Genomic DNA, 144,179 nt, shown 5'->3' with positions numbered 1-144,179 from the left:
CGGTCTCTCTTTTCTGGATACGATGGGATCCAGATGTCTTTTGAATCATCGATATGTCATCCAGTTGATAAACCTTTGGGAATACTATACCCAAATAACATCTCCCCCACCATCCCTTTGGAAGACGATAATAAGCATTATGCCCACAAATGTAATATACACCTGGAATGACAGGGTCAAGTCCGTTCATCATGAATGTCCATTTGGCCTTAAAAATAAACGTATGTTTGCATTCACTCGCTCCTACAAAAATATTGTCATAATAAGATTCACCTCGATATATACAAAATTTCCCTACATGCCAAGCATCTAAAGCTATTTTCCCTTGTGTCTTTATAGCAGCAAAATCATAATTATCTACTGAAGTCCTCTTACTTAGCTCCTTTTCTAATTTCGCATTCATTTGTGCCCTTCTATCATCTGTGCGATCTAAAAAGCTTATTTCTACAGCAGAGACTGAGCAAGTAAGGTTCTCCCTATGAGCATGAGCCGTTTCAAAAGGTTGCATTGGCTCGAAAAATTCCCTCATTATTTTAGCATCCCAATCTTTAGCTGTCTGGCTAAGCTGCGCTATTATAGGAACATAAGCAAAGGTAACATCATAATTCGAGTAAAAATACTGTATGTTAGTTTGACCATAAAACCTAGACATTACTATACTACATGTAATCCCATATGTAAGAGGCATGTGGTGATAAGTTACCCCTTCCTTTACTGATGTCAGTATCTGTGTACACACATAACAATCTTTCGCATCCATAGTCTCAACATACTCTGTTAGCAAGCGATAGAAAACGTTATACGAAAGCTCTTTCTTATCGTGCAAGAGTCTCTCATCTAATGCTAGTCTTTTCAATGGTGTTAGTTCAGTGACAGTAACAGGAGCAATAGTAGAAGCTTCAATATTCTCATTCTCACCCTTCCCATGCATTCCAAACACAATTGCCATTATTATTAGTACACATGTAATTACCAAGCCTATACACACATATTTACAATATCTCTTTCTATTATTTTGCGTAGCGTACCTAGTCATGATCTGTATAGAATCAGAGAGCTAGAAACACTTATAAATGAAACTATTTAGCAATTCAGTTACAAAGCTGAACAAGCGCAATATTCACACCGTCTTCTTCAAAAGGCCAGTCACTTATCGGTTAGCAGCATTTGTCTCAATTCGGCAATAACTCAGTCTTTATCAGTTTAGCAAATGTCTCATCCGGTTTAACAATGTCTCAGCTGGTTGTTTCCTTCACGTTATATTGTAGCAAGCAATATCATTTACTCTTTCAATCGACAGAGTCTATGAAACTTTTCTTTTCTATTGGTATCTCTTCTTCTTCTTCGTTCTCGATGCTTAGAGATACAAACTCGTCAGTCCAATCATCATTGACTGCATATGCCCATTCAGGACCGGAATACCTCCTGTTCGGTATCCTTTTTCTTTTCAATTTTGCTTCCCTTTTCGACTCTGCCTCGCTGGTACTTTCCTCTTTTGTCAAGTCTTTCTCTTCACTTGACGATTGTTCCACAACAGTCACTTCCTTTCTTTTCTCTTTCACTTTTGGCCTTCCTCCTTCGTTCAAACTTTCTTTACCCTTCTCTTTTATTGGTGAGATACTCAGTCTTCTCTTTGCACCATGTCCATTTGATGGACCTGCACCTTTTTCTGTGGAAGCTTGAACCTTTTCGTTCTGTTCTGCCTTGTCCCCTTCTTCCGGGGAATCGATCACGTTCTCTTTTCCTTTTTCTGTATCGTCTGCTTCTGAGAAAGCCCTCCTCTGATCAGGCTCTCCTGCCTTTTCACCTTTTTCGAGCCCTTCGTCACCGTTACTTTCTTCAGGCTCTTTATCACTTTCAGCTGCTTCAGGCTCCTTGTCACCTTCAGCTGCTTCAGGCTTTTTGCTACCCTCAGCTGCTTCAGGTTCTTTGTCGCCTTCAGCTTCTGCGTCGCTGTCTGAACTTTCTCGTTGGTTTCCCCCAAGTGAGTTGGTGTCTTCGTCGTCAGAGAATATTTCTTTCTCTCCTGCTTCTGCTTGTTCGCTTTCAGTTCGGTCTTGTTCTGTCTCAGCACTCAGCACTGTTTTATCAGGCACTGGTAGTTTCAGCGCTTCAACTTCCTCATCTGTGGGACACAACACCTTCTTTGTGTGACTGGCGTGAATCCAGTTGGGAACCCCCGCACACTTCACAGCGGTAGTTGTCGTCAGGATCACTTGGAAAGGGCCTTTCCAACGGGGTTCCAGACACGATTTTCTCACTTGCTTCTTTACCACGACCCAATCACCTGCTTTCAGTGCGTGTCCTGGACCCTGGATCGGTGGCAAGGTGGTCGCTTCCACCTGGTGAGAGAAAGAGCGAACCACGTCAGCCAGTCCTTTGCAGTAGTCTAACACCATATCATCTGTAATATTCAAAAGCATGTTTGCGGGAACTGCAGGAAGTCTCATAGCTCTGCCTATGAGAATTTCATGCGGAGACAATCCAGTCTTTCTATCAGGAGTGTTTCTCATTGACATTAGCACTAAGGGCAATGCGTCAGGCCATTTCAAATTTGTCGATGCACATATTTTTGCCATTCTCGATTTCAGCGTACCATTCATCTGCTCCACCAGTCCTGAGGCTTCAGGGCGATAGCTACAGTGCAGCTTTTGCTCAATGTTCAGCGCTTCGCAAAGTAACTTTATCACCTCGTTATTGAAGTGACTTCCCCTATCTGATTCTAAAGAGATTGGGAATCCGAAACGTGGTATCAACTCCCTCAACAATAGCTTGGCAACTGTAAGGCTGTCGTTTCTACGTGTGGGGTATGCCTCTATCCAGTGACTAAAAATGCACACAATCACCAACACATATTTCAGACCCCCATGCACAGGCATCTCAATGAAGTCCATCTGCATTCGACTAAAAGGACCGCTTGCCCTACCAATGTGACTCGCGTTCACAACTGTTCCTTTTCCTGGGTTCATCTGCTGGCAAGTGACACATCGATGGCAAACTGCTTCTGCAGCTTGGCGAAATCTGGGGTTAAACCAATCAGTTTTGAACAATCTTATCATGGCGTCTCTCCCTAGGTGAGCCTGCCCATGATAGAACCGCGCAAGCTGTGATAAGAGACTATTTGGCAAAACATATTTTCCCTCATGTGAAACCCATAACTCGTCTTGTCTCTTTATACATTGTGATTTAATCCAGGAATCTCTTTCATCCTCCTTGACATTATTTTGCAGTGCTTTTAGTTCATCTATTGTATCTACGACCTTCAAGGCAAATGCTTCAGCTTGTTCGAGTTCTGGCTCATTTATCGTATTCCAATCATCCCTTAGTAATATACAGTTCAAGGCACAAAATCTTGCGACTTGATCCGCATATGCATTTCCTAGAGACACATAGTCCTGTCCTTTCGTATGAGCACTACACTTTACCACTGCAACTTCAGCTGGTACTTGAATGGCGTGTAACAATTCCCTTATTCTCTCCCCGTTCTTCACTGGGGATCCTGAAGAAGTCAGGAACCCTCTCTGTGACCATAATTGTCCAAAGTCATGCACAATCCCAAACCCGTATTGACTATCAGTGTAAATGGTGACTTTCATCAATGCAGACAGTTGACATGCTCTTGTAAGGGCTACAAGTTCTGCTACTTGTGCCGAATAGACTCCTTGAAGCCATCCCGCTTCCAAGACCCCCGTTACAGTACATACAGCATATCCTGCTTTCAAAATCCCCATCCCATCTCTTAGACATGAACCATCAACAAAAAGAATCTGGTCATTTACATCAAGCTTGGTATCCTTGATGTCCGGTCGAGGTTTTGTGCAAAATTCAGTCACCTGAAGGCAGTCATGCTCGACGTCTTCAGCGTTCTCAATTTCGGCATTTTCTCCAGGAAGCAAGGTTGCTGGATTCAACGTAGTGCACCTTTTCAGCTGCACATTCGGTGAGCCCAGAATTATCGTTTCATACCTTGTGAGTCTTGCTCCAGTCATGTGTTGCGTTCGGGAGCGGGTCAAAAGTATCTCAACTGAGTGAGGGACCATGACTGTTACTGGGTGTCCCATCACTATTCCTTCACTCTGAGTGAGGCTGATACCAACTGCTGCTACGGCGCGCAAACACCCTGGGAGTGCTGCTGCAACCGGATCCAAAGTAGCTGAAAAATACGCTACTGGTCTGTTCACGCCACCATGGGCTTGGGTCAAGACAGACAAAGAACATGCATCACGTTCATGACAAAACAATGTGAAAGGCTTCGTGTAATCAGGCATACCTAAAGCTGGAGCCCTGCACATGCATTCTTTTAGTTCAACAAAAGCATCCATCTCATCTCCTTTCAGCTCAATTTCATCCAAGGCATCCTTCTGGGTCAATTTCAGTAGGGGCTTTGCTAGAGACGAGAAGTTGGGGATCCACTGGCGACAATATCCCACCATTCCCAAAAACTTCCTCACCTCCTTCCTTGTCTTTGGTGGACTCATTTGGAGTATGCTTGTAATTCTTTCCTTCATTATTCTCCGTGACCCTTTCTCTATTTGGTGACCCAAGTATTTCACTTTCTTCTGACAGAACTGTAATTTGGAAGGAGACACCTTATGTCCATTCCTTCCCAAATGGTTCAACAGAACAATGGTATCGGTTGTGCAGCCACTTTCTGTCTTTGATGCAACCAATAAGTCATCAATGTATTGTACTAGGGTTGACTCGAATGGCAATTCTAATTCTTCCAAATCTTTCTTTAGAATCTGATTGAAGATTGACGGTGACTCAGAAAACCCTTGGGGAATTCGACACCAACTGTATACTCTGTCTAGGAATTTGAAACAAAAGAGGAATTGGCTGTCCTCATGAAGAGGCACAGAAAAGAATGCCTGTGACAAATCGATGACTGAGAACCATTCGGCATCGCAAGGAATTTGAAACATTATCACAGCTGGATTCGGTACGACAGGGCAGCACTTGACTATGATGTCATTTATTTTCCTCAAATCCTGCACGAGTCGGACCTTTCCACTCGGCTTTATTAGTCCCATTATTGGTGAGTTACATGGACTGCTTAACACTTCTTTCAGCACCCCCTGCTTTACAAATTCGTCAATGAGTTGAGCAACTTTCATGACGGTATCTTGTGGCATGTGGTATTGTGGGGTCTGGGGAAAGATTGCATTGGGCTTTACAGTCACTTTCACTGGTTCTACTCCTTTCATCAATCCCACCTCTTTCCCTGTCATGTCCCACACTTCCTTTCCGACTGTCTCTCGTAATTCGGCTGGGATGTCCTCTTCAGTTATCATCGGGAAAAGACAAATCAGAGGATACTCTTCATCTACAGTTTCCATCTCATCCCCCTCTACACTGTCCTCTTCTTCCCCATCACTGCTCGTCTGGATTGTTATTCCTTCGTTCGAACACATGATCGAACAACCCAATTTGCACAACAGGTCTCTCCCTAACAGTGCTATCGGGCTTGAGTCACATACCACAAACTGATGCACACCTTGATAGTTACAGATGCTGACTGGAACCGGATCTGTTATTGGGTTCGTCAGATGTCTGTTTGCTACTCCCACCACTTGAACTGTCCTCCCTGAGAGTGGCAAATTCGGTACTTCACTGCTCTTGACTGTTGAACGTGTGGCTCCCGTGTCAACCAAGAATGAGACACGATGACCCATTACTCTTCCCTCTACGTACGGACCCCTTTGATCAACCTCCAAGGATGCCGCAAGCACACAATCTCCTTCTTCTCCTGAACTTTCACTCTCCCATACGTTGTTTATTCCACTCTCACTGTGTAATGGGAACTGTTGTACGGTGCCATTTGTACTCATTACCTGACCCGTTGCCTGCGGAGGAACCATCACTTGCTGCTGACTCATTGGTGCCAAGGGTATTTGCATTTGCTGATTAGGTACCATAGGTAACTGCTGTTGCATTGGCTGCATTTGCGTCATCTGCATACGAGGCATCTGCATCTGCTGCGGCTGCATAGGTTGTAATCCCTGCAATTGATTTACAGTCTGAAAATTTGGGCTTGGACCTCTCATTTTTGGTCCCCTCATTGTCTGAAATGCATTGACATCATTGTTTTGCTGACCAACACCTACACCTGCACCTGCACCTACACCTGCACCTACACCTGCACCTTCCTGCACCACCATCGGGCACTCGCGTTTCCAATGACCGACGATTCCGCACACGTGACACGGCATCACCTTCTTCATTGCCTGCACACCCGTCACAACAGTGTTAAAATCCGGACCATTATTCACAAAACCTCCTCTGCCTCTGCCTCTGGCCTGTGGCTGAAACGCCATGTTTCCCTGCAACTGCAACTGCTGTTGCGGTACTTGCTGTTGGAACCCTTGCATCCCTTGTAGACCTTGCAAACCTTGCAAACCTGTTTGAGCTGCCTTAAGCTGCATCATCATCACCTTCTCTTTCAGCTTTTTCTGTTTTATCTCAATTTCGTCGCTACAGTATTTCGCATAAGTCAAGACCTCATCAATCGGTTTCGATTGCCAACAAATCAAATGCGACTTTATCATCTGACTTATCTCTGGCCTCAGCCCTTCCACAAATCTGAAAACAAAATGGAGCATGTCCTTCGCCTCTATTGTTTCCGTGCCACTGTAATTCTTGAACGCCTTCAACAACCTCTCATAGTAACTATGAATCGATTCTTTAGTCTCTTGGGCAGTTCGATCAATCTTCTGCCAATCCACATTCTTTGCGGGTACCTTCGTTTTCAAATGCTCAATCACCTTATAGTACAAGCTCATCACCAAAGGTGATGGTGCACCTGTCTCCCTGTCCCTCTCTGGTTCACTTGTCGGCCAACCTACAGCTCTTTTGCAATCCTCCCACAAATCTGCCGGCACCACAATCTCAAAGAGAGTGTTCAGGTCTTCCCAGAGACATTTTGCAAGCTTCACAAACCTATCAGTCTGCTGATACCATTCAATCGGTTTCTCTCTTAGTTTGGGAAAATCGTCCGTAAAGGACTGAATGTCGCTTCTGTGCCATGGTACATGTACTAATTTTCCCCCTGCTGTCTCCCTCATTGGTAACATTGTTACTGTATCACTACTCTGCGGTCTTTTTTCATTGTGTTCTGTAGCACTGTCCCTCCTCTTGTCCCTCCTCTTTACCCACCTGCTTTCCCATTTGTCTAAGCACCTCCACACTTGTGCACTCTGCAGCAATTCTCTAAGGTGTGTCTTCATGCCTGCTGACCTCATGTGTTCAAAATCTGTGGTCCCAAAATCTAACCTGTAGCTCCTGCTCAAGTGTTTCGTCTTGTCTATGTCAACCCCGTTTCTGTCAGCTGCTTCCTGCAAGCTCTTATGTATCTTGTTCACTTCCTTTGTAATCCTGGGACATAGATACCTCAGCTCTTCTTCCGTGTAGGACTCTAACCTGTTCACACCCATTGTCCCTTCCACCAATTCTTGTGCTTCCATGTTCAACCTAACCCTATTCATATAGTCTTCTCCTCTCCCACCAGCTGAATTTTGTGTGGAATTCAGACTGTTGAACCACTGTGTCAGCTGTTGCGCATTCACCCCCATCAGGGTAGCGTTCACATCGACTGCCATCGATGGCTGCGGCAGCTTTTCAGTGTTCGATGTGAGAGGTATTATCAGTGGGGGGCTCGACCTTACCAGTGTTGACTGAGCACATATGGGACTAAACTCCATCAAGGACCCAGACCCGGTTGGCTGAGCCGCTATCGGAGTTACCCCTGGAGTGTTTTCTATGCACCTTCTTTCTGTCCCATTCTGCAGCATTGATCCCTGACTGTTCAGACCCGAATTAGGCTGACTATACAGAGGTACCGCTGGACCTACGGTAATGGGTAAGGATATCGCGTCTGGGTTCTGTCCATTCCCCATGTTCTGTGGCATGTTCATTCCCACACCATGGGTCATCATTGCCGGCATGCCCATCTGGCTCCCCGTCATTTGAGCATGTGCGTTTCCTCCCTGCATCTGCTTTTGAGGCATCAAAAACTGAGTTGATTCAGCTTGTGCCATTGTTTGGTTGTAACCATTCTGTACTCCCCTTACGGTTGGATCTAGAATCATTCCTGCACCGTTATCACTACTGTAGTACCCGGGCATCTGAGGCTGATAATTTTCTGCTGGTTTCAACACGGGCACATCTGGATATATTCTCCTAACCTGCGGTATCTGCGGGGTGAACAGCAGACTCGGGTCCTTAGATCCCGATGACGCTCCTGAACTCTGTGTTTCACTGTTCTGTACTGGTGCCGGAGGGGCAGAACTGGTACTTGGACCTTGTCCATTCTCTGCATAAGGCGGTGGACGGTCGTTCAGCAATTGCATTATCAACTCCTCATCCTCTAACTCCTCTTCTCTTCTCAACTTTTCCTCGTCCTCTCTATCCTTGGAACACTTCCTGTCTGTCTTTCAGGTGGCTTTCTTACCTGTCTCTTCTCCTTCCTTAGTAATTGCGGGGAACAATTTTATCCCCTGCAATACATCTGACCTCCACACCTTCTGTGCATTATCCCACCTAGCATCCGCTAGTGTCTTTTCTACCTTCCTCATTCTGGTCTCGAACTTCTTTTGCTGTTGCTGTCTGGCCATTAGTTCCCAAATTGCTAGAGCCTCAAACTGTGCTGGCCTTGGAGGCACCTTCATGTCGTACATCGTGAATCTCAAATTCTCTAAAATCTTTATATTGAATGTCCCATATATCGGGAACGCTACGCTCCCATGTTTCTCTGTCAACTTGTGCCATTGCTTTAGCCAAAGACACGGAGCTACCCCCTTTTCTTCCATTACAATGTAAGCTGGTGTACCCTCGGGCGGCGTCTCTTCTCCTACGCTCGTTTTAATGTAAGACTCCCCCTTCATCGCGCTCCTGAATGCTTTAAAGAATTTCATTTTTCTCGTCTTTTATTTAACCAAGTTTATAACCAATATTTGACTTCAATTCCACAAAACTTTAATCAATAGGTAACTTTAATTCCACAAAATTTGTAATCAATAGGTGACTTTAATTCCCGGAATACTCTTCACCTGCCTTTCCCCTTCCAATCGAGTCCCACGGACTGCGTCCAATCCGTGCGCGACCCTTCTCTTCAACCAACCTATCCCAGCGCGGCTCTTAGTGACGTCACACTCACACACACTGCGGCTGACAAAGCCTCGCGGCTAGTCTTCCTTCACTCACCTCCTCTCGTAACAACTTCTTGCATATATTGCGAGCTACCAAAAAATAAAACAGATCTGTCGGTTTACTACAGGAAGGGTAACACAATCGCTTCAGGACCTTAGGGACCTTTCACTAGCCTCGGGACTCTTCACTAGCCTCTGGCCGCTATTCCGTCTTTCTCAGTCCCCACATTCGCAAGCAAATCTGACCCGCAGACCTACTCTCAACTTGTCAATGATCTGTTCTAGTGCACTTAGAATCTTTGTCAAAGCCCGAAGTCGAAGTTTCTTTCACTCCCTAACACACGTACCAACTCGTTGACCACGCCCGATCAACCTACTAAACCGCCCAGACCACAACATGGATCAACATACTCCGGAGTCTCTTGACCTCGCAAGGCCCGTCTCAACAACAACAACCACGTGGACCTTTTTATGCAAAGTTTTAAAACTTTAAAAAATCATATTCTGGTTCCCCTTACTCAATTGTTCTCATTTTGATGTAATTTTGTTTATTACGTTTTACTATATTTTTGTAATTTATTTATTTTCTTTCTCGTATTTCTAATGCATGTTAAACCAGGGGGCATCAAAGCAGCAGAAAACAGGAGAAACAGATCAAACAGTGATAACTCAAGGAAACAAACCTACTACAAAAACAGGCCCAAAAAGAATCAAAGTGCAAAAACTCAAGTTGCTTGTGAAACAATAGGTATGAATTCAAGCTCCTGATCTGATTGGGAAGGGAATTCCACAACCTGGCTGCTGCAACTGTAAAAGCATAATCACCCCACCTGGCTTTCTTGCAGCGTGGCACCACTACCTTGAAGCATTCCACGGATCTCAAGGGTCTACTTGGAACATACCAGTTTAGGGTGCACTGCAGATAGCTAGATCCCTGAGAGTGAAGAGCTTTATACGTCTGGCAGAGCAGTTTAAATGACACGTGTTTCCTTATCAGCAACTAGTGGAGATGCTTCAGACCCTTCCTAACTGAGGGAAGTTTGGGTAATCCCAAAACCAAGTGTGTGGCTGCATTCTAAATGAGTTTGAGCTTGTTTAACAAGATTTGGTTGATGTTTAAATACAGGGCATTACCGGAGTCCAATCACAATGTAATGAGAGCTAAGACCCACCGATACCTGAGCTCTTTCTGCAAGAAAGGCAGAGCTTTCTTCAAGATTCTAATTGTCCAAAAGCAAGAACTAACCATCCTACTAACCTGGGTGTCAAAAGTCAGAGTGTTATCAAACATTACACCCAGGTTTTTGGCCGTGGCTATTTGGATAGGTAGAGTGTCACAAATATCTGGCCACCAGCATTCAGTCCAGATTGAGCTATCCAATCCAAACACCATGATCTCGGTTTTCTCCCCATTCATTTTCAGCCAGTCCTCGCTCATCCATCTGCTAACTTCCCTCATACAGGCCCGAAACCTATCCACCACCTCTTCCCAGTCATTAGAGATAGAGACAATGATCTGGGTACTGTCCACATAGGACAAAACTTGGAACCAAAAAGAGCTCACCAGTTTTGCCAGGGGGGCAACGTGCAAGTTAAATAGGTCGGGCTAAGGGATGTCCCTTGGGGAACTCCACAAGGAAGCAGAAATTGGACCGCTCAGAATTTACCACAACTCACTGAGATCGATCGATTGCACAGGAACGACTCCAGCAACTTAAGGGCCACATCCTTCAGCCCAGCCTGCTGCAGCCTTTGCACCATAAGTGATGGAGATATAGGCCTTCATTACGAGTTTGGCGGGTGGAGAATGCTGCCCGCTGAACACCCGCGTCCCCATCCTGAATTACGAGTTTCCCATTTGGCCAGCGGGCTGAAACAGAGTTTCACTGGAGTTTCAACTGGACGGACCCCCCCACCCTGTCTCCATCAGCTTTGACATGGCGGTGCAACCGCCATGTAAAAGCCGGCAGAGAAGGGACTCGTAATCCACAGGGCGGATTAAAACCACCAGCATCACCAGGCCATCGACAGGTGAAAACTGGGGGTGCCGGCGGTCCGACTGTAGCGCGTTCACTACGGTCATAATGTGGAGGCCGGACTGCTGCATTGGCAGCGGTAAGATCGCCACCATGATTCTGGCGATCTTAGTACCGCCAGACTCATAACGAAGGCTCCTCCCTGATGATCATGACTGAAGATTAAATCTGAAGTGGCAATGAGAGCCAATTTGGTGCTGTGATTATTCCTAAACCTGTTGTGTGAAGGGTCCAGGAGTTCTCGATCCAGGAGAAAAATGGCTAGTTCCTGGTTTATATGCTACTTCAAGATCTTTGCAGGCAGCAAAGAAATCGGACGCACATTTTTCAAGTTGCTGGCGTCCCCATCAGGTTTCTTTTTCAGAGTGATGACAACTGCCTCCTTCCAGCCCTGTGTGTACAGTCTTGATCTAATTTGCAGGCAGTGGGGAGAATCTGGCTAGGCCACTGGGGTAAGTGGTTCTGAGGCTATCCTGTCTTCCCCTTCGCCTAACTGAGTTCCAGAATAGGTAGACCCATCAATAAGAGCAGGAAAACCTCAGTTGAACCTTCCAAAATTTTTCTTTATAGGACTCAACTACCTTACCACAAAAAAATTAGTTCTCAATCATGAGGGGCGACACAAGGGAGCGTATTGTGCTGAAAGGTATTTTTGGACATTAATGGCTGACCTAATCCTCTGGGAGCAGAATCCTACTTTTCCTTCTTTAATTGCTTATTTGTATTTCAGAATCAATTCCCTAAGTTTGGTTTTCTCTCCCAGCTCAGGGGCCAGTTTCCATTTACACTCCTACCACCTGCACTGCCTTTGAAGCTCCTTGACCTCCTATGTAAACCATGGCGCTGATGTTTTTTTCTTGTTCTTTGACCTTAAAATCCTCAGTGGGGACCACCTCTTCTACAGCTGACCGGACCCAGCTATTAAAACTCTCAGCTGGTGAGCCTCAGCCCATCAAGCCCTTCTCCATCAATTTATCGAGGGCAAGTGCAAACTCCCCAGCTTCAATTTTACCCTAGTTTCTAACGCACTTGGTGGTGCTGTGCCTGTGTTCCGTCCTTCCCACCTCCTGGACCTAAAATGAAATCAGACTATGATCGGTCCAATCATGCTGCAAGCTACCGGTGATGATCAAATTGACTTGACTAGAGAATATCCCATCTAATATGTTCCCAGCTTTATGAGTTGCAGATTTAACACTTTGGATCAAGCCGAAGCTAGTCATAAAATACAAGAAACCTCTGGTATCCCAGTCCAGCTAATCTTCTAAATGTAAATGAAGGACAATGAAGTTATGACAAGAAATGAAGGATTCTAACATTTGGTGCCAGTAAGAGATAAACTGGTTTGAGATTATTATTGTATTGCATTTCTCTTTTCTTAGTGGTTTGGTACTGTTTAAACACAAGTTAAGCTTGTCAGCTCTACGCGATAGCTAATAGGGGGTTGAGCTCAGGGTAATTTAGTGACTGTGAGTGTTTACCTTGACAAGGGCTGAGATTGTTCCTTTGGGTGGGTAGATGCCCACCCCATATTAAAAATCATATTTCTTACACTTTTCATTTACAATACTACCTCAACTCCTACCTGTATCTTACCTTTGCCCTAACTCTACCCATGCACCTCTGCCCATGCCTAAGCCCTAGTACATATATTGACTAGACTCTTTAACCTGTCTGTGTCCTCTTACTTCTTGCCCTTTCTATACCCCAGTATTCTTTCACTGGTGATATCACCTTATCACTACCCCTAGACCTCTACATTTTTCCTGGTGCCCGTACCCCTGCCTATTCCCAAGTATTTGCTCTCCTACTTTAACCTAGAACCTCATCACTTCCCCTCCATTACTATGGCCCCATTTTTCATGCGCATTTTCTTGTGCCATTTTCTTGTCCATCATGCCCCCTTTCGTTAAATTTCTTTAGATGTTTCAAGGAAAATGTTTTTTCCACATCTTGGACATTCGCCAAAATGAAGATTCAATTGCTTGGGGTTGTTGGGCTGGTGTTCTCCCTTTTCCATTTTCTTTGAAAGTCTGTAGGGATATGTCCACCTTCAGCACCAAACACAGGCAAAGCACTCGTTGTTTTATTCCCATGTGCATTCAGAAAAATTAGAGTGGAAACATCACTTTCTGCAGGCATATACAGTGTTCTTGGTTGAATTTCACCCTGCATACATTTTAGAGCCGTGCACACACGTAAATCATGTCACAGACAGCATAATGAACACTACACACAATGGAGCAAAAGGAAGGACCCCAAGTGTAGAAAACTGCATGTGTTTTACAGAAAGAGCCTGTAGAGCTGTCCTCCTTCAGAGGCATCAGATCACTGGCGTAACAAAGGCCCCTGCAGCCCCTGCCGTGCAGAGGGAGGCTCCAGGCTCCAGGGCCCCCCTCAGCACAGCACCCTAGCCTGAGAGCTCCTGAGTGAGTCCAGAGGGGGCCCCCTCCGTGACCTTTGCAGGAGACCCCACCCTAGTTTAGTTACATCACTGCATCAGATAAAAAACCTTGTGTCCCTAAACTGAAAACTAGCAGCCACTAACCAACCATCAGTCTTCCATTGAATGGCATTAGAGAGTAGTAGCCACCCTCAAATGTAGATGATGGCACCTTTTGAGTGCATCCTCTACCCTGCCACATCTAGGCTGCACTGTGGACTTTCTCAACAAAAACATGACATAAACCTATTGGACTCACAGAGTATTGTGCCCTTGTCATAAATTATTGGGTAGGGTAATGTATGAAGGACAAGAACATGAAGAAAAGAACATGAGAAAAAGCTCCATGTCTCTATAAAGATCAGCAGAAAATTAGGAATGTTGTGACTAATTCTCTCTGCTAATAGATATTGAAGCAGGAATAATGAGGCACTCAGGCAGAAGCTCCATCTTTAGCAATATATTGGGAGTATGTAACAGGATATGGGGGGGGGGGGATAGCCGCATTTGATCCCAAAAGGTGTTACTCGCAGAAACCTGAGTGTTCATGGAATCATGGGGTTCCTTGGCAAAGGTTTGAGGGTTAGTTGAACCTTGAGGATCTTCAGTGAAGTAAAGACCCCACGTCTCAAGAAATCACAGGGACTTTTGATGAAGCGTGCAGTGTTTATTAAACCACAGGCCCTTAGAGTGTGAGTCTGGTATAATTGTCACAGTACCCTTGGCGTATATGTGGTATACTAGATGTAGGGACACTACAAATGAACTGAGTCATCATATACCTGCAATGAACTAACAGTACTACTGATAACGGGTTGATTGTGTATTTACTATGAGCAAAATCTAATGCCAATAACATTGCAGCAAGATGTAGAGTTCATTAAAAAAAATCCCCTGGGAATTAGTGGGCTGATGTAGACAGCTTGTTTGATGAGTTCATGTTTGCCCCATTAAACAGTACAGATTTTAGGGAAGTGAGTTAGCATGAAGTAACAGTTGTGCTGTGAAAGAATAATGCATGCCTGTTACATAACCCACAGTGGCATCAGTAATATATTGTGTCACTACTAGTGTTTTAAATCTTATAAACTATCTAACAGGTTGAGCACTACCTATTCCAGCTGGCACCAGTCACTGAATAGTTATGAAACAGAAAATCAGATTAAAGTGCAGCATCTTGTTTCCATTTTTCTTGGACAAACAATGGTGGCTGGAATGTGCACCTTGATTATGCGGAATGAGGATGCTGCTGGTTTCTTCCAGGTAGGAAAGAAGTCGCACAAGGAACAAAATGTGCTAAAGGATTAGGGCATTAAGTGAAGAACCCACAGACTTGCCACTAGAAACACATGATTAGGGTATAATCTTGTGGCAAACACTGTATTGATGTGTACAACGTACAAAAAACAAGCTGGGTAGAACTAGAGAATTATAGGAGCACATTTACATCAAAGGTTAATGTGCTATGAGAGCTGGATGAATAGTACCATCTGGACACAATGTTCGGTGTATCAGTGTAATTTGGGAGTGCATTAGACTCCGCCGCGCTGGGTGCTCTTACCCTAAGCTAAGCTAAAACCTAGGATGCAGTCTGCACCTAATGATATTTCACAAATCGTGGTATTTTTGTGAGTGTTTTTGGGCCTGATGTAGGTAAGTCACAAATTGCGACTTGCAATTCGCGATGCAGAAAGGTGTCTCAGGCACCTTCTGCGACTCGCTATGGGGTCGCAAAGACCCACCTCAGAAATATTTATGAGGTGGGTCGCAGTTTGCGACCCCATAGCGAGTCTAGGCACTCACGGAGATGGGGCCTGCTGGAGACAGCAGACCACCATGTCCGTGACTGCTTTTCAATAAAGCAGTTTTTTTTTTCTCTTTGCAGACCATTTTCCTTAAAGGAAAACGAGCTGCCAATAGAAAAAATACCAAAACCATTTTGTTTCGGTTTTTTTCAGAGTAGGCAGTGGTCCAGAGGACCACTGCCTGCTCTGAAAAAATGATTTTGTGAGCTTTCACAAAGGGGAAGGGGTCCCATGGGGACCCCTTCCCGTTTGCGAATGCGTTATCATCCACTTCAAGTGAATGGTAACTGCGAGTTGATTTGCGACCGCGAATCGCTAATAGGAAGGGAACACCCCTTCCTATTTGTGAGTCAGAAACACATTTTGCGAGTTGGTACCGACTCGCAAAATGTGTTTCTGCATCGCGTGAGGCCTTTTGCGCCTCGCAAACGGCGTTTTTCGCCGTTTGTGAGGCGCAAAAGGCTACCTACATCTGGCCCTATGTCTCCAATGCTTTCATCTCCTTTAAAGGGGTGATAGGTTTTATTTTTGGCATTACATGAACTGTTTAAATGCACATACTATATATTTCCTGCCATGGCACCCTCCATAAGAGATCCACTCCCGTTCTCAAGGGAAAAACCTCCAATAGAACACCTTATACTCTCTTCATATTCCTACATCATTATTCAGAGAAAGAAATAGGGGCCAGATGTAGAAAAATCCTGCATTGTGAGTCGCAAATTGCGAGTTGCAATGCAGGATGCAGGATGGTGTCCCTGACACCATCTGCGAGTTGCAAGGGGGTCGCAAACGCCCACCTCATTAATATTAATGAGGTGGGTCGCAATTTGCGACCCCCTTGCGACTCGCAGCACTCACAGGGATCGTGGCCTGCTGGAGACAGCAGACCACCATGTCTGTGACTGCTTTTAAATAAAGCAGTTTTTTTTTTTGTTATGCAGCTGGTTTTCCTTAAAGGAAAACGAGATGCATTACAAAATTTAAAAATGAAACGTGTCAGTTTCATTTTTTCAGAGCAGGCAGTGGTCCATGGGACCACTGCCTGCTCTGAAAAAATGTTTTCAAGGAGATTCACAAAGGGGAAGGGGTCCCATGGGGAACACCCCTTCCCTTTTGTGAATGGGTTACCACCAGTGTGACACTGGTGGTAACTGCGATTGCTTTGCGACCGCGTTCGTGGTCACAAAGCAAATAGGAACACCCCTTCCCTTCCTATTTGCAACTCGCAGTCCCGTTTTGCGAGTCGGTAGCCATGTTACCGACTCGCAAAATGGGAATGGGCATCGCGATGTGGGTTTTGCGCATCGCAAACAGCGACTGTTTGCGACGCGTAAAACCCTTTCTACATCTTGCCCTAGAATGTGTAGAAATCCTTGAACATATCTGAACCGTTAGTAGCTATTTAAGCATGTTTTGTTTTATCGTTTTTTAGCTCATTAGTGCCAATATTAGCAAATCAGTTGTGAGCCCAATTCTATATTCTATATTACTAGCCCAAAATGCTCTTCTCTTCTCTGAATGAGGACAGACTGTATCACAGACATGTTTGGACTTAGGCACCAACAGTAAGGTGCAGATTGAGTCCTTATACCTCAGTAAGCAGAAAAATTCATGTCTAGGCATACTTTCACACTTTACGAGATTCATTTACACAACAAAAAAAGAGATGGTTTGGAAAATCTCTAATGGCTGTGAAGCTCTATTAATTACTTAGAAACTTTCCATTACATAGGTTTGTAACCTCTCTGTGTAATTACAGAAAGGAAAAACAATATTCCAATCAGTTTCGGCCTCACCCTAAAGTGGACAGTCCATCCCAAATGGCATGGCAACATCTTCTTCAAATGCAAATGGCAGACCATATAAAACAAACCCTTGTCAGGTTTCATCAGTGAGTCTCATTGTTAACTTGTGTCACAGTATGCTCTGCTATGTGTGAAAATGCTGCAGTCAGTCTGAACTATACGTTTGTACTCGTGTTTTACATTGCATCTTTGTATATCTTGTCTCTTTCTTTAAAGGTAAGGATAATCATTTGTAAGTCAATCTCCATCACCCACATAAGGAACAAAGGAACACTCAAGCCTGAACTTATAAATCGCGTCGCCTCTAAGTAGAAATGCACGCAATTCAAGGCATGTTTTAGCTTTTTCGGCCACATCAGTGAAATGCAGCTTATATCGCTATGGAATAATCAGGTACAGACCAAATCTGGCACTCAACTTTAAAATTACCTTGTCATTTAGCAGCATCACAAGTCCTTAAAAATGGTTTGAATTCCTTTTCAGTCATCCTCTGAAGCCGCGCTGCATGAACAGTCCCCACTTCTGCCAGCTTTCTAACTAAAACCATGGGACAGCATATTAATTCTTGCAAGGAGGAAGAGAAGAGTGAGAACGTTATAACTCAAGGGTGGATGAAATATGCAGCACAGAAAATTTTACGTAAGCTATTCCAATGCTGTGTACTATAAATTTTTAGCAGTTGGCTGTAATTCGTATCAATTCATTTGGTCCAAGATGAATGTATTTTCTCATTCTAAATTTTAGCTAGAATGTATTTCTGTATCTGAAATGTATTATGTTATGCAGATTTGTAGAGTGCACTATCACCCAGGAGGGTATCCTGGAAATGAGCAGGCGTGAGCCTAGCCAAACTTCAGACCTAGTGTAATTACTCAAAAGCCAGGTCTTCAGCTTTGTGGCTAATTCACGAAGTAAGGAGGAGGATCTTATTTGTAGCAGCAGGTCATTCAACAGTATGGGAGAGATATAGAAAAAGACACTTACTAGATCTGGTTTTCCATATGAGTGGGATGTGTGCAAGTGCAAGTCCAGACAAGTGGAGGTGTCCGAGGGTTTGTGAAAGCAAATGTTATTGTTAAGGTATGCTGGGCCCATATTATGTAGTGCCTTGAATGAACGGGTGAGTAGTTTGAATTGTCTTGTTTGTGTATAGGGAGACAGTGCAACTCTTTCAGGTGTGGTGTGATGTGAGTGTGGAGGCAAGGGAGATTGAGAGTGATTCTGGCTGGCAAGTTCTCAATAGTCTGTAACCTTCTAGTGAGTGTCTTCTTCATCCTAGCACAGAGGATGTTCCCCTACTTCAGCTTGCTTGTGACAATGGCATGCATGGTGGTCTTCCAGATGCTGAATGTGAGCCATTTGAAAATCTTCCTTGTTATCTTCAGGGTATGAAAGCATGAGTGTGTTGACTTGGGCGGTCATGTCAAGTTTGCTGTGAATGAGTATCCTGAGGTTCTTGGGACGGTTGTGAGTCCTAGCTCTGTTGGAGTCACACAATTAAGTTCTCTTCCTGAAAATCACAATTTCAGCCTTGTCGGTCTTGTTTCAGACAAATGGCCTTCACCTAGTAAGCGATTTAAGTCATGCATGCACTGAACTTGATTAGGCATTGGGTGTCTTCTCTGTGAGGAAGAGACTGAGTTACGTGTCATCGGTATAGGAGAAGACATTTTTGTTTTGAGAGCAGATGATGCTGTTTAGAGGGATCATTTATTCATTGTAGAGGGTCAGGCTCAGAGAGTATCCCTGCAGAACTCCTCAGATCTGGTCATTGGTGTCTGAGGTGTATGGTGCCAAGCTGACTGACTGGGTCCTTCCAGTCAGGAAGAAGCAGATCAATTGGAGTGTGTGTCCTTGGATTTCATTGTTGTTTATGCATTTGATGAGGATGAGGTGGCAGACCATGTCAAAAGCTGTGGAGCGGTCCTGGAGAATGAGGGCCGCCGTGTCTCCTCTGTCCAGAGGCATGTGGATGTCATCTGAGCATGTTATAAAGACAGTTTCTGTCCTGTAGTTGGGTCTAAAACTAGACTGAGTAATGTCAAGGAGTTGGTGGTTGTTAAGGTACACATTAAGGTGACTGTTGATGATTTGTTTCCAAGACCTTGGCTAGTAATGCTAGCAGGGAATTCGGTCTGTAGTTGGCAAATGTTGAAGAGTCTGCGTAGGGTTTTTTCCACAATGGGAGGACAGCTACATATTTTCAAGCACCTGAGAGGATCACATAAGAGGTGGAGGCCTTCAAAATGGGTATGATCATGGTCCTGATGGGTTGCAATCCTCTGGAGTAGGTATGGTGCGGAAAGGGGTCTGATGAGGTTCCTAAGTGGTGGCAGTGGTTTCTTCAGGGGTGATGTGCTTAGCATTATTTCTTTGGAAAGGACCAGCAGGCATTTGGCAAGGACTGTGGGGTTCAGGTGTTGGTTGAATTTGCTGTCAATGGTGGTGGTTTTATTGTTGACGGACTGGGAAAGATAGTTGCATAGGTCCTGCGAATGGATGATCAAGTTCGAGACGGCCCTGGTGAGATAACAATCCTTCACAATCATGAAGATTTCTTTGCTTATGTTAATGCTGCCTTCAAAATCATCTTCCACAGGGCAGAAGCTGGTCCAATTGTTGAAATTCTTAATGGCTTTGGAGAGGCTATTGCTGGGTTCAGGTCAGTGGGTGTTGAGAGTGGTCCTTGCTAGTGATACTGTTCAGGTTTCAGCAGGCTGGTCTTGTGGTGGTGTGTATGCTTTTAACTGGTATGGGTAAATGCTGAAGTTGACAAGGGCATGGTCTGTCTAGGATACTGCTGTGGGCCTGTCAGTTCAGATTTTGTCAAAGGTGATGAAAATAGGGTGTAGAATGTGTCCTGATACATGGGTAGATCCTTTCCTCATTGGGGAAGGCCCAGGCTTCCAAAGTGTTGGAAGAGTGCTTTTGACTTGAGGTATCTGTGGTCTTCTAGGTAAAAGTTCATGTCTCTGAGGTTGGTGCACAGTTCCAGGGTCTGTAGATGAGCATTCCTCTCAGGGTGAAAGTTGGCTGTGGCTTGGAGCTTGAACAACAGGTGTTCCATGTTGGAGACTGACATGTCTGTGGAGCTCATCTCATTTTTGTGGATGAAGGCGATTCCGCCTCCCAGTTTCAGAAGTTTATCTTGTCTGCAGATCTTGTGGCTGAGTGGTGGTTGTATTAATATTATTCAAGATTATTTCAAATATAAATTGTTATTTCGTCATCTTTTTTCTAAAAATAATGTTGATCAAATATAGTGATCATTTTTTACTCATTTTAAATACACATATTCATTTTTTTTTTTTTTATGGAATGGATAATACCAATGAGAGTTTGCTGTAGTTATGGGTGATGTTTGTTATGGTCCTGTGAGCTAGCTTCTTATTTTGTGTGCTCTGATTTTCACTGGAGCTGGTACCATGGGATTTGAGTGTAATGCATAGTGGGTTACACAACAGACTCTGAGAGTATATTGTTGCAATTGCCTGTTTCCTTTGGGTACAAGGGTGTAAGGGAGGAGCTTACAAGTACCCTGAGCCTTCTCTTATGCAAATAGAGTACCATAAACATGTCCAAAATGTGTTTCAAAAGACAAATTCCTTTAGGTTTTTTCTCCCACAGAGCATGTCACCACACTGTGCAAACCAAGCACTACATAGCTCATGAAACCAATGAGACAGGCAAACTCAGGCTTCAAAACCTACCATCTGCTAGATTGTTGTGATCCTTCTAGTTCACTTTACTATTTTTCTGCTTTGCTCTGTTCTGCTCTTTTGACTTTGGGTTGGCTTGTAATATTTTAACTCACCTAGGCCCATATTTAAGAGAAAGTGGCGCATCAGCTATGATGCGCCACTTTTCTTGCTCCCCTACCATCACCTGACACCATAGTTGTGCAGTATTTATAATACGGTGCATCATGGTGGTTGTTAGTACAATAGTGTCACCATTTTGTATGCCATTGTGGCGCTTTGCTTCACTAGCGTCAAAAAGTTTTAGCGGAGCGGCAGAAAAGCCACTTTAGTGCCCCCCTACCGTAAAAAGCATTTATGCTATGGCGGTGCTAAGGTGGCCCCCTAGTTTTTGATCCTGGCTACTTTGTGACTATTGTTCGGGATCTGCTTTGTGCCTTTAAGGGGCATTTCTGCCTCTGCTCTAATCAGTTTTTATTGGAGTATGATTTTAAGACAATGCTTCTGATATGTATTTGTGGGATCTTTGCTTTTGGATACTGAACTGGTGTGGAAGTATTTTTGTACTGCCTGCACATGTACTTTGGGACTGTGTTTGGTGAACTTTCATTGGTATTTTCTTTTAATTGTCTTTTGATGAATGGTTTTAATTGATGTTCTTTAGGTAAATATAAGTGCAGTAATGCTACAGATGTATAAGCAATTTATTTACTTTTTGATTGGTGCTTTGAATCTTAGGGCCTCGTTATGAGTGAGGCAGTCCAAGGACAGCCACACTTGCGTTAACTGTCGGACAGCTGCACTCCAGGTGGTCCAACCCCCCCAATTACGACTTAGACGTGTCGACCCGCTTAAAAACCACCGTCCCTAACAGGATCACAGATCCTGACGGGGTGATGTCTGTTGGGCCTGTAATCAGCCATGAAGGCGCTGAACTAAGCGCTACCTGGCTGATTACAACCCCACTTTCAGCCGGCCTTTTCATGGCAGGGGCCCACCATGAAAATGCTAGTGGAAAGCCAGTGTTGAGGACCGCAGGGGACCCCTGCACTGACCATTGCATGGGCAGTGCAGCAGCCCCCCTGCCCAGCACCCTCAGAATGTGCACTATCTACTTTGCAGACAGTGCACATTCCGAAGATGCTGGACGCCTCCCTCTGTTCTACGATACAGGACACAGCTCCCTTAAGGGATCCAAGTCCAATATCGTAGCACGGTTCCCTCCGGACTGACCGGCGGGAAAACATATTACAATGTTTTCACCGGTCAGCCCGGTGGGAAAATTGTTATACGCACAGTGGGGAGGTCACCGCCATGGCAGTAGCAACCTACCCATGAGTTTAGCAGTCCCCTGGTGAGCCCACAAAACTCATAATGAGGCCATATATAATTTGTGGGTATTTTTGTGTTGCAAGACTCTGAATTTATTAATGTGGAACATGGAATAACCATTGTTTTATGGATGCACTACAATCTGAAACACATCTTATTTTCACTTTCCCTTTGGCTTTTAATACCTGTGGTATACTTTCCTTTTCTTTCCTTTCATGCACACTTACTCTATGTAAAGCTATTTTTACTGCCTGCCTTCTACCGTTACCTTAGCCACACTTGCATTAATTACATTTGGTTATATATTTTGATTATAATTTCCATGAAGTAAATATTTTCCTCTCTTTTACAGGTTTTGGGTGGAGAATGGTGTAGGAAAGTACCATCTTGCCTGGCATGTTACCCCCATATTTCACTGTATATATGTTGTTTTAGTTGTATGTGTCACTGGGACCCTGCCAGCCAGGGCCCCAGTGCTCATAAGTGTGCCCTGTATGTGTTACCTGTGTTATGACTAACTGTCTCACTGAGGCTCTGCTAACCAGAACCTCAGTGGTTATGCTCTCTCATTTCTTTCCAAATTGTCACTAACAGGCTAGTGACCAATTTCACCAATTTACATTGGCATACTGGAACACCCTTATAATTCCCTAGTATATGGTACTGAGGTACCCAGGGTATAGGGGCTCCAGGAGATCCCTATGGGCTGCAGAATTTCTTGTGCCACCCATAGGGAGCCCTGCCAATTCTTACACAGGCCTGCCAGTGCAGCCTGAGTGAAATAACGTCCACGTTATTTCACAGCCATTTTACACTGCACTTAAGTAACTTATAAGTCACCTATATGTCTAACCTTTACCTGGTAAAGGTTGGGTGCTAAGTTACTTAGTGTGTGGGCACCCTGGCACTAGCCAAGGTGCCCCCACATTGTTCAGGGCAAATTCCCCGGACTTTGTGAGTGCGGGGACACCATTACACGCGTGCACTATACATATGTCACGACATATGTATAGTGTCACAATGGTAACTCCAAACATGGCCATGTAACATGTCTAAGATCATGGAATTGTCACCCCAATGCCATTCTGGCATTGGGGAGACGATTCCATGATCCCCCGAGTCTTTCCCGGGGTTTCACTTCAGCTGCTGCTGCTGCCAACCCCTCAGACAGGTTTCTGCCCTCCTGGGGTCCAGCAAGGCTTGGCCCAAGAAGGCAGAACAGAGGACTTCCTTAGAGAGAGGGTGTTACACCCTCTCCCTTTGGAAAAAGGTGTTGGGGCTGGGGAGGAGTAGCCTCCCCCAGCCTCTGGAAATGCTTTCATGGGCACAGATGGTGCCCATTTCTGCATAAGCCAGTCTACACCGGTTCAGGGATCCCCCAGCCCTGCTCTGGCGCGAAACTGGACAAAGGAAAGGGGAGTGACCACTCCCCTGACCTGCACCTCCCAGGGGAGGTGCCCAGAGCTCCTCCAGTGTGCTCCAGACCTCTGCCATCTTGGAAACAGAGGTGCTTCTGGCACAGTGGACTGCTCTGAGTGGCCAGTGCCAGCAGGTGACGTCAGAGACTCCTTCTGATAGGCTCCTCCAGGTGTTGCTATCCTATCCTCTCTCCTAGGTAGCCAAACCTCCTTTTCTGGCTATTTAGGGTCTCTGCTTTGGGGAATTCTTTAGATAACGAATGCAAGAGCTCATCAGAGTTCCTCTGCATTTCCCTCTTCACCTTCTGCCAAGGAATCGACCACTGACTGCTCTGGAAGCCTGCAAAACTGCAACAAAGTAGCAAAGACGACTACTGCGACCTTGTAACGCTGATCTGGCCGCCTTGTCGACTGTTTTCCTGGTGGTGCATGCTGTGGGGGTAGTCTGCCTCCTCTCTGCACTAGAAGCTCCGAAGAAATCTCCTGTGGGTCAAAGGAATCTTCCCCCTGCAACCGCAGGCACCAAAAGACTGTATCACCGGTCCTCTGGGTCTCCTCTCAGCACGACGAGTGAAGTCCCTTGAACTCAGCAACTCTGTACAAGTGACTCCCACAGTCCAGTGACTCTTCCGTCCAAGTTTGGTGGAGGTAAGTCCTTGCCTCCCCACGCTAGACTGCATTGCTGGGTACCGCATGATTTGCAGCTGTTCCGGCTCCCGTGCACTCTTCCAGGATTTCCTTTGTGCACAGCCCAGCCTGGGTCCCCAGCACTCTAACCTGCAGTGCACGACTGCATGAGTTGTCCTCCGGCGTCGTGGGACCTTCCTTTGTGACTTCGAGTGAGCTCTGGTTCACTCCACTTTGTAGTGCCTGTTACGGCATTTCTGCGGGTGCTGCTTGTTTCTGAGGGGGCTCTTTGACTTGCTGGACGCTCCCTCTGTCTCCTCATGCAATTGGCGACATCCTGGTCCCTCCTGGGCCACAGCAGCATCCAAAACCCATACCACGACCCTTGCAGCTAGCAAGGCTTGTTTGCGGTCTTTCTGCATGGAAATACCTCTGCAAGTCTCTTCACGACGTGAGACATCCATCCTCCAAAGGGGACGTTTCTAGCCCTTGTCGTTCTTGCAGAACCCACAGCTTCTACCATCTGGTGGCAGCTTCTTTGCACCCACAGCTGGCATTTTCTGGGCATCTGCCCACTCCCGACTTGATCGTGACTCTTGGACTTGGTCCCCTTGTTCCACAGGTACTTTCGTCAGGAAATCCATCGTTGTTGCATTGCTGGTGTTGGTCTTCCTTGCAGAATTCCCCTATCACTACTTCTGTGCTCTTTGGGGAACTTAGGTGCACTTTGCACCCACTTTTCAGGGTCTTGGGGTGGGCTATTTTGAAAACCCTCACTGTTTCCTTACAGTCCCAGCGACCCTCTACAAGATCACAAAGGTTTGGGGTCCATTCGTGGTTCACATTCCACTTCTAGAGTATATGGTTTGTGTTGCCCCTGTACCTATGTGCTCTCATTGCAATCTATTGTGACTGTACATTACTTGCATTGCTTTCTATTGCTATTACTGCATATTTTTGGTATTGTGTACATATATCTTGTGTATATTCGCTATCCTCATACTGAGGGTACTCACTGAGATACTTTTCGCATATTGTCATAAAAATAAAGTACCTTTATTTTTAGTATATCTGTGTATGGTGTTTTCTTATGATATTGTGCATATGACACCAGCGGTATAGTAGGTGCTTTACACGTCTCCTAGTTCAGTCTAAGCTGCTCTGCTAAGCTACCTTTTCTATCAGCCTAAGCTGCCAGACACCTCTTCTACACTAATAAGGGATACCTGGACCTGGTGCAAGGTGTAAGTACCCCTTGGTACTCACTACAAACCAGGCCAGCCTCCTACAAATGGTTGTTGGCGTTTACCTCCTTCCTGCTGACCACCATGTTGGCTTTTTTGCTTTTGCACTATGGTGTTGGTCTCTGTGAACTCTGGGATCTGACAGTTATGCGTCTGCGCATTAATTAGTGTTCATCAGCCGAAAAGGATCTACCTATGTCTTGTCACTGGCTGTGCCCTGGGAACCTCTGGCTCGGAGATCAGGAAGAAAGCACCAACAACACATTTCTGAGACGGTGTATGATCTCTTCAAATGGTTGTCAGAATGTTGATAACAAAAGTATTGTCTGACATAAATATCATTACCTTAATATATTTTTCAACAATATCGCTCTACTGTGTGTAGATTTGGTCTTATTTTCATTATTTTTAAAGTTTCCCTTTACAGCATCTAAAAAGATCTTTCCAGCAACAGCAAAGGAATTCCAAGTACAGCACAAACTTGTTGTCTTATTTTTCTGTACCCCATATTACATTACACCCTTCAGGGCACAATAGGCTCCTGGAAGATTATTATCCATATTTATTTCACAGTATGGACCAGTATGGACCAATTTTAGTATACTGCAAGAATTGTCTTGTACCCATTTCAAACAACTCCTGTGTTTAGTCAAAGGAAACAGACCTTCCCCCAAGAAAGTTTATACTCTAAACGATACTCACAAAAGCCTTCAGGGACCATAATAGGAGCTGTTCCGCAAACGAAGGTCTTTTCGAACAGTGCAGATCACTCTGGCCATACTATCCTAATATAGGCATTGGAAGTAGGGGTGCTGCAGCACCCCCATAGTAACCATGCAGTACTTCTAAACAAATAATAAATAGAGATGTCTTTACATTTATTTACATTTTGCCACATTTGCTGTGCCTTCAAAGGTGTGGATCAAATGCCAGGCTATGTCTTCTGACAAACTGATGCTTATAAACACAGTAGGGAATTAATTTGAGTTTACTTTGGTTTCTGTAACTGCTCAGTGATAGGATTTTGTAAACCTCACTATTTGACATAGCATTTGAGGTACATGGATTGAGAAAGGAAAGGCTAGGATGTCAGGTCAGTTTTTTTTTCTAAAACACAGCAACATTTAAATACCTTCAAATGAACTGTACAAATATCTAAAAGTATATCACCACTTGAGGAAGGACATATCTTTGTAGTTGTGAAGTGTGATGGAAATGACGATTTTGATAGGATCAAAGCAAATTAAGCCCTTTCTTGGGGATGTGCAAATAATAAATATTTCCTAAAACCAAATGTGTACACATCATCTGTTGCGCAGTATTCATTTTTTTTCAGTAAAACTGCAATGTCTGTGCAAATTTAGGGGCTCATTATGAACTTGGCCGTCTGGCCCATCATGCCGGTGGTGGGGATAAATACCGCCATCCGGCATGTGGCGCAGACCGCCATATTATGAACCGCCCAAAACCCCATGGCAGTACAGTGTCCTTTTGCGCAGGATCGGGCAGTGACCTGCGGGACGGGTGCTGCTGCACCCGCCGCGCAGCGGCATTGATGGTGGTTCGATGTGGAGCCGCCGGCAATGTCCCGGCCATGCATTCTGCTGGGCCGGCTGGTGGCCGGCAGGGTCCCGGGGGGCTGGCGGTCAGTTAAATGACCGCCAGCATGAACACGGCGGTTAACACCGCCGTGTTTATAATGAGGGCCTTAGTGTCCATTTCAATGAAAAATGTGATGTTTGTAAATTACAGTGTGCACTACCACACCTTTCTTTAGTAACATATTTGCAACAGTATGCTCAAAAATGCAATACTGACTACATATAACATTCTTACCACTCCCCCGCTAAAAAGGCACAGCTACAATTGTTCTTTGTGTGTCAAGTGGATTTTCCACCATCCCTACGACTTCAGTGATGTAACAGTGATGGCAGCAGCCCCACTCTGATAATTTTTCCAGCACCACTGCATCATAAAGGTCTCTGGCAAGGTGTACATTTCTCAATTGCGACTCAGTGTAATATAGGCACATAACTGGAAGTCTCAATCCACCCCTCTTCCAGGGCAGTTTAAGGGTGGACAATTTGACCTGGCTGTGACTCTCAGGCCATACTAACACTGTCCAATCAATCCATCTGTCGGAATGTACTTGCAGGCATAGGGCACATAGAATTCTAAAAGACATACAAACATCTTGGGAGAAACATCATATTTGTCAGAGACATATGTCCCATGACTGAAAAAGGCAAAGAATTCCAGAATGGCACGGACCGTTCTAATCACTCCATTGCTCCTCCAACCTAAGAGCGCTCTGTGCCCTACAGACTCTCATGACCATAATCTTCAAATATTTAACACTGTTCATTTCCCACTCAACTTCCATGTTGAGAAGGGGTACTTCCTTCCTCCTCCTGATTGATCCCATTTAATACAATAGATATTTATCTTGTTGCAGTTTACTCATTAAGGGACCCTCATTGAGGGACTACCAAACATCTTTAGCTTTTTAAGTATGAGTGGCATGGATCGTCGTCTGTGTACATTGACACAATATGTTTTAATGAACCATCATTGATGCCTCAAGGCTGCAAGCCCTGTCTCAACCTGCACACAAAGGGCTCCAAAGCCAGCACAAACAGCATGCAGTAGCATGTGGTAGCAGGCAGCCTTTCTTGTTAGTCAAGGAATATGATACTACCATTCCAGCACTTACCCAAGCCGTGTGCTGACAGCATAATAACTGGAGTTATCTAATAAAGTTTGAACCAAAGCCAAAGGCCGGTAGAACCTCCTACAAATAGTCCAAGAACTGCTCTTTGTACAGACAGGGCCAGCGTTAGAACTGGTGATGCCCGTGGAAACAATCATTGACCTCCTTCTCCACAAGTCCCCTCACTAACACTACCACTGTCCAACAGTGCCCTTCATTTCTCCAAAGCCCCTCTTTCACATACATTAAATATGTTTTATTATGCTACCCATACCAGTATAGGGGGTCAGAGAACTTTACATCACACACATTATACAGAGACAGTGAATCATATGTGTGTAAATCCCTGTATAGGAAATGTAAGACAATGAGGACTATGAGGTGTAGGAGTCACATGTCATCCTTACTGGCATGCAGTATGTTTTAAGAGTACTTGATCTGGAGAAGCACATACTCTGGCTTTAAAACACAGCACAGTAATTGGAGTTGGCTTTACTAATAAGAATATATGTCTAACCCAGCAAAACATTTTAGCACAAATAGGATAAGGATAGTCTGGGGAAAAACATGACCCTCTAACCTACACCTTGCAATGAACATGCAGCTCTTTGACAACAGTTTATTTCTCATTGTGTTATATTAGGATTGTAACTTATCAAATACAAGTAACAGATAAATCTCTATGCAAAAGCATTAACCCACTGACCTATCTACACCAAATAAAATTCTATGATCTGTGTGGTACTTGTTCTTGGCAGCAGGCATATTAAGTCCTCATGCTGCTTTTATATGAGTCAAACCTTCCACTTGACAAAACTCCACCTCTTTCCAGCAGGTACATCAATAGCCAGCTTTAGCTTGACATTTTTACTGTCTAAGAACTGCTGAACACACAAGGAAATTTGCTGCAGATGCTTCTAAACCCATACAAGATTTCAAAACACAGTGCCCCCTCAGTTCGTCGCCCACTAAGGTGGACCTAAAGCCGACCTGTGTCTACAGACACGGGATCGCTATATAACTCAGAGGACTCCAGAGAGGACATAATGTGTGTTTAGATTTGTTTTCCTATTAACTGCAAATGGTGAAAATTTGTGTAAACAATATTAAGGACACAATGGGGGTTATTCTAACTTTGGAGGAGTGTTAATCCGTCCCAAAAGTGACGGTAAAGTGACGGATATACCACCAGCCGTATTACGAGTTCCATAGGATATAATGGACTCGTAATACGGCTGGTGGTAAATCCGTCACTTTTCCGTCACTTTTGGGACGGATTAACACCTCCTCCAAAGTTAGAATAACCCCCAATGTGCCTGATTTAGATCTCAGCGGGGGAATACTATGTCACAAACATGACAGACATCCCGTCCTCTGTATTACAGTCCCCATAGGAAATAATTGGATTGTAATACGGGGGATGGGATATTGGTCAAGTTTGTGACAGAGTATTTCCCTCTGCCAAGATCTAAATCAGGTCCAATGTTTTTTGTCAGGCAATATTAGGTCCACAATACTCTGGGACCATCATCATCAAAGTTATTAACCTCTTATTGTGGAACAGACCTAAAGACCCTTGTCACCTAAGAAAATGGAGAAGCAGCAGAGGACGCTCCCACTGACCCCAGTTAGGTAAATTAAAGAAATCAAGCATGAAATTCTCTCACATAGTTCAGTCATGACAATAACGTATAAGCGTGAAACAACTTTTAAAACCACATCTAAAAAAAAGAAAGGAAGACATTCTGGTCTTGCCGCCACTGACACAATATGCAGTACTGGGGAGGTGTGTACTCTAAGCGCCGAGAGTGGTGTAGGTGGGTGGTCAGAAGGAGAATTAACTTTAAAGAGGTCGTGAAGTATTGTTTGTATCATGTTGCAGTGACAGAGGTCAGGTGTCAAGCAATGTCTTCTGCCAAACTGCTGCTTACTCAGTAGATTGCTGTTTACTTTTCCGTTCCCTAACTGCAGTGAGTGAAATTTGTACTGTGAACAAAGTGGCAATCCTGGTGTGGTACAGGGAGCGTTAAAGGAAGGGACGTAGAATGTCAAATGTTTTCTAACACACAATACAATGTAAATAGTTGTAAATTAACATACAAATATTTTAAAATACATTCAGCAGCACGCAAAGTACAAATGAGGCATTGTGGGTTTTTGTGTAGTAAGTTTGATGTAGTTAAAGGGCCTGACTTAGAGTTTGAGGGATCTATATTTAGTCCATCAAGGCGACTCCCTGAGGTAAATCCCACCTGCCAACGTTTGAGATATCCGCCGGCCTAGCAGATATTTCTTGCATTAACAGGATTCACCATTACACTAGTTCCTGTCAAAGCATTGAAAGTTGGAAGGATGACTCAGTCAACATGATGGAGTTATGCAGCAAATTATCAATGTTTTTTTTATTTTAAAAATGAAAATGCCAAAGTGGGATTTTCTTTACGAAAATAGAAAATAGCAATGTCCCCCTAGTCATTTGAGTATTCTTTCAGGGCAAGAGGGTCATTTTACAATTTTCACAGTCCCTTATCGCCAAGATTTAACTGGCGGTGATGGACAGTGGAAACTGGCTATTTGACGGCCCACTCTAAATATGGTGTGTGAACAAAAGGCCAAATTTCTGATGGCCTTTACTCTGTCGGGCTGTCAAAGGTGTCGGTGGCAGAGACGAAGTAGTTTTTACCGTCAAGATATTGAATTTCCTTCTGTCTCTAGATAAAGAAGGAGAACCTTCAGTTTAGTGGACAAGGTACTCTGTCGCCATTTGTGGCAAAGTATGCTCTCCACCAAACTATATATTGGGCTCACAGAATTTAATAGGATCAAAACAAATCTGACACTTGTGAGGTGGAAATGATAAATAGGCACTGAAACTCAATTTCTGCTATTTATTGTTTGTGTGTTAAGTACTTCTAGCAGTAAAACTGCATGGCTGATAAAATGTGCTGGACATTTCAATCGAATGTGCTTTATTTAAATGACAGGACCCTACCACACCATGCTTTAGTCGTTTATGGGGGCAGTGTGTTCTAAAATGCGCCACTGGACACATACTGGTTCGCTATAGCTGCCCTGCTGAACGTGCATGGCTCTATTGCAGCACCTGTTCTCTGTAATGCTTGGATTTGTCTCTATCCACATGCCTTCAGTGACATAATATTGATGACAACACCCCCACTCTAAAAATGGATCCACCACCAGTGTGTATAACCACTGCATGTACAACCAGAGAATGGGATGATAAATCACCGCAGGTACAAATGTATCAGAGCAATTAAGACACGCACAGCGCCAAACCTGGGCCAACGTTTGCTCGACTTCACCCGAGGAAGCATTAGAGGACTGTCACTAAAAAGAGCTTCATACTGAAAGGATGGCAAATCAACATGCACCACTGGAAATAGGAAAACAAGCTCCTTTGGGACTTGCCACTGCCTATTTTGTTTCTTCTACTTCCTCCCAAACAGAAGTGATTATCAACACCAAATGTGCATTTTCTCTGGGCACAATTTTAGTGATAAACATTGAAAAATGTTCATATTTATTTACGTGTTCTTAGTTTTTATACTGCATGGTATACATTTATTCAAAAGTTGCAAGGACATGAGTCTTAAAAAATACAAAGTATTTAGTCACAATTTCTACTTCTACACAAAAGTTTCACGAAGCTGCAAATGTGCACTGTTACACATGGGTCTTTGGTTGGCAATCAGGATATCCCCTGTCCAAGCAAGAACCCTTACTCTAATTAGGGAAAAGGAGAAACACACCTAGTTAACCACCACTCACCCCTTTGGTAGCTTGGCACGAGCAGGCAGGCTTAACTCAGAAGCAATGTATAAAGTATTTGTACCAACACACACAGTAATACAGGGAAAACACTACAAAATGGACATCACACCAGTTTAGAAAAATAGGCAATATCTATCTAAATCAAACAAGACCACAACAACAAAAATCCAACATACACAAGTCGAGATACGAATTTTCAAAAGAATTAGGGCCATAGGTACAAACACATTTTCCCATAGACACAGAATGGGCAAAACTGCTTGCTACATCTGGCCCTAAGAGTCTTACTCCATAGAAAACAATAGAAACTGTGATTTTACACAAAGTATCTGGTTTGCATCAGAAATAAAGCAGCCTGGGAGAGTGTGCTTCGGAAAAGTCAGCGATGCGTTGATTCCTTACTCATAAGTGAGGCCGTGCGTCGTAGTCTCCTCCGGTCAGGTTGGCAATGCATCGTTTTTCTCCCTCACAAGAGAGCAATGCATCGATTTCTGGACAGGGCACCTCGGATCCACACACATTCACGATGACTTTGACGTCCAGGGATGATGCATGAGAAATCCGGTTGCATGGTGTTAGAAAACCACACTGTGTGGGGTTTGCGTCGTTATCAGCAGCTGCAAGTAGGTGTTGCTTTGTTACTCTAGCTGCGATGTGTCAATCTCCCAGCTGCAATGAGGGTGAAGCGTAAATTTTTGCCATGAAGTGGATGGCGCATCATTTTTCAGCCTCGTTGCAGGTGGTGCATCGAAAATTTCCCTGCATGGTGTTCTCTGCATGGATTTCAGTCCTTGTTCTGCCAACTTCACCACTCAAGGGCCCAGGGACTGGATGGGCCTCCACTTGGCAGGGCAAGAGTCTCAGCAGAGAGTCCAGTTGCTGGCAGAGGAAGTCTTTGATGTCCCTGAGACTTCAAAACAAGAGGCAAGCTCAGTTCAAGCCCTTGGAGATTCTTCTCAAGCAGGAATGCACAACAAAGTCAAGTCTTTGTCCCCTTTCACAGACAGAAGCAGCAACTGCAGGATAGCCCACCAAAGCACATTCACAGGCAATGGCAGCACTTTTCCTCAGCTCTTCAGGTCTTCTCTTTTGCAGAGGTTACTCTTGAATCCAAAAGTGATCTTGAAGAAATCTAAAGTCTGGGGTTTTGGGTCCACTACTTATACCCCTTTCTGCCTTTGAAGTAGGAAAACTTCAAAGGAAAGTCTCTGGGAAAGATCCTGCCTTGCCCAGGTCATGTCCCAGTCTCACACCAGGGAGTTGGAGACTGCATTGTGTGAGGGCAGGCACGGTCCATTCAGGTGTAAATGACCACGTCTCCCTCCACTCTAGCTCAGATGGCCCATCAGGATATGCAGGCTATTCTCCAGCTCACTTTGTGTCACTGTTTAGAGGGGATTCACAAACAGCCCAACTGTCAGCCTGACCCAAACAGGGACTACACAAGCAGGCAGAGTCACAGAATGGTTTAAGCAAGAAAAGGCCCACTTTCTAAAAGTGGCATTTCCAAACTAACAATTTAAAAAACAACTTTACCAAAAGGTGTATTTTCGAATTGTGAGTTCAGAGACACAAAATTCCATAGTTCTATGTGCACCCAAAGGCAATCTGCACTTACATATGATTTAAAGGCAACCCCCATGTTAACCTATGGGAGAGATAGGCCTTGCAAAAGTGAAAACCAAACTTGGCAGTATTTCACTGTCACGACATGGAACACACACCAGTTCATGTCCCTCCTTTACGCTGCACCCTGCCCAGGGGGCTACCTAGGCCTACCTTAGGGGTGCCTTACATGTAGAAAAAGGGAAGGTTTAGGCCTGGCAAGTGGGTACACTTGCCAGGTCGAATTGGCAGTTTAAAACTGCACACACAGACACTGCAGTGGCAGGTCTGAGCCATGTTTACAGGGCTATGAATGTGGGTGCCACAACCAGTGCTGCAGGCCCACTAGTAGCATTTGAATCATAGGCCCTAGGCACCTCTAGTGCACTTTACTAGGGATTTACTAGTAAATCAAATATGCCAACCATGGAAAAGCCGATTACACATACATTTTACAGAGGGAGTACTTGCACTTTAGCAATGATCAGCAGTGGTAAAGTGCCCAGAGTACCAAAAACAGCAAAAACAGAGTCCAGCACACAGTCAAAACTTGGAAAGCAGAGGCAAAAAAGACAGGGGAGACCATGCCAAGGATGCCAGATCTAACATGCACTTTGAGTTACCCTGTCACCATGAAATTGCATTCGACCGCATAGTGCTGCTATATTTACAGAGCTCCGCTTCAGGAATTATTTTCTATGCCTATGTTCCACGCATCATAGACTCAGCTTTGATGATGTATTTAATGCAGGAACTGAAGTTGCAGGTAAACAATTTCAGGTAGTATACTGGAGTTTAGAGATCCCCAAATTGTCATAAACAATAAGTAATATCACAAGAAGTAACGTCAAATGTCATGTAGGGCATATAACTGGTGAAAAAACAGAGAATTCCGCATGTTAATAAATAGTGATTCATAACGTGCATTTAATCAGCTGCTAAAACTAGGAAATATTAAAATATGAAAACATGAGAAATTTCTCTGTGGTTGTAACACAGCCCAAAACGGCTGCAAACAGCAAAATGTTGGTGGCAACTGGTACCCCTAGAGACCATAAAAGAAAACCTCTAGCTCCTGGGACCCACTTTTGAATCCCGGCTCAGCGCTTAACCCAAGACTGTGTGATTTTTTATTTATATGATCTAGATGGCGTCCAAGTAATTAACTAGCAGCATTACTTTCTTGCTACTTAAATACTAACACTTACATGAACAAATCAATGCTAACTCCTGAGGCAAACATCCTCTTGATACTAAATACTAAGGGGCTTATTTACAAACCTCTTGTGCCGCCGAGCGTCACTTTTTTTACGCTGTGGCAGCACAAGCAGTCCCCTACACTGCATCACATTTAGAAACTGGTGCAATGGAACCATTGCGCCAGGTTGTAAAGCCCTGCGCCACATTATACCTGCAGCAGGTATAATGTATCCAGGGTGGGCGTTCCCAGTTAAAAGCCACTCAGAACTGGGGCAGTGAAATTTACTACATTTCACTGCATTGTTCTGTGACTTCACCGCATCAAAAATGTAACGGCTGACACAGGGCTTTTGACATGGGAGCCGTTTGACATTGCTGGAGTAGCGTCATTTTTTATACGCTAGTCCAGCAATGCGTCAGTTTAGGCCACAGATACATCAGAATTTCTTTTGCATCTGTGGAAATGTGCTCCATGGTGTCGTTAAGGGCTCCAGGGTGGGAAACGGCCTAAACTATGTGGGCACAGCCACACATACCGGAAGGCCACAAACTGAACAACGTTTGTCTGAACCACGCATATGCCTTAGCTAAGCATTTGCGTGGTTAAGGCAGGCCACATATGTGTGGTTCAGGCTGCGGTCAAGCTGTGCAGATGGGCGGGCAAGCAGGAAGGAGAAGGAAAACGGATCAGTTGAGGTAAGTAGGGCTGTTTTGTTTTTTAGGGGGGAGTTTTTTTACATTATGGGAGTGTGGAGGGAGTTTAGGGCTCAGGGCTGGAGGAGGCCAGGGTAAATTAGAGGGCAGGGTAGCTGGGGGGGTCGGGGTAGATTCAAGGGCAGGAGGCCAGGAGGAGGTTTTTAAGGGAGCTGGAAGAAGGATCGGTCAAGGTAAGTGGGGCTGAGGTTGTATTTAAGGATGTTTTTTAATTTTTTATTTTAGGGGTGTGTAGGGGGTAAAAGGCTTAGGGCAGGGAGGGGTCACGTAGACTTAAGGGTAGGCGGGCTGGGGGGAGGGCGGTTGGGGAAGTTTGGTGGATTTAGGCCTCAGGGCCAGGGAGGGTGGTTGTGGTAGTTTGGGGAGGGGAGGTTTTTAAGGGTGAATGAGAGGTTTTTGGGCCCACGGGGGGCGGGTAGTTTTTGGAATTTAGGCCTCAGGGAGGGGTGGGGAGTTTAGGTTAGTTTGGGAAGGTATTGAGGGGTACGAGGGGGCTCTATGGCTCAGGGTGGGGGGTCTTGGATTTTAGGGCTCAAGGCCCATGGGGTCGGGGTAGATTTGGGGGCAGTGGTAGGAGCAGTTTTGTGCTTTAGGGGCTCAGGGCAGGGTAGTTTTACTGGCAGTGGTGGGGTGGATGGCTGGTGCATTTTAGGGCTCAGGGCGTGGGGTCGGGTTAGATTTAAGAATAGGGGGACCGGGGTAGTTTTGTGGGTTTAGGCCTTGGGGTAGTTTTAAGAGCAGTGGGGTCAGGGTAGTTTTTTTAGGTTTAGGGCTCAGGCGGGGGCGGGTAGTGGGTAGATTTAGTTAAAGGGGCTTGTTAGGGTGGAGGGCAGGGGGGGAATTCACCACACATATTACTTTACCACATATGCTTTTACAACAAAAATTGTTGTAAGGGCATGCTTGGTAAAGCAATGCATGGTAAAGATGCGGTTGTGGTTCTGGCCACGTTTTTAAGGCATGAGTTGTTTTTGCATGCGTGGTTGTGTCATACAACCCTCCAGGGGCGGCACATGATTCTGATGCACCCGTTTCTTGTAAATGAGGCCATAAATGCTGCAACATCTGAATGCACACAATATGAATTAATTACCCATTATCTAAGCATGCTATCTTCCACCCAAGTGGCTGTAAATCATCTCAGGTTTTTTTGTTAGGTCTTGTCATTGAACTGAGCAGGAATATGCATGACTTTTCCCTGTTAGCTCCTAGTCGTGATAGCCTCCCAAATCACTTCATGTCATTAATGTTTAGGTTCAACACTAAATTTACATCTTTCACATTTAGCAGCAAGTCATCTGCACAGTGGCATGACTTGTGTCGTACGTGCGCTGTCATTGCTTTTCAATCTAATGATATTATCAGCACTATGAAGGCAAAAATTAAAGAAGACATTAGCCTCACTTGATACATTCCCATTTCTACTTTGTATCATTAGGAAATTACACTGCCCATGTGGACCTTTACTGTCCATCCAACCTGTCGATGTACCATTTCATCCGTACTGTCCTCCTTTGGTGTTGACATGGGGCAGGATGACTGTAGGAGCAGCTGGGAGCCTGCAGGAAGCAACCAGAGGTGGGTCCAGTATGAGAGGCCTGCAGCGATCTTTGCCAAGTGAGCGCCGAGGCGGCGTTATTTCTGTCCTTGGAGGGCAGCGTGAAAATAGCAGCCGAGACGTGGCCCTGTGGTTGGAGCGAGCCATCAGCTGGAGCCCTACCACCAGCAGTGAGGCCCGCTGTGTTGATGCCTGCAGACAGCAGCCCCTCACGGGAGTGCAGGTATTTGTGGGGAGAGTGAGGTGGAGTGAGATCGCTTCCACCCTGAGCGCATATTGATGTCTTTGGCCACCAAGCAGCCCTGAGTTGAGGAACTGAGTGGTGGAGACCTCCCCAGCGAGGGGGCCCCTTGTCAGCACCATTGGTGCACTTTGGAGGCAGCACATGATCTGATAGTGTGACTGGACTGCGTGGCAGCAGCGAACCACTTGTGTGAGCCCGGGGCCATGAAGCCTTGTGTGAGGCCTGCTTCTTCCCTGATGTGAGGAACTGGGAGCGAAGGATTAGCTTGGGGACTTTAGTGGGGAAAAAACATTGATGAGAGAGAGAGCACTCCCCCTCCTGAGTGCACAGGAGAACCTGCAACATTTGGATTAATTTTGACCTGGAGATACCCCACGCCTGAGGGCCAACACCAGCCACTGCAGAGTGCTCTTTCTGCCAGGCTCCAGAGGCAAGAAATGAGGTGGAGCCAGTGGATCTTTGGTGCCCAACACCTGAACATTTGCACAACGTGGAGTGTGCAGTGGCGCCTGGGCCCACTGGTAGTCTTCTCCCACAGAACAAACCCTTCTTGTGCTCTACTGGTTCCTTGAGGGATCCTGGCCTGTCGTGGGGTGTCCTGATGTGAGACACAAGCTGGCAGGGCCCTTGTGGTAGCATCCTGCTGACTGTGATCTAGACTTAGCCCTCGGCTCTGCATCGGCCTGTCCTTGCTTAGTGGGGCCTCATCGCTGATGGAAAACTGAGGCTGGACCGCTGAATGGAGTTGGCACCCCCACCACTACAAGAACTGCACACTCCTGAGGAGTGGTGTCACTGCTGCTTACTGCAAGCAGTCTCTCCCCCTCTCTCTGCCAGCTACTTGTGGGGGTCCCCGAAAGAATCGCATCAGGATATGCTAACCTGGGGTTGTGTCCAGTTATCCTGAGAATATACCTGCACTGATGGACTAACTGTTGAGTGCTCTGTTCTCCCTCTGGGGCCCTCAGCCAGGACCGTGATTGTTGCACTCTCTTCACAACACACACTGGATATCGTTGGGAGGCTAGGGCACCAACGAGATCCCATCGTGAGCCCTTCCCACAGCACTTAATTGTTGTCCCATTGCCTCACACTATCATGACTGGGAAACCTAGAACTACCAGAACCCTGGCCTCTGACTCAGGTTCCTCAGCACTACCCTTGACCACATTTGACCACACCATGGGTGTCTTGCAGAACCTGGAATCCAGCTTTGACAAGCATTCAGAGCAATTTGAGAAGGTTCTTCATGCCATACTGGACACTAAAAAATTACTAGAAGAGAAAACAGATGCTGTCTCCCTGGACATGAATTCATTGAGGGCAGATCATCGCAAACTGGTGGACGTGTTGATGATGCAGAATCCACACTAACCTCTATGAGCCCCACAGTGTGTGAACTATAGGCAAGGCTGGATTCAATGAAGGAAGAGGTGGTGTTCTTGCACCACCTGGAAGGCGACAACCAGTCTGGATTCATACCAGGATGTGGTACTTTCATTAACATCTCCCATTTCTGAGACCTCATACACAGCACACCCGTCAAGGCCCTTACCTTGGTGCCAGTGTTTTTAAACATTGAAAAGGCATTTGATACTCTGAGTTGGGATTTTCTCCCCCTGACCCTTGAATGCATGGGTTTGGCCCTGACTGTTGTGGATGGATCCACACACTGTATAATAGACTGATGGCATGGGTCAGGACCGGTCATTAGATTTCAGACAGCTTTACGATCCAGAGAGGCACCAGACAGGGTGTCTGCTTTTCCTACAAATTTTTGCCCTTGCTAAGGACTTGCTTCCCTGTCAACTTCGACAATGAGCAGATCAATGGGGGATTCGGGACCTGGGTGCTTACCACGTCATCTTGCTGTGTGCGGATGATGCCCTGGTTTATCTTTGTGATGTGGATGCTTCTCTACTGGGCCTAATGCTTTTATTGGATGAATTTGGGGATGTTTTAGGGCTTAAGGTGAATTGGTATACATCATGTCTCTTCCCCATTGCACCACGTCCTGGATTGCACAGGGCTGCCCCATTAGGAGCCCATCTTCAGAGGTGACACAACACCTTTGAATATACCACTTGAAAGGGGACATCAAGGAAGGCAATGTGGGCAAAGCAATGGGTTCTATCTGTTGGTCCCTTCCCTGGTTGTCTGACCCAACCATTTGTTCCCGGCGCGAGGCTCGCTGGATGACCTTGGACTATCTCTGTTGGCACAGATTTGTACATGGTAAAGGGCCTCACATTCAGTATTCCCCATCCATAGAGAAATGGGACCTGGTGCAACTCACTGGTGCGGCATGACGACACAACATGTGTCCCTGGCAGGAAGTGGGAGATGACTAACGGGGGGAGCTCTATCATAATGGCACACTTATGTCTTTTTAAGACGTCATGAATACTTATAGCACAGGGGCTGGCCACTTTTTGACTTTCAACATCGTACAACAAGCATTGTACAACAAGTGGAACACAGGGGAAGGGGAACCTTCTACATCGTTCACATTACATGTACTCTTGAATCACAGTAGTAGACTTCACACTATCACTGCCCTATACTTGTCCCTCAGTTCCACACTGTCCGAATGCACAGTGTGGGCGTGCGCTTGATTGGTCAGAGTGTTGTCACAACCATTCAGCTAAGGCTTGGTCAAGGGCGTTTCAACAGGTGAAAGAGGTATCCCGTAATCTTAGATTCCAATTTACGCAATTTACCTATGCAGTGTACCTCTCCCCTAAGGCTCATTAAGCGCATGTTCCCAACCCTGACCCCTAAGTGCCCCCAGTGTAAATTAGTAAATGCTGTGTTTTATCACATGGTGTAAGCCTCACCTGGTCTGGAAAGCTACCACTATCATAGTTGCTGAACTCACGAAGCACACACTCACGCCAACACTGGAATCCTGCTTGTTGGGGTTTCGCCCCAGAGCAATGGGCGACAAACACCTCCATAGGATCATCAACCTCCCTTTCTTCCTGTTTAAAGGGCAGGTAGCGATGTTGTGGAAGACGCCTGCCTGTTGGACCCCCAGCGCTGGCTCTCCGCCAGCCAAGTTCTCATAATAAAGGGACTCCACGGTTACAGTTGTTAATATTAACAGATGTGTTTGTTTATATTGCTTTATTTTTTACCAAAGAACACCAGCTGATGTATTAGTGAACCAAGCTGTCCTCCCGTTTATGACATGCTTGACTGCTTTGTAATTCTTGGATCGGCACAAAGTTACATTGTGATATCATGTATTGAAAATCAATAAAACACATTTAAACAGCAATAAGAGCATTAGGTTAAGGATTACGCCAGCTATCACCTTGTTTAATATCTTAAAGCAATTTTTAACATTTATATAGGGTCTTATTTAACTTCACCAACTTGTTCAAATGCTCCATTCTGGATTTCAGAATGGACATAATCAGTGGCTGGCTAGTTCAGAAAGGCATGTGACCTTTTCAGTTCATTGAGTAAACATTAACAACTTTGAGTGTGAGTAGATTGTGAAGCTGAAGCCTCTCTCAAGGGGGTCGTGGATAGTCGTATTCCTAGGCACTAGACCCTCATCACCCAGTTCACTTTTTGGATCATTTGAAACATGCTTTAGGTTTCAGACAGGATCCAAAAACTGTTGATCATAAAGAACTCCATAACAAACACACTCCGGGAGATGGGTAAGCAATGGCAATTTATAACCAAATGGAAGAAATTTCAAACAATCACCATTCATCCATTGTACAGGGTCAGAGATGGCGAGTGTAAGAGTCGCCCATGGTTATCCCAGCTCATCATTTCTGCAACAGCCTCCTATAAAGTCCGCCATTCATTTTAAGAGAACAGAAAGATTATTCAGCCATGATATTAACGTATTTAAAATCTTAATTGTATATGAGTTTCTTTCAAGTCATCTGCAGACTTTGGAGTGACCTTGTGTACCTTCCCTACACTACTGATCAGTGGCTGAGCCTCCCTCATAGTATTCAGTGATGACTCTATCAGGCACTATGAAAACTACTGCCTTAAAGCACCCCCACTACTACGCAGCAGATTCTCTCTTGACTCACATTTGACTCAGGGGGTCTTTTGGCCTGCCAGAACCTGGTTGTCTTACTCCTCCTTTTTGGTGGTTGCTGATAAACTAAACATTTGTACCCCTTCCCAGCAGCATACTTGTCCACCCAGTCTGGGGGTTCAATAAAGAATGTCGACAATCAACTTCCTTTTCCTTCATAGTGGTTATTCCAGAAGTTATTGGGTATTGTTGGTTATTGGGATTAGTCTTGTGCTCTCAAGGAAATCATTCAATGTGTTTCTTCCAGTTTCTTTGTGGCATATATTACATTTAAATCTTTAGTTGTGATTGTTAATGAAAAATAATGTAATAGTCTTACCTCCACATGCGGTGGGAGTTGAGCCTGACGGGGGCTTCATGGTCTGCAAGAACCCTATGTACTCTATCAATGGAATAAAACTTGGACAGGCTTTATCATGCTACATCATGGGACATAAATAATTCCAGGTAGCAAACCGCTGTGGTGCCTTCTGTCCCCTCTAGTAGCCCAACAGCTCTAATATTTATTTCTTCCGTAGCAGCCCCAGGAGCCCTCCTTAAATTGTAGAATAGGTGTCTCCACCAGTGCTGATCCACTGAATTGTGAGACTCATGGAGCCAGAGTCAAAATGAGTTAGTGTGTTTATGACCAGCCAAATCCTCAGCCAAATAACTGAGGAGATTACGGTATGTATACAGAGCTGAAAAAATTAAAAGCTTTGTGTTTTAAGTTAATTAAGTGCATATCTGTGTGTGTGGCATTGTGTCCCTCTGTATTAAGCAGTGTTGTTCCCTGGAAGTGACATCTGGTATTAAAGATCACCAAGTAATCACCATAGGTGTCTGGTACCCTCCATCATAAGGGGTTTATTTCTAGCACTATTGTGTCCATTCATAATATAATAGTGCCAATGGCATAATAATGGTAACCCTGGACTATTTGGGGCATTTGTGGTCTAAATGTGGCAGTTGTGCTACTGAATATAAACACCAACAATTTCGAGATAGAGGAAAATCAAGGACAGAATACAGAGTGACACAATAATGAAAAGTTAGTGCATACAGGGAAGTGTAGATTTACAATTCCAAACTCCACATGTACATGTCTTGGAGATATATGTACCAAAAAGGTACATATATCTTGTGTTAGGTGTAGAACATCTGGACTTACCTTTCGATATTTTTATATATTTTGTCCTTGATATTCTGTCCCACCAATATCGTGGGTTGAACATTCAGCGTGCACACCAGTTGTGGCATTCCAGCAGCCATCATAATCATATTAAAAGCATGACTGACATCCTTGTGGCCATCCCTGACATAATGGGGCTTCCCCTTGCATAATAATGACTATAACTGATAAATAGTGGGCATCATGGCTATTAAGGTAAACGGACAGTGGTTGTCTGACCTTTAGGGCAGAGGAGTGTCTCCCCCTTCCTAAAATACCCCCCAGGGATGAAAAATAAAATGGTAATAAAGTTAATGTATTTCCATTTTCTTTTCCATTCTCCCGTCCTGAACCGAGTTTCAGGACGGGCAGGGCCACTGCTGCTGAGTGGCACAGTGAGCTGTGCACTTAAGTTTAAAGTGTGCATGTTTTTTTGGTCGACTGGGAAGTGTTTTTTTTTTCTTTTTTTCACACCACTCACCTTACAAGCATGCACGCATGCACCCACACCACATTTGCCCGCCCCCACACTCTGCCTACATGCCAGCCACTGCTGTGAACAACGTTGCCGCAGTGGTAGCCCTGATATAATGGTGGGCATTGTTGGCATAATACAGGCCTCCTTGGTATTAAAATAAGCATCCATGGCCTATGTTTGTAATATCAGGGTTTTTGAAGTAGAATCTGTCACTGTTCTGCTATCTCTCATTCATATAACGCAGTTCAGCAATTTTATTTTTTGTGCTGGGTTGCGTCAATTATACATAAATCTGGGCGACAGTTTCACCTGCACAAATCTACTTCATCTGAGGTTTTGGGATAAGACTAACCTCTGCCTATAGTCGCTTACTACTGAAGCACATATTTTTTGTAAACACTCCAGAGCAATGAGGGATACGCTACTCTGATTGTTGTATACTGAACCATGTAAATAGGCTAGACAAATAGTTGACGTACATGTATCATTGTGGCATGATTATACTTCAATGCTTTAATGTGATATAAAAACCAATTTACTATATTTGCACATGAAGCTACTGCCGCCACTATGATAAGTAAGCAATCTTCTAGGTTATACAGCAAGCGTTTCTCATCGGAACTACCAAATTATTTAAGCATTAAAGTAAGCACTTTTTAATCTAATATTTTCATAATCACATGGGAAAACTGAAAGCACAAGAGCACAGTGGAGCATGTGTAGGACACCACAAGTGTGTTCTACAAAGGGTGAGTTGTTGAATCTGTTTAATATACCTTTTAGGTGCAATCATCGCATTTTAATAATTTTACTGCGACTGAGACAAAGTTTAAATAAATTCTAGTTGCAGATCCATAATTGAGAATGTTAGTACATTTTTTATAGTGTTTGGAAGAGCTATTTTACGATTCAAGGTAAATCTTTCCCGTTTTTCATGTCAACTTTGTCTGTTTATGTGGTTTTGCGAACCGTACATTAACCTGTTAATACAAATAGTATGTTGCCTTTGAGGTTTAGCTTTTCCAAAGGAAGAGCTTCCAGATTTACGAAGAAGACCTTGATCCTCAGCCATCCTCGGTGTCACTTTTCCAGCCTGTGAGCCAGTGGTTGAAAGGGCAGTGTCATGGACAAGGAATGTGCTGTGTACATATATTCTACTAGGTAAGAACACTGATTGGTACCCGGTTATAATAGTATGTACGGGTCACTACCAATAGTTTCACAGATTTCTGGCTATAAATCTCTATAATGACAGACTGACACCACCTAGACCTCACACCAATACTACAGCGTGCAGACTGAAAGCAATTGGGAGGTGGAATAGAACAGGAGTTGGATGCTAAGAACAAGACTCAAACCAAGGGGGCAAAAGGGATGCAAATTAACTGATGCAAGGAAATTCTCACAGAAAACTGTATGAAATCGAGGTTGTGTTCTGGTAGAAGAAAATAGATAACATGTAGAACAGTTATTCAGAAGTATTGCAGTCACAGAGCACAAAACATCACAGGTATCAAAAATCAAAGTTGAAATAATATTTTTTCAGATTGCAGCATTACAGCAAATAAAATAAAAAAGTCATTTCATACACCAAAGTGCAAAAAAAGAAGTTATGCAAAATTAAAATACACACCAAACATATAGGAATAAAATCACCAATCAATTACAAAAGAAAAATATTACATATCCGTAACATTACTCCATCCTTTCTTTTCTTGAACAACATGAGCTAAATATATATGGTTGACAGTTCTAGCAAACCTCCATTGAAAGTTCACCAATCACTACTCCAAATTCAGACACCAATGAACAGTTCCACACCAGTACACTACTTGAAAACAAACATTTTACCAATCAACTCCAGACGCAAAGACGCAAGACCAGAACCAACGATAGAAGTCCATGGAATGAAAGACATACATCCCAAAAAAGTGAAAAATGATATCCAGGAGGCTAGTTATAAAACCAACAGAACAATAGCCAATAGAACAAAAGGCATAAATCCCCTAAAAAAGCAAAAAACACATTCTAATGAATATTCACAAAGCATTTAGGTTAAAAAGTATGTAACCAAAAAGAAAGACACAATATTAAAATCCAGTCTTGAGTCAAATGAGTAGAAAAATAACTCAGTAAACAAGGAGTCTCAGAATTCCAAGTGTATGTCCATAAGATCAGTAATCTTAGAACCGGAAACAATGCAAGCAATCAGGAGCAGGAGAGCAAAGGAAAGACCCTCTCAGAAAAGGTCAATGGGTTGGAAACCTAGAACTGCCTGTCTCATGGGTTTAATTACCTTGTATTTTGTATGGATTCATTGTATTGGGGCATGTTTGGGGACAATGAGAGGTTGGATGTGTAACTTCTTCTGTTGAAATCGGAACAAGGCATGTTTATGGATGCTCCACTTGTAATGGAGAAGACATTGTGACTGCAATAGAACTTGGTGTCCCCTACTAACACCACTGTGTGAAAGGAAACAAGAAAGAACTTGGCGTCCCCTACTAACACCACTGTGTGAAAGGAATCAAGAAAGTGCAACGTTGGATCCCACCACTGCTACTACGTAACTGAGGGTACATGCAAAACCAGGAACTCCCTAGTACCAGCTTCAACACAACATGACATGAGGGATGAAGACAGGGTGAGAGCTTAAATTAAATTAATATTCCTAATGAATATCATTACCCCTTCCTAGGTGTAATGGTCTACATGATCATAGTCCCTCTTTCATCACTTCACCTTATCATAATTTTCTTTATGGAATTGTTATGTTTTGAGTTGCTTGTGTTGTACGATATGGAACGAATATGATTTAACTTGCTCACTCTGTGAGTTCTGAATGCTACTACGAGTCAGTTGCAGATAGAAAGCTCAGGATGGGGATGCACCTCTGTGGGATCCTGTACTTTAATAATAAACTTCAAGAAAATTATAATTCCTGCCTTTTGTACCTCTTTATTTCATCCGCCACACTGTGTTAAACATAAACTGTGCATGATCACAGCATGATAAATTACTTTGAGGCATAATTAAAATAGATTAAATATATGATTATACTAGTTTGACGATAGTTATAAAAATAATTACCAATTCACAATTGCAAATTATCTTAGATAAAGTTAATAAAGTGCAGATAGCAAAATATCCAATCTTTATAAGGGGAAATAAATTCAGCATGCATCAAATGAAATGATCAAAATTACAAAAGAGTGCTACACATACAGAGCAAACATCATTTAAAATGCTGCATATTTGATATAACCCTTTTGTAAAAATTGGCCCTAAATGTATCTTACTGCTGTTCCTACTACACTCACCTGCCCTCTCCACTAATCATTGTGCTTTGCCATGCTTCAAATTAAAGGCTGGTTGAAGTGGTGGCTGCTCATGGAGCACCTCATCAAAGTTTGACTGCAGCAGACATTCAAGCATCTTACATGTCTTTTGGTCCTTTCAACTGACATAACACTTAGGGGGGTGATGCCCACTCCTAGGCAAAATGTTGTTTATGTTGTCATAATCTTGGATACCTCTGCCATATAGTGTTACAATTCTTATGCAAAATGTCCAGTATAATGCTATGTTGTGTAGTTAAGATTTTACTCAGAGAACAGCTCCAACATGGGAGCACAGGAACAACTTGAACAAATAGAAGTAGTGAAGACTATAATGGCACGGCACCACTAGGTTAGCAATTATTTAGATAGAATATAAAGAAAGTCCAATTCTCCTATGGTGAAGATGAAACAAATCTTCTTTTTATTTCCTTCGAATTCCAAATAATTTTTTCAAAATAATCTTGTTACAGCATTATAATGACAGCCAATGCATTTCGCCCTTCAACATAGGGCTTCTTCAGGGCTATATAATATCCAGTCGGTCATAATTGGAATATTCTTTTGGAAAGCATTTCTAATGTGCCCGAAATTAGTTCAAAGTATCAGAGAGGTAAATTCCATGACCATTATTACGGTGAATAGCCAATCATGCTGAAAGAAGTCTGGCATCACCACGCCGGCCACAGGTAGCAGGTGTCGCCTTCCAAGGAGTGACTGGTGTTGTATCGTGAAATCATGTGCAGCGCTGCCCTGGGGATTATGAGTCCTCAACCATCAGCCTGTCCATGGCAGTAAACACCGCCATGGCAAGGCTGGCGGTAAGGGGGACTCGGGTGCCCCTGGGGACCCCTGCACCGCCCATGCACTTGGCATGGGCAGTGCAGGGGCCCCCAGGCACAGCCCCATCTTGCATTTCACTGCCCGAATTTTGGGCAGTGAAATGCGCGACGGGTGCTGCTGCACCCGCTGCACATAAACTATTATGAGCCGACTGCAATGTTGATGTGACCTTTCCGCTGGGCCAGCGGGCGGAAATGCTGTTTCCGTCCGCTGGCCCAGTGGAAATGTCAAAATAGGGAGCCAACAATACCACCAGCACTGGCGGTATTGTGGTGCCCGCCGCTTCGACGGTCTTCTTGCAAGACCGCCGAAGTCGTAATGAGGGCCTATGTATTAAGATAGATATGATATTCCTTGCCCTGTGCCCAAACCTCCTCACAGTTCTGGGTGGAAGAGTGGACAACTCAACAGACATTGGCCTATTTGATTGAAGTTCGAGACAAATCATCACAAGTGAAGCCCAAAAGCCGACCAACCTAAATGAAAAAAGATCTCAAACAGGTTTAAAGGCTGCTATGGTTTATGGTGGAATGGTGCCGAACTGTCTGTAAGAAACACTAGTGCTTCATGAACCGGGTGGTGGATGGCTCCCAAATATGGAAGAAGCTATGGCTCCTTCATAAACACCGGGCCAGGAGGATCTACTCTTAGCCAGTGACCAGCTCTGTGTTCAAAGTATAGGACTCAGTGGCAACGAGGGCTGAATTGACCACCTTACCTTCTCCCATGACCCTGATCCTGGCTAACCCCGACTTCTCACCCAGAATGCACCCCAAACCTTTTCAACGCTGACAGGAAGGCAGCTGCAAGCATATAGGCTGTCTTTTCGACACTCAGGGGAATATCCCATTTGATCAACTCAAAGCTTATTATGCTTAAGAGGAGGTAAACTGGATTGAATGCATGCAAATGAAACACTAGGTATTTCAACCTAATATTAGGCATCATGCAGAGGGACACCTCTTCCTTAAACAGACAGAGAAGCATCTCATCACCAAGATCTAGCGGGGTAGAAGAGGTGGGCGGCGGAGCTCGGCAGAGCACATTTTATTAAGGATTGGGATGACATCTACTACCAGGCCCGTCACAATGCCCATAATATGGCCAGCACAGAGACAGCTTACAAAATAGTTTCCTACTGCTACCTCACCCCAGCTCGAATCCACGTGTGTACCCCAAGTCAGTCTGGGGACTGTTTGAGTGCTTGTGGAGGTACAGGCACATCGATATACCTGCTCTGGCACTTCCCAAAATTAGTCCGCTATTGAGGCCTATCCTGGATGACATAGATAAAGCTTTCAACACCTCAATTCCATGATTCTCAGCTAACACCATCCTGGGTCTCCCTAACCCCTGTTAGTGCGTCGGTCCTTAATAAGTAAACTTACAAGGTGACGCGTATAGGTCGATGAAACTTTTGATTCGCATGGAGTATCCTAACTATGGTGTGACCCATGTTCTCAGTAATCGATGCACAATGTTCAATAACTATGAGTCAAAATATCAATCAATAGTCAATATAAGCAATAAACATCATAACATGACCTTTGTGCCATGAACGAACACTCCTCAATATACGTTTTAGTAATTTTATTTCCCTATTGATTGCAATACTAAATCATCAGATTAATTCAAACTCAATCCAATTTGATTAAAACCCAGCATCAATTTGTTAGAAGACACCAAAAACGAAGACTAATCAAAGCTTGTAGCAGAGTACATTTTAAAGCATTAACGTAGGTCAATAAGAGAACCACAGACAAAAAATCCTTCCTAGTCATGAAATTCAGCAAAGCAGTCCGTCAACCGTTTATATTGGTAATCTGTCAATGTCATGTAAGGAAACCCTCAACTAACCCAGATTAGCATTCAAATGTGGGACTTCATGCAAAACCATTTAGAGAACAAGAATTTTAGAAAAAGCATCTTGCTAAAAACTCTACTAGACAGCGCAGTTTGTACCTAGAAAAAAAGGCACAAACATGCATTGCAGTCACATTGTCATATCTACCTATCCACGGAATGAGTCAGCAACAGAGTCAGTCTTTGTCCTCAGGTCATCAGTCAATCAGTATTACATCAGGCTCTCAATCAGAAAGTATGAGCCCAATGATAGAATCTTGAATCTCTTCTCAATAAAGCAATTCATAACGGGGTAAGATCTGCCTAATTACCCTCTGTCACGTTGTTATTTCAAAGTCACCCAAACTATCCCCCAATTTCCAATTGGTCAATTAGTCGTACATTATTATCTTAACCAATAATGTCCATGTACCAAATCTATGAATTCTAATATTTCACAGTTCAGATGTTGTTGATTGGTCCGCTATACGATGTTCTCATCATCAGGCTCGTCAGGTATCAAAAATGTTGCATCTTCTTCTCCAGTCAGTGTCTTCATCGTTCAAGTCCTGGGAAACTACATCTAGCACGCATTACACTCTTTTCGATACTTTCAGGAGTCAACATCTCCTGTCCATCAGTTCCCATAGAAGCTCCAGTTAAGCATTTTATTAAAACAATGAGAAGTTCACGGTCAGTTCATTTTGTCAGCATTTTCCATTAAACGTTAAGAAATTCAGCTTTCTGCATGGGGCCTGGCAATACTAGGCCAAGACACTTGCTAAGTTAAGGCCTACAATTATACAGAACATAAGTTGTAACTCTCAATATGACATATAACTATTCATTATTCAGAACACATACACATTCATTAATAATTTCTAATTAAGACATTTGTATTAACAATCCCTCCTCTGATGAATAAATATGTAATCACACTACCTTTACCACATACAAATTCTATAGCTCGATTTCTTCAACAATTTGCCCTCTTCTCATATTTTCTCTGAAGATTCTTTCCTTGTTTCGTTCTTCCCTTCTCTGGTTATTTTTACACTTTTTCAACTTAATCGTTTGACACAATTTACATAATCCTCTTATCCCTAATATGCAAGTTATTATGATTCATATTCCCTGTATGATTTTTAGGAGCAGTCCATTCCATATATTACTAAGCCAATTTCCCACTGAAGCAAATCCTTTACCAACCTTTTCCCAAACACCTGGTCCTTTCAATTCCTTCAAATCACTACTTGAGTTAGTCAGGTTAGTAAGTAAGGGGGTTATTCTAACTTTGGAGGAGTGTTAATCCGTCCCAAAAGTGACGGTAAAGTGACGGATATACCACCAGCCGTATTACGAGTTCCATAGGATATAATGGACTCGTAATACGGCTGGTGGTAAATATGTCACTTTTCCGTCACTTTTGGGACGGATTAACACCTCCTCCAAAGTTAGAATAACCCCCTAAGTCTCTTATCTCCTTACTACTGTTAGGAATGTATGAATAACAATGCCTAAAGTTAATCATTTTACATACTCTGCCATCCTTCGCTAGAAGGATATCTAAAGCAAGACTATTTTGAAGAGTCATAGCTCTATCCACAGCCAATTCAGTATGTATCCAACAGGAGTATTGCCCCTGTAAAATTTGTCTACATGTTATCCACAATAGTAGACAACTTTCTGATCTTAATCGAATTCAGGATGACTCCCAATGAAGGAATCACTGCACCAAATATATCTCCCACTACCGCAGAAGAGAACTCCCTCCTCTTACTCTTATGATGTAATTCAGTCAATTTCGGAAACTTTTTCAAATCCTCTATCTGGTAAATCTTTGGGAATACTATTCCCAAATAACATGTCCCATAGCATCCTCTTGGAAGACGGTAATAAGCATTTAGTCCACAAATATAGTAGATCCCTGGAATTGCAGGGTCCTGACCATTCAACATAAATGTCCATATACTCTGAAGCAGAAACACATGCCTACATTCACTCGTACCCACAAATAAAGTGTCAGTTCACGACTTTGGCCTATATATACAAAGCTTCCCTATTTGTAATGCATCTAAAGCTAGTGTCTCTTGAATTTTATTACAGTGTAAGCATAATCATAATCATTCTTGTAAGTCCTTTTCTCTAAGCCTTTTTCTAATTTCTCTTTTAATGCTTTCCTCCTATCGTCAGTATGGCCTAATAAGCTCTTCTCTAAAGGTGTAAGAAGCATGTTAAATTATTCTTATGAGCATAAGCAGTCCCAAAGGTTAGTATAGGCTCAAAGAATCCTCTAACCAATACTTTGTCATGATCCTCAGCTACTCTACTCAGATACCTAATGATGGGAATAAACAAAAACACTACATCATAATTGGTATAAAAATATTGAATATACTCCTGGTCATAGAACCTTGTTAGTAGCTGGCTACAACTTATCCCATAGGTTAGTGGAAGACTATGGTAAGTAACTCCTTCCTCGATTGATGAAGGAATTTGCGTCGACACAAGACAATCCCTTGCATCCATTGTCTTAACATACTCACTCAATAAGAGATAGAAAACATTAGAAGAAAGTTCTCCTTGCGCATTAGTATAATCATGCGAATATTTCTCATCTAGCTTAAACTTCTTCAAAGCCGTTAATGTAGTAGTCTCAGAAGCAGAGGTATGTTTGGCTCCTTATGCATCAAGAACAGACATACCCATAATGAATACTATAAACAAAATCCAACACATAATTGCCAAACCAATACTCCTATATTTACAGCGTCTAGCATCCCTAACCTGCCTATTAAACCAGCCATGATCTATAAAGAATCAGAAAGCAGAAGTAACCTTAGAAAAGTGCACCAAAAATAGACAATTCTTCTTTCTGCAGATCAGTTTCACATCCAGAAATCCTTTGCCCTGTCAAAAATCAATTAGCAGCTTGTCACTTCTGGTTTTCAAATGTCAAATCAGGTTATCAATGTCTTTACCAGTTTACTTTCAACAGTCTCTTTTCTCAAAATATTTTTCAGATTAGTTTGAACAGTTCAACTCCTTGCTCATCTTGAGGTTACGTCAAAATACTGTCTTGGAACTTCCCTATCAAAACAAAAAGGCATAAACTTGTGTTGCCATTCGTTTGTAGTTGCATATGCCCATTCAGGACCTGCGTATCTTCGACTTGCTATTCTCTTTCTCTTCAACTTTTGATCACCACTCAACTCTCCTTCACTTAACTCTTATTTTCTTATGGTATCTACGTCTTCCTCTATTGTTTAATCAATAACCACTTCTTTCATTCTCTCTACTTGTGATTCATGCCAATTGTCTCCTTTCCTTGAATATTTTCCTCAGGATTGAACTTGTCTCCTTTTCTTTCTCTGTGGTGTTTTCTCTTGATGGACCTGCAACAGACTCAGGAGGAGTCAGATCACTTTGGCTTTGATCTATCTTAACTCCTTCCCCTTCTGGGTCTAATTCTTGCTAAGTTCATTTCTCAGAATCGTCTATTTCTGGGAGAACCCCTGCTGTGCTAGGCTCTCCTGCTACGTCAGTTGAGATGGATTCTCCAACACCCACCTGTAGCTCTTCACTTTTGTCTCTTACAGGGGTGATAGACCCATCTTCCACAAGTTCTGATTCAACTTCAGGTTCTCCTTGTTCCTTCTCTGGTTTTTCGTGTGACTTGCGTGAATCCAGTTTGGAATCTCTGCACACTTCACAGCTGTCATAGTTGTCAGGTTCACCTGATAGGGCCCTCTCCAAATGCGTCCAAACACATCTCGCAAACATGTTTTCCGACAACAACCCAATTGCTGGCTCTCAGGCTGTGCCCTTGATTGTGAATTGGTGGCAGTGTGGTCGCCTCCACCTGCTGAGAGAAAGAGCGAAACACATCAGCCAGACCCTTGCAGTAGTCCAACACCATATCATCTATAATATTAACAAGCGCGTTGGCTGGAACTCCTGGCAATCTTATTGCTCTGGCCATAAGGATCTCATGGGGCGACAGTCCTGTCTTTCTGTCAGGTGTATTTCTCATTGACATCAACTCCAAGGGCAATGCATCTGGCCATTTCAAAATCGTGGCTGCGCACATTTTGGCTAGTCTTGATTTTAAAGTACCATTCATCTGCTCCACTAGCCCTGATGCTTCAGGGCGGTAGCTACAATGCAACTTCTGCTCAATGTTCTATGCTGCCCACAAGAGTTTAATCACCTCATTGTTGAAGTGCTTTCCTCTATCTGATTCTAAAGAGATCGGAAATGCAAAACGTGGTATCAATTCTCTAAGCAACAGCTTCGCTACTGTGAGGCTATCAATTTTCTTTGTAGGGTACGCTTCAATCCAGTAACTAAAAATGCACACAATCACCAACACATATTTCAGACCTCCACATGCAGGCATCTCAATTAAATCTAAATGCATTCTGCTGAATGGACCCCCTACTCTTCCAATGTGGCTCACATTTACCACGGTCCCTTTTCCTGCATTGAATTGCTGACAAATGACACAACGATGGCATACTGCTTCTGCTGCTTGTCTAAACTTGGGGTTAAACCAATCAATTTTGAATAGACAAACCATGGCATCCCTCCCAATGTGTGCCTGACCAGGATAGTACCTCGCCATTTGAGAGAACAAACTATTTGGGAATACCATTTGACCCTCTTCAGATACCCACAGTTCATCCTGTCTCTGAACGCATTTAAATTTGAGCCATGACCTTTTCTCTTCCATGTCAACATTACTTTGCAATGTTTTCAATTCTTCTAATGTGTCGATCACACTTAATGCAAAACTTGCACATGTAGTGTCTTCTTCGGACATCAATTCCCATTTGTCTTTGAACAATATACCGTACAATGCGCAAAATCTTGCGACTTGATCCACATATCCATTTCCCAGTGACACGTAGTCCTGCGATTTTAGATGTGCATTGCATTTCACCACAGCAATTTCTTCAAGCAATTGTATTGAATTCAGCAAATCTTTTATTCTTTCACCATTTCTCACTGGTGAGCCAGTAGAAGTCAAGAAACCTCTTTGTGACCACAATTGACCAAAATAGTGAACTATTGCAAATCTATATTGGCTATCTGTATAGATAGTGACTCTTAATCTAGCAGATGCATGACACCTAGTAAGAGCTACCAATTCTGCTACTTGTGGAGAATATACTCCTTGTAGCCAGGAAGCTTCCAAGGTACCTGTAATTGTGCACACAGCATATCCTGCTCTCAAAGTCCCTGTACCATCTCTGAGACAAGAACCATCAACAAAGACAATTTGGTCATTCTCTTCCAATCCTGTATCTCTAATGTCAGGTCTTGGTTTTGTGCACAACTCAGTTACCTCAGGACAATCATGCTCGATATCTTCCTCTTTTTCAATTTCAGCAGTGTTGCTTGGAAGTAAAGTTGTTGGGTTCAGCAGTGTACATCTTTTCAGTGTCACATTAGGAGCACCAAAAATGCTCATCTCACACCTTGTCAATCTGGCACCAGTCAAATATTGTGTTTTCATCCTTGTCAGTAAAATCTCAATCAAGTGAGGGACCATTACAGTCAGAGGATATCCCATCACTACTCCTTCACACTGTGAAAGGCTCTGACCGACTGCGGCAAGTGCACGCAGACAACCTGGTAAGGCTGCTGCAACTGGGTCCAAGGTAGCTGAAAAATTTGCTACTGGGCAATGAGCACCTCCATGGACGTGAATCAAGACAGACTATGAACATGCATCATGCTCATGACAAAACAGTATGAAAGGTTTTGTGTAATCAGGCATACCCAATGGTGAAGCTCTGCACAAACTCTCGGTCAACTCAGTGAATGCTTTCATCTGTTCCTGGTCTAATGTTATGGGATTGGTAACATCCTTATTTGTCAGCTTTTGTAACGGCTTTGAAATCTCAGCAAAGTTCGGTCTCCACTGGGGATAATAAGCTACATCCTGACATCTCTCTGGACTCAGCAAAAGAGTCAGTCTTCATCCTCAGGTCATCAGTCGATCAGCATTACATCAGGCTCTCAATCAGAAAGTATGAGCCCAATGACAGAATCTCAAATCTCTTCTCTTCCCAATAACGCAGTTCATAACGGGTTAGCTTCTGCCTATTGGGGCCCATCCCCTAATATGAGGAGGGTAAGCAAGATGTATTTTGATTAATGTGTGCATGATTTGTTGTTCATATCCTTTACAAGCATGCACATCACATAAGAGACAGGTCACCAATATGTTTTCTGCCCTGTGTGACTCACGATATATGATATGAGTTGTGCAATATGCTTTTTGTTTGACTTTCTTGTATATTCACTTTTTAGGTTCCTGCGAAACACTGCAATACCCACTGTAGGTACTGTGACAATTTGGATTAGTTACTTTTTTTTCTGGTCCTGATGAATCGCATTAGATCTTATAGACTTATGTAGCGAGAAACATGTTGACCTTTATGTGGAAGCAGTATAGGGGTTCCTGTAACTGCTTACACTGCACTCCCAGAATTTAGGGTAGCGCAGTTCTGACTTTTGATTGAAGCAGGGGAGACGAGACCTTGTCCTCTTTTCCCCTCATTACATTTTTTTTTTGTTTTTAATCATGACAGAGGTTTAATACTAAATAAATTATAATTTTTACCTCTAGTCACTTTTAATAGTATCTTCCTTCTATACCAATCCAACACACATCCACCGGGATTTTCCTACAATAAAAGAACTCCGGCAAAGAGCCCCCTTTTGTGGGGCCCGTCAGGCATTGCAATGCCGGCCTGACGAGGAGCATAGCCCAATGATGAAGCATGTCACCTATTGGTGAGTGAGGGCTCTAGTTCCAATATATTTGGATTTCAGGGACATCTTATTTCTGCCCCTGGGATTCTGCAGGGATCGCACTTTCTCTTTCTGTATTGGAACTGTGTATTCTTTGTTTTTGTGATTTAAATAGTATTATACACAGGACTAGGTCTTTTTCCCTTTTTTTTCCAAATCTCCCACTTTCAGAGTCCCTCTTTGTTTATAGATATTTTTGAAATTGCTATAGGCCTCACAGCCGGCCCGTGGGTGGCTGGTAGACAGCTGTGTAACTCTAACTGATCGTCCTGATGGTGGCGGCCCCTGGTTTGTAGGTGAAAGGCTGCGTATCTGAATGATTAATGGCAACCAAATAAACAGAATTGATACGCAAATTTAGCTCAAGCTGGGACACATGGCAGGTATTAGCACTTATGGGCTCAACTCATGTCAAGTATGGGTGAATGACATTTTCAATGCTGTGTGTGGTGACATTTTAAAACCCTGACAACCTGAAGTTGGTAAAGTTATTAAAAATCAGTTTGCAAAATTTCCCCCAAAATGTGAAGTGTTCCTAACTTCTTTTATGAAAGAATTGTCTCTTAACAATATTTTCTGAAGAACAAATAATTGTAGGAATTTTCTAGAAAACACACTTTTTTGCAAAGGTGATAAACTTTGCAATTTCATGAAGCTATGAAGAATGTCACCTTTGAAAATATTTTGAGTGTTTAGCAATTTATTTTTCTTTACCCCAGTCCTCTGCTCAGTTATATACCCTAGTAACCTATCTACACCCTAACAGGAGGCAGGCCTACCTACTGTCCACACTAGTGCCTCTACACCTACGTAAACACCAGTCTTTTTAATCCTCACAGCTGTATGTAATAAAGTCGACTATTACAATGTCTACATTAAAGTTTAATTGTTGAGATAATAATATTACGTCCTTCATTGTTATCTATGAGATTCAAAAAATGACAAATTCATATTCATGCATTATTTAATTTATCTAACTGTATGATAATAACCCTTTACTACCCCTTAAGGCTTCCCATTGATGTACCCTTGAAACCCTAAACTGCTCCCAATGCTACCCTTTCATGCACCATAAAATCCCTTACCATCCCTTAACTCTGATCTTACCTGAACCCTAAAAGCCTCCTAATCAGTCCTTAATGCTACCAATCCCTGAACCTTAAACATTCTTTAGTATCCCTTTACGCGCCCTTCCCCAACCCTTAAAAACAACTTGCTACCCATTAATGCTACCCTTCCTTGAACTCTATAAAACCCAAAGTACCCATTAAGCTACACTTCCCTGAACCCTAAAAAGGTTTTACTACCCCAATGCTATTATTCTCTGAACCCTAAAAACCTTTAATACACCTTTTACACTACCCATCACTGAGAGCTAAACCCCAAAACCACTCCTTAACGATATCCTTCCTTGATCTTGAAGAAAACCTTATTATCCCTTAAGAATGCCCTTCCCTGAACCTTTAACACCTTTACCATCCCTTAAATGCGCCCTTTCTTCAAACCTTAAAACCCCTAATTACCCCTTAACATTACCAATCCCTTAACCCTGGCAATTCTTTTCCAGCCTTTAATGCTAGAATCCTGTAAGCTTATACTAGTTTCCTGTCCACGTCCCGCCCTCATTGTTAATGCTTCTCTCCACTTTGGTAGCAGGGTGCCCAGTTATTCCTGCTTCCTGGACACTTACATTTGGCTTATAAGGCAATCCTTAAGACAAATCAGGCAGAAACGCTGTAGTGCTTAAAACTAACTTTTAATTGAAAGGTAAGGGAGGGCAGTACCCACCCTCAACTGTGGGTGGTGGCACATCTTGAGTGCACCCTCCACCCTGCCACCTGTAGACTGTACTATTGACCTTTTTCAACACAAACATGAAGGAAATCCAATGGACTCACAGACTAATGATTCTACCAAAAGAAATCATTGGGCACTGTAAATTATGATGAACAAGGACATGAGAAACAGCTCAATGGAAATATGAGGACTTTTGTCCCCACTGGAAGTCACAAGAACCTTAGGAAAGCAAAGATACAGCTAAATCAGATCTTGTGACTCGCTCTCTCTGCGATTATTCATGGAACACTTAACGAGGCGTTTACAAAGAACCTCTCATTATAAAAATATTTTGGGAGTATGTACTATGATGCCAGAGGGAGAAGAAGAGGAGAGTAGCACTTGAGACTAAAGGGTTGAACTTTCATTACTGAGAGAGACCTGAGTGTTCATTGAATCAGGGGTTCCTTGCCAAAGGTTTGCGGGTTTGTTGAATCTTGAAGCTCCTCAGTAAAGTGCTGACTCTAAGTGTAAAGAATCACAGGGATATTGGATGAAGGGTGCAGTGTTTATTAAAACACAGGTCCCTAGTGTGTGCATCATGTATAATCGTCACAGCCCTCTTTATGTGTATCAGGTATACTTGGAGCACGTAGGCAAATTATTTATAATGAGTTGATTATGTATTTAATATGAACCAAATTTAACTCCAATAACTTTGCAGCAAGGTGTAGTGTTCATCTAAACTTTTCCGTTGGGAATGAGTAAGATGGTGTAGACAGCTTGTTTGACAATCTAATGCTTGCCCCATGAAACAGTACAGATTTTAGATGACCGAATTAGCACGAAGTAGCAGTAGTGTTGAGAAAGAGTAGTACAAGCCTGTTACATAGCCCACAGTGGCACCAGTCATGTATTGTGCATTGCGTCACTACTAGTGGTTTGAATCTCATTAGCTATCGGGTTGGGCACTACCTATTCCAGCTGGCACCCCTCACTTATTAGTTATGAAACAGAAGTCCGGATTAAAATCAGCATTTTTGTTTCTGTTTTACTTGGAAGACCAAAGTTGGCTGAGATGTGCACCTTGATCATGTGGAATGAGGATGTTGCTGGATGTCTGCCAGCTAAAAAATAAGTCGTACAAGGAACTAAATGTGCTAAAGGATTAAAGAATTAAGTGAATAAGCAAAGACATGATTAACGTAGGAATGCTGTGACAAAACCCTGTATGAAGTGCAGAACTTCCAAGAAATGTTCTAAGTGGAACTGGAAAGTATAAGAGCACATTTCTATCAAAGACTAACGTGCTATGAGAACTGGGTGAACACATTAACTGGGCACTCCCATGTTTTGTGAAAGGAGTAAATTAGGCTGCACCATGCTGCATGTTCTTAACCTACCCTATGCTAACACCCAAGTTGCAGTCTGTACCTACCTATAATTCATGAATCCTGTTATTTTGTAAGTTTTCATGTCTCCAAAGCCTTCAAATAATTTAAACGGGGTTTATATTGCCACTATATGAACTTCTGTAATCCAGTGAATATATCTTTACTGCCTCTTCAACTGCAAAAATTCCTGTAGTTCATCTTACATTATATTCATACTCCTGCAGCATTATTCAAACTACAAAAAGGGACTGTATAGAATTGCTTGAATCAAACTAAATCGCTAGCAATTACTTAGAAACATTTAATTTTATAATTTTTAGCTCATTAGTGTCAACAATATAATCAACAAATTAACTGTGAGCCCAATCCCAAAACTAACAGGCTACTATCCTGAAAAACTCTTGTCTCCTCTGAATGAGCACATACTATACCCTACTGTACGCACTGGACACACTGTACTGTATTTTAGTCCTCATTAGCGAGGTGCGGATTCAGCCCTTGTGCCACAATGACCTGGGGAACTCCTGTTTGGCCATTAATTTACACCTTGGGAGATTCAAATAAACAACAACAGATGGTGTGGAAATAATGTAAATGATGTGAACTATCAGTAATTACTTGGACACTCGCCATTCTATAATTTTGTAACCTTTCCATGTCATTACAGAAAGGAAAAATTATACAAAGCAGGTTTGGCCCTACCCCAAAAGAGACAATCCAGCCCAAATGGCATGGTGATATCCCCTTCAAATTAAAATGGAACCAACCCAAAACATTCATCAACACAGTCTGTAACATCGGTTAGTCTGTTCATTACCTCTTGTGGCAGAGCAAGCGGGGGTATGGGTAAAAATGTTAAAATCAGTCTGAACCATTCATATTTGCTCTGGCACTTTGCATTGCATCTTATTGTGTCTGGTCTGTTCCATTAAAAGGAAGGACAACCATATTTAAAACAATCTGCGGAAAGGGCACACAAGTCTGAACTGCTAAACCACGTCCTTTCTAAACAGGAGCACAGCCTGAAATCCCAGACAAGCTTCAAACTTTGGGGCCCCTGTCAGTGAAGTGCAGCTTGAGTCCAATATTATAATGAGTTACAAACCACAACTGGCATCAGCTAAATTATTTCTTCATTTGACAGGATCAAAAGACCCTTTAATTCGTTTGAATGCCTCTCTCGGTCATCTTCTGAAGAGCTGCTGGATGCACAGCTGTCACTTCTGCCAGCTTTCAAGCTAAAAGCATGGCATGGCATAATAATTATTGAAAGGCACAGTAGAGAAGTCGGATTATAATAATTTAAGGTTAGCTGCACTATGCAGCATGGAAAATTATAGTTCAGTTATGCCAATTGTACTGTGTACTTAAATATTTAGTAGCCATTTTGATCATTTCGTTTTGATCTTGCTGGAGTTGTTGTCTCCTTTCACATTCTAGCAAGAACAAGTGTTTCACTATCAGAACTTTAGTAATGTCAATCAAGATAACTTCTAAAAATAACTGTGATTTAGTCATCTGTTTTTATAAAAATAATTTTGATCAAATATAGTAATCATATTGTATTCATCCTAAATATGCATATTAATGCGATCTATTTTATAATATATATATTATGGAAAGGATAATGCCAAAAAAGGGACTGCAATAGTTATGGGGCATTTGTTAAGCGCTTGCGAGTCAGCTTCTTATTTTGTATCTGCCGCTTTTCCTTGGAGCTGGTACTGCAGAACCGGCTTGGCATGACAAGTGGGGTTGCATGGCAGTATTGTACAGCCCTCCTTCCTGAGCCTTAGAATGCCCTTGAGATCCCATTCCCTAGAGCCATAATAAATATTAAAAAGATAGGGGGCATTCCCCCTACACACTCCTAGAGCCTGCAAAGGCCCCAAGGACCATGTCCCCTGGGGCCAACAATTATTTTTCAAGGGAGGGGTGGTGAATGACCCCACTCAATCCTCCAGCCATGAAAAGCCCCAGGGACTCCGTCTCAGGGCCATGCTCAATCACTGTGTCCCAGGGAGCCCAATTCCACAACACTGTTTTCCTGGCTCTGAGGGCCCAGGTATGGAACACTTGTCTGCTCCCACCTGACAGGAGCTGCAAAAATGCTACATCGCTAGGTGAGAGCAGACAATGGTTTCTCTGCCTACATTCTTCCAGGCAGGGAAACTCCGATTGTTCTTGCCTGGTGGGATCAGAGAAAAATACCTGCTCCCACCAGATGGGCGCAATGCTAGCTCCTATTGCTCCCAAAATGGTGCATGCAGGGAGTCATCAGGGCCACAGGGGCCTGCAATATTGTTTCGGGGCTAAAAGGAGTGCAGCAGTCTCCAGCAATATTAAAAATAAAAACTGTAGGTCTCTTAGGACATAAAATTCATGACCCAGGAGAATTTATCATATTTTTAAAAAACACTCCCAATCGGGCCTTTATACTCTTCAGCTGGGTGTACAGCCCTCTTGTGGTTGTGTTTATGATTATTTTCTGTGGGCTGAAAAGTCTTTAAACAAAGATTCAGAGACATGTTGGTTTTATTCTCAAAACAAATTGTCCCTGAGTCTTAACATCTTTCAGCTCACAAAATGCAGTGATAAGAACCATTGTTAAAAGAAAGGCTCAAAAATATGTTTATTTTCTTTTTTTATTAACCATTTTTACAATAATCACAGTTATTAAACATTGCGTTGTGTGAATTAGTGAGATGTACTTTGAGTAAAATATTGGTGATTTTTGTACAAAGATGATAGACCTGCTTTAAATATATTGGCATGATGTACCATTGATAAAGCTAATAGGCCCACTTTTTATATTTTGATGTTGCGAGTTTTTGACAAAGTCAATAAGTCTGAGTGCAGCCAGGGCTCGCAAGACCAACCGCATGTTGCGAATGCAATACCTAGCTCCCAACCTCATGGCGAAGGTCTTGCACAGCTTTGGGTTGAGCATTTGCAGGTGCTTGGGCTAAGGCCACGCTCAGCATGGAGTTGAAGCCTGTGAAGGGTTGGATGCAGAGCCTAGCCACTTTGGGCATGCACAGTGTGGGGTTGGCTGCTGTGAATGGGTGGCCAGAGACCCTAAAAATGCACTGGAAAAAAACTAAGTCTAAAGCAAAATTATAGTTAGGAATTGTAATTATATCTCACTTTACCGAAATAAAAACTTAGAAATTCACTTAAAAAGACAAAAGTTAAAGTAACGTTATAGTTAGGTGAAACTTTCAGTGGCAATGTTAAGTTTTAAACTCAAATAAGCAGTGAAATTTAACAGTCATAGTTATTTCAGGTAACTATGACTCGTGTCCGAAACTATAACTAGTGCCATCTTCATGCACTGCTTATGACCTCACATATCATATCACTCATGACATGTTCTATGATATCATTGACAAAATCATTGCAACATCTGAAATGACATCATTGATGATAGCACTGTGACATGAGTTATAGTAACTTTAGGGCACATGTTATAGTTACCTGAGAAGCAAGGTCTGTATATGTGTAGTTAGGTATAGGCAATCTCACATTATGTACCTTCCGATATCTCTGCCTCAATATTTTGGTCATGATTTTGTGCCACTGAGATTCCCATATCGATATTGTGGGGCACAGCCATGGCAGCCAGGGGGATGCACATTGTTGCCATTGGCTGTTTTTTTGAGTGCATGGTGAGTAACGAACAGCACTTTGCAAGTGAAATATCATGAACATGTTCAAAATTGGTGTCAAAGAAAGAAAGTCCAAATCACATCATTCTCTACTCCCACAGAACATATCATCACCCTGTGCAAACCTGGCACTACCATAGGTGAGAAACTCAAACAGTCACAAAAGGTAGCAGTGGTTTAACATTTGCTGCATGTCCTGAAATATATGGTTACGGGTTTATACATATTGAAACAAACAATAGTGATGATAAAAAATGCTACAACAATAACCAATACCCTTCTACTAAAGGGTGAAATGCTGGCATCAACAATGAGGTTTCAACTATATAGTCAGTGTAATGGATGATATTGGAGCACACAAATAGATAGCATTACTTTTATCTTGGAAAGCGATAATAAGATAGTCCATGGATATCAACAAAAATCCTGCAAGCAACACATTTTTGTCCGATTCACTTTTTCAAGACTGGAATTCCAATGGATTCAAAGTTACAATATGATTGCCAAGAGGTTGCCCGAATTACAAAAGGCCTCCTACAAATATGGTCATTGTAACATGTGCCATTTAGCACAGGTTAATCCTTCTGCATTCCAATATAATGAAAGCAAGCTGTTTCGTATATAACACTTCATCAACTGTAACACAAAACATGTTGTGCTCATTATTTTGTACCAATTTAACTTGATATGTGGGCAGCACTATTTATCAATTTACGGAATGGATACAGGAACACATCAGAGCCATTAAAAAACAAAGGTGAAAATTATCCTGTGGCTGGACACTATCAAATGCATCATCTAAGTGAAACATTGAAGATTAAGCAGACGTTAAATATGTCAGTGACAGAGACTACTCTGTCTCCATCGTTGACATACTCCTCCAGCGGCTGTTGAATCTTTGGCCATTTTACCACCTGTCCAATTTAGAGTGAGCGGTCAAATGCAATTTTTCACTATCCAAAACTGCCGGGAAACACCTCTCAGGAGGGGTAGTAAAAATTGTGAAATTACCCCCATACCATGAGAGACAACTTCCATGGTGTGGGCATCATTAGTTTTTTTATTTATAAAAACAAAATTGCACTTTGACATTATGTTTTTGTAACTAAAACAACATGTTAAAACTTTGATGCATGGAATATTCAATGCAAAAATTCTACTAGTACAGTGGAGTTCAGACAGTCTAAAGAAACAAGCACTGGCAAAACCAGATTTTTTCACAGTATGTGCGGAAATTATTTCTACTTAAAAAATAAACATATTCAGTTCACGTAACATGCTTGCACAGAAGCTGATGTCCTGTATAATCGCTGAAGCTTGTCTTGTAGTGTGCGCCTGAGCCTGTATTCAAGGGGCTTTGCATTTTATATCTTGGGTGTTGTATGTCACAGAGCGAGCTCTTGGGGCTGTATAACCCATGCTGTCTTTTAGCTTTATAAATGTGCAGCCATCCCTAGTGCAGTGAATAATATTCTCGGTTGTACCTCAGATTTTTGGTCGTATGTATTATTTACTCTAAGTTACCTGCACGGAGCCCCGGGAATGAGAGTTTCAGTTCCCTTTTGGAACAGCATTACATCCAAGTCAAAACAAAAAGAAACAGCAAATTAGTATTACGTATACCCTTATGTGATGATTATTCCCTTCTCTGGTAATCCACGTCAGACGTTCAGTACCCTTTGTTTTGTATCCTACTAGGCTACTCAGCTCACTCTTGTCTCTGGGGTTTAGAATCTCTTTAAATTGGGCAATAGTAAATGTCACAAAGAAGAAGCTGCTGGGGGTCAATATATGATCCAGTGGAGTGTTTCACAGGCAGGGGTGGGGAATCCACAGGCAGTTTGAGACTGTAAAGGATCTCCAAGACAGAGAGAGTGTGGTGGCAATCCCACTCGGAAAACAAGTGAAACAAGACATCATTTTTTGACCAGGAGGAACCTGGTTGGTACATTCGATCCACACTCCATCGCAGTCAATCTCAAATTGCACCTAAGTCCCAGTCTAGCACATCAATCGACTGTCATTGGCCCTCTGTGTTTTTGATGCTATCTCTACTTAAAAAGGTACAATTGCATATCTATTTTTCTTCTTATTAAATATTTGTCTTTTTGTTTACTAAAATGTACTCTATTTTTCTAATTCAGTGTGGGATCTTTATGGTTTGTAATTTATTACTGTTTTGGTACTGCATAAACGTTTTACACATTGCATTAATTAAGCCTGTCTGCTGTGTGCCAGATCTACCAGGAGGTTGAGTTCAGGTTAATTTAGTTACTTTAAGGGTTCACCCTAGTAAAAGTTCAGATTATTCCTTGTGGTGGGTTTTCACCATAATTAATAATCCAATGTCTTACAACCGGCTAGCCACAAAACAGTCGAGGCCTGTTATATTTTTAATTAGCTGCCAGGCTAGAAGATTTTTTCTGGAAAGTGGCTTTCAGCTCCATGACATAACAGCAAATAATTGATCAAACAAGCATTTGCAATGCAATGGGTCTTGCATTTGCTCGTGTTAGAGCTACTAGCGTTGTAAATGAAAAGTAAAAAAGTTTCACACAAGCAAGCCGATTCACAGCGCCACCACCGCCATGAGCATCAGTGTGAAGAGATACACAAAAGGAAAAAGAAGTTGCTCACAGTCAAACTTATCGGCAAATGTGCAATTAGCTATGTAACAGGGGCGAAGGCCAAGGTGGTAACAAAACCTCCCCAAGGAGGGACAAATGTCAACCATTTACCAAACAATAAAAGCATTTTCGAAGGGCAAGCCCACAAACAAGTGGTAGTGATGAGCCTAATGCGGGCGTTGTTAAAAGCCCAGATACAAACCAACACGTCGGAAAAGCAGCGCTTCCGCTCTGCTATGCTCAACCTAAAAAGTGCAAGAGAGGCCCATCATTCCATGGCTGACCAGCTGGCACTTTTTACATTTTCCAGGGATAGACCACCACCCACCAGTGAGGATTTTTTTATTAAATGTAAAGCTATAGTCATGAACCTCAAACTTTCTACCAGTGCTTTGGGAACATACGTACATTTCTTCTTATCTAGTAGTGTTATGATGTACATGTTGACCTTGGACAAAAATGACAGGTGAACATTAGCTACTGTTGCTTTAATTGGAGTGGGAACAGTAAATCGGTTCCCTCCTTAACCCAAAGCTTTTCCCACTGCTTCTTAGGTAGGGGGGTAGTAGTAAATTAGACACTTCCAAACTGCAACGGTTTCTCTGCAGTTGCTTGTGTTTGAGTATACTGTTGCATACGCTTGAATTGGAACAGCGAATCTGATACCTCCAAAGTCCTGTACTTTCCCTACTGTTGCTTGGACTGAAGTGGATACAGTAAATCTGACTGCTCCAAAGTCTTGCTATTGCTTAGTTAGGAGTGGGAATATTAAATATGGACCTTCAGACGTTCAGTGCTTTTCCTACTGTAGCTTAGGTTGAAGGGGGAATAGCAAATGTTATCCTTCTAAAGTGGATCATTTTCCATATTGTTTTTTAGGGTGATGTGCGTGTGGTAACTTTTATTCTGCATAATCTCACATTTTTTTAAAAATGTTGAATTTGGAAATTATTTTTTGGTTTATTGTTTATTTTAGTCATTTAACAGTTTGATACTTATCTCACATTTTTACATATATTATTTTTGATTTTGAATTCAAAATACGCTTTCTCTTTTTTTGAAAAAATATCTCTTTTCATTAATTGTTTTATTCAAGTGTTTTTGAATTTTTGTTATTTTTTAAGTTTTGTTGTCTGTTATTCTTGTTTTTTTATATATTATTGTGATGCTATTTCACGTTAAATTTTGTTGTAATTTAGCTTTTTATTTCAATTTTTTATTATAAATGTATATTGTGTATATATATACTGTATACAGCACCCTCAAAATACAGACAGACAGTGCGCATTTCGAGGATGCTGGTGTCACCTGCCTGCAGCAGCATTTCTGCCGGCTCAATAAGGAGCCGGGAACAATGCTTCTGCACCTTTCCCCCTGGCCTGACATGTGGGTACCTAGTTTCCCACTTGTCAGCCCAGTGGGAAAGTCATAATAGGGCTGGTGGGGAGACCGCCACCTCGACAGTGGTCTCCTCATCACAGGTCTCGTAATCAGGCCCTAAGTCTTCTTAGTCATGCCAGATTTTAGAAAAAAACACTGGGAGGTAGACTCTTTCACTGCAATGGCTGCCACGCCATAGAATTATCTCCTAGAGCATATTTAGTCAAGAACTCACCATTTGGAAGTCAATAAAGTGTTTGATACATACTGTTTTTCACAGTTGGTCTTTATCAAATCTCTTCAAACGAAAATCTTAGTTGGTGAAGACGCCATGCAACAGAAATGTATCATGCAATAACACCTAGGGCCAGATGTAGGAAGAAATGGCTGTGCTAATCGCAAATAGCGATTTTTAAGAAATCGCTATTTCCGAGTCGCAATAGGCCATGTATCATAATTGCGATTCGGAATTAGCGATTTCTTAAAAATCGCAATTTGTGGTTTGCGAGGCCCATTTACCGAGTCGCAAATTGCATTTTCACAAATTGCGATTCGGTAATTGAAAATCGCAAATTGCGAGAAATTGCGAGAAAGCACACCTGGAGGAACCTGATGACATCACAAGCAGGAAGTGAGTCATCCCAGGCAGTTTCAGGTGCCACACCCAAACCAGCATCCAGAGAGAGTCAGCCCAGCCACACTGAGCAACACTCTGAAGGAGGCAGCACACCAGAACAACCATGGACACCTCTGCCCAAGGAAAGGAGAAGGGAGAAAGAAAGCGCAAGCTGAAATTCAGCAAGCAAGAGTTGGAGGTGCTGACAGAGGAGGTGGTCAGGTGCCATGACTGGCTTTTTGCCAAAGCTCACTCCAGGTGCCTGAGAGTGAGAAAAGGAGACTCTGGGCAGACATACAAACAAAGATCTGTGCTTTTGGAGTGGCACAGCGCTCGGTTGAAGAAATTAAGAAGAGGTGGTACGACCTGCAGTCCCGTGCCAAGGAAAAGGGTGGCAAGACGACTGCAGGAGGCCAGGAGCACAGGAGGCGGCCCACCCACAGAGTCACCCTCCACCCCGATAGAGGACCTAGTGGAGTCCACACTCCTCCCTGAAGCAGTCAGTGGGGTAACTGAGATTGACACCTCCGGCACACCAAGTGCCAGCAAAGGTAAGTCCAGTATTGAATTGTAACCCCATATGTGCATGCACAAAAGCCCCTTAGGAATTAGCAAGTAATGTAAAACATTGTGAGAAGTAGTCCATTCCACATCTTAGAAGCAGCACAACAATGCATTACGGGACTGGCAGTCCACAACCCAGAGCTGAAAGTAGCACATACAATGTAAGTAAGTAGAGCGACACCAAGAAGAACACAACACCCACAGCACAGTGAAGAGAAGTACCTGTACCTTTATTACCATTGTGTGACCGTAATTGTAACAAACATAACTGACATGCTGCATATTGTCGTTGCAGGTGGGGCAGGCTCAGCAGCCACAGAATGTGCCAGCTTAGGGGAGACTGACACTCATCCTGCTTCAGACTCCAACACGAGTGGTCTCTGAACATTGCGCCACTCCGAAGCAGGTCCAGGGCACTGCCACTGCCAAAGCTCAGTCAGGACCCCGATGAGCAGCAGGAAGGCCCACATACACCATCCCCAACGGGCAGATGTACCCAGATGCAGGATCCCAGTTTGCAGCAGACCAGAGCACCCCGTAGGATGGCTACAAATACAGGTGCACAGGCGTATGAGGCAGGTGAGGGAACCTCCTTCTTTGGTGGCCTGGAATCGGCTATGTTGCAGCAGCAGCGCCTGCAGAATAAAGAGAGCACTGCATTACAAAAACAGATGCAGCAACATAATGCCAACATGGGGGGCCTGCATCGCCAGCTGGAGTGCCTGAATGCAAACATTGAACAGCTGCACGAGGGACAGGTCCAGGCATCGCAGGACACTAGGGAGCTCACTTCTGCTGTGAGGGAGCTCTGTCAGGAGCTGCGCCATGCCAGGGTGAGCCACCGCAGGCAGGAGCAACGCTTCATGAGCATGTTTGGGGGACTTTGTCGCTCTGTGACTAGGCTGGCTAATTCCACCTCCCAAATTTCACGTCGTGCAGTGGCTGCACAGGTGGAGGCAGCACACAGCAGCTGGTATGTGGCTCACGGACTAGTCCAAATCACAAATGTGATTGACAATATAATGGGAAACAGGTCAGCCTCACCTAGCGAGCTTGGACTGGGGGACACGGAGGACACATCCAGCCTCAGCAGCCTAGCTGTGCCCGCAATGGACACCAGACGGCGCAGTGCAAGGCACAGCACTGCCACAGAGGCAGACAATCGAGGTGCCAGTGAGGCAACTGGGCACCCGAGTGGCGTGCGTGGGCAAAGAAGTGACTGTGGTGGCCAGAGGGGTAATGAGTACACTATGAAGGAATAGTGCTTTACTGTGGACTACTATTGTTTTTTTTTTTTATCACTTTTGTTGGTATTCGATGGACTAACATTACCTGACATTAAGGTAATAAATGTACTCACTACAGGTACATTTGTCAGTGCATTTGTGTTGTTCATACTTACATCTGAAATGGTTGTGTGTGATTTCAGCACACCTTTGACTTCCCTCTACTGCACTGGTCCTGTCTGCTGGCTGTAGGGGTGGTATGGGATCATCATCCTCATCAGATTCAGAATCACATATTTCTACAGGTATGCCCCTGGTGGTAGCTATATTGTGCAAGATTGCACAAGTAGCCACTATTCTACATGTCGTCTCTGGGCTGTACTGTAGTGCCCCTCCACGTTTGTGGAGGCACCGGAAGCGACTCTTCAGCAGTCCAAAGGTGCGCTCCACCACTTTGCAGGTCGCACTGTGTGCTGCATTGTATCTCCGTTCAGCAGGTGTAGTAGGATTTAGGTAGGGTGTCACCATGTAGGTGCGCACTGCGTAGGCACTGTGTCCTGGAAAGGACAGGGGGTGTATTGAGTAACTGAGCCATCTGACATCAGCACGCCATCAATGCGCCAGTGTACAGAGGGACAATACCTAGTAGATATCCTTCTCCAAACTTCCCAGTTAGCAATCTTGTGTGAATGCTGCTATGGCGAAAGATGTATGAATCATGGGTGCTCCCTGGGTACCTGGCCACGAGATCTGTTATGATGTAGGAGGCATTGCATATCACCAGTATATTCATTGAATGTTGGTATTTACGGTTGCGGTACACATACTCTGTGGCTGATGGTGGACAGATTGCAACATGTGTCCCATCTATGGCACCTAGGACATGGGAGAACTGTGCTATCTGGTAAAAATCTATTTCTGTCTGCTGTATTTCCAGTGGGGTGTGGGGGAATCTGATGTACAGGTGTATCCTGTTCAGCATGGCGTTGATAAATGCATTGAAAAATCTAGAGAGGGTACTCTGTGAGACCCCTCCAGCTGCTGCTATGACCCCTTGATAGCTCCCTGAGGCAAGTAGGTGGAGGGAGCATAATACCTGCACATGGGTGGGGATACTATGAGTCCTATGTGTTCTGCTGCTGCAGTATGGGTTGTAGCTCAGCTATCAGATCAAGTATCATGGCTGAGTTCAACCCATACCTCTCAAATATTTCCTCCTCAGTCTGGTCAAAAAGTGTAATGCGCACTCTGAAAATGCGCTCCTGTCTTCTCCTCCCTCTCCTCAAACCTGCCAAGATCCTCATCCTCCTCGCCATTAAGTAGAGTTGCACCTGGTTTCACTTAGTGGTATTTTGCATGTGCAAAATGCCATTCTGCGAAAAATCACAATTTTCGATTTACTGGTGCATCGAATTGTGACTTGGATTTTGCAAATCGCATTTTGCGCCTCGCAATTTCCTACTGGAAATACTGAATCACAAAATGCGACTCGCAAAAACAGGTTGCAACGCAAAAAATCCTAATTTTTGTGATTTCCTATTTTTGGTCTGCGAATGCCTTTCATGCATCGCAGACCACGTTTTTGCATTTGCAAACGGCCGAATTTTGCGATTCGCACTGTTTGCGAATGCAAAAAGTTTCATACATCTGGCCCTTAGTCACTTTTGCCATGCACAAAAACAGTTCTTGGCGTCATCAGTAATAACCAACATAAAGACATTGTCAAAATGAGTACTAGAGAATAGACAATAATAGACAATAATATAGTAAACGAGATAAACAGTCAAACAAGCGGACGATGTTCAAAATGCCTGAAACACAGCATTAAGGAACAGACTGTGTATTACATTATTTCTGATGGCTAAGGGGTGATTAAGGAATGGGGGATAAGCACTGAGAGATGGCTCTCAGGTTTCAAGGATGTAGCCTGTGTTCCCTGGTGGGTACGTACAATTTCTCGCCTGAGTGCACAGTATGCTCTAGAGGTGCGGAAAGCACGGCTTGTCATATGTTTTTATTTCAATCTTTCTCAATAATTGATCCCACTGTATTGGATTCATCTAGGTTCCTATGTCCCGCTTGATATTCACTACCACCTCAGTTTAATACGTTACCCTTTGTAGATCTCTAAGCCAACATACCAGGGTAGGGGATGACCCAGGCTTCCAAGTCAGTGCTATTCTATGCATTGCAAAGATAAGGGGTCAGGCCTAAGAACAGCTTTGTGTTTCTAATGGCTTTGGTGCACTTCGTCAGGCCAAGCAAGCAATGTGTGGGATCTGCAGGGTTTTGTATCCCTGTTATATCTGACAAATTCAGTAGTACTGCACCCCAGGCTTGTGTTTTTAAAAGGTAAAAAGGCAAACTAAGGGCCTCATTATGAGTTTGAAACCGCCAAACTAGCAGTGGTGGTTGGACTAGTGCACTCCTAACGGTCCGACCACCAGATTACAACCCTGGTGGTCAGGCTGCCAGGAGACCACCACCACTGCCAGGATCAGGGATCCCAACGGGCTGGCGGCAGGCACCGCCATGCTGATCACAGCTTCTTTTTTCATCACCATTTCATTGGTGTGCGCAGTGCAGGCCCCCAGCCCAGCATCCTCGGAATGCACACCGTCTGCTACAGCAGACTGTGCGCATTCCGAAGGTGCTGGGGGCACCATTTATGCTACGGCATTGGCCTTGGCTCCACCAGGAGCCGAGGCCATACCGTCACACTGTTTCAATTGGGCTGACAGGCGCAAACCTCCTAATACAGAGGTTTCCGTCATTCAGCCCGATGGAAACATTGTAATAGGCCAGCGGGGGGGAGACCTCCAGCTTTGTGGTGGTCCCCTCCCCATGGGTCTGGTGGGCCAACAATCGGCCTGCCAAACTAGCAATGAGGCCGTTAGTCTTTGAGTGTGTTTGAGAGACTGCTTAATCTGCTTCATGGATTAAACTGTGTTTGCGAATTGTATGTAGTACTCATTTTTGGCTAGAAAAAGGGTTTTGTTTAAGTGCTCCAAAAGCACCATATGTAGTGGCTTTAGATTCGGGCCTTACCTGAAAAGTTGACCATGACCTACAAGGTCTGAATTGAGCCTGCCTTTATCGAAGGAGATTCTTGCTTGCATAGCAGCTCCCAGCCCACTGCCCATCAGCCTGTGCTTTCCTGAGCGGTCCTTTAGCTCCCAATCAAACCTGAGCCCTCCTCTCACACGTTCCCAGGCCCTTCAAGTTTGTGGAGGGAACCCCAAGTCAGCAACCTCCATTTTATAGTCCCAGCTTCTCCGTGCCCTAAACAGTCTAGTGAACAAAAGGACAAAGAAGGTGGTATGAACAAAGACTTGTGCTGTGTATTCTTGACACTTTAAGACTGTTTTTTTCTCCACCTGTTTAAATTGAACTCTTGGTTTCTGTGCAATTTGTACTTTGAAAACGACCTTTTTTTTCTATGTGTGACTGTTTAAATCTCTCTCCTAGTTTTCCCCTCTACTGTGTCAAGGTTTGTGTTTTGAAAGGTAAAAAGGCAAACTAAATCACAGAGGCTAAACAGAATGAGTTTGAGAACCTGCCTAATCTGCTTTATGGTTTAAACTGTGACCCGGAGGTGGGTGTAGCACTCGTTTTTGGCTAGAAAAAGGGCTTTGTTTTTAATGCAGTACAACAGTATCTGTAGAGGCTTTAGATTTGGGTCCTGCCTGCAAGTTTGACCAGGGCCTGCAAAATCTAGACTGAGCCTGTCTGTATCCAAGAAGATTCTGACTTGAAGAGCAGCTCCATGCAGCCTACCCACCAGCCTGTGTTTAAAGTCACATGCACTTTATATAAGTTTCTTACTGTTTGTTGCACCTTTGCTCTGATGGGTTCCCAGGGCTAGGGTTTCTATTGGACTTAGGGTCAGAGTTCTGACACGCTGATAGGTCTGGGCCTTTGATTGGTGCCTAGGGCTAGTGTTTCTATTGGACTTAGTGCTTAAGTTCAGAGTTCTGATAGCCATAGAGATCTAGGATTCTGATTGGTTCCTAGAGCTAGGGTTAGTATTAGACATAGGGCTTAGGGTTTAGATTTGGTTTGGTCCTAGGGCTAGGGCTGTGATTGGTTGAAAGGGCCAGATCTCCCTTTTTTCTTAGGGCTTAGGGTTAGGGTTCTGATTGGTTAGGGCTAGAGTTCCCATTGTCCAATAGGGCTATTTAAGAGTGGGGTTCAGGGTGTCTCAGCCCAGGCTAAGGGTGGAGACGGCATGGACATTTGCCTGTTTGGGCCCAGTTTCGGCCAGGTCAGGCCTAGGCCAGAAATGCTGTCCTTTTTTACATTCATCAGCCATCATCAAATCATCAAGACCCTCAAACATAAAACACACTCTCAACAAATGCAAGCTACTCATTTACTACAAACAAATCCTATCCACATTTCAATCTCTCAACATCCACTAAAAAAAACAGAAACCATAAATATACACCATTCTACCCCATCTACCATATAATGGCACCCTCACTCTCACACAAAACACCACTCTGTTCAATCACCACTAACAAATCTACACATTACCAACACAACCCAAAGCCACATGATAAATACCTTCAATGTATCCAGACACATGCTTCCTGTTCATACAAAACACCAGCTCTACCCTCTACTTGCTCCTAACAGGTCCCATTCTATCACCACCAAACCCTTACTCAGCCTTTCATCATATTATCTTCCAGCACCCTCCTCCTATTTTTACCAAAAACACACAAACAACCAATTCTTACACTCCTATCCACCAAACATAGTACCTCTTCCAGCAATCAAATCAAACACAAACACTCATAACTCTTATCTATCCCCTCTCACAGACCACATACACTCTTCTCCAAAACACATCACCACCTCTTTTACCATTCAACTTACACTCACCAACCGTACTTTACATACAAATCCTTCTCAGAAAAAAAACCTACATCAATTTCTCCTCTCACTACCCCACAAAAACAAAACATAACACACACACCAGCACATCAAATGTCACACACACACACAATTTCATAATACATTCCATCACAAATAAAAAAAAAACATACATCCACTTCCATGCTCCTGACTACACAAATATTATACATCCGAAACCATCTTTACTCTCAAATTTTCTAGCTTCACCAACACATAACACAAATACGCTAACACAACAACTCGGCTTTCATCCATTGCACAATTTAGAGCCTTTAAACATGACACATGCTCAGCCACCACCCCTAATTCATACACCTGCCACTCTGAACAGACGCAAACAAAATAAACAACATGCCACTCTTCACAACGTGGCTTCCACATGTCTGTTACACAACAAAGCTACTCTACAAAAACAACACAGCTCACCAACTCACTCTCAACTACCTTCTCAGCCACCTACTTATGCAGACCCTAAAAAAAACCCTAATCCTGCAGGATGAGGAATACAATATAGAGAAACAAAAGTATTGCTATCCTCACACACCTCATACAAACACTAATGGCACACTTGCTACAAGTTCAACAAATACTGCTCACTCTTCTACAAAACAAAGTTCCACCACCACCAAAACACAATCTCTAAACTGCCTCTTGATAAATGCTCAATCACTCGCTAAAAACAAGCTCCACATCTACAATCTACTCACTGACACACAATATGGCTTACTCTTTATAATTGAATTAGGTTAGGAGATGACACAAACGCAATATTGCATGGAGCCGTTCCTCCAGGCTATCAAACTATCATACAAAATCATATAGGTACAAGAGGAGGTGGACTCGCTGTTATATTCAAGCAAATAATAAATCTCACCAAAGCAGATGATGTTTCCATACAAGGTTGTGAGGCCCTCTTCACCAGATGTAACCTGGCACCAACTTGCTACAGTACCTTAGTTCTCCTTTACAGACCACCACCTAGCAATGCAACCTTCCCAGTCATATTTCATTTCTAGACACAGTTTCAAACATTATAACGCTAAAACTCCAGGCTGTGCATTCATGGCGAAAGAAACATTTTCTTTGACTAACCCAATATTCCCCATCCAGAATCCCTAATCACTGGCCTAGTCACAATGAACCTATATCAGATGGTATACAAACCCACACACATCGCTGGACACATCCTAGATGTCATTTTTACAGATCCAGAAATAGTTACCTAACAAAGGATTACTTCAGTCAGACCACCATTTTGCTACCTTTACAAAATAAAACACCACAAATCAAGACACCTAACATCACCTTACATGCATCCTCCTATTGACAGTGGAACAAACCCAATTTTGAATACTTAGAAACACAACTAACATGCAACATAAATCTATACACAATAAATTCCGTTCAAAAGCTCTGAGTGACTAGAGGAAGTTTTTAATATCCTTATACCACTAAGGAAAACAAGAGAGGACAACAGAAAAGAAGCACCTCGGAGAAATAGAGAACTAAAAGAAATAAAACAAGAAATTAGAAACCTGCAATGCACCTGGCTCAAAACCAACAGCAATCAAGACAAACTTCATCTACCGAAACCTAACAGAATATACAAGTCAGCAATAAAAAAGTTCATAAAGGAACTATTCAGACAGAATTCAAAATTCTAACTGTGTAAATAAATAATTTTAGAAATTCTAACCGAATTCATAAACCTAAATGCACAGAAGGAAGTAATCACATTACTCAAGAATTCAGGTACAAACTGACAAATCATTACACAACCAAAGCAGACACGTTGGGCTCTTATTTCAAACAAAGGAAAACCACCAGACCCAACCCATTTGTAAAACTCCCCTCCAATAGGAGGCTAGCCCAGCCTCTGCATTACTTCAAACAAATATCACAAAGTGAATGTATGGATCTGGACAAGGCAAGCAAGCCAGCCGCTGCCCTTCTGACTCTTGTCCACCACAAGTCTTCAAGGACATTCGTTTAACTACCTCTGCTGCCACACCAGTATGAAGAAATATCAATAATTTTTTAACTACAGGAAACTTTCCTGAAGACCGAAAAAAAGCATACAGATGCCCATTATTAAAGAAAACAACCCTGGGCCCACATAACCCAAGCAACTACAGACCGATTACAAACGGGCCTTTCCTGGGAACACTGATAGAAAGAGCAGCATTTGCCCAGATGTCACAATTCATTGAAGATAACAACATACTTTCAGGCTAAAAGACAGGATTCCACCCAGGAACAGGCAGAGAATCTGCTCTCACTGACATTGGGGCTGAATTTAAAAACACAGTAGACTGCAAAGGGGTCACTTCACTGCTTCTCTTGAACCTCTTAGCTGCCTTTGAATCTATGAAGCTGGCATAAAGGGGACTGGTCTCGACTGTACCACATCCTAGCTTCGCATTGGAACAAATGTCATCTATACTCCCCCTTTTTCATCCAAGCCATACTTCACAAAAGCAGGGGTCACTCAAGGTTCTATCATCTCACCCACGCTTTTCAACATCTACATGAAGTCATTACTGACAATGATCAATGAATTTCAGCTCACATGCTGTAACTATGCAGATGACACACAAGTACTAAAACTGGAAAGCCCCAAAGACATTGGAAACTCACAAATTTTCAGTTGCCTCAGAGCCGTTGATCAGTGGATAACATGGAGCCATCTCAAAATGGATGTTTTCAAAACTGAAATACTCAAGATTTATGACTCACTCTGTGCCTAGCCTGGTGATCTGGGACCACCTTCTATATTACAGTATTAAGGAAGTAAGAAACTTTGTAATTACCATGGACTCCAAGTTATCAATGAATGCCGAAGTGGACAAATTAGCAACCTCAAAACTTCAATATTATGAAAAATCTGCTAAACATCTTACCTCACCTGGCATTTCCACACAAGTTCCAGGCTACTATCTTGCTTCTACTATCAAAACTGGATTACGCCAATGGCCTCTACCACAGATCATCTTTATCATTATGAAAAGACTACAAAGGATTCAGAAATCCACTGCCAGACTACTACTGCAAGTAAAGCCACAAGCCCACATCTCCCCTGCCTTGAGGGCCTTACATTGGTTACTGGTTGCCAGCTGATCCACCTTCAAGCTGCTTTGTATCACCCACAAAGCAGTACATGGAACAGGACCACTTTTGATCAGGAATGAAATCAGCAATTACATTCAACAAAGGAACCTCCACTCTATTTTGGCATCCCACCATACAAGGAAAAACCATTGGTGGCACATCTGCTCTGTCCAAGCAGCCAAACTATGGAACTCGTTACCCCTAAACATAAGCTCCATGGATAACTATCTTATCTTCAGAAGACTACTCAAGAGCTGGCTCTTTCCTACGTACCCACCATACTCAAACACTAAAGTATGGCATATCCTTGTGCATATACACATTTATAATTCGACTATATGTATGTATCTAAAAATGTGTATTCATTTGTAGAAATATGTATAGTAATATGGCTTTTAAAATATATCAATACTCTATAGGACTGCTTAACAAATGTATATGTTACTTATGAATATATATATATGTATATATATATATATATATGTATATATATATATATATGTGTGTATATATATATATATATATATACATATACATATAATTATATAGTCATATAGTTTTACTTTGGACCTAGTTTCCACAGGAAAAGTGTTTTTTGACTTGGCGCTGTCTGACAAAACTTTCCAAAAAGGTATCTTATTGGGTCTTGTTTCTTGTTGTGCATGGAAAGTTTGATGTGATCCATAATGTGGGGGCCAAGAAAAAGGGAGGGGGTCAAAAAGTGTGCTTCCCATGTTAATTCCCATAGAGATTTTAGTCACGACTGCAGCCCAAACTGTTGAACGGAATTACACCAAATTTGACAGGAAAGTAGCTCCTGATTCGGATAGCACGCTCATTTAAATCTGTTGAGTAGTTTTTGAGATATTAAAGAAAAAAGTAATTTGTGTATCTGGGCAGAGCCTGGGCACAGACCTCATGGTGAGATCTGATTGGATGTCATCACTTCAACCAGAAAGTGATGGCAGCCATCTTGTGACAAAAATACATGATAGTACCCAATTGAAATGCATTGTAGTGCATTCCAGGTTTTGAGGGTCTTTGCTACTTTACCTAAGTAAAGTTCTGGAGACACATGTGACCAGTTGTCTATATTCATTCCTAGAGGAATTCATTTCCTCGACCCACACCAAGCTAGCTTCCGACTAGCTCACTCTGCCAAAGCAGTTATTCTTTCAGTTGTGGATGACATGAGGGAAGAAGCAGACAGGCGCAACCCTCAGGTGCTGGTACTCCTTGACCTGTTGGCAGCTTTCAGCACAGTCAGCCATGAACATCTGATTGACTGTGTCAGAGCTGCCGGCCTACAGGGCTCAGCATGAGACTGGATTGCCTCTTTTCTAAACCATCGTCATCAGTCAGTCCCCTTACCCTCCTTCAGCTCCCCCAAGGTCCAACTTTCCTGTGGAGTGCCCCATAGGTCTTCACTGTCTCCCCACCTTTTCAAGCTTTACATACTCCCCTTGTCTACTTTTGGCAAAGAGGAAGGTTAAGATCTACAACTATGCAAACAATATGCATTTGCTCTTTGCTATCAACAACTTGCCAAAATCTGAAGCTTCCTTTCAAAACAGTTTCTCATTCATCCATGATTGGATGAATAGTAATCAGCTTAAATTAAACTTTGACAAAACGGAAATTGTCATCACTAGTACCTTGCCTGACTTGTGGAATCCTGGTTTCTGGTCAGCAGCAATGGGCACCCTGACCCAGTCTCAGAGCTCTTTGAAGAGTGCAGGAGCGCTGGGCCCCAGAAAATTCCTACTCTCCAGTTCTGGGGTCAACTACCACAATGCTCGGGGAGTGAGTGAGACACACCAACTCGAATCTCTCACCATCTGGAGGTCGAATCTTTGGACATGGCCAAGAGTGTAGCAGTCAAAATCATTAACCACAAATCAATAACATTATACCATAAACAATTTTGACACCATAAACAGTTTATCTCCAAATCAAACACAAACTGAATAACGTTTCAAAGCTTTATTACAATCCCAAAATCAATGTCACATAAATGGTGTTGTACAGATACATGAAAACCATAGGCAGACCAAAACATCTGAAAAGATTTAGGCCCATAATTATACTTCAATTGCGTCGAATAAGCGTCATTCTTTTGATGCAAATTCGGTGCAAACCTAACTCCATATTTATATTTTTACATCAGACACGTGTAGTGTCAAAATATAGGAGTTTGCGCCATTTTTTGGATACGTGCACCTACCTTGCATCAATGAGATGCAAAGTAGGTGTTCCCATCAAAAAAATTGTGCTATCCCCATAGCCCCATATTTATCCTCCCGTGCTAAAATGACGCACGGGTGGGAGGAGGAGCTAAATAATGGTGCAAAGCTTCCGTTACACCATTATTTAATGCCTGGGTCAGATCAGGCATAAGGGGACCTGTGGACCCATTTCCATGGGTAAACACCATAGAATGGGTCCAAGGAGCCCTCCCGAAGCACTAGGAACACCCCCACACACACCAGAGGATGGGGACCCCATCCCAGGTGAATAGGGTAAGTATAGCTAGGTATTTTTAAATTTTGTTTTTAAAGTGACAATGGGAGCCCTAACTTGGGGCCCCCTGCATGGCACAGGCTACAATGGCCATGCCCAGGGGACACTTGTCCCCTGTGCTGGCCATTGGGGTGGTGGGTATGACTCCTGTCTTTCCTAAGACAGGAGTCATGTTTTTATTGGTTGTGCGCCAAAAAATGGCGCTAGTCTGGTTAGAGGTATTTTTTGTGCCTCTATCCAGGCTAGCATCATTTTCGGATGCACAACCCCCTCCTTCCCTACCGCCACCCCCACCTGGCTAGCATCTTCTTTTAAGTTGCTAGCCTAAGTTTAGCGCAGGCTTGCGCCATTCCTTTACTATGGTGCCCGGCTGGCCCTGTGGAATGGTACAAGCCGGTGCTATAATTTTTGCCGCAAAACTGCGTTTGCGCAGTTTTGCAACAAAAAGTATAAATCTGGGCCTTAACCTACTAAACATCAATACTGTTAGACACTCCAAATGAATTATGTAGATTCGCAACAACACAATATATACATTATCATTAGAATTCAGATGAGGGTGATATCAGTAAATCATCAAAATACAATTTTAACATTCAATTTCTCTGAGCTAGGCCATTCCTAATACTAACCAACATTGGGACTAGCATGTGTGAGAATGGGCTAACACATACAGGCAAAATCTAAAACTAAAAGAAAGCCAAAATACATTTTGGAAAACACCTAACTAGAGTAACCAACTATGCAAATATGCTGGAGTAAGTGACTAAGCTAAAAAGGAAACAAGAAATCACATTTTGTTTTACCTCTCCTCATGGGACAGCATACAGGATGATTCCACAGGAATGTTCACCTTCTTCCAGCGACAGTTGATAGCAGCTTCAGGACGGTGCAAAACACGAGCTGCACATAAGACAGATCATCAGTTCAGAATTAGTTGGCCTTATTGGTGCTAAAACACAGTAACAGAATAGGGCAGTTAAGCCTATGAGAAGAAGGATCAGGAAATTCAGAGAAAAGATGTGACAGAGCAGGCTTAGAATAGACAAACTCCAACGGGGTTCTAAACAGTACCAAGCAAGGAAGAAAACTGACTTCAGTTCCAAATTTCTTCACTAATTACAATAACCAAAATCCATTTAATTGGTCCTTTAGGTAGGCACATACTGGGCATCAGTTTCGGCATCCAATCACCTTAGATGGCACCACCAAGTTTGCACATTTCAGAAATCTTCTCAGCAAAAGTTTGTAGTCATCTTCCTCTGGTTACATTGTTCTGCCAAAATATTACATTTTCCAATACTTTGCAACTTGCAGTTCCCTTCACACAATCCACAATAAACTAAACTAATATTCTTCCACATGAGTGTTGTGACTTCCTGCTCCATTCGGCAGCTAGAACAAATAGTGTTACATTATTGCATCTGAAACATGACTTTTGCCTATAATACAATAGGACCTTCAAAATTAAATCTGCTGCCTAGGGAAATAATTCAGGTCAGAGGGGACAGAAAAAACAAATAATTTTCCATGACTTCTCACAAAATGAATCTTAAGGTCTGCTAAAGTTAAGAAACCTAAATGCACATTAATACATCTAATACATTAAGAAATGCTACTTCTGTGCCAAGTATTTATTAATAAAACCTTGATTTTGCTCAAGAGCCTTGGGATCCTCATTGACAGTAATTTGTCCATGAAGCTACAAGTAGAGACAGTAATATCATCTTGCCTCCTGCAATTGCATAAAAATAGGCAAATGTCTGACTCTTGAAGCCCTCATTCATGTCATCATTGCACTAGTGATTAGATTTGTACCTCTTTGTACCTGAGGTTCTTAGCCGCAGGCTAAAACTGATACAAAATCAGGTAGCCAGGCTGATTTTCCATAAACCTAGGAAATGTCATATCACCCCCTTTATGAGGGAACTGCATAGGCTACCGGTGAAACAGCCCACTGTGTTTAAGACTGGCTGTATCATTTTTAAATTCTTATATGGTAACAGTCCTGCGTTCATCTTGCTCGCTTCCAAAAATATACACCCATCCGCAATTTAAGATTGTCTCATTTGAATCTTCTTGCCATTCCCTCCTTTAAAAAGCAGAGACTCAGTGGTTCCAGGTTTTCTGTACTTGCCCCCCTGTGTAAGGAATTCTCTGTCATTAGAAGTTAGGTTGACTCCTTGTTATATCAGATTTAGACAGCTCCTAAAAAACTGTCTTTTTAAACTAATATTGAGGACGTTGTGATTAGATTTGTACCTCTTTGTACCTGAGGTTCTTAGCCGCAGGCTAAAACTGATACAAAATCAGGTAGCCAGGCTGATTTTCCATAAACCTACGAAATGTCATATCACCCCCTTTATGAGGGAACTGCATAGGCTACCGGTGAAACAGCCCACTGTGTTTAAGACTGGCTGTATCATTTTTAAATTCTTATATGGTAACAGTCCTGCGTTCATCTTGCTCGCTTCCAAAAATATACACCCATCCGCAATTTAAGATTGTCTCATTTGAATCTTCTTGCCATTCCCTCCTTTAAAAAGCAGAGACTCAGTGGTTCCAGGTTTTCTGTACTTGCCCCCCTGTGTAAGGAATTCTCTGTCATTAGAAGTTAGGTTGACTCCTTGTTATATCAGATTTAGACAGCTCCTAAAAAACTGTCTTTTTAAACTAATATTGAGGACGTTGTATGGTTGGTTCTGATACTTCAGCAACAAGTAATCATCTGGTGTACGTGACCTTTTATAAATGTTTATAACATAACACAAAAAAGAGAACTTATGAAGGGTGATAACATATTTTAGTTACAATATAAATCAGTTTTTGTTAAGTTGATTTTACTCTGTGAAAAAGCCTTCTTCTGAGAGTTAATGAATCATGTTTGAGAGAAAACAGTTTTCTCATGATTTTCCCATAGAGATTATGGAAGGTGCTCCAGAAGCTAAAATGAGAGCATATTTTCTGTAAATTCACACTATCTTTCTCAGCCATATGAGAATGAAGTCTAACATTCTCAGTAAAACGTACTTCCAACAGGAGTAGCCTGTCAATTGATTCCCTTGTGTTCTACTGCAGCCTCCCAGAGTGTTCTAAAGAACAACTAGAGCACTATCAGCCTTACATAAAAGTGTGGTCATCTTCATTGTATCAAACTGGTAAAACTTAAACCACTTAATTTAGTAAGGAACAACATGATGGGTTTCATTTTGTCATAGAAATTATGGTTAGTGCTCTAGAAAAACAATTTGGACACATTTTAAGTGAATTCTCAAATATCTTCCTCTTCTATTTCATTAAAACATTCTGTCATGTAGACTGAAACATGCACTTTCAGCACTAGCAGCAGACTGCCAGTAAACTAACTCCTTGATTATCAGCAGTTTATCACAGTTTTCTAATGGGCAAGTAGAGGGCTAACATTATGTATTTATGCCAAAAGTGTGGCACATCTGACCGTCATCTTGATAAAATCGAAGTGGAAAACTGAAAGTATTTGAGGATAATGCAGTAAATGAGGAGGTTAGGGAGCTTCATAACAAGGAGGTCTCCCAAGATGGCAGCCAGAGAAAATAGAGCCCAAATGTAGCACAAATATCACCCAAATGTAGCCCAAGAATATCCCAATGACACAAGTGTAATGGTACAAACACCTCCATCAGGGGGCTCATTACGACTTCGGCAGGCGGCAGAGGGTGCCTGCCAAAGTCTAGCTCCGGGTGACCGCCTATGCAGCCGTCCCTCCGCAGGCCCTATTACGAGTTTACCGCTGAACCAGGTGAGCGGAAACAGCATTTCCACCCGCTGGCCCAGCAGAAAACTCACCACAACATTGACACCGGCTCACAATTGAGCTGGCGGCAATCTTGCAGCCCGTCGGGTGCCGCAGCAACCATCGTGCTTTTCACTGCCCGTAAAAAGTGAAAAGTGAAAAGGGTGACGGAGCAGTCCATGGAGGACCCTGCACTGCCCATGCCAAGTAAACAGACAGTGCAGAGGCCACCATTGAGCCCCTGATGCCCCTTTTCTGACAGCCTTTGCATGTTGGTCCGACTGCCAGGCAAAGGCTGGCGGAAAGGGGACTTGTAATCTGGAGGGCAGCACTGTTTTGCAACACTGCCTTGGTGTATTAAGACCGCCAGGCTGTCGACTGGCAGCAACCTGGTGGTGCTGGCGGTCAGGCCGTGGTGGCTCCGCCACGGTCGTAATGTAGTGCTCGGACCGCCACTATGGCAGCCGTCCGACCGCCACGACGAGTGTGGCTGTCTTAAGACCACCACACTTGTAATGAGGGGCTTAATTTAGTTGTCATTTTGCAGTTTTATATAGCGCAGACTTGACCTGAAGGTATTGGAGTGCTTTACATGAGCATCAGTTGCATTACACAAGGACACATTCCTTTTGGGCTTTAGGCTTGGGGAGATTAAGTGATTTGCCTAGAATCACAGTATGTCAAGCTGACGCCAAAACTCAAACTTGGTTACCCAGTTGCAATGTCTGCAGTTCTGGCTGAAATGCCACATTCTTTCCCATAAGCCTAACATATAATCAAGTGATCAACTGGATAAAAAAACATCAAGAAAGCAAATAATTTCAAAATGGTTTGCCGGTATTTGAGAACTCAGAAAATATGTCCTCATTTTAGATTTGTAGTTCAATAACTATAATTCCCTGGGAATAAGACCCTCTTATTTTTATATTTCCTAAAGGAAATGGTTTGAGATTTACAGTTTTGATTACATCAAGATAACATCAGGCGTGCCACACTTTTGTAATAAATATAAAATGTTAGCAATGTAATTGTTCATTAAAATACTGTGGGGAGGCAGATGTCAGGGGCACGGACCCAGATAATTGAGGGCAGGGAGAAGGGTTCAGAGGCAACAAGTTGACCATGCTGGGCAGGCAGAAGGTGCAGTGGCAGCACAAGAGACCATGAAGGGCAGGGTTAAAGGAGCAGGGGAAACAAACCAACCATGCAGGACAGGCAAGGCTGTGGCAATACAACTGACCACCGAGGGCAGAAGGAAGAGGCAGTGGCATTAAAACTATGCATTCCAAAAAGACACGATTGAGGCAGGAGACCCCTGATGTTTTTAAGCCCGAAGGGGCTTTTTTTATCTGTCTCCCGATTAAAATCTACTCTTTTTCAATGTAAGTCAACTGGGAATATGAATTCCCCAAGTTGTTTTTCAAAATCTCCATCCTCCTAAGTTCAAAGTGTTGGCAAGTATGGTATGTTGGATCACAGACAGCAGGATGAATCGATTAGGGACATGGACTTGAATAACAAAGGGCAGGAGGGAAATGGGCAGGGGCACCAAACTGACCTTACAGGGCAGGCATCAGGGGTTGCAGCAGCACAATACACCACACAGGGCAAGTGGGACGGCAGTGCAGCACAACGAACCATGGAAAGCAATAGGGAGGGTACAGGGCAATGCACATGGATAACAGACAGCATGGGGGGGAGAGTCAAGGGCAGCAAGTTGACCATACTGGACAGACAGGAGGGACAGTTGCAGTGTAATGGACCGTGAAGGACGAGAGGGAGGGGGCAGTGGCAGGACTACGGACCAGACAAGGCAGGAGGCAGGGGATAGGGGCTTGCACATGGAAAAAAGAGGGCAACTGGCAGTTCTGGAGCAGCAAGCTCACCCTGGAGGGCAGGCAGGAAGGGCATTGGAAGTACAACACACCATGGAGGGCAATATTGAGACTATAAAGGCATAGACACAGAAAACAGAGGGAAGGTAGGAGGGGTCACGAAGCAAGCAGACAGTTCAGGGCAAAGAGGAAAGGCTGCGACAGCACAAAAGGCCATGCATTGCAAGAGTGAGAGTTAGTGGCAGCACAACAGACATGGTGGGCAAGAGGGAGGGGGCAGTGGCATTCATAAAGGACCAGGGAGATCAGAAGGGATGGGTAGGGGCATGACACAGAAAAGAGAAGGCAGGGGAAGGGTCCTCACAACAGACCACACGGGGTAGGCAAGAGGAGCAGTTGCAGCACAACATAGCATGGAGGGCAGAAGGGTGTCACAGCAAAATGGACCATGGAGGACAGGAGGGAGGGAATAGGGGCATGGAACTCAGACAAGCAGGGTGAAGCTGGCAGGGACAGGCAGCAGTCATCTGACCATACTAAGCAGGAGAGAAGGGCAGTGAAGCTTAATAGAACACTCAGAGTAGGATAGAGCTTATGACTCCCCCGTATCCCTTGCTATTAAGAGAGACATGCTATGGTTATCTATCACAAATTACTTAAACTCTTTGGCTTATTCTGCATGTAATCATTTTCCTAGAAATGAGGAGGTCTCTTAACCACCATGAATTGTTGTTTTTCTTTTTCTCCCTATCTTAATGTTCATACTCATATTTAACTATCTCTTATAATATTTTTATTATATGCATATATACTTTGGTTTTAGAGTATTCATATATTTAAAGTATTTTCTTTTGATACGTGTTTTCTCGGAAATTGAACTGCTGTTGTATTAATCTCATTTCTATTATCAAGTGTATTTATATATTTCTTTTTTGTTTGTTTTTCTCTTGTATACTGTATGATTTTTCTATAAACTTTCTTTTTAAAACTTAAAAAAATGAACATTCAGAGTAGATAGGACGGGCAGTGGCAGGTCCATGGAACATGGTGGGCAAAAAGGAGGGAGCAGGGGCAAGCATACAGACAGCAGAGGGCAGGCGAGGAGGGTAGTGGCAGCAAGCTAAGCACAGAGGCTAAGCAGGAGGGCAATAAAAGGGCATGGAATTGTGCAACGGAGGACAGGAGGAGTGGGCAGGGACATCAAGCTAAATGGATAGCAGTGACAGCACATTGGACTATGCAAGGCAGGAGGGAGGGGCTGGTGCATGGACTCAAACAACAGAGGGTAGGGAGGAGGTGGTTGGTCAGTAAGCTAACTGTTTAATGCAAGTGGGAAGGGCAGTGGCTGAACAAGGGCAACACAGGACTGTAATGGGGGAGCAGGAGCATGGGCCTTAACAATGGATGGCAAGTAGGAGAGGGGGGGCAGGAGAAGCAAGCTTGGGTGGGGACAGCACAATGCCTGGCCAGGTCCTGCATCCAACTGCCCTCCCCGCACCATGACAGCTCCCACCAAGCAAAAGCAAACTCCAGTCTCAGCAAGCTGGGGCTTTATAACTGCTCCTGCTTGCCTGCCTGCGGAGTTTTCATCTTTTTCACAGGAAAACAGATGAAATATCGCTCCTGCACACAGGGAGCTGCATATTTAGCGGCTCACTGTGTGCAGGAGCAATGCTGGCTCCTGCAGGAGGTGAGGAGCCGGCTGTAGCAGGGGGGCCTTGAGGCTCCCCCTGCGGTCCAGATTTTGGAAATGCATTCTTGATGCACAGGAATATGATCACATCGCCACCAAACAAAGAAGCACTTATTTCTGCAAAGTACAAATTGTCCTAAAGTCTTGCACACAGCCAGGGCAAGGCCAGTATGTTTTCTATGCAGATCCACCTTGAAAAGTTAAATGAAATTCTTGATGAAGGTGCTTGCATACTTTCTCTTACTAGCACAATATATTATGTAATAATAGTATGAGCATGTAAAATTACCTACATGCTCGCCCCATATCTATTAGTGTTTGCAACCTCTTCCCGCTCTTTTCCATGGGTGATGGACAGTTTACTAAAAGCCCACCCCAATCGGATTTCCCACCGATTTTGGAGTGGCGTTCTTGATGCATTGGAATAAGATCACATTTCCACCAAACTCAGAAGCACTTCCTTCTGTAAAGTACAAATCATTCTTACATTTTGCGCATGGCCAAGACAAAGAAAGTACGTTTTCTCTGTAGTTTCACCTTGAAAAGTAATCCGTAATCCTTGATGGAGGTGTTTGTACCATTGATCTTACTAGTGCAATATACTATGTAGTGATACAATGAGCTTGTAAAATGGCCTAGAAGCCCTCGCCTGTTTGGCCCCGTCCCCACCGATGCATGGAACAGAACCAGTGCATCACCGCTACTGCATAGGTTGAAACCAACACAACAGACTTGCATTATTGCATCTTGCCTTCGGAACCACTTGCAGAATCTCCTTGCATCCCTCATCGACTGCAGCCTTGACAATGACGCAAAACCTCTGCACCACCGCTATTGCATGGATCAGAACAAACACATAATCTCGCCTGTGGCGGGCATCCTTGGCACTGGTCTTCGCATGGCAAGCCCTGTCAACAGGATCTTTGATGTCAATGTATCAGGATCTCACAATGCAACCCCGCCGCAACTCAGAACCAATGTTTCTCCCCAGCTGTGCGACTCATCTTTGTTTTGGATCCACACAATGCTCTGCAACCAGTATTTATGGTACTTAGGTTCAGTGTGCCTAACTGGGTCACTGTATCCAGCCCGCGCTCCATCATAGTCAGCCTGAACTTCTGACTTTGTCACATTCCACCATGACCAGATATCCCCATTTGGCGCTTATTGCTCCTAAGCACTATTTTACAGTTTACTTTTCAAAATTTCATAACTCAAGTTGCACTTATTGGACTTTTGACATTTTGGTCTTGTTTTATTGATTAAATTAAGTCCTATTTTTCTAACCTGGTGTGGGATATTTTTGTATGTGGTGTTTTCACTGTTTTACTGTTTGAACTGCTGCACAAATACTTTGCAGATTGACTTGAAGTTAAGCCTGTGCCAAGCTATTAGAGGGTGAGCACAGGTGAATTTAGGGTTTGCTTGTGCCTTATCCTGACAAGAACTGTGGTTGCTGTTTGACCAGGGCTCACACCCCATTCAACCAACAACACAATATCTCACAGCCGTCAAGTCAACAAACAGTCATAACATCCCACCCAGAAAGAGACCCCCCCCCAGCCTGTGCCACTCAGCTTTTTACGGCCTGGAACAATCCACAGGTGGAGATCTGGCACAGAAGGGGTATGTCCGTTCATCAGATGGAAAGCTGCCTTCCAACTAAGGAGAGCCACTCAACGTAGTACATTCCATTCATACTCTGGTGGGGTGGAATATGTGCCGGTCCCATCAGCCACTCCACCATAGAGATTGGAGTTGGGCTAGGAAATTGATGTCCCAATTCTTGGAGGCAGTCACCACCCAGACAGTGCATAGGATATTGCAACTGGGCCACTAAATAGTAAGAGGAGTAGTTTGAAGCCCTGAGTCCCCCCTCTGTCATTGAAGCATGTACTACGCCTGCCAGTACCCCAAATTAGCATAATCAGTTGAAACTGCAGTTTTCTAAAGAAAGCTCTGCCCTGGAGAAGCAGGTATTAACAAAAAGAAATATAGTAAGTGGGGGAGCACCACCATCTTGGCAATTACAATGCATCCCATAGGGGCAGTGGCAACCTACACCAAAATGGGGTTAAGGTCACATAGCAGTCAATACCCATCCCAGGTTGCCAGCTATCATGTTGACCTCTGAGTGGTAAAAATGGACCTCCATTTATTTAAAGCACAAAAAAAACAAGAAAGCAGCACGTTGGTAATTTCAGACATTGGGTGTTCAGTTAGATATGCAAGGGTAAAGAGGCATACTCCTCCAGGAGTATGATCACGTGCCCAATATTATCCCTATTTTTGCTTAGGTAAATCAGAGTATTGTCTGCATACATGAAGGTTATGTGCCATCTCGGACCATTCAAATCCCTCAAACTGTGCCTCTGGCTTGCAATGCCCATGCCAACAGCTCCAATGCAAGCACAAATATGACGAGAGAGGGGATAGTCTTGTATATGATCACCTCTATAGGGAAGGAGTCAGAAAGTACTTGACCCCTTTTCACTCTGGTGTTAGGATTACTGTATAACAGTTTGACCCAGGAAAGGAATCCCTCCCCCAATTGGAATTGGAGAAGCACTGCCAAAAGGTATGGCCAACCCAACATAACTAAAGTTTTTTTGATGTCAAGGGATGACACCCGCAGAGCAGTCACGGTGGAAGGAGCCCAATCCATGCCCATGAACAAGCAGCAAAGGTTCAAGAAGGTGTTCTTCCTGGGATTAAAACATTTTGGTCTGAATGTGCCAATGATTGAGCAAGAGGTACCACTATCTTATCTGTGATTAAAAGAGATAGTGGGCGATAAGAGCCCCAGCAGGGGGTTTCAATCTGGCTTCACAAGGACATAATGATCGCCTCTCTTAATGAAAGAGGGAGTTGTCCCTGCTCCCTAGCCACCTCGTACGTCTGCAGCAACTGTGGCACCAATTGAAACACAAATGTGCCATAGAATTCAACAGGGAATCCATTGGGTCACAGAGTCTTGCCCCTCGCCATTTCTTGATGGCTTCGAAGATCTTCTCCTCTATCAACCAGGCATTCAAAGTGGCCTGCTGTTGGGTAGAGGCTGTTAGTAATTGTAGATCATCCAGGTACCTCTTGATGGAGGGAATGCCAACCAACACAGGTGCAATATATAGTGCATCGTAACATGAGATTAATACCTTGTTAATCCCACCTTGTGCATTCACCCAGGTTGCCAATGGGGTTTTTATTGCCGCTGTTGGAGTTCTAGGGACTTTCATGAGGAAGAGCCATGAAAGTAGTCATCCAGCTTAATTGCCCTCCGCATGCCGACTGGCCACATATTCTCTATAGTCAAGATAGAAGAAATGTGACAAGGCAAACATGTGCTCGTATTAGTTAAGGAAGGCTTTGGGGTTGGCGACCACACTTGGGGCCGATTCAAAAAGAGCCTCCGCAGTCGTGGCAGAGTCTCCGCACTTATGGCAGAATCTCCAAAATGAGAATTCTCATTGCAGAGGTATTGCCACAAGTTTAGAGGCTCTTCGTGAATCAAGCCCTCAATCAACATGCACAGATCTCACCCTTTAGTCCCTTGAGCTCCTGACAGAACATCAGTCTGCCACCATTGTGCAATTTAATACACTGTCCATTTACAACGACCTTAAAGGGCTCACATTTCACCAGTGTATCTGCAGGAGCACCCTAATTCTTGAAGAATTATAGTCCCACCTCCTCCACCAACAATTCTTGAAATGCAGCATCCCGGAGAACATCCAATGGAATGGTCATGTAGGAATAACTGATCGGGGATCACCAAGTGAGACACACGCAGAGGGGGGTTACGATCCAATAATGTAAGTTCTAAGTACCTCGACTGTGTCTGCCTTGATTACCAACTCAAAGCTACAGTTCTAAAGGTCTATGTGTGTGCAGGGCATGAATCCCTTAGTAGTGGATTTAGTAAGTGCCAATGTTCACCACCTATGCATACGTTGCCCACTGTCAAAGGCTTCTTGAAGCAGAGATAGAGTGAGCACCTGAAACTGGCAGAGTAGCTCTATCCCAGTCTGTGTTTTGGACTTTATTGAAGTACCCTCCCCCCCAAATGAAGGAGAGAATGTCTTCGTGAGAAGAGAGGGCATGATGGTGTCCATGAACAAAGCTTTATTTGTGTTTGGTACATGTAGCACAATCAGTGACTATGGCACCACATCCAGCAGACCCTGCACTAGTACATATTGCCCCTGCAGGTCCACTGAGGAAGATTTGTTTTATAAAGTGGATGATTGGTGCTATCCCGTGGTGCACCAAGAATATTTGGTACCCACCACTACACCCCTTGATCGTTTACCATGCTTCCAAGCTTCTTCTGGAGCATGGTGATTCTCTTGGAAAAAGCTATATGTATGTGATGTCGCATGAGGAATGTGTGAATCTTATACCACTTGAAATAAGTCTTCATACCCCTTAAATTCCATGTTAGATTATATCTAAGTATACAGGTGCCTACAGTGTCACCCATCATGCTCTGTGTAGTGGAGACCCCCACCATTGATCCCCTATATGCCTTAAGAGTCATCCCTCCCAGTGCTGCAGCAGTTCCAGCTACATTTCAGCGAAAAGAAGAAGCAGAACAGCAAACAAATGGAGCTCCGTACCCATCTCGATGTCCTTTACCAGGTTAACACACCAACTGGTGCTCACCCACACACTGTATAGTATTTTTCATAGTCCGCATCCATGTGCTTGGATGACTCATGAAAGGGTGGTGGTGATATAGGGCGATGTCCGCCCCTGGCAAAAGGTACAGATAACTCCCAATCCAATGTTACTCACACTGTACATCTCCCTGCATAGTACAAGTTTAGGCAGTAGTAAAATCTAATCCCAGTCTTTTGTGCCACAAGCACATCTGAGCTTCAAGCAGCAGAGAGCATCAGATCAGCCTTCATGGAAGTCAGCTCCGGACTGTCCTGAAGTATCAGATCTACCAAAGACAGTCCCATGTCCGCATATTCCAGAGATGGAGCCGTGAGAGCATTCAGAATTCCAGGACTTGAGGGCTCAGGGGAGGAGCCTGTACACTCTACCACCTACACCACTACTGGGGCCTGCTCCCTGGCCTCTTGTTCCCTGGTTGGGGAAGCCCTGAACGATTTCCTGGAATGACGTCTGGGATGCACTGTAGACCAGCCAGAAGAATCCTTTTCCGTGTCACCCGGGATTGCATCTCCATTCCTCTCAAGCCAGTCCCACGCCTCACTCAGTGTGGTGAAAAGCACAGTAGTGTCGTTGTGCATGACCTTAAGCTTGGCAGGGACAATACAGGCATAGCGAATGTTCAGAGTGTGGAGGCGTTGTTTCACTTTGTAGAACAATTTCCTCCTTTTTTGCATTTGTGAGTTGGTCTGGGAAAATGGTAACCCTGTTATTTTCATCAATCCAAGGGTCGTTCGCATGGGCTACCTGACCCTGTGGCCTGCTCAACTGAGAAAAAAAGTAGATTGTTTACCTACCAGCACCATGTTGACTAAACAGTCATCGAGAAAGAGTTCATGCTGCGGCCCTGTGCTCCCTCAGGGAGCCCAACAATGCAGCTATTGTTGCAACATGAGCAACCCTCTGTGTCGTCTACACTCAGCCGTAATTGTTAAACATCCTCCTGCAAAGCCTGCATCTGGGCCTGCCTGGTCATGACAGAACAATGCAGTGTGGCCACATCTGATTTAGTCTCTTCCACTCTCTGCTGCAGCTTTTTATGGTCAGCATGTAAGAGACCCATATCAATTGTGAGGACATCTAGTTTGGGTCCAAGCGAGGTTTTGATGTCCATGATTGCTGCAAGCATTTCGGAGAACTTCCTGCACGGTGTCTGCTCCATCTCTGTAGCATGATGTGAGCTAACAGGCTCCTTGGCTACGGACATGTGCTATGTGTACCCGTTCTGAGTCTCACTGAAGTAGTGGTAGTTGCAGGACTTTAACACCTTGCAATTGAGCTGGCAACAATTGCGGACTACAAAAGCTGATGTTCATGGGCCTCAAGTAGATGAGAATGGGCGTGGGAGAAGGGCAAAAGACTTTATTGGGGCGAGACACTCCCAGAATGGCCAGAGAGTAGGTCCTCCAGATACAAAAAGCACCACTAAACAAGGTCCAGTGCTAGAAGTACATGTGGCCTCCACCACATAGCACCACTGGCTTTGGTCCTCCTCTGCACTAGGAGTGGGTGAAAAATTCCACTCTGCCAGAAGACTGTGCAGAGTTTTGCCCACTCGCACTCCACTTGAAGAGCAGCATTCCAGCAAAACTACACCAACTGCCGGGTGGTGCGGAATTTCTTTTTGTGCGCAGCTTGCCAAAGTTAAGTTGGCGAGAAATAATTTGCACCCCCTAATGTGATTTTCAGGCTCTAGACACGACCATTCGTGTTGAGAAAGCTGCCACTCGAGTAGAAAATCTACTTGAGTGGCAGAAAGAAGCAGCACCCTCTGGTGTGCCGTGTTGTGCAGTTTGTGCTGATTTCACAGTGCAGAAGAAACTTCTGTCACTAAAAAAATCAGCACGAGCAGTGCGATGTGCTGGATTTCGCCTGCTTGGGACCTCTGTGGAGTCTTACGGAACTTTGGTGTAGCTCTGTGGAACTCTACGAGTTCCACCCTGGCCTGCAGAGTAGGCCTGCAGAGGTGGCCATGTGGCCCACTAGTCCAGCTGACACAGGCCCAATTCTAAGTCGTGGCAAGTCTCTCTGAGCGGCCTAATGCTAAGTGTGTGGCAATCACCCTAAGGATGGACCCAATATGAAGGACTGGGGATGCCAGAGGACAACACTGGTGGTGAGCCAGTGTTGGCAGGGATCATGTCAAAGGAGAAACTCTTGGTAAATACTCCCACATGGAAAAGGGTTGAAACATCACATATTATCCTTCTTTTCTATACACATACATAAACACACAGAGGTGAATAGCCAGTACACATGTATACAGACTTGAGGTCATGTACACACTTCCAACCCGCCTGCCTTACCATATGCAGAGTATTTACCCTTATTCTCCACTTCTTAATCCCGTATATCTTCTGAACAGTCTTAAAACCATGTACTGGGTTCCATTTCTCAGTGATCTTGGTCACATCAACTGCACAGTAATTGGCTGTGCAGCAAACATGCTTTCACTTTCACCAAATGTGACAGTATCGGGCCAAGCATTGTAGAGACTATACTTAAAAGGCAATCATTGCATTGCATGGCCGGTAAATGTCAGAGGCTGGTGCAGGTGCACACTGATAAATGAAAAAGAAGCTAAAGAATGACCTATGTCTTAGCCACTAAGGGGGTCATTCCTACCCTGCCGGTCCGAGACCGCCAGGGTAGGGGACGGAGGAAGCACCGCCAACAGGCTGGCGGTGCTCCTGGGGCTATTCTGACCGCGGCGGTAAAGCCGCGGTCAGAAAAGGGAAGCCGGCGGTTTCCTGCCGGTTTCCCGCTGCCCCTGTGAATCCTCCACGGCGGCGCTGCAAGCAGCGCCGCCATGGGGATTCCGACCCCCTTCCCGCCAGCCTGGTTCTGGCGGTTTTCACCGCCAGAACCAGGCTGGCAGGAACGGGTGTCGTGGGGCCCCAGGGGGCCCCTGCAGTGCCCATGCCACTGGCATGGGCACTGCAGGGGCCCCCTAACAGGGCCCCACATTGATTTTCAGTGTCTGCTTGGCAGACACTGAAAATCGCGAGGGGAGCAACTGCACCCGTCGCACACCAGCAACTCCGCCGGCTCCATTCGGAGACGGCTTCCTCGTTGCTGGTGCTTTCCCGCTGGGCGGGCGGGCGGCCTTTTGGCGGTCGCCCGCCAGCCCAGCGGGAAAGTCAGAATGACCGCTGCGGTCTTTTGACCGCGGTACGGTCTTCTGGCGGTTCCCGCTTGGCGGGCGGCGACCGCCGCCCGCCAAAGTAGGAATGAGGGCCTAAGTCATAGAGTTGTTGACCCAGTCATGCCTTTTATTCTAAATGTGCAATATTTATAGTGTGCAGAGCAAGTAATCTACATTCAAATTCACATATTTTTACTGACATGAAACTGTTGCTATGATCTGTTCAAGTGTGTTCTCTTGGCTTATGCTAACTTGGCCTCCGTAAGGCCTCAATACCATCTTGTCTAAAATAGATGTCACAGCATAATGCTTCCTATTTATGTTTCGGCTGCACGCTGTGAAGCAAGATGTAATTTGTTTATTTCTGAATGACACTGTTCTCTAAGAAAGCCTGCTGTAACATTTTTCAAGGCCATTCCTTTTGCTGTATTACATTCGTTCACAATGGTTCATTAATGTTTATTTAGCTCTGTCTGACATTGGGTCAAAAGGGCTCAATCAATATTAATGCAGTGGTTTAGTGCCAAGGTGGTAGGGTAATGTGATATTGTAATGTGTCTATCATTTGATGTGTTGAAAACTTAGGGCCATATGTACGAACACATTTTCCCATTGATACAGAATGGGAAAAACCCTTTGCTACATCTGGCCCTTAATTCCTTGCCACCATGAGGAGTTTACAGTCCTAATGCTTTTCTGTGGAGAAAATGGCTACATAAATCCTAGAATTTGGGGGTGAGACAGATCCTTTTGTGTCTCTACTAGGGTTGCTGCCTGATTTCTTACTACGTTTGCTTCAGATTTGAAACTTAGCCTTTTATTGACTTTGTCCATAATAATATTTTTTAATAAACCTTTACGGTTTTTAAATTTCCTTTCTGTACCTCACTTTTTGAGACAATCTTTTCTTCATTGCAATGTATTTTGAAATGCAGTTTTGAACCTTGTCTCTGGGACATATTGCCTCATGATTTGAGATTAACACCATACCCATTGCATCAAACTCCTGAGCGTGTCATCGAGTGGTAAACTTCTGGGGGTACATCATGCTCCTAGCTGGTGTCTACAGGGTTTCAGCCTCATGTCTACAGTCACTCAATGGGAATGGTTCCAGTGAGATTAACACAAAGGATGCATCTTTCAGATGGATACCCTTGTATTCATGATAGCCTTGTGACATACCGTCCTCGGCATGATACATGTAGCACAGCACCACCGCTGAGGAGAAATGAGAGAAGAGACAAGCAACGAGCTTTCTAATGCATTATGAGTTCCTGACGGTTCCTCTTATCTTTGATCAAAGTTGGGTTGTCTTTTACTGTATTCTATTTGGGAATCAACCAGCTGCTGGTCCCGTAACCGGGTTCCTTGGATTAGGGTTCTCTTTAGGGGGAACGAGGGTTTCCCTGACATGACCATTCAGTAGCGCCATGAGACCATAATATGGACCCGACCCCTGAAGGTACATTCTGCAGAATGGCACTTTTTTTTGCATTTGAAAAGCAGAGAGGTCCTTGTAGGAGGCTGGATTAAAGTTGTCTGATGTGCGGCTACTTGTGATTTAGAGAGCTGGTTTGCTTCTCAGTTGATGGACTACTGTACTCGTTGTATTTGATTTATTGCAATGCCTTGTGTGACATGCTTCAGTTCTTTGGTTAGAGACCAGCCGGAATATGTATTATTTTTCATGACCTGTAAGAGAAAAAGGCTGATTTCATTGAGCCATGTGAGACAAGCATTTTTGTTTTGTTTTTTTCTTGCCCATAGCATGAAACTCAAATTTTGGGCACAACTACTATAGTAATTCTGTCATGCATTCATCTAGAGCCAGGAAAGGGTCAGTACCTGGAGGTCCACCTGACACTACACTGGCAGAGACATACAAGACACAGAGAGGCATATTTATGGTTTTGTGGCGCAGGGCATCATAGAAATTTACCTTGCTGTACTGCCGGCGTCACAGGGAAAGGGCTAGAATGTGCAGTATATGTGGCATATGGCACATTCCTGTCCTTTCCCCTGCACTGGGCCCATTTCAGCAGCCTAGTGCCAATGCAGGCACGCTTGCACCATGTTGCAAAGGTATCTGCATTGCATGCAGTGTGCAGGAAGGGGCACCTTCTTGCGCATAAACAATCTTGGCAGGCGTTTTTCTCTTTTTATGTGTGATGCACAATGCACATATAAAGAGAAAAAAAAGCAGGGAGAAATAAAGATATTTCCCCTCGCTGTGCCTCTCCTGGGGAAGCATAAGGTTTTGACGCATCCCTAGGTTTACAAGGTCTTGTGAATCTGGGGATGCATCAAAATGCATAGTTGTTGCATGGGAACACACACCGCAACGCCTATGGAATACCTCCCTAGCGCACAGTAAGGCAACACAGTGATTTGCGCTGCCTTGTCTTACTCCATATTTATAAGGCCATTTAAAGCCAGTGGTTTTTGCCAATGTTATGTCAGGGAAAGTGACATCACCAAGGGGCGAGTGCCTCATAAATATGAGTCTTTATACTCTGTTCTTATCCAGACAAAGTACGAGAACTAGTAAGCATTTGGTAGCAAGAAATACATGAACACATTCTGCATGCTACCCCTGTGCCAGTAGCTCTATGGGTTTAACGTCATAGTGCCAGGCTGAGTGTCAGCTACAGGTTTTTTAGGGCCCTGGGAAGAATATACTCTTGGGGGGCCCTATCAGCTATAACTTTACATTTTGTTACCTATTGTCTTCTAATTCTAAACATCATAATACCACCTAACCCATCAGAAATGGGCCAATAAAAAGCAGTTGAACTATGCCTTGCCAAGGATTCCAAATACCTTTAGATGACATTGGACACAGACAGACAGAAGCGGAGATAGGCAGAAAGGAGCGATGTTGACATACAGAAACAGAGAGGTAGAGGGAGAGAGAAAATTACTTTCCCATGGGGCCCTTTGGAAGGTAGGGGCCCTGGGCACTGTACCCACTTTGCCTGTGTCTTAGAACGTCTCTGGCCAGGTTAAGGCACACCGCCATTATAAGACTAAGCGAAAGACCTTCAGTGCTTAAAGGCTGCATAATGCCTGGACAGGTGGACTCAACAAACTCTGAAAACTACGATACTAAAAACAAATGGCGCCATCAAGTGTTAACTTTGACCTAAGGAAGTATTGACAGCTCAAAATGTCCTGTGAGTAAACCACACAAAATAGCTCACTGAAGCCTTTTCACTGCGCTCCTTGGAACTATGAATCAATTTAAAACGTTTTTTTTCAGATTAGGTATCCATAAAACAGACAAATATCATAAACAGCATTATAGCGTACATGCCTAAATATATTAGAAAAGCTTTGTGGTCAAATATCCAAGTGCTCTTTATTATTTTCGTTAAAGCTCAGATTTAAGCAATCGGCCGCAAGTAATCCGCCATGCCGCAAGTAAAAACTGTCTAATTGCACAGATATTCAGGATCGAAGTATCTCCTGATTGACTTTGCAATTATTGACCAGGAATATCCACTCTTCCCTATGAATATCAAACAATGGACAGATAAACAGCAAGTGGGTTTTTGTCTAAATGCAACCCACCCCGTTGAAACAACTGGCGCATTTGTGGGCACTCTCCTAGTGACTGAACAAATTAAACTAAGCAGAGTACATCCTTTCTGGCAGTCAGAGACTTAGGGGGTTATTCCAACTTTGGAGGAGGTGTTAATCCGTCCCAAAAGTGACGGAAAAGTGACGGATTTACCACCAGCCGTATTACGAGTCCATTATATCCTATGGAACTCGTAATACGGCTGGTGGTATATCCGTCACTTTTGGGACGGATTAACACCTCCTCCAAAGTTGGAATAACCCCCTTAATGTTTACACTACACACCATCATAATTCTGCTTTGTCAAGAACACACTTTTAACCTTGCAGTTACAAATCCAAAACCCTAGAGCATATTATGAGGAGGCAGGCCAGCCAGCACAACCACGTGGCTTTAGAAACGTCAGTAACATTCTGACCGTCAACCAAACGCCCAAAGGTCTCATTAGCATCCTTCCCCATCTCCACCTTTCCACTATCCCAAGGTTAGCCCTATCAACCCAAAGGTTAGCAATGGCATTCATCAACTGATGAATGAGTTCTTTGGTAGTTTCTGATCCATGGGGGTCAGTGCTTTTGGGCGGAGGGGTTTTTTCATCACAGTAAGGCACGACTGCCCAAAATCTCCCAAGATCGTGGCGGAAGTTGACCAGGCCCCAATATTATTGGCTTCACAGTGCACACACCAAGAAACGCCCACTTCTCATCTGGAGCTTGTTAATCTTTCCTCAGAGGGGTGTGTCTGTTGTTTTAACTCGTCTGATGCACAACTTATCCTAATTGTTAACTGACAGTCATTAGAGCCTAAGTCATGCAGTGATTTATTTTTATGTAGAAAATACATGCATTTAATAACGACTCTGAAGGACATACCGCTGCGCACCTTCGTGGGCAAAAACAGACCCTTCATAATATAACAGGGACTCCAGAAGTCCTGGGACTTTGGTGTTAGTGGCAGAGATCTCCTTTGAGTTGCACATATTTCTCTAAACACAAAAGGACAAAGTACCACGAATCACAAAAAGGTGTGGATCTCAATTTATCTGAAATACATCTATGCATCAACACCATTCTTAGCTGTTTAACTCATTTCCTAAACATTCAGACTGACACTCGTGATTTAAACCTCACCGTTAGATATATTACATTTGTATTTATCATTACATTTGATTGCTTTGACTTTTTAATGTTTACTGCATATCTTTGCAATAAAAATGGAAATTTAAAAATAGCGGCCTAAGTCAAAGCCAGAACTATCGGCTTTGCCAGTGCTTGTTGACTTGAGAGTTAAAATATTTCCTTTAGTTTTGATGTACTTTGCATTGTGCTACAAACTCAATCGTCACAGTTAGATTCCAGAGTGCTGTAAGGAGTACAGCTTCAAAGGCAAATAGCACCAGAGAGAACCAAAGATGTCCTCCCACGTTAATGTATACGTTTCTACATAGTACAGCACAGATAGAGGCCACAAGAGCAAATATTTCCTGTCAGATGGAGGGCAATCATGCCTCTTTTTTCTTCGAAAGATTAATATGTTCTGCAGTGTCCTGTGGCATTCTGTTCTGTCATCGCATTTATCTTCACTTTTTGGCAAGTTCCCACTACTCTGTTGAGTTGCAATTTGTGAAATGTGTAGAGACAAACATATAATCTTGCAGATTAATGCATCAGAAAAAAAACATCAACTATCTTCTGGAGATAGATTCGTGGATGGATTAGAATATTTTCAAATTATATCTCCCTAAAAAGAGTTACTTGGTTATTCAAGTCCTCCACCCCACATCAATGACTTGTATTCCTTTTGATTTGGTACTTAGCAGCCACTGTTATCAGTGATCAGAAATCTTTGTGTTCTGGTTGAGCCATAAATGTTAGTGAAACACCAAATATTTCCTCACTCAAGGCGTCTTCCCTGAATAACAGGCCAGATCCCCCCATTTCTAAAGAAACCTATGTTAGACCCTAATGAACTCACCAACCACCAGCCTATCACTAACCTACCTTTCTTCATCAAGATAATTGCAAAAGCAGTCTACGTTCAACTCCAAGGTAACATCATCCAGATCTGGTGCCCAGTGCCTACCTGAAGCTCATCCCACCAAGACCGAATTCCAATTATTTGGCAATACAAGAAGTAGTACCAACTTTAAGAGCTAGGAAGCATCCTCTTATTTGCCAGCACAGAATGTGCCACTGTAGTTGAGACCTATGAGGAAAATAAACTGCAGAATGCTATGTGGTTCTTTTCCACTAGGGTATGCATCAATATAAGTTGCCTGTAGTGTCTGGTGGTAATACTGCAGGGTTCATTAGTTACTGGATGCAGTGTTCTCACGTGGTTCAAGGCATAACATTCAAAGCTAGAGTTTTGCAAATCAATTTTGCAGGTTTTGCCCTTTACCAAAAAGGTTTCATTGTTTCTCATGGTGAATGTGAGTAGAGAAAGCTACTCAAAGAGAGGTTATTCCCTAAACTACTTGCAATCCAGATTTGAAATAAGGAGTGACTCAGAGTGAAGCTGTTAGGTTAGTCAGGGTAATAAAGTGTTATATATTGTGACATGAAGGGAATACACACATAGATAACCTCTTGTTAAGTTGAATGATAATGGTTGAGCATCATTGCAACTCATGTAAAGACACCTATTCCACAGCCATTTAAAGCCATGTTTAAACTCAAACTTTCTTGTCCCTCAAATCTACAAGCTACTTCTAAAAAAGGCATAAAATGTCATAAGAATCTTAAAGATATTCTTCGCTCAAACTGTGCAGGAAAGGGTCGGGTGCCTATGCAAGAAGTCCCTGGAACTAGGTTCATTTCCACCTGATCTCAAAACCTCCTACATAGACCTCTCCTCAAAAAAAAAAAACATTGACCCATCTGATCCAGCATGATTCCTAGGAAACACATTTAAGAAAGAAGTGTTTACTCACCTCCCTAACTTTACCGAACAGTATGGCTTATTGTTAGACCAACAGTCCGGTTTCAGATCAGGTAGAGGGACAGAGGCAGCCGCCATATCCTTCTGTGATGTTCTAAACCTCACATTTGACAAAAAATTCGTAGATACTTTAATACTTCTGGATTTGTCAGCTGCATTTGACACTCTCCACCCCACACGCCACTGCAAACACCTCACAATACAGAAATCCATGAATCCATGAATCTACCTACCCCCTTTCAACTCCTTTCTAAAACACAACACTGTGGCATTCCTCAGGCGTCCATCATATCACTTCTTTTCTTCAACATCCATCTAATCCACTTACCATTTTGACTGAATCATACAACTCCACCTGTATAACTATGCAAATGAAACCCACATCATTTTAAAAATGGATAGCCCTGAAAATATCTACAATTCACAACTGGATGACTACCTTCGTGCCATAAACACATGGATGATGAATGATCATCTAAAGCTCAATACCACAAAGACAGAGATTATGACATGCGGACAATGGCAAAACTACCAGCCTACAGCCATATGGCCCAAGAAACTTGTGGCCCCTCTGGAAACATCAAGAGATGTTTGAAGCCTAAGAGTAACCATGGGTTCAGACCTATCCTTGACACCTCGTGCTAACAATGTCACAGAGTGCCTTCTACATAATGAAAATACTATCTCACTTCTTCCCATACTTTGCATACCAACATAAACTGCACATCATCCTCATGCTCAGAAGTTTCAAGCTTGACTATGCCAACAGCCTATACTTTATTGCACCCGCATTCATTATATACAAAATACAGCTCATCCAAAGTGCTGCTGCAAAGCTTCTTCTCCACCTTCACGCAAGATAACGCATGACTCTATTCCTGCAATTGCTCCACAAGCTACCTATAGCTAGAAGGGCAATATTCAAGGCACTAGGTATCATCTACAGAACCTCCCAAGGAAAAGGACACATATACTGACAAGTTAAGTTCCAGCAATACAAACCAAACAAAATACCATGCTCTGGGGATGTACCACTTATCATCATATCACCTTACCAAACGAAATCTGTCTGTGGCACTGCTTTCTCAGAACAATCCACCATGCTCTGGAACTCACTACCAGCCAGTATTAGAAGCAACCAGGAGCAAATGCACTTCCAAAGACACTTGAAATCTTTGCTGTTTTCTAGACAACTGCACTACCTGCATGCCAGTACCAGAGTCCAGATAACAATCACAACCTCAGGTGCAATCCTCTCCTTACAACACACGAATTGCAAACAACTCACCCAGCAAACTGATTTTATTATGCAGGTAAGCAAAAAATGGGTTTACCTATGGGTCGCTGTGGCATTATATACTTCCACATATAACAATTGCGATGAATGATAATACTTAAACCATAATATGCATCGGTCGGCAACCAATTGTAACTTATACCTATGAAATTCACATAATACATATCTCCTAGAGGGTTGTCCATCACCAGCATTGTACAGCCAAAAACTAAACATCCCAACTGAACAGGCATGAAATCTGTCACACATTACTGGACACTTCTGGAGGGCTTTAATATAGTCCAAATAGCTCTACAATCTGACCACTTTTACACATCTCACATAGACACTCAGATATGTGATGATAATAAAAGTATTTTAGAAACACAAAAGGATGAAACTTTTCAAACACTCACCCTGTCACAGATCTGGGTTTAATCCATTGTTCTTTTGCTCACCATGCCACCCCAGTTTGGACCCAGCCATATGCAAGTCAGTCTTGACCCTGTTCCCCATGGGAATAGTCCAGCCTGAACTGCCAGGCCAGGTCTTCCATGGTCCGGAAACAAGCATACTGGGACCGGTTTCAGGGTATCGCCCTTCATCAGCCAGGCTAGCTTGAATCCAGTGGCACAGTGAGCAAGGGACCCACGTCTGGGCATACCCTTCCCACTTAGTGGAACTTTAGCAAAAGCATGATGGACGGATTGTTGAAACTTTTCAAACACTCACCCCAGTCACAGATCTGGGCTTAATCCGTCATTCTTCTGCTCACCATGCCACCCCAGTTTGGACCCAGCCATATGCAAATCAGTCTTGACCCTGTTCCCCATGGGAACAGTCCAGCCCGCACTGCCAGGCCAGGTCCTCCCTAGACCGGAAACAAGCATCCTAGGACCAGTTTCAGGGTATCACCCTTCATCAGCCAAGCTAGCTTGAATCCAGTGGCACAGTGAACAAGGGACCCATGTCTGGGCATACCCTTCCCACTTCCACAACTTTAGCAACACAAAAGAATGATGGACGAAGTGTTGAAACTTTCCAAACACTCACCCCCAGTCACAGATCTGGGTTTAATCCATCGTTTTTTTGCTCACCATGCCACCCCAGTTTTGGCCCAGCCAAAAACTAAACATCCCAACTGAACAGGCATGAAATCTGTCACACATTACTGGAGCAAGGGGGCCACATCTGGGCATACCCTTCCCACTTAGGGCAACCTTAGCAACAGAAAAGGATGATGGATGGAGTGTTGAACATTTTCAAACACCCCCAGTCATGATCATAAAAATACCCATCCCAACAAATGTCTCCACTTCTCTCTCCCTGAAACCATTCCAGTTCAGGACCAAAAATACACAAAGATCTCATATTGGACAGCCCTGTGCAGTAACCAGCTTAGCAGACTGTATCATATTAAATACTATAAAGGGACCTGAAGAATGGTTCAAAGTTAGCAGTATACTGCAAACCATAAAACTTTGTCTGTCTTACACCTAGTCACCCAATACACTGCTACACTGCTACATGCTGCGTGCGCCCCATATCACAATAACCACACCTCGGTAGTCATCACACATGACATGAAAACTCTTGGTACATAGGACAAAAAAAAAACGTGCTTCCAACCACACCCTACCGAGAGGGTGTAGCATACTGGTCACACAGGCAACTGCTTCAGCGTCCCACATAGGGATAGTAAGCTCTATATAAATGCTGCAATACAATATAAAAAATGCACTGTCCCCACAGGTAAAACTTTTTTTTAATCACTTCCTCATCGACGTTCCAGAGAAAAGCGGACTACTTCCTTGAAAGCCACTTCCTGGCACCGAAACACTTGCCAGTGATTCATGCAACTCCATGCAAGGCATTTACAGCAACATCTGTGTATATGAAAACTCTGAGCAGGAACGAACAGTCATCTCTGAGACTGCATGGCCTCTGCCTGGAAAAAAGATAAATACTTTCACATCAGATTGTGAGGCAAGACCGTGATCAAAGACACCACGAGAATTACACGCTCAGCACTTTCGCATTACGCCCTCAACACTTTCCCTTCAGACGCCTGCCATTGCCAAGCAGCTGCTGAAAATGCCAAGAAATCCACGTGCACCCCAGCTGTATTAAGCAAGGGATGTTTAGCTAAGTGATGATGTCCTTTTCGTAATCAACCCCCAACCTCGAGCTTTTGCCCTTCTGTTGACGTTTTTTGGGCCTACACTGACACCCCTGTTTCTCTCTCCTCATGAATCTGCTGGCAGCGCTGCAGGAGGTCATGTCTCATTGATGACAGCCAGGGCTTAATTTGTATATAAAAACGTGCTGATGCCCAAAGCTCTCCTCTGAAAGATACGTGGCTGCTGCAATTGAATGTGCGAACACGGAATACTGAGGTGGCGTTATCCTGAAGCCAACTCCGGCCTCTTTAATCCATTTACAGCCACTCCCTGTCCCTTCAGCTCACTCTTGCACCTTTCTCCCTTTGCAGCGCTTTTTCGTTTTTCTCTTCGTCCATCTTTCCTATATTTGTTTTTTGCTCACAGAAAATACTTGAGGCAGAAAAATAAGTGCCGGTGCTCAGCACCAGAAACCACCAACACAAATTAAGCACTAATGACAGCCCGAGCATATGTTAATTCACTGCAAGACTGATAGAATGCTCCTCCTACCCTCTCATGAAAAGATCTTTTATTTCCATGTCATGTCCTGGGCTAGGAATTAACCCACTTTTCAATTTATACAAAAGAGAAAAATATTAACCTTCTTCAGAACGAAGATGCCTTGACAAGTGGTATTTCTGCATTGTGTATGCTCTTGTAGTCAATAAATACTACATACATTTTCACAATTGATGGTTTACGTCGTTTATTTGTCGTTGCCTCTTGTGGAAACGTAAACCACATCCTCAGCAGGAGAATACGAATTATTGGCTGATCCTGTTCAGAATCCTTTACTCCCCAGACAGAGACATTCCCTGTCTGCACATATTTAAGCCTTCATTTTAAACCGTGTCCATAACTTTTGGAGGTTTCCTAGAAACCAAAGGGTCACTTTAGCAGCAGCGTTTTTAGAAAGAATAGCAGCTTTCTAAGAAATGTTCTTTAAGTAGGGGAACCACACTGCTCTCTTAAAAAAAAGAACAAGCATTTGCAACGCAATAGGCCTTGCATTTTCTTGAGTTGGAGCTATCGGCATTGTAAATTTATAAATTGACTTTTCTTGCCACATAAATTGGTCAACCCTGCTACATAATTTGGTCCTCTCCACATGATTCCAGGGGCTTTACATTTACCTTTTTCCTCAACCTGTAGCGTAAAAATTAAAATATTGTCATCTAGCATCCTAATTTAAATCTGGCATGCTAATTAGAATAGAAAAACACTCTCCTCACCCCTCCATCAGAGTTGCTTGCTGACTAACAGAAACTCTGGGGAAAGGCTAAGAGTCGAAATATTACCAGACGAGTAGCACCATAACATTTTGTGTGTGACTACAAAGTACTGTGCGGCGTGAAATAGTGTGGTGTACTTTTCCGTAGTGGAATTATGTAGCATGGTGTGCAGGTGAATAATGTGGATAGTAATTATGTGGCATTGAGTGTGGAGTGCAATTATGTGGATTGGTATTTTGTATTGTGGAGTGGTATGTAGTCGAGTTTAATTATGTGGTGTAGTGTTGAATTTTGTGACATGATGTAGAATTTTGTGGTCTGGGCTGGATGTATGTGGTGTGTTGTGTAATTGGGTTGCTGAGTTGAAAGATGTGGTTGTTGAATTATGTGGTGTGGAATACAAATGTGTGGAGTTGAATTGTGTGGTGTCGCACTGTGTGGCGTTGAGAGAAATTATGCTGATTGGAATTATGTGACATGGTGTTAAGTGTACTTTTGTGGATTGTTGATATGTGACATAGAGAGGTTTTATGTGGGGTTTATTTATCTGGCATGAAGGTAAGTGTAATTATGTGAAGTTGAATCACGTTGCGTTGATTGGTATTATGTGGAGTGCAACTATGTTGTGTGGTGTTGAATTGTGTGGCAGTGAATTGTGTGGTGAGAAATTGTGTTGTGTGATATACCTTAAAAGCATAAAACCCACCCTGGTCTGGTTTGTAGCACACTGAGAGGCTGATGGTTAGCTGGAGAGTCTGTGTGATACTTTGACTGAAAGGGTTTTGATGTATCTTGGGTTTTTAGTCCCAGGGACTTGGCTCCAGTGTGTGCCCATGGGATGGTAGTTTGTTTCAACTCGGTCTCTCTAGCATCATTCTCTACAAGGTAACTCTGCACCGTAGAGGTTTCTCTTGCATTTATCTCTCCTACATTATTGTGTTCCAGAGATGTCTCTCTGATATTTGTATCTGCTATATTTCAGTCAGTCAGACAGGTAAATGTTGAGTCTGTCTCTATAGCACTGTGACCCAGAGTTTTTGCCATTTGATCTGTCTATTGTCTGATACTGTTGTCTATCATAGGCTTTGTATGTCCTGTCACCACTACAGTATTCTGCCAGAATTGTCCCTAGTATGTGTATGAGCTATGATGCTTTGCTCCAGAGCTTAATTTGCATCAGTCTCTGCTACAGTATTCTGATGTAAAGAAGCCAATTTCTGCTAAATTATCCTGTGTCAGAGAGATCTGTATAGAGTATGTGATATTTTGCACTTAGCTGGATGAGTCTCTGCAGTGCAATTCGACTAGTCCAGTGACGACTTTGTAGTTGATTTTCTGCAGCAGCTGCAACTTTCAATGGAGTAACCAGGATTTAACACTCTGCAAGTCACTGAACCCTGCAATTATTTTATAGGTCCCCTGTAATAATGAAAACATCCATATTGGCTTTAATCAAGCAAATATTGTTAGAAGCCTTTTCAATGGAAAAACCATGTTGATTGAGAATTTACAGACCTAAACTAGACTGAAACCAGCAAAGTTAGATGTTTGTTTACCAGTTTTACATAGAGCAAACGTGACCCAAAGGCATTTGAGCTCTTTACATGAGCACCAGTTACATTGCAAAAGGCTACCAGTGGCGGCTCCTCCGTTTGGGCAGAGGAGCGTTGCCACCCTGCCAGCAGCGGCAGCTGCAAACCTTTTAAAGAAAACGATAATAATAAACTATGTTTATTATCATTTTCTTTGAAAGGGGCGGGGCCACGGGGGTGACATGCACTGCAGGGGAATGCTCAGCACTCCCCTTCATAGCGCATGTGTGTTTGGTCGGCCGTCTCAGGCCGGCCAAACATACATGCGCTGTAGGCTCTCTCCAGCCCAGCAACACAGGGAGTCTGTGCTTGCAGGGACAGAGAAGCGGCGGAGGAGGTTAGTGATTTTTTTTTATTAAACTAAATTAAATTAAATGTTTATTCCCTCCCTCCACCCCACTTCTCCCCGCTCCGCCCCTTCCGTGGCCAGCGAGACGCTATTGAAGGCTACATTCATTTTTTAGACAAAGGAAGATTAAGTGATTTGCTCAGAATCACAGGATGTAGAGCTGATACTGAGATTTGAAACTTGATCCCCAGCTCGAAAGTCGGCAGCTCTGGCCTTGATGCCACATCCCCACCCTGTATGTTTATAGCAGACTTCTGTTTCGTGCAGCAGAGTAGTGTAAGCGACAAGTCTGTTACTTTAACATAATAAATGTGTCATGTAGTCAAAATAGATTTTTGAATTTCTCAGGCTGTAAGAGCACAGCTCACCTATTATTAAGAGGGCATTCACCCAAATTCATCGCACCCTACAGAGAGAGTGAACATTGCAGCACCCAGACTGGCAGGGCTTCGGCAGTAGTATATGGCCAGGCTGCCCGGAGCTGAGGAGGGCAGAGCATTAGCTAGCAGGACTAAAGACACAGCAGGAGACCAGGAACCAAATGTGCTAGCATGACGACCCTCAAGTACGGAAAGCACGTATGAGTCGCAGAATGGAGCAGCCACTCTTGGCACGGCAATGAAAAACAAGTCAATTCAGAGTGCCACAGCTGCCGTGAGTATGAAGGAGAAACACAAAAAGAAAAAGAAGTTCACTTGCAGTCAAACATATCTGCAAACTTGCAATTATCCATGTAACAGGAGCGATATCCAAGAGGTAGCAAAACTATCCCAAGGAGAGACAAACATGAAGCATTTACCAATGTCATCAAAAGATTTTTGAAAGGCAAGCCCATGAACGAGTGAAAGCGATGGGCGTGAAGTGGGCATGGTTAAAAGCCCACTTAGATACCAACATGTCAGAAAAGGAGAGCTTGTGCACTGCTATACTCAACCTAAAAAGTGTAGTTTCTCTGTGCATGTGTGTGTACGTGTCAGTGTGTTTGTAAGTGACTGACAGTGACTGAGATGGGGTTAGAGTGTGTATGATTTTATCTGAGGAGAGTGTCAATGAGAGTGTCAATGAGATTGAAAGTGAGTGGTAATCTGAGTTTGAGACAGTGTGTATGAATAAGTAAAAGATTGTGTGAGGGAGTGGGTGAAGGTTTGTAAGAGAATTATAAGGTGTGGGAAATTGGGGATTGTGCGAGGTCATGGAAGTGCATTAGATTTGTAAGTATCAATGATGCAGTAGATGTAGTTGCAGCATGACCTAGAGTCATTGGGTGTGAAAGGGTGAGTGTGTGCATTTGTAAGTGAGATGGAGAACCAGCGAGTAGGAGTATGTTTGTGTGTAATTGTGAATGGGAGTGAGTGTGAATAAGAGAGAGAAAGAGTGTGTTTGTATGTTTATAATTGTGTGTCTCCCGCTGGCATACTCAGTATAATTCTGGGCCTATGGCAGCATCCAATGTAATATGCTGCTGGCATATTAGAGATAATCCATGCCACAAGAAAGGTGCCTATGACAACATGCAGGCAGTGACATACTAGAAGTAATTCTTGGCATGGCCCCTTTTGAAAAATGCTAGTGCTGGCATACTGGAGACAATTATTTTTCTTAGAAATGGCAGCCATGGAATATTGAAGACGAGTGGGCAGGTTGAGGGAAGCAAACTGTAATAACTTGCTACCTCTGCTCTGAAATACTGGAGGTAATTTTTGACAGATACGCCATCCATGGTATTTGGGCAATACAGGTGGCAACATTCAGTTACTGGACTATCATATGTAATTATTGCCATATGGGGTACCCAATCCACATGCTGGCTTTGGCACAATTAAGGTAATTCCTCATCTATGGGTAATTCTCAAGGCAAATTTAGAAAAGTGTGGCATGACCTCCTGGCATGTATTACACCCCAGAACTTTTAAAGATCAACAGCCCCAGTGCCTTTGGTTGAGGAATTCTGCTAGTGGGCTCTTTTCTCGGGGTAGTGATTCCCCCAGAAATCTACCAACTGTGAATAACTGAAAGATTCCTCCGGGGGATGTGAGTAGGGTAGAGCAAGGACAGAGCAAGAACAAATCTCCCCAAATCAAAACATATTAGTGACCAGGAGAAAAATGTAAGGGAAACTTCCAGAAATGTATAAAGAGACAGAATTAGACGATGGTGAATGGACTTCAAAGTTAAAAACAAAGACACTCTCTCTTGAAACCAGACAAGGGTAATTCCTTTGTAACTCATAAGCAGTGCTTTAAATGGGCCGGTACTGTCCGGTACTGAGTACCGGCACTTTTTTATTTTGAGAGCGAGAATCCAGCACATTTCAAGAAAAACGTAATACTTTTAATAGGAGAGTACCGGCACTTCTTAGGAACAAGCAGGTATACTGGCACAGAGTACCAGCACTTTAATTTTTCCATTTCAAGCACTGCTCATAAGCAATGCCGGGGTCTCTATGTTGTTTTAATGCAGGTTGGTTTGGAGCATAACCTGGAAATAACCTTCTGCAGGCAACCTCAGCATAGTTCATAGACGTTAAGCACAGAGTACAATGACAGAAAGATGCTACACCCACCATGACAAAAAGTCAGAGAAGCAAACGTTTATGCACACAATATTCTTGCTTTGTGTGAAAGCCTTTGTTATCCCACCAAATAATTGTGCTTAGTTGACCCTGCAGAGAGTGCCATTCGAAAATATTAAAGTGACCTCATGAAGTCACTTCTTGTGGGGGTGTGAGGATGGGCATGATGCTGGGGAATGTACAATTTTACCTATGGAGAGACACAAGACAGGAACGGTCATTCTGCCTTCATGGTCTGGGAGATGTTGTGGCATTAGAGTTAGAACTGCTTAGTTCACAACTGGGGAACCAAATTCCATTCTCGGTGTCAGCTCAACATCCCGTGATCCTTAACAAATCACTTAGGGCCTTATTACAACTTTGGCGGAGGGAGTTAATCCGTCCCAAATGTGACAGATATCCCGCCCCCACCGTATTACGAGTTCCATAGGATATAATGGACTCGTAATACGGCGGGCGGGAGGTCCGTCACATTTGGGACAGATTAACCCCCTCTGCCAAAGTTGTAATCAGGCCCTTAATCTCCCAGTCACTAAGTGGAAATAAGCAGGCCGATATAAAGCGCCATGGCCGCCATGAGCTTGAGCACAAAGGAGAGGCACAAAAATAAAAAGAAGTTTGCTCGCAGTCAAACATATCTGGAAATGTGAAATTATCCTAACAGGGTCGATGGCCAAGGCAGTAACAAAACTGTCCCAAGGAGGGACAAAGGTAAAGCATTTACCAATGATAACAAAGGATTTTTGGAAAGACATGCCCATGAATGAGTGAAAGTGTTGGGCGTGCTGTGGGCGTGGTTAAAAGCCCACATAGACACCAACACGTTGAAAAGCAGTGCATGTGCCCTGCTATGCTCGACCTAAAAAGTAACTGACACTTTAACCCACTGTAACAAAGTTCATAACCAAGCAATCTGAAAATACATAGCTCATCTGCTGGCTGGCTTGAACAAGAAGACCATATCACACAAGTGCTCTAGTCGAGTGGTTCCCAAACTTTTAATGTCTTTGGACCTCCACTTTATCCTTACTGGAACACAGGGACCCACACTGAATCTTTACTGGAATCTTGGGACCTCCCATTTAGTCATTAGTGAAAGCCGGGGACCTAAACAGTTAATATTATTTCATTTTCTAAGCAGTCGCATACCCCCTGAGGAGGCTTTGCAGACCCCAGAGACCTCCGGACCACAGGTTGGGAACCACTGATCTAATCCCTTTTCGATATCCCAGTAAAACAGAGCTCATAAACAAGTTGTTCCTACCGTGGCCACACAACAAACTACTTGAAAATTGGTTGGCCCTTACCAATGGACCAGAAACCTAAAGGCTGTATCATGATTTTTTTCTGTGCTGTGGCAAAACAGGTATTTTATTGTGCCTTCAGTGCATACATTAACTTGAAAAATCTCCAAGTTAGACAGCAGAGCTTGGAAATAGAAAAGACCAAATTTACTAAAGTCAACCAGGTGCAAAATGTTTGGGTGGGAATTTCATGACTCAATGTAGTGCAAAGTACTGTATAGGGCAAATATGTGTTACTTTGAGGAACTGAATATGCAAATCTTGCTTTGCATAGGATAGTAACACTTTGTAATGCAAACCCAGTACAAAACATTAGTAAATCTGGCCCCTTCTGTCTTTCACACATGCGCTAACTCAGATATTTGTTGAGATTATTTTAGTTAATGTATGCACAGAAGATTATAAAAAGAAACATACAGACCCCTTCTGTGCTGCTGTTTTGCAGAAAATGGGATCAAAATATAGCCTAAGATCTGCCACCCGTTGCGTAGTGTCAACCTGACAGTGCAGGTACAGGAGGTTTGGTGATGGATCTTTCCTTATTCATGGCTCATATCAATGGAATTATCTATCTCAAAATCAGAAGATCTCAGAAGATACATAGGCCCATATTTATACTTTTTTTGCGCCGCATTTGCGTCGTTTTTTGACGTAAAATCGGTGCAAACTTACAAAATACAATTGTATTTCGTAAGTCTGTGCCGTTTTTGCATCAGAAAGCGACGCAAATACGGTGCTAAAAAAGTATAAATATGGGCCATAATTTTACCATTTCATCTGGATAATCATACTCTCTCAACTGCTACCCTTGTCAGATCTGTAGCATGTGCTGACTGGTCCGATGCGTAACGTCAGCTCCATCTCTCCACCCAGTTACTCAAGATGCTTATGGGCTTATTTACAATCCCCTTGTGCCACCATAGCGGACAGTTGTTAAACTGACGGTAGGCTATTTTCAAAAGGTCTCCCCGAACTTTGCTGGACTAGCACCAAAATGTTTTGACACTAGTCTAGCAAAGCGCCACAACTGCGCCAAAAATGTTGACGCATTTGTGCTAACAAGCGCCATGGTGCACTGTATTATAAACAGTGATACCATGGTATCGCTAGGGGAGCGCAGGGCAAAGCAAGGAAACTGGCGCATCGGAGCCGATGCACCTGTTCCTTGCAAATGAGGCCCTTACCATGTTAGGCTATGTCAATATGCTGGGATCTTATTAGTTAGAGGTCGAGCTCGAGGACTCTGCATCGCTGCTTGGTGACTGACTGGTTCCCCAGATCCAGCAATTTGTACCATACTGCTACTTACCACTCGCACTCTTTTGTTCCCACACTCCAATTCCTCTCAGTTCACAAAAAAGGTATGCCAGTAGGTAGGTATAATTAGGACCTAGCTTCCATAGAAAAAGTATTTTTTGACTTGCCTATATCTTTGGCACGATTTGACGAATCTTCACAAAACTTCCCAAAAAAAGTGTACCAAAGGGTCTTATTGTGCATGTAAAGTTTTGGGGAATCCGTCAAGCAGGGGCCAAGGAAAAGGTGGGTCAAAAAAAAGTATGTTTCACATGCTAATTCCCTTAGAGATTTTAGACATAACTGCAGCCTGAACCACTAAATGGAATTACACCAAATTTGGCAGGAAAATAGCTCTTGGTTCAGAAAGCACACTTTTTCTTATTTGGTGCAAATCCATTCCGTAATTTTTGCGATATTAAAGGAAATCTAATTTTTTTTATCTGGGTGGAGCCTAAGCACAGATCTCATGGTGAGATCTGATTGGCTGTCAGCACTTCTACCAGAAAGTGATGGCACCCATCTTGGGAGCAAGATACATAATAGCATCCCATTGAAATGCACTGTAGTGAATGGCAGGTTTTGAGTATCACAAAAATAGAACGTATAAAGGGTGATAACAGATTTTAGTTACAATAGTAATCATTTGTTGCTAAGGTGATTTTTCGTTGTGAAGAAGTCTTCTGCTGGGATTTCATGAATCATATTTGAGAGAAAACAGTTTTCTCATGATTTTCCCATAGAGCTTATGGAAGGTGCTCCGAAAGCTAAAATGAGAGCTTATTTTCTGTAAATTCACCGTATGAGAATGAAGTCTGACATTCTCAGTAAAGCAGTCTGTCAGTTGGTTCCCTTGTGTTCTACTGCAGCCTCCCATAGGAAATACAAGAGTACTAACAGTCTTACTTTTGACAAAAATGTGGCACACCTGAGCCATTTTTATGGAATAAACTGGTGAAACCTAAACCTTTTTTTTTGGTAAACAAAGGTACAAACAATGCGGCTACAGTAGGCGCACAGTGACTCAGGCGGCATCTAACATATACCTCACGTTGTTTTACTATCAATTATATGGGTACATACACATGACACATTGGGCGTGCAGGTCAATGGTTATATTTAAAAGTTCGATTCAAAGGATGTTGTCCTGAGAAATGCAGTAAATGGTGCCCAGATATCCCTAGGCCGTGATGCCGCTAGCAACTACTCTGCATTTGTCTCCAGTTGGTCCATGCAGTGCACCACATCTCTTATCCATTGATCATATCTGGGGGACGACATAGCTCCCCAGTGCATTGCCACCCTATACTTAGACAACAATAAAGCTATAGTTGCTAGCTTCCTATCATGTGGTTGTAAACCTTTAATGGCACCTAAGAGGAATACATGTGGAATGCAGACAACTGTTTCCAGTAGCATATCGACAAGGCTTGCATAACCCTGGGCCAAAATTGATAGATGGGATCCCACCCCCAGGACAAATGTAGAAAATCTGGTTCTTCAGCAGCACAGCGGATGCAGCAAGCATCCTCTCTCAAATAAAATTTGTGCATCTGCAGCAGACTAGTATAGCTGATGTAAGTATTTAAAATGAAACATTCTTAAGTTACCATTCGCTGTGAGTTGGCCTGTGAGTGTGCAACAATCCCTCCATTCCTCAGGGGCCATCTGTGGGTCCAGTCTAGTGTTCCACTTAGCAAGCTGTTTTAGTGTGTTAGTGGGGTCTTCCCCTTGTGCTGTAGGGTACAGCCTCACTATGAGCTGTTTGTGTGATGTGCACGTCAGTATGATCTGTTGCGTTTCTAAAGTGGGTGGAGCTGCTGGGAAGGAGAGGTAGAAGTCCTTCCAAACTTCCTGGTGACAGTGATATATGAAACTTAACAGTGGGGTCCGATGTTTTGGTTGTGTAATAGTATCCAATGAGACAAACTCACCCTCTGGGTAAGCATCCTCCATCATCAGCAGCCCAACCTCTGAGAGTATGGACCCCCCCTTTGTGTCCCTATGTAACAGAGATGGCTGGGTGGTGCAGCAACGGGAGAGCAGGCTCATACATCTGTGTTTGCCTCGCTCTTTTGCACAATTTCTACCAGGTCCTGACAGTGCTCTGTGTAGTGTTGATTTTTGTTTCCCATAATAGCTTTATGAACATGCAGCAACATGGCTTTTTTATGGTATAGAGAGTACTGCCTCACTTTCTATTGCTAAATGTGGGAGGTAGGCAGTTGCAAAGTACGAATAATGTGCAAATTGCCCTCAGGCACACAGGTAATGAAGGTACATATTGAGAGCTCCGAATCCACCTTCAGCATTAGGCAATGTAAGTGTTTCCCAGATACATCTGGGTTGCTTTCCTGCCAGTGCCAGCCTAATCCAACAGGAGCGAAGCATTTTAAAGAAGGCTGCTGTCAAAGTGATTGGGATATTGATAAATAGGTATAAGAACTTAGGCAATACAACCATCTTCATAAGCGCTAGTCTGTCAGCCAAGGCTAGAGGGAGTTTTATCCAGCAAGCTATTTTGTCTTCCAGTTTAGAAATAACTTGCCCATAATTCTGACTAAGATTTCGGGATCTCTATGCAGCCATATCCCAAGGTACTTGACTGGTTCTGTGCACCAGTCAAGTGGATATTCTAAGACATACGGGCGGTCATTCTGACCCTGGCGGTCAAAGACCGCCAGGGCGGAGGACCGCGGGAGCACCGCCGACAGGCCGGCGGTGCTCCAATGGGGATTCCGACCGCGGCGGTAAAGCCGCGGTCGGACCGGCAACACTGGCGGTCTCCCGCCAGTGTCCCGCCGCCCCATTGAATCCTCCAAGGCGGCGCAGCTTGCTGCGCCGCCGAGGGGATTCCGACCCCCCCTACCGCCATCCAGATCCCGGCGGTCCGACCGCCGGGAACCGGATGGCGGTAGGGGGGGTCGCGGGGCCCCTGGGGGCCCCTGCAGTGCCCATGCCACTGGCATGGGCACTGCAGGGGCCCCCGTAAGAGGGCCCCTACAAGTATTTCACTGTCTGCTGCGCAGACAGTGAAATACGTGACGGGTGCAACTGCACCCGTCGCACAGCTTTCACTCCGCCGGCTCGATTCCGAGCCGGCTTCATCGTGGAAGCCTCTTTCCCGCTGGGCTGGCGGGCGGCCTGAAGGCGGCCGCCCGCCAGCCCAGCGGGAATGTCAGAATTACCGCCGCGGTCTTTCGACCGCGGAACGGTAACCTGACGGCGGGACTTTGGCGGGCGGCTTCCGCCGCCCGCCAAGGTCAGAATGAGGGCCACGGTTTGGTGTCCTGGGTGAGGGGAAAGACGGAGGACTTGCCCCAATTTATAGTTAACCCAGAATACCTCTCATAGCAGATATATTTACGTAGGATGGTTGCCAGTTGAATGTCTGGGTTGCAAACATAGCGTACCATTCGTCCGCGTATAGAGAAATGACTAGGGAATGGTGTTGGAATCTAAATGTTGCTGTCTTTTCCAGCATGCCAATGGTTCCAGTGCTAGAGCAAAGAGCATTGCTGACATGGGACATCCCTGCTGCGTGCCCCTGCAGATTTTGATTGGGCTGGATACTGATCCATTAGCGTGGATTCTTGCTGTTGAGTCTATGTATAATGAGGGTATCCACCCTGTGAATGTTGGAGGAACGTCGTTGTGGTGTAATACCATGAACATTTAATCTCATAGTATAGAGTCCAAGGCTTTGGCGGTGTCCAAAAGTACAGCTGCAGCCTTCACTCCAGGGTTCAAGTAGTGCATTTAGGGCAAATATAGTTCACAAATTATGCATGGTAGACCTTCCTGGAATAAATCCAGATTGATCCGGCAACACCAGTGCCAGAAGAAGTGGTTGGATTCGATTACCTATGACTTTGGCCGGTATTTTGCCATCTGTATTGATGAGCGACAGCGGTCGATATGAGTTGCATCGGTGTGGAATTTTATTTTGCTTCAGGAGAGTTATTATGACGGTTTCCTGAAGAGAGGGGGTGAGTATCTTCTTTACATGTGCTTCCATATACATGGTATGGAAATGTGGTGTTAGTATGTCAGCAAATTCTTTGTAGAATTCATTTGGGAGTCCATTGCTTTCCAATTTAGCAACAACCGGATTGCATCACGCACTTCCTCTATTCAAATTGGTTGCATATTATACTCTCTTTGACCCAGGGACAGCCAAGGCAACGTTATTTCCTCCAGATAGGCTCGTGTGTCTGCCGCAGTTGCTGCCTCCCAAGCTCCATAGAGCTCACAGTCCTAGTCCGTGAGTTGTGCAACAATGGTGGGAGTATCCCGGCATATTTCGCCATCTTGGGTTTCTATGCCTAATATGAACGTTTGTTTCTGTTGATCTTTAATTTTACTAGCCAAGCTACGACCTGCCCCCCCCTCCATAAGATTGCACTATCCATCATCTAGATAGGTGTCTAAATTCTTGCTGTGCTGTGTCGTAGTATCCCATTACTAGTTCTCCTACATCTGCCAGTATCTATGGAGATGGGGCTATCTCATATCTCCTCTCCAGGTCTTTTAGAGGCCTTAGGATGTTCTGGTTTCAACGTCCCAAGACAAGTGCTTTGCTCTTGTCCCACCGTGTGTCATCAACCGCAGAAGCAAAAAAAAATTCCCTCCCCCTCTCACTTCAGCATCCCAATCAGGCCAAAGACAACTCATTCATATTCATACAACAAAAGCATAGGACCCAACCATCTGCAAACCATGATAAAGTAACAACATTTAAATCCAAGAGAAACAATTTGGGGTTCTCCCGCAAGGGGCAGAAAGATAGCTGGGATCCCACTCGAGGCATCAGGGGTGGCAGGGTATTTTTTTTGTTTTTATCAACCTTTGTGTAGTATATCAAAGCATTGCACCATCTTGCTATGAAATCATTGCCACACTGCTAGCATGCTGCATGGCTTAAAGGACTGTTCTGTGTATTCTTCCGGGTCCCAAGAAGGAATAACAGAAGTCTTTATGTCTCCCCATGTGCCCACCTGCAGCCACCAAGTGGGCCCAATCTCAGCAGCCGTTCAGTGCTCCGCTCTTGGCCAATCTCTAAATCAGCTCTCTGAGGGCGATGATGATCCCTCCTGCGCACTCCACCGGGAGTGCAGCAGGTTGTCAATTAACTCTGTGGCCGGTTTTGGTATGACGAAGACCTTTTGTTTCCCTTTATGTTCAAACTGCAGCCTGTACCACAACAGTAAAATCTGGATAAAAGGCCACTTCATATCCCTGGTACTGTATTTTCTGCCTCTCTCTTGATAAATGAAGGACTGCGTCCCGGTCACGATAGTTCAATAAGCTAGTGATGATGCCTTGGAGGGGCCCCAGGGGCTGGTCGCCCTTTCCAGTATCAAAGCAGCCGAGAATTGATCTAGAATGAAAATGTCTCTCAACATGCTCTCAATATAGTTTTCTAGGCAGCCTGTATTAGTTGATTATGGGACCCCCCCCACGATATCAGAGAGCCTCTAAATGTTCATTTTTAGCTTGGATAACTGCCAGCAATTTGTCCATATCAGTACATTTATCTTCGGTTGTGTCCGATACATCTTATATAGCTGATATACGTTGCTCGGCTTTCGCAATGCGAGCCACCTGTTTATCAAGCTTTACAGCCAAATGATCAACTCTTAGTGTCAATGTGTCTATCTTTCTGTCAATGGACTGTAGGCTTTGCTGCATTGTCACCAACGTGGATTCCAGTGTGGTGGGCCCAGTCAACTGCACTTCTTGCTCAGAGTCTGAAAGTGCTGAGTTCTGTGCCCTAAATAGATGTTTTGATTCAAATGTTAGGCAAGATTGTTGCTTCTCTGCTTTCCCCATGATCTCTGACATTCTCCGATTTTCTTGATGCATATGGGGGGGTGCATGCAGGTACGCTAAATGTAACGTAGCCGCACGTGCCCCGGGGAGGTGAGTCTGGTTCCCCTCGATCACTGCTCCCTCATCCATTTCATCCACTCCTATGGTCTGACCAGCACCGCTGTCACTAGTGCCCCTGAAGTAGGCCCCTGGAGTGCAGCGCAACCGCATGCACTCCCTTGGTGATTGCAGAGCCTAGTGTTGTGTCAGGGTCCCTATTGAGACTGATCCATTCTTTTAGATCACCTTGGTTACGCCCATAATAATGTTAAGCATTGTTGGGAGGCATATTACAGAAAGGGCACATATTGTATATTTCTTGGCACACAAGCACTGCACCAATGTATACTCGATTTGCTTGCCCACTGGGTATCATGGCTTGAGAATGGTAGACTACGTGCACCGCTTAAATGCACTTGTGGCAGTTCCCAGCACAAGGGTATAGCGCCTGTCGTTCTAACAGCTCATGGTGCTCTATGGATAGGGGGCCAGTCTTGAGGCCCCCTTTGTTGTGTTACTATGGGCCAGATGTACTAAAGGATTTTACCCATTCTGTGCCTATGGGAAAAAGCTTTCGTACATATGGCCCTATGTTTCCACACTGGCTGCCCTATATTGCAGACGTCTCCTTGCCTTCTGTGCAGCACTGCACTCACCATGTTAGGCACCAAATGCTTGTTACCTTTGCCTCGGACTCAGCACCGACCACAACTGCTGCGCTCCCCTGCCTCTCCTCTCAGCAATGCCCACCAGTGGCAACAGGGCCTTCGCGTTTGGACGCCACCGGTTGGGGTGGCTCCAGGATCCTCAGAGGCATGTCTCTCAATGTGCACCTTGTCTCAAGTGCTCAAATTATTGCAAATCATCAAAGGTGTCCCATGCAGACCCCGGTCCCTATGGATAGTCGGGGGCAGAGAACCTCCGGTGCACCTCCAGCTTAGGGCCCACTTCCTGGCCCTGTCATCTCAAGCTTCGCTCCTTGGCCCACACCCGGTCCCTATTTAGTCGTCGAAGTTGGAGCCCCTTCTGACAACCAGGCAGATGTTGCTCTTGTGGTCAAACCGGGCTAACATTATGTGCAACAGCACTATGGGTGATATGCCGCAGAGTGGAATCACGGATGGCAGTCTGAAAGGTTGATTTTTGACAAATCTATAGCCCCTGCAGGCAGAGCTGCACTACAGTGTGGCCATCTTGCCTTGGGCTCTCTGGCACCCCCCCAAACTTAAAACATTTAATTCAGAAAGGAACAAAATGGGAGGGTTAATTTTGTCATAGAAATTATGGTTAGTGCTGTAGAAAGAAGAATTAGGACACGTTTTGAGTGAGTTCTCAAATATCTTCCTGTTGTACTTCAACAGGAGCAGTCTGTCAGTTGATTTCATGTCAAGACCGGAGGCTAGCATTATGCATAAGTCTTTATTGCCGCTCCATTGCAGCACTTTAAAGAAAACATTAACCATACTTGAAATTCCAGAACCAAAAATGTCACTAAACACTACCTAAATCTCAACTCAGCAGCCATCTCCTCTTTTGATTGCCGCTTCTTGACAGCTAAGTATCTTGTGTAGTTCATTTCTTTAAATTTAGGCCTTTTAAGAAAAGCTTATAATTTATTCATGTTTTGATTCAAATTGTTCAATATTAAGGTAGTCCATATGGTTGTATGTATATTTACTAGTTGATTGAGTTTGTTGCTCCCAATTTATGGAAGATACAGTTTTGATTATAGGTGTATTTTTGTATATTGCAAATAATATACTGTTTCAGAAAATCTTGTTTACCTTTCCATTTTCTGTAAAATATGGCGTATATACCTTTTAAAAGATTGTGATCAAAGAGCGGCAGTAACAGATTCAGCTCAAGGTGTCTCTTTGATCGCTCATGCAGAGCAAGACCAAAATGACAAAAATTCACAATACACAAGTCAAGTCATCCCTAAAAATGTAAAAAGAGTCTTCATGTAATTTTAAACACAACGCTAACGCTGTTAGCGTGAAAAGGTACCTTGGGTGCGTCAAACATAACACCGCATGGGCGAGTGTGTTTCAATAGGGCTTGCGATGCGTCGATTTCACTCACAAGCGAGACCTTGCATCGTTTCTCTTTTAGTCGGGTCAGCGTGCGTTGTTTCTTCTCTCCGCAGGAAAGCAATGCGTCGATCCGGTCAGCACTCTCGGGTCCGGGCAGGCCTTGTGTCGTTTTTACATGCACAGCGGTGTTTGCATCGGAAATCCATCTGCACGATGATCTGAAAACCACGCAGCGCGGGTTGCGATCTCACCAGCCTCCATCAGCGATGCTGCGTGTCGTTTCTCCAGCCGCAGGCGTCAATCTTCCGGTCGCGTTGCAGGCGAGCGTCGATTTTCAGCTGCAGATCGGAGCTGCGTCGATCTTTTCCCCGCACTGCGGTCAGTGCGTGGATTTTTCACTCTTGGACTGCCAGCTTCTCCTGTCAGGGTCCAGGAATTGGATGGGCACCACTTGGCAGAGTAGGAGTCTCTCCAGAGACTCCAGGTGCTGGCAGAGAGAAGTCTTTGCTGTCCCTGACACTTCAAACAACAGGAGGCAAGCTCTAAATCAAGCCCTTGGAGAGTTCTTCACAAGAAGGAAGGCAACACAAAGTCTAGTCTTTGTCCTCTAGCACAGGCAGAAGCAGTAACTGCAGGAGGGCTCCACAAAGCACAGGCAGGGCAATTCTTCTTCCTCAGCTCCTCTCCAGGCAGAGTTTCCTCTTGGTTTCCAGAAGTGTTCTAAAGTCTGTGGTTTTGGGTGCCCTTCTTATACCCATTTTGCCCTTTAAAGTAGGCTTACTTCAAAGAAAAGTCTCTCTTGTTTGTGAAATCCTGTCTTCCCCAGGCCAGGCCCCAGACACACACCAGGGGGTTGGAGACTGCATTGTGTGAGGGCAGGCACAGCCCTTTCAGGTGTGAGTGACCACTCCTCCCCTCCCTCCTAGCACAGATGGCTCATCAGGAAATGCAGACTATACCCCAGCTCCCTTTGTGTCACTGTCTAGAGAGTGGTGCAACCAGCCCAACTGTCAAACTGACCCAGACAGGGAATCCACAAACAGGCAGAGTCTCAGAAATAGTTTAAGCAAGAAAATGCTCACTTTCTAAAGGGGCATTTCCAAACACACAATCTTAAAATCAACTTTACTAAAAGATGTATTTTTAAATTGTGAGCTCAGAGACAAAAAACTCCACATGTCTATCCCCCCCCCCAAAGGGAATCGACATTTTAATCATATTTAGGTAGCCTCCATATTAACCTATGAGAGGGACAGGCCTTGCAACAGTTAAAACAAATTTAGTAGTATTTCACTGTCAGGACATATAAAACACATTACCATATGTCCTACCTTAACCATACACTGCACCCTGCCCTGGGGGCTACCTAGGGCCTACCTTAGGAGTGCCTTACATGTAAGGAAAGGGAAGGTTTAAGCCTGGCAAGTGGGTACACTTGCCATGTCAAATTTACAGTTAAAAACTGCACTCACAGACACTGCAGTGGCAGGTTTCAGACATGATTACAGAGCTTCTTGTGTGGGTGGCACAACCAGTGCTGCAGGACCACTACTAACATTTGATTTGCAGGCCCTGGGTACCTCTAGTGCACTGTACTAGGGACTTACTAGTAAATCAAATATACCAATCATGTATGAACCAATTATATACACATTTTGTATAGGAGCACTTTCACTTTAGCACTGGTTAGCAGTGGTAAAGCGCCCAGAGTAACAAAAACAGTAAAAACTGAATCCAGCACACATCAACAACCTGGGAAACAGAGGCAAAAGGTTAGGGGAAACCACACCAAGGATGAAAAGTCTAACATGTGTCCCCCCCCCCTGCTGAAAGTGGGGAGCAACTACCCAACCTCATGGGAGTTCTCATCACTAAGGCGGAAGAACCTGGACAGACCATCAGCATTGGTGTGTTCTGTACCAGGCGGGTGTTCCACCATAAAGTCCATACCCTGTGGGGAAATGGACCACCTCAACAGTTTTGGATTCTCACCCCTCATCTGCATTAACCATCTTAGGGGCCTGTGGTCGGTCTGAACCCGGAAGTGAGCCCCAAACAAGTAGGGCCTTAGCTTCTTTAGTGCCCATACCACAGCAAACGCTTCACGTTCTATGGCACTCCACCTACGTTCCCTGGGAAGTAACCTCCTGCTAATGAAGACTACGGGTTGATCTACGCACTCTTTATTAAGCTGTGAAATTACTGTTCTAATACCATGCTCTGAGGTGTCTGTTGGCACAACAAACTCCTTGGAGTAGTAAGGTGCCTTCAGCACAGGTGCTGAGAAGTCAACTCAGCCAAGGGGGTAACAATAGTACCATACCCCTTGACAAATCTCCCATAGTATCCTGTGTGACCTAAGAAGGCTCTCACTTCAGTCAGGGTCTTGGGAAGCTCCTAAGCCTAAATGGTATCAATCTTAGGCTGTAGGGGTGCCACCTGGCCTCTCCCTACCTGGTGTCCCAAGTACACCACAGAACCCTGCCCTATTTGGCACTTGCTCGCCTTAATAGTGAGGCCTGCCTTCTGCAGGGCCTCTAACACTCTCCCGAGGTGTTGCAGGTGTTCCTCCTATGTGGAACTAAACACAGCAATGTCATCCAGGAAGGTGGTACTGAACTCATCCAGCCCAGCCAACACCTGGTTGACCAACCTCTGAAAGGTGTCAGGGGCATTCTTCATCCCAAATGGTATGACTTTAAATTGAAAGTGTCCATCTGGATTAGAAAATGCTGACCTCTCCTTGGCCCCCTCAGTTAAGGCAATCTGTCAGTACCCAGATGTTAAGTCAAATGTACTGTGGTAATTGGCAGCTCCCAACCGGTGAATGAGCTCATCAGCTCGGGGGATGGGGTGTGCGTCAGTCTTGCTGACCGCATTGAGTCCCCAGTAGTCCACACAGAACGTGAGTTCTGAAGTGGCAGCAGGTGCAGCAGCCTTTGGGACCAATACTACTGGGCTGGCCCACGGACTGCTGGAGTGCTCAATAACCCCTAGGGTTAACATTTTGGATACTTCTTCCTTAATGCAAGCCCTGACCCTATCAGTCACCATGTAAACCTTCTGTTTATTGGGTGGACTGTCCCCAGTCTCCATGTGTGCACAAGTGTGTTACCCCTGGGATAAGGGAAAACAGTGAGGCGAACTGTCCCAACACGTGACGACAGTCACCCTGATGCTCTTCAGTCAGGGAGGGGGAGAGGATCACTCCCTCCACTGACCCATCTTTTTCTCCTGCAGACAGGAGGTCAGAAAGAGGCTCGCTCTCCTCCTCCACCCCATCATCTGTCACAAGGAGCATGGACAGTTCAGTCAGCTCAAAGTATGGCTTGAGGCGGTTGCCATGCAGGACCCTTAAAGGGTTCCTTGGAGACTGCAAGGTCACCAGGTAGGTGACTTCACTCTTGCTCTCCACCACCTCAAATGGCCCAGTCCACTTATCCTGAAGCGCCGTATGTTCCACTGGTGCCATCACCCACACTTTTTGTCCAGGTTGAAACTCGACCAGAGTGGCATTCTGGTCATACCAGCATTTCATATCCTCCTGGCTTGCTTCCAGGTTCTCCTGAAGAGGGCAGTCTGGCTTCTCAGAGCCAGCATGTAACTGAATACATCCTGGGGGAGTTTACTAGGAGCTTTTTCCAAAGTCTCCTTGACCAGACTTAAAGGTCCCCTCACAGGGTGGCCATAGATGAGCTCAAAGGGACTAAACCCAAGTCCCTTTTGAGGCACCTCCCTGTAGGCAAACAGAAGGCATGGCAAGAGGACACCACCCCAATGGCCAGCAGAGTGGACAAGGGTCCCCTGGGCATGGCCATTGCACCCAGTGCCGTGTATGGGAGCCATTTCAGGGCCCCCAACTGCACTTAAAAAATATACTTACCTGGGATGGGGTCCCCCATCCAGTGGTGTCCCTTTGGTGTGGGGCTTGGGGTGGGCATCTGTGGGCCCATTCCATAGTGTTTGGCCATGGAAATGGCTCCACAAGTACACTAAAGCCTGGTCTGACGTCTGGTGTTAAATAATGGCACTAAGCAGGCTTAGCGCCATTATTTGTGTCCGCCTACTCCGTACATCCACAACATGACGCTAACTCCATGACGGGTATTGCGTCAAAATATAAATATGGAGTTAGCTCAGTGCTGTTTTAGCATCAAAATTATTGACGCTAAAACGGTGCAAGCCCTTTGCGCCACCATAGCATAGCCACCTTTGTGCCGCCACAGTATCATTTTTTAAAGCGAAGGCTTTTTTAAAGTGGCTTTTCTGTTGTGCCATATTTACTAAGTGGTGCAATGTATGCATTGCACCACTTTGTAACTCCTTGTGCCACATTATGCAAGGAGGCCTGCAAAAATGGTGCAGTGAAACATAAATGATTTCACTGTGCATAATTTTTAATGCCTGCTCAGAGCAGTTGTTAAAAATACGCTCCCATAGTAAGCTATGGACCTCCTTGCACTTTCCTGCTCTAGCGTCAAAACTTTTGATGCTAGTGTAGCAAAGAGCCACAATAGCATAAACAATTTTGATGCTATTGTGCTAATGACCACATGGTGCACCGTATTATACATATGGCGCAACCATTGTGTCGTTAGGTGCCGGCGGTGGGGTGCAAGAAAAGTGACGTATCATAGCTGATGCGCCACTTTTTCTCAAATATAGGCCTTAAATCTATTTCTTTTTTTTGCAGTTTTATAAAGCTCAGACTTGACTATAAGGCATTGGAGAGCTTTACATGAGCGTCAGTTACGTTACACAAGGACACATTACTTTGGGCTTTAGGCCTGGGGAGACTGGAGGGCAGGTGAAAGGGGGCAGTGGCAACAAACTAATCATGTAGGACAGGCACTAGAGGCTGTGGCAATATAAGAGACCATTGAGGGCAGAAGGAAGAGGCAGTGGAAATATAACCATGCATGCCAACTGAACCGATTCAGGCAGGAGACTCACAATGTTTTTAAGCCCAAAACGGCTTTAGTTTAGCTGTCTCCTGCCTAAAATCTCCTCTTTTTCAATGCAAGTCAATAGGGAAAATGAATTCCTCAGGTTTTTCTTTCAAAATCTCCCTCTTACCAAGTTCAAAATGTTGGCAAGTATGGTACATTGGATGACTGAGGGCAGGAGGGATAAGGTGGGGACATGGACTCATATAACAGAAGGCAGTAAGGAGATGGACAGGGGCACTAAACTGACTTTACAGGGCAGGCATCAAGGGTTGCATCTGTACAATACACCACACAGGGCATGCGGGTTGGCAGTGCAGCACCAACGGACCATTAAAAGCATTAGGGTGGGACAGGGCCATGCACATGGACAACAGAGAGCATGGGTGAAAGAGGCAAGGGCAGCAAGCTGACCATACTGGACAGACACACTGACAATATAGAGGGTAGGTTGTAGGGGGTCAGGGGCAGCAAGCTCACCACACAGAGAGGGCTGGAGGCGCTGTGACAGCACAGAGGGCCATCCAAGCACATGGGAGTGCTAGTGGCAGCACAATAGTGGGCAAGAGGGATAGGGCAGGGCAGTGCAAAATGGACTGTGGAGAAAAGAAGGGATGTGTAGGGGCTGTACACAGGCAAGAGAAGGGAGGGGGGCTGGTGCATGGAGCTGGACAACAGAAAGTAGGGAGGATGTGGATGGGGCAGCAAGCTAACTGTTCAGGGCAGGCGGAAAGGGCAGAGGCAGAACAACGACCAAATGAGGATATAATGAAGGAGCAGGGGCATGGACTTGGAAAATGGATGACAAGAAGGAGGCGGGACAGGAGCAGCCACCTTAGGTGGGGGCAGCACAATGCCAGGCTTGGCCCTGCATTCAACTCCCCCACACTGTGCATTGCTATGAGCATTTTACTTAACATTTAAAAAAAACTGAAATTCACTGAAAAAAACAAAGGTTTCAGGGACATTATAGTTAGGAAATAGAAATAAAAAAAACCTTAAAAATTCCCTTAAAAAAACAAAGGTTACACGGATGTTATAGTTAAGTTCAGATTTTACACGCACAAAACCATAGATATTCAGCTGGTAGAATTATTTCAAGTAGCTATAACTCTTGCCCCAAGGTAACTATAACTCGCTCTTGCACCAAGCACTGCTAATTGGCACAGAAATTACAGCACTCCTGACATCTTTCATGGCATCATTGATAATATCAGTGTAACATTTCCAGTAAAGTTATTGATGAGAAAACTCTGCATGGCGAGGGCGCAAATGGGATGAGAAATTCAACTAACATTGCAAATGTGCCTTGTGAAAAAGACAAATTATTGGATATCTGGCGACTTGTTTAGAAATATGGATGCTCTTGGAACTTTCCATTTTTATATTAGTGTTTACATTGCAAGAGTTACAGCAGATTCCTTTGGACTTGGAGAGGTGCAGACCTCGCCCCACCCTATTGCCCTTACAAGTGTTTAGCTTCATGCAAACACTGCTTCCCTTTTTTGAAGACTTCTGCTGGAGTCTTTACAATGCTGACACCTACCATGCTTCATTCCGGAATCCCTTGAGACCTTTTAGCCTGCATTTTCCCGTTTTAGCTAGAACCTGAGTTAGATGACCTTAAATCTGTTATTGTTTAAAAGGAGCAATCCGAATTCCTTTAAGGAATGTCAATTCTTGTTCCTTAGTATCTGTATCACTGTGACTGTAATTTCTGTATGTCTTATGCTAATGAGATTGAATTTATTCTGGCGTTTTAGCCAGCTGTACCTATACAATATGATTTTGATATGTATATTTATATTGGATTGATTATTAATTTGTCATAAACATACTAAACTTCCCATATTGATTCTTGGTTCTCATTGCGTGGGCAAATGGGCTTCACAAACTTTAAATTGTATATATGTTACTAACGCTTTTGCTTCCCAGTCTACTACAAGATCCATCAGATGGTGTTCACCGTTCACCTCCATGCATACTCTTTTAGATCCCTCTCATTTGGAAGAACTTATTCCTAAAGTTTCTCCAACCCAATGCAGTGATTTCTACTTTATGACCATGCCTCATGTTACCATAGAAACACGTCTGACAACAGTTAACACATTGTGTAACAATGGTGTCATCTCCAGATACAGAGGAGTCAAAGCAATCATACAGTTAGCATTATATACTACTTTGTAGACATCAGTTAAGGTACATATTGAAAACTATATTACGGCTATGAAGAACAGGGGCAGCCTAGAAACCACCTGGAACAAGGGGCAAAAAACATATAAAAAACAAAGGTATCATGTCGAACAGTGGACAATAATTACATATTTTTATAATTGATCAGTACTGGAATAAACAAGCGCGATGTGCTTGGGATGATCACTGCTGAGGATAGCCCGTTTTGATCTCAGGAATACTGCATTTCAGCAACTCTTTGCAGTTGTGGCAGCAAGTTTTTTTCCAATTCATGGCTTGTGTCACCTTTATACTCCAATTCCCCTTTTCAGGTTTTCCTCTACTCTAGCATAGAATCTGGTTAAAACTTGTTATGGCTCCTCAGGCAGAAGACTCTCTTGATATCCTTAGCCACTAAGTTTTACTTCCATTAGGTAGGGATTCACCCTGGCATATTTTGTCACTATGGTTACACTTACTAAAACCTTTTTTATGTTTCATAAACATTATTTACTCAAGGAATTTGTTACATATTTTTCAGAATAAATTCTTGGCTACCATTTTGCTTGAGTATCCAATGTGTTTCTATGCCCTGCCTGTTTCTTGGCAACCTCTTTTAATAGCTGGTTGCCTTCTTTTCTTTTCAGATGAATTGTTCTTTCGTCATAAATACGTACTGCCAATACTCTCTTTATACCAAATGCATGCATCCAGCCTTTTCTTTTTTTCCCATCAGTAATGCATATGACATATTGCAGTACCGGCCAATTCTAAAAAAACATCTAATTGTTGTTCAGTGCTCCACTGGGAACCTCTGATTTTGATATGAATACTATGTTAAGGCATGCCAAGCATGTTGTCAAAACAAGTTCCAGTGCACTAGACCTTTCAGAGTTCTACTTCCTCCTCTTGTACCACCGGAACTGTGGTACACCATTTCCAATAATTGCATTGATGATCTTCCACCATTTCTAATGGACTGTGGTACACCATTTCCACTGATTTCATTGTCCACTTCTAATGGACTTGGAGTAATAATAATGGCAGTTGGCCTGCTCACAAAGATTGCATATTTTTTCCATTATGGGTTATTGAAAGCATAGAAACCATGGCCCAGCACTTCGTCACTGACAACTTTTGTTTGCATTTAATTTCGGGCCAAGGATTTCGATCTATTCATTAATTTTGGAGGGCTCTTTGTTCCATCGTGGGTGTTCAACAAGTATTTTTCTCTAGCTATCAACCACAATACACTGGTCAAACTGAGATAGTTAGTTAGTGCCTTGAGCAGTATCTCTGACACTATTATAATGCTACCCATACTAAATGTTCGTAGCACTTAGCATTACAAGAGTTCTCCTACAATAATGCATTGCACAGTTCAACAAAGATATCACTTTCTTGTATTCAGGGATATCATGCTGATGCCGTCAAGAATCAGCTTCATTGATCAACTTAAATAACAAAGCTGTATAATTTATAATAATATTCATAAAGCCAAAAAGCTCATGGCTAGATCATGTCTGAAGACTCTCCCTCTTTAATTTTCAAGAGAGACGAGCTTGGTTAACTTCCGAATTTCTTTTGGCTTGGTCCCTGCTGGGCAAATTGAAACCATGATTTTTTCCGGCTATTTCGCATTTCCATATGGATCAGTCCTGTAATTTGTTAACCTCAGCTGCCTACCATTTGGAAGATACATCCTGTATTTAATGTTTCTCACTTGATGGTGTAGGTTACTGATTCCTTATAAGGGAATTTTCAGATTGTCTTCCTTTTACAGTAAAAGACGATGCTGAGCACGACGTTCCAAATATCTGTGAGTCCTAAGTTATCAGAGGTCAACTTCAGTTTGTAATTGATTGAAATGTATACTCTCCTAGTGAAAGTTCTTTGGTGCACATTCTGTTTATACACAACCTTTAGGTTAGAAATTATATTGCGCTTTCCTGAAAAACCCAGATCTTTAGGAGGGGATTATACCAGTAGCTTGCACTGTCATTATCTAAATTAGCGCTCCTTGGACTCAAATGGCCATCTAGGGACAGTGGGCATCTTCTGCAGAGCAGGCACATGGCACCAGATGGCACTCTGCAGACTGTGTCAGCTTCTTCACCAGGGGCATCATACCGGAGACTACCTCCTGTGTTTGTGCCTGCGCAGAACGGTGAATTGGGATGGTGGCCCATGAATAGGGTTGTTAGTCAATGCAGACCTTTGTGTGAACCATGTTGCTTCTGGAGACCGTATCGGTCTCTCACGGTGCTTTATAAGTGTAAGAGGTATGCCTTTGGAATCAAAAGTCAAAGTCAAAAAAGATGTTTAATGTAAGTTCTTTACAGTATCTAAATTAATGTGAGGAACATTTCCGGAGCACTGTATGCTTTTACGATTCACATCCAATTTAACAGTTCGCACAAGAGATTTTCTTCTGAAACCAGTCTCTGTTAAGTAGAAAAAACATGTGAAAAAGCATAAACCAGAGAACAAAATTAGTCAAAATACACAAACCCAGTAAAAAGATTACGCTTGCATGAAAGATTTGCCTGGGATTTTTTGCACTGCATATCCCGGAGAGCTGCCATCAGCTCATAGTGGGCGAAAACTGGTCATTGATAGACCTGCACAGGATCCTAACAACCCTATATGTCCTTTTGTCTGCACTCCCCCAGACGGGAAAAATCTTCAGGCGTGATGGGAGCCTATAAATAACCGAGGAAGCACTGGAGTAAGATACAGAAAATATAGGCACCATACTCCCCCCCACGCTACTCATTTTGAATTATGTCATCTATATTTAGGGTGCAGTGTGTCTCTCAAAATCCTGACTGCGTGTGTAACCGCATCATCTGCCATTCAGGAAATCTGTTCCCCAGGTAAATCATGACTAAAGGCCTGATTCGCAAAAAACATGATTAGTAGTACTTGTGAAGAATTATGCCTCCACTTCAACATACCTTTACATTTTTTGAAATTCACAAACATCCCCAGAAGTATCACTGGAAAGCTGTACCAGGCTATAGCTTCCAGGAATATGATGTAACATTTTCACGACCTGCAACGTTCTCAATGCATAATAGTGTACAATGTAAAATTCTGGTTAATTATACATAGGGGCATATTTACAAGAAAGTGGAGCATTGATCTTGATGCGCCACTTTTCCTGAGTCACCCCTTTCCCACCTAACGACACCATGGTTGAGCCATACTTACAATACGGCACACCATGGCAGTCATTAGGACAATAGCGTCAACATTTTTGACGCTATTGTGGCGCTCTGCTGCACTAGCGTCAAAAATGTTGACCCTAATGTGGCGCTTTGCTGCACTAGCATAAAAACAACTTTGCCACTAGTGCAGCAAAGCACAGGGAGGCCCTTTGAATAAAATGTGTGTCATTTTAATGCCTGCTTTGAGCAGGTGTTAATAATGATGGAAAAAAAGGTGCAGTGAAATGTGAATTTTACTGTGCCATTTTTTCGGGCCTCTCTGCGTTAGAACACCCCCCTGGCATATATTATACCTGACGCCGGCATAATGTGGTGCAAGGGGTAGCAAAGTGGTGCACTGCAAGCATTGCACCTCTTTGTAAATATGGTGTACGGTGGGGGCCTCCTTAGCATAAATAAAATTACGCTAGAGTGGTGCTAGGAGGCGCAAGGGACTTATAAATATGCCCAATTTGTGTTAACACATGCTGTTAAATAGAAGCCCTCCACAAGGAAAACATATTTCCCAAGGAAAATCCCTTGCATCTGCACCAAGTATGAGGGTGATCCGAGCCCCTTCCCACACTGGAAGAAGAAGTTTTCCAGTCCTTTGATGGGGTACAACTCCGACCTTATAATGGACGAAAAAAGGGTTGCATAGGTGTCTGTGAATGCCAACGACCTTTCTAGATAATGGATGTTCACAAACTCCCAAGGAAAATCATGTATTTCCCTCCCATCCCAGGCCCCTCTTTTGGGATTACGACTGCGTAATTCTAGGAGTTCATGGCCGAGAAATATGCAGTAGTAAAGCCATTATGCAAGGCTGTATCCTTTTTTTGATAACTGTTAGGAATAAATGGAACCTTTACAGCTGTAAATGTATGTTTAAGACTGTCAATGTTTTTTAAATTGGGTCATATGTCTAGCAGCATTTACACATGTCGTCATTTACACACGTTTTCTTGAATCTGGCAGAAAGTATTTTTTTTTCAAGATGTCTCCCTTTAGTATCCTGAAGCCCACGGACGAAGCGAAACCTTTTTCAGCCAGTGAGCAGTTTGTTGATCAAGTCCTTTGGAAACTTTTGGAAGGACTTTAATTAATCATTTAATACTGTTCATCCAAATATACATGCATCCGCCAAGTGCTGTGAAATCAGCCGTTCCTAAATCCATGAGTGTAGAAAGGAGAATATGCCAAAAAGAGCAAAGACGTGCTCCTTTCCCGCCTCCCAGTATCAAACACAAAGAGCACGTTTATTCAGCACCGCAAAGAAATACAATACACATAAACCAAGAATGCCTAAAACCCGCATCCGCCTGGGCAAGAGGCCTTGTTCTGCATCCTCTCAGATACGCAACGTCGATGTGAAATGTCCTCAATGGAACCAGGCCTATTCAGAGTCCTCAAGAAGCACTGCTGCTTTCGACGGTGCCAAAAATGCACAGTTGGCAAAAGGCTAATGTGACACGAAATGTTCTGAGCTAAGGCTCACTCCTTACCTTAAGTCATTCTTCGCTGAGTAAACAATCGTAGCTAAAAAGGACTGCTCAAGCAGCATCAGTTGCATGTTGTGCACTTCAGGCTATTGCGCCTGGCACTGCTTTGGGAAGGATGGGCCTCTTTACTACAGCTCCCTGCTTTATGGTAACAGCTTTGATTGTTGTATAGTGCTGTGCACGACTAATCATTGGGCTGTAGCCTTGGGCCAGCAACTACAGATCGTTTTCCTTTACCTTCAGATTGTATTTCCCCAACAGGGCATCGAGATTTTCTTCATTTTATCTTAACTGGGGTATAGAAGGTGTTATGCGTAGATTTCTTGTTTTCTTTTCAGGACTTCTTTAATTCTTTGGGTGACTGCCTCCTACTGGTGTTCCACTTTTCTGTATGTCATTTTGGTCCTGCACTTCATTTCCACCGAGTCCCAGTTTCTCCTTCTTTTAGTGTTTTGGTGTCATGGCTCCATCTTATGTCAGGCTCTTCCTGTGGATTGTACTCCTTTGAGAATGGAACTATTTGCCAATCGACGCTACAATGTGCTGTGCTATGTATTGCCCGCTGGCCAAACTAACATCTTCCTTGAGTGCTCGGACTCAGCCCTGGATCCCTTGTTCACCAGCACTCTACATTCTTTCCCTACAACCTATAAACGACAACCTGGGCATCAACATTTGGACAATGAATTCAAACTCAGTCTTTACTTCCAACTCAAAACCCTGGCAACACGTCTTAACAAATCACTTCTATTGATATTTGATCAACCTCATTCTTCACAAGAGATCCCTAAAAAAAAGTCTGAGTGGTGTCTAACTCCTCTCTCCCTCGGGTCACCTCATTCATCCACATAACTATCACTCTCATCACCTTTCAGCCTTCCTCGTTGCTAAATAAAAAACAACCTCCATGAGCAAATTTTATTTTGACACTGGCCATCTGTGCCTGGACCACACAATTATAGAAATCCTTCATCACATTTCTAACTGACGGTATCTGACCATGTGTCAAAGTCCACAATCTAGGGTTCAAAGATTCCTACTCCATCATCAAAACCAAGCTAATTGACGCTCTCCTGCAACTATGTATTGACCAGATATTTGAACTATGTGAACTTCATGTGTCCTCCTTGTAAATATTAAGGAGAGTCTGTCTTTCTACACATTAACCACTTATAGACCATAAACCACCCACTGCATCCAGTCACCTTTGCCCTCCATCCAATATTCTTCAAATTGCTTTCTTCTCCGATATTCATTTCACTATTCAATCCTGCCTCCAAGTAACTTAGTTCACTTCATTCATTCCCAATAACATCCAAACTATCAGTACATCTTCATCTCCCCTGCTCATGTGTCTTCCTGCTCTTATATATTCGACAAGTGATCTCCTAACCATTGCAGATCTTGACACTCCAACACCACCCCATACATGAATTCTTCTCTTGGCTCCAGTATCCTGTTTTTGCACCTGTGTCATTTAATCATGAATGACCCACGCACCCTGCTCATAAACTACAGTATTAAGATCATGGTTATTCTCTAACCCTTACCCTATTGCCTTAGAACATCTGTCCACCACAATCCTTGTTTATCCATCTCCACCTTACTCAACTTTTCCGTGGCTAACCAAGACATACTCCAGACAAACAAGAAAAAACTAAGTGGCAGATTTAAGAAAATAGGTGCTGCATTCAATGCAGCAGCACTTTTTTTGCTACCCTTAGTTCCCCCCCTAAGGCCACCATGTGTGCACCATATTTGGGATACGGCGCACAATGGCGGTAGTTAGGGTGTCACGTAGGTTCTAATGATCGCAATGAGACCACTGGATTTGGGTGGAAGAATCACCTGTGCTGCGGGGGTCTGAGTCTGAACCCACACCATGTGACACCTGTCAGCCCAATCCGGGTTTATTCCGGCTAACTAGCAGTGCCTCATCTCCACCCAAGAGCGGGAATGATTAGGCAACCGGGCGCATGACATAAATGACTCCTCAGGGGAATCGTTGTCACTCAGATCTCATCCGTTTCTCTCAGTTACATTAGTCTCACATATGCAAGGACAATCAGAGACAGAGTAAAGTTCAATAAGGTTTTATTGACATAACTGCATCTCAGATAATAAAACATGTATTGCAATAACTAGGACGATGAAGCACAATAAGATTAAAATTGTGACAAGGAGATTAAAACACAAGAATAACGGTACCATATTGTCATTAGGGTTTGTAAAGATAGTTCCTACCTAGGCTGTGTAAGAGCACAGCATGTTAAGCTCTAATTCTTCTCTTCAGGTTCCCCCTGGGAAGACATCATTCCTCATACTTGAGCAAGAGGCCTGTAGTCTACATAAGCAGCTGGAGTGAAGCCATCAGCAATCAGCATACAGTTGTGGTCATCTGGCTGGAATCTCTCTCCAACGTACATGGGTCAAAGTAGTGTTTTTATAATAAAATATCTGATGTTCCAAGAAAGGATCCCCACATAAGAGTGTGTATGGTTCTGTGAAAATTGGAGGCAAAGCATACCACTTTTGCCAGCAACCTATCTTACTGCACCATCGAGAAAAGCACAGAGTGAAAGAAATGTCTTGTTTAAGATCGTAGTGCTGACCTAGGTGAAGAACAGCTAGATAGAGAAAATAAAACAAGATCGTAAATGTGCCTAGTATTAAAACAATAAAACAAAGCTAAATAAAAACATATCTAGGTTAAAGTGCACAGTGACATGCCTAGTTTGCTAAAATAACAAATATAAATCTACAGGTAAAATGGCTACACAATACCCTCCCCTTGCCGGTACAAAGGTGGTTCAAAGCCTAATTATATATGTAAAAGCTACTAGAATTCATCCTAAGGCATATACATGGGAATTACAAGTTATAAAGACAGTTGAGCACATATTTAAAGGACAATTTTAAATGTTAATTGTGGCGTCAAAAAAGCTGAATTTCAAAAGTCAGAGTCAGTTTTAAAGTCACCAATTGAATCCGAGATAAATGAAGACCAGAAATTCTTCACTTCGGCCGGTCGTAAAGTAGGAAGTTCATCACCAAGGAAAACCAAGGAGCATTTGTGTTCCAAAGGATGAGCTCTAGCCAAGGCAGCAGCAATTTGTGGTGTGCCCAACAGTGAGTTTAGAGCTGCATGATCTACAATGGGTAACTCATAAACAGCTTCCCATAGCAAACTCACCCTCAATTTGCATGTCTGGTAATGAGCCCTCAGCGAGAACATCAACAGATCAGTGTCCAATGAAAGCAGGCACTGCACAGAAAGACAAACTTTCAGTGCATATTCAAAAGGGCACCAGAGGCACCAAAACACGGGCTGCACACAATGCAAAACCCATCTGAATGACAGAGACCAGTCGCACTCCAATTGGTCCAGGAGTGGTGCTCCGAAGTACTGCATCAGGCTTTCACGAAACAGCTGTGCTGGTGGAAGCGTTTTCAGTCCTTCTTGTTGTAACGGGACAGCCATTGCACATAAAAAAGTAGCAATAGCAAGATGCCACCTGTCATAGCCAAAGTTATCAGAAAATCCCCCGAAAATACTAGAGAATATTGAGTGGATGGCTGAAGTTATTAAGCCAAATATAGAGGAGAATGTGTGAACGAAACCAGAAAACAACAGCCTTAAATAGATTTGTGATTCCAGTAGTACTGGACACGTTAAATATTCGTCCCACGAGTTCACCAAAGTGTCTCGGAAAGTTAGTACTTAAAAGGGACTGTATCTCTGCAGATGACCCCGCAACCTGAAGCACATAGGTCTCGCATGTAGAAGCAAGCGCCACATGTTTTTGAAACAATAAAACCTTGAGTCTACCCAACTTGTCAAAATTCACATTTGAAGTAGCGATATGGGGCCAAATCTCAGCTACTCCCCTCTGTTGTGTAGGAGGAAAAAGTACATTCCCGCAGCATGAAACAATTTTGGTGACCGAAATGGCAAAAATTATTCCGGCTCGCATCCCACAACAGCTCTCACTATTAAGGAGCACATAGCTGCCTGCCTTTCAATAGCACCTGGAACGCAGGTCTAATCAAGGGGACTGGGACTCCCTTTAGATAACAAGACATGTTCGCTGCAGAACCACTGTACGCCCTGTGCAAGGACAGCTGTTTACAAACCACTGAATGGCAAACAGAAGTCGCACATTTACTACTGCTAAGAAAGAACTCTTTCATGCCACTAGACATTTGTACAAGAAGGGTAGCTCCCACACCTCGTGTATGTAACTATCTCTTAGCTTTTCAAATCTGCCCACTGGAATGTGTTTTAAGCAGGATGTGAATTGAGTGTTGAAATAGGCAGATTGATGACCCGATGTATTAACCATTCAGCAGATGGTATTTCAGCCACAGTAAAAGGCAACTTTTCTAATTTCTCAATATTTCATGACATAAGCCACTTCTCTTTTAGCCATTTGTTGTTGTTGTTGCGTTAAATTAAATGTGGAAAACATGCCCCTCGTGCTAACGTGTTGCCAGGGCAGATGGTATTTCAGCCACAGTAAAAGGCAACTTTTCTAATTTCTCAATATTTCGTGACATAAGCCGCTTCTTTTTTAGCCATTAGTTGTTGTTTTCACGTTAAATTAAATGTGGAAAACATGTCCCTCATGTGTTGCCAGGGCACGCAATCTGCCTTCAATGTTTGTAGTATCCAACCTAACTGTATAATGATTCTTAGTTGACTCTGTCCAGGGTGTAAAGAGGACATGTCACTCTGTACTATGTCTATTGCAGAGGAAACAATGTTGTTTAAGGTATATATTCGGTCAGACAGGGTATTAATCCCATTATCTACAACAGCTAATGTCTTCTGTAAATTTTTCTGATCTATTTGCCTTAATCGGGCAGCAGCTTCTTGTTGAGAAAGCTTCCTAATTTCGTTATAGACTGCATAGAAGTAGCACTTTCTGCATTGTTTTCTGGGGTCTAACAGAAAATCCTGTAAGTCAGTAATATTAGACAGGAGACTGAGGTGTTCTTTAACAGCATCTGGTGAGGAACCCTTCAACCATTGCTAGTGTAGTTTCCCTACACTGTATGTCGTCACTATACCCGCGTGTTCAGATAACACATAGAGAGGGTCAGGCCTACTCGTTCTAAAACCCCCTGTGGAGTTTACAAAACATTTATGACACCCATTGGTATCCACTGACCACAATGACCACCCACCTGGACGTGAAAGTGAAGCATTAAACATGCCATTTTGGACCCATTCAGCGATATGATCTTCTGCTGCATTGATAAACTTTTGCCATTTGTAAAATTTAGAAGGGCAGGAATACTGGGTGCATTCAAATCCTTAATTTTTGCTAAGCCTAAACAACTGGTCTATTGTACAGTTTCATTTAAAAATGTCATTTGAACAGGTATTAGGTATGCTCTAAATACAGCTTACTTTCCCCTTATTTGCCCATTTTTTGCTCCCCACACACTTTTTAAGTCAATCGCCTTCAACCAATATTCATAGCCTTCTATAGACAACCGGGAAACAAAGGAATACAAATAAATCAATTTTGTATCTGACAATCATATATGTACATTTTCCATAAATGGCAATTTGAAATAATATGACTCAGCATTTTTAACACTATACCCAGAAAAATATGTAAATTATCCAGAGTATGTTTTAGAACTCCCTTGTGGTGGAGTTGGACAATGTTCCCATTGTGTGTAATTAAAATAGCCTTTTGGGTACTTGGTCTGTGAATGAAATGGTGTCCATAATAATGATACCAGAACATATCTCCATAATTTTCTTTGAATTGATAAACATCCTCACTTTCAAAAACAGTAAAATTCAGCAACTCAGTCATCATAGATTCAACTGTTTTCACATCCTAGTCATCAGGTACATCCTTAATTCCTAAGGAAGCAGCACTGGCAGAAGCATTGTCATCAAGGAACTGTTGTAATTCCTGCAAAACAGTGACACGTTCATTTATGTCAAAGGGTGTTTCTGCCGTCTCTACGCCAGGACCATCAAGATCTGGAACATACATTTGAGTTCCAAACAGGCACTGGCATGACGTACGACCCCCCCCCAGGGACCTTCTAGGCAGATTATTTAGTGCTGTCTGGACTCCATACTGGTGATTAAGCCAACTACAACCTGTACCTAGTACTCTGGCTGTTAAGGATTGCTTTAAATCTCGGTTTCGTCGCTCCATGAAACTATTTCCCTCGGGATGAAATGGAGATGAGTAATGGAGTTGGACCCCTAACAAAGCCATGGCGTCCCTGAATGTCCTTAATGTGAAAGCAGGGCCCTGGTCCTAGTGGAAAGCCGCAACTGCATATGTGCTGATAAAGACTTACAAATCTTTAATAACAGTCCAGTCGTTAGCCGAGCGTTGTGGCCACACCCATAGAAATCTGGAGCAGGAGTCAACAGCTACTAAGATGTATTTGTATGCACTGTATGGTGTTAGGGGACCACAATGGTCCAAGTACACACATTGTAATGATTTATTTGAAATTAGGAGGGGTGTCTGCAGTGTGGCCCTTGACGGTGGACCCCTTAATATTTTGGCAAATATCACAACAAAGGACATACTGCTTGGTCTATTTGTATAGACCTGGCCACCAATAACAAGCCTGCAACAATGATATTGTAGCTGCCACACCAGCATGGGCAGAGGCAACTCCCTCAAGCGCTTTATTAATCAACTCTTGTCTTAGGTTGTTGTTGGGAATTACTCGAACTCCCACGCATGGTATTTTTACTTCTGGGTCAAGGAAGCCTCCCAGGTAAAGGTTTGCCATCAGCTGAGGCTTGCACAGCAGCCAGAATTTCATCGTTCGGTTTCGTTCTAAAACGAGTTACTGCTGCAACAGAAGCCATAGCTAATGCTGATTTGGCTTCTTCATCAGCCAGTGTATTCCCAGCAACGTGTATTCCAACTCGCTGGTGTCCAAGTGTATGTACAACATGGACATATGGTAGCGTTTCCTTCAGATCCGCTACTTTCCCCCACAGAAGTCTGTATTTGATGGTGTTACCTTTGGAATCTCTGAATCCATTCTGGTGCCAGTAATGCAGCTATTCATTGAAGGACTGGACACAATAATACGAGTCACTGGACATCCAGCGTTAGCTGATCGAGATCCGTATGTTCCAGAACCATCATCAGAGCCTTCAGCTCTGCTAGCTGTGCAGTGCAATCCCCTGTGTAAAGGTATGTTGTGGATAGAATTTACTACCCTGCTTTGTGCCTATAGCAGGTTGTGCTGAGCCATCAGTGTACATGACTCTTTTATATTGATCAATAGGCAATGTATTTACCAGAACTGGGTATTATAGTTCATATTGTGAATGTTCTTGACTTTGTAACTTTGGTTCAAAAACATAGTCAACATCAGTGGCTGTTTGACCCGTTGCTCATTGGATCCAACTTGGATGTAATGCTTTAGCGTCTGGAACACTGGCTTAACAGCCTCGAAGGCTGGGAATGAAGATACAACAATAATGTGTCTCCCCTGGCTTAGCTGTCTTTATTTAATGACAGCCATCTGAACAGTAGTGAGACTTTTCTCAGTGGGAGCAAAACGCGTTGCTCTGCTGTTGAGTACAAATGTGATTTGTATGCAGTCGGGACTGTCTCACCCTCATTGAATGTTACATATGTGAAACCAATGGCACAAACAATTACTCTGATGACCAGATGTTTTTTATTGTCCCTTGTATCTAGATGTTGTGCTGCAAGCATGTCTGTTTGAAAAGCTCTGAGAATGTGTGTGTGTTCGACTGTCCAAAATTTACTGGAAAAGTCAGGACGTATCAAGTCCTACAAGGGTTTGATGCATGATGCATATTCTGGAATGTATGTTCTGCCAAAATGTAGAACTCCCAATAGTGATTGGAGTTTTTTAAATGATATTTGGAGATTGTAAATGTGTGCATTTTTCTAAGACTTGTCACACTAGGCTCTTTCCTTCACTTGAAAATTTGTATCCCAGAAACAGGACACTAAGGAAGGCTTTTTTTGTTTTTTTGAGGGAGGACGGCTGATCTTGGGAAAAAAGATGAAGCAGAGCAGCATACTTTGCATTGGGGATGAGTGAATTCTGATAATTGCGGATAGAATTCATGGGTCAATGATGATAGAAGTAAACCTGAACAAAATGCGCCAGCTTGTCTCCTAGTCTGAAGTGGGTAGACAAAAGGCTGAGCTCAGTGCAACCCTGAATCAGACTTGCCTTTGGATCCGTAGCAAGGTTTCAGGGATAACCTACATTCAGACTGTCACTAAGGACGGAAGTCTCTTTGAACCTTTGCAGCACACATGAAAGAGGCTGTGTTGGTATCTTGGCAAAATCCAGGGAAAAGTTTTCTTGATCCCTTTGTGCTAAACTAAAGCAGTTCTTGAAGACCTTTGCATGCCATGATTGGCTTCCAGATGGTTGTGAAGTTTTCCACAAACTTGTAAATATCCTTACTAACATATTTGTAAAAGAGAAAGTCATAGGCTCATTGACCCTTGTATGTTTTAGCTAGATTGAATTTGATTTTGATTAGCTAGTAGCAGCAGTGGTGAGAGGTGTTTGCATTGCCTAGTATTCAGAATATCCACAAGAGTCAACCACAGAGGTTACAAAGATAAAAAAGAACATTGTCAGCATCACCATTTGTAAACTGATGAAGGACGTTAGTGAGGGGATTCGGCATATTCAGGAGGAAAGAAAAGCAGGTCCTAGGCCCTTATGAGAGGCCTTCCATGCACCATAGGTATTTTTTTTGGACCCAAGAAATCAAGAGCTTTGTACAGATATTTGGCATACAAGGCATTTTGGGACTGAGTAAGGGGCAGACACTGAAAGCACTTTAGACCTTTCAGCCTCAGGATGGGCTTCCCCTAGACTTTTTGCCTCTTCTCCTTCATTTTTAGCTAGACCTATTTTATTGACCTTAGGACTCTGAGCACTTTACTAATGCTAATCAGTGCTGGAATGCATGTGCTCACTCCTTAAAACATGTTAATATTGGCTTATTCCCCAATTGGCATATTTAATTAACTTATGAGGCCCTAGTAAACTGCTCTACATGTGCCCGGGCATGTAAAGTAAATGCTACTAGAGGGCCTGTATGACTGATTGTGCCACCCACTTAAGTATTCCATTAAAACATGTCTCAGGCTTGCCTCTATAGAGTCGGTGGGTGTGGTTTACACTGCCATGTCTACCTGGCAAAAAACATTTTGCCAGACCCAACCCTTCCTCTTTAATACATAATTCACCCCTAAGTAGGCCCTGGACAATCAAGATGATAGAGTGCAATTTAATCAAACAGTAGGACATGTACTTTTTAGTTTTAGATACTTTGGTAGTGAAAATGCTTACATTCGTTTTTAAATACTGCAAGGCCTGTCTCTTCCATAGGATAACTTTGGAGCTGTCTTATTACATCTTGTAAGTGTAGCTTCCAAATTATAAGAGTGGTCCGCTTCATGTTTAGTGTCTTAGAAATCCCAATTTAAAATCCTAACTTATGGTGAAGTCGGGTTTTAAATTGCAATTCTAAAAATGCCACCTTTAGAAAGTTGCCATTTTCTTGCTGTAGTCATTTGGGGCCAGATGTAGAAACGAAACATTTTGCGACTTGCAAATAGCGAGTCATAGCGACTCGCGATTTGCAACTCGCAAAATGTTATGCAGTACGGTGTCTCAGACACCGACTGCGACTCGCTATGGGGTCGCAATGACCCACCTCATGAATATTCATGAGGTGGGTCGCAAATTGCGGACCCATAGCGAGTCAAGGCACTCGCAAACATGGAGGCCTGCTGTAGTCAGCAGACCTCCGTGTTCGTGACTGCTTTAAATAAAGCAGTTTTTTTTTTTAAGTGTAGCCCGTTTTCCTTAAAGGAAAACGAGCTGCACTTAAAAAAAAAAACGAAACCTATAGTTTCGTTTTTTTTTCAGGGCAGGCAGTGGTCCCTTGGACCACTACCTGCCCTGAAAAAAATGTTTGGGGTCCATTCACAAACTGGAAGGGGTCCCATGGGGACCCCTTCCAATTTGCGAGTGGGTTACCATCCACTTCAAGTGGATGGTAACTGCGATACGATTTGCGACTGCGTACGCGGTCGCAAATGGTATTGCATCCCACTCAGACTCGCAAATAGGAAGGGAACACCCCTTCCTATTTGCGAGTCGGAAATGCATTTTGCGAGTCGGTCCCGACTCGAAAAATGCATTTCTGCATAGGAAACTCACATTTGCGACTCGCAAACGGCAATTTTTGCCGTTTGCGAGTCACAAATCGTTTCCTACATCTAGCCCTTGGTTCCTGCAGCTTGTCTCTTGTCACATGACTGAGTGTGGTTGACAATTGAGCTTTGTGTATTCCTCCTAGGTAAGATATCAGTCAATCAATCACTTTTTATTTCAGTTAAAACCATTAATAGCATAATACTTTTCATATTGATTAAAACATATAAGATTCGCACAAGCAATCACATAGTTAAAAAGTAAGACAGTCATGTAAATACAGTAAACCTACTAACAATTATTTCATAGTAACCTAGTAGGAGTCTAGAAATCTCTACCCTTTCCACCTAGTACAAAAACACCATTAAAATTACAAAGCCACCATATCTCGGGCACATTCAACTGCAAATAGAAAATGACTCACTCCAAACATTATACGAGGGATGGTATCAAACTTTAAAATCGTTCGACCTTCCTGATGTTTCCTATTCCCCATGTTATTACAAATCGGGCAAATGCAGTTACTTCTGGGCCTTTCATAGGCCCTACAGAAAAATACCACACGTTCAATAGTTTCAATACTACCAGCAATACATAATTTGCAGAAAGAATTATCTCTGGTGTTCCTATGTCGATCCAATTTTACAGTGTGGGCCCTATTTTAAAGAATATCATATTTAAACTTCATGTAAACTGTTTTTGCCTACTAGGTTGGATTAAATCAAAGAATTCTTCAAAACTGGGACTTGGCTTAACATTTAAAAATTGTAATGCCAGCCTTCCTACACTATAATTTTGATGAGTAATATACAAAAGATGTTCCCGGTAGACTTGTTTCAGATATTCCTTTGAGTGTACTGTTAATGCATTTGGTTGACTCCAAAATGAGTTCAAGCCAAAGTTTTATCAAACCATACCCAAACACGGCGTAACCAAGAGAATGTTACACATTTATCGAGCTCCAGCAGCTCCATTAGGACTCTTCTATAATGGGCTAACTCAGGTTGCCATAATCCAATCCAGTAAAACATTGGTCTCAGGACTGCTATGTGTTCATTTTATTCAATGTTCAGGTCATG

Source organism: Pleurodeles waltl, chromosome 6, assembly GCF_031143425.1.
Source record: "Pleurodeles waltl isolate 20211129_DDA chromosome 6, aPleWal1.hap1.20221129, whole genome shotgun sequence".
Lineage (NCBI taxonomy): Eukaryota > Metazoa > Chordata > Amphibia > Caudata > Salamandridae > Pleurodeles > Pleurodeles waltl.
The sequence above is the reverse complement of the archived record's forward strand: the minus strand, read 5'-3'. Positions refer to the sequence as shown.